The 144,179-nt window shown below is 45.7% G+C and overlaps 1 long non-coding RNA gene across 1 annotated transcript; it reads right to left on the bottom strand.

Annotated features, from left to right (window-relative positions):
• Positions 1-33,487: 33,487 nt before the first annotated feature.
• LOC134935071 (uncharacterized) lies at positions 33,488-106,082 on the bottom strand. Its single transcript, XR_010179876.1, has 4 exons — positions 106,000-106,082; positions 101,009-101,126; positions 99,949-100,122; positions 33,488-33,566 (listed from the first exon to the last, which is right to left on the bottom strand). It is a non-coding gene; the product is annotated as an uncharacterized LOC134935071 (long non-coding RNA).
• Positions 106,083-144,179: the final 38,097 nt, after the last annotated feature.

Genomic DNA, 144,179 nt, shown 5'->3' with positions numbered 1-144,179 from the left:
GGATGGTAAAGTATGAAAAGGTTAAAAAAATTAAAATAGAAAGTGAAAAACTCATGTCGACCTTTTGTCATGTCGACCTAGTACATGTCAACCTAGAGTCCCTGTCGACCTAGAAACTATGTCGACCTACTTACTGTTGACCAATAGTGGTCGACCTAGACAGTGTCAACCTAAGTCCAGAGACCAGATCCCAAAGTATCTGTCCCGTCGTTCTGTAACACTGCTACTTTACTTTTCAAAACTTTCAGTTTTGGAGTTTGCTGCTTATTAGGCAGCCTGATTGAGCCCGTTAGAAGAAACATGTGGAAACAAGCATTACCGCATTTGTAACAGGCCCATTAATGATCATGAATAGCAGTGCCTTAACTAGGTGTGTGCCGATGGTGCCTTGCCCACAGTGCACATACACTGAAGTCGCACCATCGACAGCACCCCCCCCCTCCGCACGGCCGCAGTCACTTCTACCTCCCGCCTGCCGCCCCCTTCACTGCCGCGATCTGAGCAGGGCCGGGTCAAAGCCACAGCCACTGCTCTCTGTCTAGTGCTCCTGTGCTGTCTGCCTCCAGCCGCCGGAGCCGCCCTCCCGCCACTGCAGCGATCTGAGCAGGGCCGGGCCAAAGCCGCAGCCACTGCTCTCTGTCCTGCGCTGCCTGTCTCCCGCCAATCGCCGGAGCCATATCTGAGCACCACTTTCCTCCACCACACTGCCGCGCTCATTGGTCTCCGAGTCCCGCTGATGCCTGCCTTCCGCTGCCGCCTCTGATCATGCCGCAGCCGCCAGCTCCCGGGTCTCTGCCTCCTCTGCCATTGATGCCAGATCGCAGGTGAGGGTGAGTATAACTCTCTCTCTCTTTCTTTCTCTCTCTCTCTCTCCCCCTCTGCTGTCTGCCATAATGTGTAAAAAAGGGGACGCTGTCTGCCATAATGTGTAAAAAAGGGGACACTGTCTACTGTAATGTGTAAAAAGGGGGACGCTGTCTGTCGAAATGTGTAAAAAGGGAACGCAGTCTGCCTTAATGTGTAAAAAAGGGGACGCTGTTTGCCGTAAGGTGTAAAAAAGAGGATGCTGTCTGCCGTAATGTGTAAAAAGGGGGACGCTGTCTGCCGTAATGTGTAAAAAGGGGGACGCTGTCTGCCGTAATGTGTAAAAAAGGGGATGCTGTCTGCCATAATGTGGGAAAAAGGGGGACGCTGTCTGCCGTAATGTGTAAAAAGGGGGACGCTGTCTGCCATAATGTGTAAAAAAGGGGACGCTGTCTGTCGTAATGTTTAAAAAGGGGACGCTGTCTGACGTAATGTGTAAAAAAAGGGGACACTGTCTGCTGTAATGTGTAAAAAGGGGGACGCTGTCTGCCGTAATGTGTAAAAAAGGGGACGCTGTCTGCCGTAATGTGTAAAAAGGGACGCTGTCTGCCGTAATGTGTAAAAAGGGGGACACTGTCTGCTGTAATGTGTAAAAAGGGGGAGGCTGTCTGCCGTAATGTGTAAAAAAGGGGACGCTGTCTGCCGTAATGTGTAAAAAGGGACGCTGTCTGCCGTAATGTGTAAAAAGGGGAACACTGTTGTTATGCACACCAGTGCCTGCAGGAATGTACTGGTGTTTGAATTGTTATGCACACCAGTGCCTGCAGGAATGTACTGGTGTTTGAACTGTTATGCACACCAGTGCCTGCAGGAATGTACTGGTGTCTGAACGGATAGGTATGCAAAACAAATGAACTCACAGACAGACTGGGGAATATGACATCACGTACACAGAAGGTGATAGGGTAACAAAATAACACAAAGTGAACAGAGAAGCCCAGAGGCTAAGAAACTGGGTGTCTCCCTAGTATTAGTAATGCTCAGATGGGAAAAGCAAGATGTTGTGTTTTAATACGTAGAGAACCCGAAATGCTGTTGCTAAGGGCAACAGCAAAACCCTAAAGGGTTACCAACGGGTGTGGCAGTAAACTCCTTGGTCAGAGATGGAATGATAGACACAAGGCGAGTCTCCACAATCCTAATCCTCACTTGCAGTGCACAGGTTCAGCTTACTGCCACTAAACTGACACCTGACACCTTGCACAGTGAGACAGGATTTAGGCAGGCAAGTCTTAGAATACAGCCGCAAACTTGCTAAGTTCACAGAGTAGTAAAAGAACCCCAGCAAGCTAAACGACTGACTCCAGTCTTACTGCTAGGTCTGGATTGGCAGAGTGTAGTACCAAATCCCCAGGCCTATTTGCAGTAAGCAACAACAAATACAAAGCTACACAGTACTGGCTAACTTTCAGGAACTGACTAACCAACAAAGATTCAGCAGCATCTGCTTAACCTGAGAAGAGGCCTTATAAAGCAGGTGCTGTCCACGCCCCACTCAGACCTCACAGACTGTGAGCACAAAAACCAGCACCGGATCCCCTGCCGTGCACAGAGCCTGTAACCACTGCACAGCAAAAGACCCGAACCGGAGTATCAGCTGCGCTCAGGTTACTCCGCTAGCACTTGTCTCCCGGTTGCCATGACGACGTGGCAGCACAGGGCAGGAGACCCTAACAGTACCCCCTCTCTGACGAGGGGTCAAAGAACCCCTACCACCGGGTTTATCGGGGAACTGCGAGAAGAAAGAGCGTATCAGTCTGGGGGCATGAAGATCACAACTGCGCACCCACGACCGCTCCTCCGGGCCATACCCCTTCCAGTGCACCAAAAATGACAGCCGACCCCGAACCATCTTGGAGTCAAGAATCCTTTCAACAACAAACTCCCTCTGGCCACGTATCAGAAGAGGGGAAGGTCTTCCACTGGAAGAAGGATTACTAATCGCCCGTTTTAAAAGGGAACAATGAAATGTTTTATTGATACTCAAAGAACGGGGCAGATCTAACTGAAATGCCACCGGATTGATAACCCTGGTGATCTTATAAGGGCCGATGAACCGGGGGCCTAACTTATGAGATGGCTGTCTCAACTTCAAATTCTTGGTAGACAACCAGACGAAGTCTCCTAATTTGAGGCTGCAGGGTCTTTTCCGCTTATCAAAAACCCTTTTGGTCACTAATGACACAGACACAAGGGCTTTCTTCACTTTCCGCCAAATACCTCTAAGGACCGAAACCACAGAGGAACCACCAGACGTGGAGTCCAGGGGGTCAAAAGAATTGGCCTTAGGATGATGCCCATACACACAAAGGAAGGGAGAGATCCCTGTAGCAGAGTGAGCCGCATTGTTATAGGCAAACTCCGCCATGGACAGATGAGCAACCCAGTCAGTCTGACACTTGGAGACATAACACCTGAGGAACTGCTCCAAGGACTGGTTCACCCTTTCAGTCTGCCCATTAGACTGCGGATGGTAGCCTGACGACAAGCTGACAGAAATCTGGAGATCGGAACAAAATGCCCTCCAGAATTTGGCCACAAACTGGGATCTGCGGTCAGAGACCACATCAAGTGGCAACCCGTGGAGACGCACAACATGCAGCATAAATAATTCAGACAGGCGTCTGGCCGATGGCAGCCCAACCAGTGGAACGAAGTGCGCCATCTTCGAAAACCTGTCAACGACAACCCAGATGGCTGTCATCCCCGAGGATTTGGGCAAGTCCAACACAAAATCCATTGAAATGTGGGTCCATGGCTTAGATGTGATAGAGAGTGGATGTAATGGGCCAACAGGAACCCCTCTAGGAGTCTTATTTCGGGCACAGATGTCACATGCCCGAACCCACTGATCCACATCCTTAGCCACCGAGGGCCACCACACCGCCCTAGATAGCAACTCCCGAGTTCTGGCAATACCCGGGTGACCTGCCAACTTCTTGGCATGGAATTTCAGGAACACTCGCTGTCTTAACCTAGGAGGCACAAACAAAAGACCTACCGGAAGGTCTGGAGGAGCCTGCTCCTGTGCTCTAAGGACTAATGATAAGAGGTCCTGGGTAATGCCCACTTTAATACATGATGGGGACACAATGGGCAACGGCTCCTCGGTGGTCTCCTGGATTGGAGCAAAACTCCGCGAGAGCGCATCAGCCTTGATGTTTTTTGACCCAGGGCGATATGTTATCAAAAAATTAAAGCGAGCAAAAAACAAAGCCCATCGTGCCTGCCTGGCATTGAGACGCTTCGCTGACTCTAAATATGCCAGATTCTTATGGTCGGTGAGAATTGAGACCACAAACTTAGCCCCCTCAAGCCAGTGTCTCCACTCCTCGAGTGCATCCTTAATAGCCAACAATTCCCGGTTACCCACGTCATAATTCATCTCGGCAGGCGAAAATTTACGGGAAAAGTAAACACAGGGATGAAGGCGATTATCAGACACTCACATCTGAGAAAGCACTGCCCCAATACCCATCTCAGAGGCATCCACCTCCACCACAAAAGGACGCTCTGGATCTGGGTGTCGCAGCACCTTGGCCGATACAAATGCCCTTTTGAGACGGGCAAAAGCCGCTTTAGCCTCACAAGACCAGTGAGCAACATCCGCCCCTTTCTTAGTGAGTGCCACCAAGGGCGCCACTATAGACGAAAATCCAGCGATAAATCGTCTATAAAAATTCGCAAAGCCCAGGAAACGCTGAAGCGCCTTCAAACTAGTGGGCTGCACCCAATCCAGGACTGCCTGTACCTTGGAACCCTCCATTTGGAAACCTTCTGGGGAGATAATATATCCTAGAAATGCGATTTGCTGAACTTCAAATTCGCACTTCTCCAGCTTCGCCCCAAGCCGGTGGTCTCTGAGTTTCTGGAGGACTAAGCGTACATGCTTCCGATGTTCCTCCAGGGAATGGGAGAAGATTAGGATGTCATCTAAGTATACAACTAAGAATCTATCCAAATATTCCCTGAGCACATCATTCATGAAATCCTGGAAGACTGCCGGGGCATTACAGAGCCCAAAAGGCATCACCAAATATTCATAATGCCCTGAGTGGGTATTAAAGGCAGTCTTCCATTCATCCCCCTCTCTTATTCGGATTAGATTGTACGCACCGCGTAGGTTAATCTTAGAAAAAATGGTGGCAGTACGAAGCTGGTCAAACAAGACCGAAATGAGAGGCAGTGGGTATGAGTTTTTAATCGTGATACAGTTCAATTCCCTGAAGTCGATGCAGGGTCGCAACGAACCGTCCTTTTTACCCACGAAGAAGAACCCCGACCCAACTGGAGACTGTGAAGGTCTGATAAATCCCTTAGCCAAGTTCTCCTGAATGTACTCTGCCATAGCCTGAGTCTCAGGACGTGACAGGGAGTACAACCTGCTCTTGGGAAGCTTAGCATTTGGCAACAAATCAATGGCACAGTCATAGGGGCGATGGGGAGGTAGTACCTCTGCAACTTTTTTGGAGAACACGTCCGCAAAATCTGCATAACACCCTGGCAATCCTGGCAAACTTAGCTGCGAGAGCCTGACTGGAAGGCTCAAGCAACTCCTGAAACAATTAGTACCCCAACTAAGAATCTCCCCAGAGACCCAGTCAAATTGAGGATTGTGGGCCCTTAACCAGGGTAACCCCAACACCAATGGGGCAAAAGTACAGACAGTCACATAAAAGGACAATTTTTCATAGTGTGTGGCTCCAATAAACAAAGAAATCTGGCTAGTGCAAGAGGTAATTTTACCTTGGGATAATGGTTCCCCGTTTAACCCACAAATCTCAATTTCCGATGCCAAGGGTACTAAGGGAACAGAGTGTTTCAGGGCGAATTGGCGGTCCATAAAAACCCCGTCGGCCCCACTGTCCACAAAGGCCTCAGTCTTGACAGTTTGACCGAAGATCTTCAAGGTCACCGGAATGATAAAAGTCTTCTTGGGAAATTCTGACTTCTGGCCTGACAGGATATTTCCCATCACCCTCAGGCCCTGAAGTTTTCCGGCTTTTCTGGGCATGATACTACCACATGACCTTTATTCCCACAGTACAAACACAACCCCTGCTGTCTCCTCCGCGTCTTCTCACGCGAGGAGAGGCGGGTAGCCCCAATCTGCATAGGCTCCTCGGAAAATTCCTCAGAGTCTGAGGTTCCCTTGGGAAAGAAGGAAACCTCAGTCTCCCTTTCAAGCCTACGCTCTCTCAGCCGTCTATCCACCCGGATGGATAACTGCATGAGCTGATCCAAGCTATCAGGCAAGGGATATTGTACCAGTTGGTCTTTTATCTGGTTAGAAAGACCTCTTCGTGCTTCGTACTGGTGTCTCAGGGCTGGGTCATTCCACTGGGTATCATGGGCCAACCTCCGAAACTCCGTACAGTAAACCTCAACTGGCCTTCGCCCTTGCTTAAGGATCGAAATCTGAGCCTCGGCTGAGGCCGTCTTGTCAGGGTCATCATACAACATGCCCAGTGCCGTTAAAAAAGCATCAACACTTTTAAGCGACGGACAGTCAGGCTGCAACCCATATGCCCAGACCTGTGGGTCTCCTTGTAGCAAGGAAATCACTATGCCCACCCGCTGAATCTCCGACCCAGAACACTGAGGCCTAAGCCGGAAGTATAGCTTGCAGCTCTCTTTGAAACAAAAGAACTGCGAGCGATCTCCAGAAAAACGATCCGGGAGATTTACTTTCGGCTCCTTAACCCCTGAAGGTGCTGCTGCTGCGGGAGCTCCGCCAACGGCCTGGGAGGTGTGCATTTTAATGGACAAATCATTAAATTGTCGAGTCAGGACCTGCACCTGATCGACCACCTGTTGCAACGTATTTTGAGGGGTATGCTCCATATTCCCACAAAATTTCAACAGGAGTATTAGGCTGCTGAATATGTTATGCACACCAGTGCCTGCAGGAATGTACTGGTGTTTGAATTGTTATGCACACCAGTGCCTGCAGGAATGTACTGGTGTTTGAACTGTTATGCACACCAGTGCCTGCAGGAATGTACTGGTGTCTGAACGGATAGGTATGCAAAACAAATGAACTCACAGACAGACTTGGGAATATGACATTACGTACACAGAAGGTGATAGGGTAACAAAATAACACAAAGTGAACAGAGAAGCCCAGAGGCTAAGAAACTGGGTGTCTCCCTAGTATTAGTAATGCTCAGATGGGAAAAGCAAGATGTTGTGTTTTAATACGTAGAGAACCCGAAATGCTGTTGCTAAGGGCAACAGCAAAACCCTAAAGGGTTACCAACGGGTGTGGCAGTAAACTCCTTGGTCAGAGATGGAATGATAGACACAAGGAGAGTCTCCACAATCCTAATCCTCACTTGCAGTGCACAGGTTCATCTTACTGCCACTAAACTGACACCTGACACCTTGCACAGTGAGACAGGATTTAGGCAGGCAAGTCTTAGAATACAGCCGCAAACTTGCTAAGTTCACAGAGTAGTAAAAGAACCCCAGCAAGCTAAACGACTGACTCCAGTCTTACTGCTAGGTCTGGATTGGCAGAGTGTAGTACCAAATCCCCAGGCCTATTTGCAGTAAGCAACAACAAATACAAAGCTACACAGTACTGGCTAACTTTCAGGAACTGACTAACCAACAAAGATTCAGCAGCATCTGCTTAACCTGAGAAGAGGCCTTATAAAGCAGGTGCTGTCCACGCCCCACTCAGACCTCACAGACTGTGAGCACAAAAACCAGCACCGAATCCCCTGCCGTGCACAGAGCCTGTAACCACTGCACAGCAAAAGACCCGAACCGGAGTATCAGCTGCGCTCAGGTTACTCCGCTAGCACTTGTCTCCCGGTTGCCATGACGACGTGGCAGCACAGGGCAGGAGACCCTAACAACTGTCTGCCTTAATGTGTAAAAAGGGGGATGCTGTCTGCCGTAATGTGTAAAAAGGGGGATGCTGTCTGCCGTAATGTGTAAAAGGGGCTCTACCTGGTGTAGTGGCGCTATTGTGCAGTGTAATTTGAATAATGGAGACTACTGTGCACCGTAGTATGAATTGGTATTATTGTGTGGCCACGCCCCTTCCCTATGAAGCCACGCCCCAATATATTATTTGCTCACCTACACCGTGCACTGCCCCTTTCTTGCATCGTGGCACCAATGCTGTTTCCTGCACACAGCACTAAAATGCCTAGTTACGGCACTGATGAAAGGGTCCCTCTTTCCCCTAGTGATTTTAATATATTGTTGTTTTTGACAAATAGCTCCACACTTCACATTATTTGTAACTGGTGCAATAAAGAGCCTGTTTATGATTTGGAAGTACAGCAAAAAAAAAAAAAAAAAAAGGAAGTACAGTAGCTGTGCCTCTGGACAAAACAATGCTGCAGCGCTGGGGGGGCAGATGTAACATGTGAAGAGAGGATTAGAATTGGGTGGTGTGCATACCTCCCAACTTTGTCCTGGCTGGAAGAGGGCCACACGCCCGGCGAAGTCACGTGCGTTCCACGAAAAGGGTGTGTGGCCTATGAAACAGGGGCGTGGCTTCACGGGAGGACCGCAAACATGAGCCACGCCCCCATTTTAGTCACTGAGGGGGCATGCACAGCACTCTGTGAGCCGCTGGCATGCTCCCTCTCCCTCTGACTCCAGTGAATAGACGCTGTGCGCATGCGCACAGTGTCTATTCACCGCTGCTCTGCTAAGCAGGGCAGCGAGAGACAGAGCCTCCCAACTGCCCCCCCTTTACTGCTGGACACTGTTTTTTGGGGACTGTCTCGCGAAAATCGGGACAGTTGGGAGATATGGGTGTGTGTCCAAACCGAAATCTAAATTGCAGTGTAAAAATAAAGCTGTGTAACATTTGTCGGCTACAGTAGATGCAACAGCAGCCACACAGAAAAAGTATAAATGTATTTGTCAACTTGCATAGCAACTAGAGATGAGCGGTTTGGATTGCTTCAGGATCAGAGCTGCTCGGAACATTGAGGATCCGAGTCCAGACTAGGATCCCATGTCGAGGCTTCGGCACCATTTTACGCTGATGAATGCTGTGCTATACTCTGCTGTTTTGGCTGTGCTGTGTCCATTCAGAGACTCCAGACTAATTGTGGCTGTGCAGTATAGTGACTGTGTATATAGGGGCATGCTGCACGCTTCTGTATGTTGCGCTGTACTCTGCTAAATTGGATGTGCTATGTCCAGAGACTCCAAAATCACAACTGGCTATGCTCTGTATAGTGACTGTGTATAGGGGACACCCGGCTGTATGCTCTGCTGTGCTCTGCTATAAATTGTACTGTTTGGTGTACTTTCCCCTAATGCGCTTTGTTCACATGCATCCATATGCCCAGTGATCCATGCAGTTTGAACCGAGCTGCAAGTTTTAATAATAGAAAAATAATTTATATATATATATATATATATATATATATATTGGTAACAACAGCCCGGCACTCCCTTGTACTGAAGAGTTGAAAAATGCCCCGGTGCCCTCAGGATCAAATGCACACCAATAGAAGAAAAGGACTGCGGCACTCAGGGACGTTTTGAAAAATCACTGTATTATGTTCAATACATCATTGCATCGACGTTTCGGGGATTTTAACCCCTTCCTCAAGATGCGGTAGAGACAAGAAGAGAAAAGGAAACCCACTCACCTTTAAAGAAGAAAAGCCCGCCACGACCCCCGTGCGTCCCATCCCGAGCTCCAATGTCCGGCGTGAGGGGTGCGCCTGGAGATGACCTGCCGTGACGTCCTTGCTGAGCGCGGACGCCCGTAGCCTGGCAACACTGACCGCAGGCCGGAGACTGGAAAACGGAAAGAGAAAAGGGACATAAAACACAGCGCCGTGCACTAAAGGATGATAGCTAGCTGTAACACACTGTGATATTACAAGATAAAAATGTCGATAAAGCACCATCAATCCCTTTAACCCCAGGAAGCCATACTTACTAAAGGTGGAAACCTGCCCTGTATGCAGAGAGCGGGGAGAGAAGAAAAAAGTGCAAGGTCGAATATTGGTACAGATGAACCCGTGACCTAATACCATAAAGGGAGTAGCCACTAGGGATACCTCCTCCAAGTCCCCTTCTCCCAAATGGTGAAGTCACTAAAAGGTTAAGGGTGATATAGGGAAAGCCTATCCAGAGAAAATATTTCCAGACAGGATAGTACATAAAGACATGAAAAAGCATATAAAACAATGAAAAAAAACAAAAAAAAGAAAAAAATGAAAAAAACTTGGGAGAGAAACGCACATTCCAAAAAGTGCATGAATTACAAGTCCAGGCTGAATATGTCAACCCTCCTCCTGATCCTGTGCGGTCTAATGGCCACCCATGTGTACTCCGTATGTTAACATGTTGAGGGACCAGTCGACCACTATCCAAATATACTCCACACTATCCGCTCATTTAGACCTTTAGGATGGATCGTGTTGAGTCCATAGATCCAAGATGCCTCCTTCCGGAGCAATAGTCCATCACGGTCAGCCCCCCGTATATGCTTGGGGACGTGATCGATGATGATATGTTTAAGATCTCCCAAAGAGTGTCCGGCCTCATAAAAGTGTCTGGCCACCGGTTGTTCGGAGGGAGTGCCCTTGATGGCAGACTTGATTGCCGAGCGATGTAGGGCCATGCGTTCCCTTAAAGTTCTAATTGTCTTCCCTACATAACAAAGGTTGCAGGGACAAATAATGAGGTAAATGATATGCGTGGTGGTACACGAAACTACGTGTCTGATGGTAATTTTTTTACCCGTAAGTGGAACTGAAAAGGATGACCCAACGATCATATGGCTGCAAGTGGTGCATCCCAGGCATCGGTAACAGCCTGGTTTTTTTGAAAGAAACGTCTCCTTGGGAGGCTTTGAGAAATGGGAGATGTCTGTGTGTACTACGAGGTCTTTGATGTTTCGACCCCTCCTGTAGCACATCATTGGAGAGGTGTGTTTGAAAGGGAGGGACGCATCTGTGGAGACTATGGGCCAGAGGGCACGGTTGGCTCTGTTCAGGATAGGACTAGAAGTGTCAAAAGACGTGATCCATGGGATTCTATCTGTCAATGACCGTGGAGTAGGTCTTAGAAGTTCATCTCGTGACAACTGTAGCATTTCCCTCTTTGTTTGAACCAAAGCTGTTTTGTTATATCCCCTTTGCGTAAATTTGATGACCATCTTGTCCAGTTCCTGTTCCAACTTGTCTGGTTGGTTACAAATGCGCACTGTTCTTAGCATTTGGGATCTGGGTAAACCCCGTTTAAGGGAACGGGGGTGATGGCTGTTGGCCCGTAGGAGGGTGCTCTTATCGGTAGGTTTACTATATATATTGGTTAAGAGTTTCCCGCGGCTCAGTGACACCAAGACGTCCAGGTAATAGATGGAGGTCGAGGACCACTGGTAGGTGATCCTGATGGGGGAAGGTCTGGTGTTGATGAGTTCCAGTAGCCGTTTAAGTGCCGTCTCACCTCCAGTCCACAAGATGAAAATATCATCAATATATCTGGTGAACAACGCTATAGACTGGGCTACCAAGGGATCCTGAAAGAACATTGATACCTCCTCTTGTAGCATATAGACGTTGGCATAGGAAGGTGCCACGTTACTCCCCATGGCACATCCTGATTTCTGTTGATAAAATTTGCCATCGAAGAGGAAGAAGTTTCTTGTTAAGGTGAGCTCCAATAGGGTCATAAACAAGTCGAGGTCCACATCACTCATGGCCTCTTTGCGTAAAAAAGACCTCATTGCATTCAAACCCCCTTTGTGGGGTATGCTAGTGTAGAGGCTGCAGATGTCAATTGTACACAACAATGATCCCTCTGGAACTGTGCCAAAAGCATCTAGAAGCAAAAGAAAAGACGTAGTGTCTTTCAAACATCTCGGTTGTTTCAAAATGGGTGGCTGAAGCACACAGTCCAAAAACTGAGAAATGGGTTGGTACAAGGATTGGCGTGCGGATATAATCGGACGACCAGGGGGTTGGGTGAGATCCTTGTGGATTTTAGGGACTGTAAAAAAGATAGGAACCCTAGGAAAGTCCTGAGTGAGAGCCTTAAGGATCTTATCCGACATCAGACCTTGAAAGTGGGCTCTAGCTAGAATTGCATCCAGTTCCTCTTTGTATTGGCAAGATGGATCTGTGTCTAATTGGCAGTAGGTGTGGGAATCCGATAGTTGGACCAGGATCTCTGTTTTATAATATGTCATGTCCAATATCACGATTCCGCCCCCCTTATCCGCAGGACGTATGATCACGTCAGAGTAGGATCCCAGGTCCTTAAGTGCCGACCACTGCTGTTTGGATAAGTTATGGTGTTGTTGCTGGGAGGCCTTAGTGTACTTATCCATGGACTCATCTACTAGCCGAATATAGGACTTAATAGAAGCATTGGTTGATGGGGGGTCAAAAACCGATTTACTCCTTTTGTTGAGGAAAGGCTGGAAGACGACTGGCACTTGAGGGGTGGAGGTAGAGGGAGGATGTGTGGAAAAAAATTCTTGTCTCCTCAATTTTCTGGAAAACTGATACAAATCAATCTTCCAATCCAATTCTTTATGTTGATTGGTAGGGACAAAGGACAAGCCATTGCCCAAAACTTCCAGTTCTGTAGGAGTAAGTATACGTTTGGATAAATTGTAGACTAAGTTTTGTTCTTTGCCGCCCGATCGAACGAGTCGCGTGTTCTGGCCACCCCTGCGGGTGGTCGACCTCTTCCTCTGGAAGCCGAAGTGGCGGTTGTCCCTAAAGGGACAGGTGGAATGTCTTGTGCTCCATCTGAGTCACCTACCGCGAACTCACTGTCACTGTTGGACGATGCTCCAGATCGTAGCTTGTTCTCCCGGCGTCTACGCCACCCCTGTTTAGATTTGGACTGGGCCCCGTGTTGGCTTCCTGGGTTCCCCCCCATCAGCCAACGGTGTACCCTGTTGGAATCATAATCCTCTTGAACGATCCGAAGTTTGTTCTGCTTGAACTTAATCAGATCGCGGCGGTATGTGTCACATTGGGTCTGAAGCTTTTGTAGCCAATTATGAGACTCATCATGCTGCAATGTAGCTATATGAGTCACTTCAAACACGGAAATCTTGTCCTTGACTAGCGACAATTCTCTACCAGCCTCCTCGATCACTAGTAACATCAGGTCAAGGCTGCACTTATTGGTGATGCCAATCCATTTTTTGCAAAATTCTGGATTGAAACGACCTATTGTCGGGGTGTTTTTAACCCTGAATCCCCTGGGAATCATGCAATCCCGATGGTAATCTGAAAGGGAAATCCCATGCAACATAAAGTCAATTTCCCTGCGTTTTAACTTGTATAATTGTTGGTATAGGTCCTCTAAACTGGATTGTTGATCTGTGGCAGACAATCTTTCTTTAAAGCGCAATCTGTCGGCGTCCTCGGGACTGCACACCCGGGGGCCGCGCGAACAAATGACGTCATGACGCTCTGAAACAGAAGCGTACGGCGTCATGTGACAAAACCCGTAACCATAGAAACAAAATACAAAAATACAAAGTATGGCTGACGGGAAAACCGATCAAATATAAAGAAATAGACTTTGGTACTAACACCACGTGGTGGTAATCGTGGCCTTAAGTTACTGCAATGTGAGGCCAGGTTGATTTTTCGCTTGGGGACTCTTGCACCCAGGGGTCTTAATGAACATTCAGGTATCAGTGTATTGGCTAGTAATTAGTATTTTACATCTGTCTCTTACTATTGATTTTTTTGCATGGTATTTAACGGTAATGTGTTACAGCATATGTATACTTTGCTTCAATGTTATAAGCTCTCTTTAGCCTACTTATTTGGCCTTGATTTACATTGCTTTATAGGTGTTAGTACCAAAGTCTATTTCTTTATATTTGATCGGTTTTCCCGTCAGCCATACTTTGTATTTTTGCATTTTGTTTCTATGGTTACGGGTTTTGTCACATGACGCCGTACGCTTCTGTTTCAGAGCGTCATGATGTCATTTGTTCGCGCGGCCCCCGGGTGTGCAGTCTCGTTGCGGCATTCGCGCCACGCTGGGTGATATTGTCTATTTAAGGTAAGCTGTTCTCACTGTTTGTATTATACCTGACGAAAATGCCATCTCATTAAACGGGCATTGAAACGTTGTATTCAAAAACCTCTGCCTTTGTGAATCATTGTAGTGCCGCACCACCATGTGTCCACTATCTGCTTTTTTGTGAGGGCACCCAATGTATTACCTTTACAAGTGGCTGTGCCGGACCCTCTCCGTTTTCTACATTTGATCTCCTTGCTTGCTGGGATTTCTGGTCAGGGCACCCCTGAAAACTTCTTCAAGGTATCATCCGCTGTGTCTTTCACGGTACATTTGTTTTTAATATTGGTCTTTATACTTTTTGCTGTTTTTGCACATTATACTGCACTATTTTTTGCACTTTGAATTATTATGGCTGAATCGGAACCTGATCCGGTCCCTGAAGGTCTTATTGCTTTGTCCTATCCCATTGGTGATGTATACTCTTACTCTGAGGCAGAAGCTGATGTCATTTTATGTGCTGGGGCCTTATTAGAACAGGCTGAAGCTTTACCGCTTGATGATATCTATCGATAGCTGCTTAGACTCAAGCGTAAAGAAATTGATTATCAGTTCCATGCACTTTCTTTAAGTGACTATCATAAAGCTAAAAAAATTCCCAGGGGCCTGCGTGTCCGCAATGGGCCGACAATTGGGAAACATGATCCCGCTTTCTGTAGGAGGTGGGTGTCCATTGTCAATAAATGCTCTTTTGATTTGATGCTGCTGATCATTGAGTTTTCCACCAAGGAGGTAGCATCTATTAAAGCTAAAATAGATGCATATGAGGTTATTCATAATCCAAGCCTGATTGAGGACAATAGCATTGATTGGTATACTAAATTGAATTCACAGATACAGACCTATAAGAGGGACTTGATCAAATTTAAGATGGCAAAATTGGCTAAGGTTGACGCTGATTACGAGTCTAATACTGTCTATCAATGGACCTATCCTGCTAGGGGATCTGAATACAGGAAACCGTTTTTTAGACGTAATCGCAGACATGCAGGAAGACTACCTGAGTCATCTACAGATTTCAATTCCTCTGCTAGTGACACAGACAGAGGTGGTGCGGGCTTTTCTTCTCGTGGCCAGAATGACCCTTTAGGGATGACAACACGGGCACAATTTACCCGAGGCGACGTAAATACACCAGACGTGGTGGCCAAAACCAAAGGCAGAGGTCGTGGAAGAAAGCAGACAAAGAACAAAACTTAATTGTGAACCTGTCCTCCTATGAGCTATCTACATCTGAGGTCTCAGTGTTGTCTAGAGGATTATCATTTGTGCCGACTACAAAGTTTAATCCATTGGAGTGGCGAGTGGAACAACATAGACTCAATCGCCAATTGAAACTGAAAGAATTTTATGGTAAACAACGTGGTGTTAATTCAGAATAGTCTTCTTCATCGGAGATTCCACCTCAATTATCTAAGTTGATTCCACGCTCTTCATTTGAGCCTCAATCGACTAATTCTTCAATCAAGACGTTCATGCGTTTATTACAAAATAACGTTGATTCTGCTACTTCTGATTTTCCAACACAACGTTGTAATTTATCTCCCAGTGAACAACTTGCTTGGACAATCTTGCTAATAACAAGAATCTGATATTTCGACCTGCTGACAAGGGGGGTGCCCTGGTAATTCAGGATTTGGCAGATTATAGACGACAGGCTGCGATACACGTGAATGACTCTTCTACCTATAGGCTACTCCCACACGACCCTTCTAGTGTCTTTAAGATTGAATTGTCCTCTATTTTGAAACATGCTTGTGATGATAAATTGATTTCTGAATCTTTGTCTAAAGCTTTACTTCCAGCTTTTCCCCTGGTACCGTTGTTCTACACTATCCCGAAAATACACAAATCTGTGTCAGACCCCCCGGATAGACCGATCATTGCTGCCCGTGGTGGCCTGACACAGCCTGCTTCTGTGTTTTTAGATAGTGTATTACAAACTTATATAAAGAGATCATCCTAGATATCTTCTTGATACAACTAACCTTCTGGTTAAACTTATGTCTCTACCTAGGTTTACCGTTGATATTACTATGTTTACCATTGATGTGGTTAGTCTATATACTGTTATACCACATGACCTAGGTTTGTTGGCTGTGGGACGTTTTCTGCATGGTCAGAGCTCTTACAGTGGTCCTGACATTACATTTCTTTTGGAATTGTTACGATTTATACTGACAAATATTTTTTTTCTGTATGATGGATCTTTTTATTTACAACTGGTCGGTTGTGCGATGGGGGCGGCGGTAGCCCCCTCATATGCAAACATTTTTATGTTTGATATAGAACAATCAATATTCTTTTCTGACCCTACCATTGCAAACAGGATTTAATTTTTTTGTCGCTACATCGACGATTTATTCATTTTTTGGCAGGGAGACAGTAATGATCTGGTACACCACCTTGAATTACATAATGCTAGTGATAGCCCTGTCAAATTTACCTTTTCATCCAGTTTTACTGAGGTACATTATTTAGACGTGGCTATTTCCATTAAGGATGGTTCCATCTCAACCAATTTGTATTCTAAACCGACAGACCGTAATAATCTATTGTTATCTACCAGCTGCCACCCTAGGTCACTCATTCAGGGCCTGCCGTACTCACAATTTATCAGAGTTAGACGCATCATGTCCGATACTAAATTAGCGGAATCTCAGATAGATTCTTTATTACAAAAGTTTTTGTTACGGGGGTATGATTACACTCAGCTTCAACAAACCAAATCCAGGGTATTGAGTATTGATAGAGCAACATTGCTAAAATCTAAACCGAGAAATTTGAAGACCTCTTTATCTTGGGTTACACAGTACACACCAGTTAGTCCTAGGTTTAATAAAATAGCCAAGAATCTTTGGCCCATTATTACGTCTGATCCGGACTGTAATTTGTCTGATACAGAGCTAATGCCTAGTTATAACGCGGACATAATATCCGTGATATTCTTGTCAAATCCAATATCACGCAGCCTGCCCCTAGTATTTATAGGGGTAAATTAGGATGTATACGGTGTACCTGTGTGACTTGTAAATATTTGATCCCTGGAGACTTGTTTTATCATCCTTTAACTGGTAAAGCCCTTAAGATCTATCATAGACTCACATGTAATTCTGTTTACACTATTTATCAAATAATCTGCCCCTGTGGCCTTTCCTATATTGGAAAGACTGAACGACCGTTTAAAGAACGAATGGCGGCCCACCGCTCATCCATTAAAGCTGCCTTGATTTCTGGTAAGAGTGACCAGCCAGTTGCAAGGCATTTCGCGCTGGCTGCACATAGCCTCGCTTCATTAAAGTACAGAATGATTGACTACATCCCCCACTCTTTACGTGGTGGTAATCGTGGCCTTAAGTTACTGCAATGTGAGGCCAGGTTGATTTTTCGCTTGGGGACTCTTGCACCCAGGGGTCTTAATGAACATTCAGGTATCAGTGTATTGGCTAGTAATTAGTATTTACATCTGTCTCTTACTATTGATTTTTTTGCATGGTATTTAACGGTAATGTGTTACAGCATATGTATACTTTGCTTCAATGTTATAAGCTCTCTTTAGCCTACTTATTTGGCCTTGATTTACATTGCTTTATAGGTGTTAGTACCAAAGTCTATTTCTTTATATTTGATCGGTTTTCCTGTCAGCCATACTTTGTATTTTTGTATTTTGTTTCTATGGTTACGGGTTTTGTCACATGACGCCGTACGCTTCTGTTTCAGAGCGTCATGACGTCATTTGTTCGCGCGGCCCCCGGGTGTGCAGTCCCGTTGCGGCATTCGCGCCACGCTGGGTGATATTGTCTCTTTAAGGTAAGCTGTTCTCACTGATTGCATTATACCTGACGAAAATGCCATCTCATTAAACGGGCATTGAAACGTTGTATTCAAAAACCTCTGCCTTTGTGAATCATTGGAGTGCCGCACCACCATGTGTCCACTATATATATATATATATATATATATATATATATATATATATATGTATATACATATATATACAGGTTGAGTATCCCTTATCCAAAATGCTTGGGACCAGAAGTAATTTGGATATCGGATTTTTCCGTATTTTGGAATAATTGCATACCATAATGAGATATCATGGTGATGGGACCCAAGTCTAAGCACAGAATACATTTATGTTTCATATACACCTTATACACACAGCATGAAGGTAATTTTAGCCAATATTTTTAATAACTTTGTGTATTGAACAAAGTGTGTGTAAATTCACACAAATCATTTATGTTTCATATACACCTTATACACACAGCCTGAAGATCATTGAATACAATATTTTTAATAACTTGTGTATTAAACAAAGTTGTGTACATTCAGCCATCAGAAAACAAAGGTTTCACTATCTCACTCTCGCTCAAAAAAATCCGTATTTCGGAATATTTGGATATGGGATACTCAACCTGTATACATATATATATATATATATATATATATATATAAAACACTGGCATTCATTGAATAATAGATATATACTTAGCTGGGTGCCCTCCAATTGTTAAACCAGTCAATCTCCACGATTCAATATTATAGATTAACTGTGCGGCTAGGGCAGAGTAGTTTTGTTACAAAAAGAATGTTTTTAACATAGCGCCACTAATACCCCTTTCACATCGCACAAATAACCCGGTATCGACACGGCATATTGCCGTGTCGACACGGGTCAGTGTGCGATGTGAAAGCACTTTCCAAGAATTAGCGGGTCGTCTGACCCGGTAATTCAACCCGGTATAAAAGAAGGATTATACCCGGGTTGAATACCGGGTCAGGTGCAGTGTGAATGGGAGCCGCGTCGATGCGACACGGTTCCCATTCACAGCATAGGGAGAGGCGGCGCAGGAGATGAGCTCATCTCCCAGCGCCGCCTCCACCCCTGCTGCTGCTGCGCCCCCCCCCCCGCTGCTATGGCAACCGACCAGGTATATTGCCGGGTCGGAAAGCCAGCAGAGGGGAGCAAATGCCGTATCCCACCCGGTAAGGACACGTTTCTTTTACCGGGTGGGATCCGGCATTTGCGATCTGAATGCGGTATTTGTCTGTTATGTATGTGATGTCTGGTTCTTGGACTGCACACGGGGACTATAAATGTGGTGAGTATTATTCATTATGTTTGTGTCTGGCTTGAAAAAAGTACAATAAAGTGCGCTGAAACGTTGCCGTATAAGCTTTGGTTTGAGCATCATTATTGGTTCCGGAGTGCCGCCATTTGGGAATTTTTATATATATATATATATATATATATATATAGGGGTTAAAGTGAGTTGGAACGGGGCGGAACTGCGTTCCGTCAGTTCCCCTTGGAGACGGAACGCAGTTTCGCCTCCTCCGGCTCACCTAACCCGATGGGTGTCTTGCACCGAACGGAGATGCCGGGCGCCCACTGAGATCGCCCAGCTCTCGCTCTTCACAGTGGAAGCCGGTGCTCACTACTGAGCTCCGGCTTCTGGCCCTGTTAGTGCGCGCTATGAGAGAGACGTCATGATGTCATAGTGCCGAGGAGCGGAAAGCCGGGAGGACAGCTGCGGTCGGACGTGGGAGCGAGGCTTGGTAAGTATGTTTTTTGGTTGTTTTTAAAAAAAATATGATTCAGTGTAAGAGGCGCTGGTACTGGGAGCAAACTACAATGGGGCAAACTATGAGGGGGCAAACTAGATAGGGGCTAACTACTGGGGGCAAATTACTGGGGGTAAACTAGACAGGGGCTAATTACAAGGGGGCAAGCTACTTGGGACAAACTACAAGGGGGCAAGCTACTGGGGGAAAACTAAGAGGGGGCAAGTTACTGGGGGGCAATCTAGACAGGGGCTAACTACTGGGGGCAAACTAGACAGGGGCAAGCTACAAGGGGGCAAACTACAGGGGGGCATTACTACTGGAGGCATAACTACAGGGGCATTACTACTGGGAGCATTACTACTGAGAGCAAACTACAAGGGGGCTAAACTACTGGTGGCATAACTACAGGGGCTAAACTACTGGGGGCATTACTACAGGGGGTATTACTACTGGGAGCATTACTACAAGGGGGAAAACTACAAGGGGGCAAATCTTCTGGGATATAACTACAGGGGCATTACCACTGGGGGCTAAACTACTGGGGCTAAACTACAGGGGCTAAACTATTGGGGGCATAACTACAGGGGGGCTAAACTACTGGGGGCATTACTAACAGGGGTAAACTACATGGGTCTAAACTACTGGGGCCATAACTGCAGGGGCTAAACTACAGGGGGCATTACCACTAGGGGCTAAAATACAGGGGGGGATAAACTACATGGGGCAAACTACATGAGGGCTAAACTACTGGGGGCATTACCACTGGGGGCTAAACTATGGGGGCATAACTACAGGGGCTAAACTACAGGGGGCATTACTACAGGTGCAACATTACCACTGGGGGCAATACTACACAGGGGCATTACCATTAAGGGTACTACTAATGAGGGCATTATAAAGGGGGCACTTCATAAGGGGCATTACTCTTGGGGACATAAGGGTCACTACTACTGGGGGCATTGCATAAGAGGCACCACTACTATGGGCTCTATATAATGGGCACTACCACTGTGGGCACTACCAGTACACTGGACATTGCATAAGGGGTACTACTACTGTGGGCATTATTTGTATTAGGGTATGCTACTACTGTGGGCATTATGTGTATTAGGGGTGCTTCTACTGCGGGCATTATTAGTATTGTGTGACCACGCCCTTTTTTGAGACCACACCCCTTTTTCGGTGCACCTTTATTACATGGGCGCTGGGGGGGAGAGGGGTGAGTTCCACCACCTCTCTAGGACCACTTTAAGCACTAATATATATATATATATATATATATATATATATATATATATATATATATACACAAATTAAAAATATAAGTAAGAATCAGAGCCAACTCACTGGCACACCCCATCAGCACTTTCCCCGGAAGCACATCAGGACCAGGCAATTTCCTAGTACAAACACCTAATAGACTATTTATAACCACACACTCGGAGAGAACTAGCAAAGGTTCTTTACCCAAATGAGGTAGTTTACTTGCAACAGAAGTATTACTCTTTTCAAATCTAGCATAGAAATTGCTCAGCTCTTACAACAAAGAGCTGTCAGGGAGACCTAGAGAGAGGTATTTACTTTTGTAATCAGTCAGACTGTGAATTCCCCTCTACATACTTCTAGAAACATGCTCATCATCAAACTGTGATTCAATCCTAGCTGTAAACTCTCTTTTAGCTTTAATAATGACATTTTTCAAATTTAATCTTACCTTTTTATACACAAGAAGATCAGCTGCCCTAAAAGCATGATTCCTAGCACGAAGCAAAGAACGCACCTGTCCGTTCATCCACGGCTTCACATTAGGAAACTGCTTAACAACCTTTGTCACAGTGACATTGCTAATACACCAATTAACATAAGACATAACAGAAGATGCCAATAAATCAACATATTTATCCATTGTTTGTACTGGTTGGTGCGCTTTACTCAAGTGCGCTTTGTTCACGTGCATATATAAGCCCTGTGATCCACCCAGTGATCTTCGACTTGACAAATGGATAACTAACAGTTTAGAATAGAGCAACCAAATACTAGTTCAGCAGCTGCTGCCACCAGTCATGACGATGCTAGTCCAGCTACATCATCTACTAAAGCCGATGCTTAAGGGTATAGCGAGTCTAAGTCAGGGCCTCTAAACTCAAAAACCCAATATACAGTGATAAAGAAAAAGAGGAAAAGCTCAGAGCTTGGCCTTTATTTCAGAGTGGTGGTTCTACAACTGTCAGTGAGGCATCTTCTTCCACCTCTCATGATGATGAAAGACTTTTTCACTCAGAGTCAGAGTCTAGAAGAGGTGTAAAACAACTGAAAACCACTAAGGCAGTTCAGAAACAGAAATGTCACAAATCCCTGAGGAGAGTCTAAGTGTGTTCTTGAGTGCTATGTGTCAGCCTGACCTTTCTGATACTGTACTCACAGAGAAAATATTCTTCCATCATTTCTGCTCCCTCTGCAAATGTGGGGATGTGTAGCAGAAGTATAGCTGATGACATAGATATTGAGGAAGCCACTGTGGAATTGAAGACGATGATGGGGATATTTGTGTAGCTGATGCTAGTGCTTGTGTAAGTCAGGCACCAGTGCAAGCAGCTCTTGGCCATAATAAGAAGATGGGTATTGTCATGCCTGGGCATAGGACCAATACACCCCCCTCTTATGTGTGGAATTATTTTTACCCAAATCCTGACAAAATTTGTCAAGTCATCTGTAGCCTTTGTGGAACCATAGTAAGGAGAGGTACGGACATTAAGCATTTAGGAACCACCACCTGGTTATGTAATTTGCAGCGAACTCATGACAAGTTATTGATAACATTAAAAACTTGTGCTAAAAAATAACAACAAGCAGTCCAGCATGAGCAAGCTCCCTTCTCTGAACAACATCCCGCTAACACCTTCATCCCCAATATCCTCAGTAATCATCAGAGGTAGCCCTGCATTCAATTTGTTTAGGCTAGGTGACTCCTCCCCATTCCATGATTCCTCAGATGAATCCTTGAGCGCTAGGTCTGCTGCTGCTCCTGGGGGTGGATCTTCATTCCAGAAGGGGAACAAGAAGATTACTAGTAGTATTGTAAAAAATCAATTGACTGTGAAACAATCCTTTGCAAGGGAAAGCAAGTATGATAGCTCTCACCCAGTCGCACAGCAGATCATGACGCCATCACAGCTATTATAGTATTAGATATGTGTCCAATATCCGCAATTAATGCAGTGGGTTTTACACAGTTAATTGAGGTCCTATGTCCCAATGTACCAAATATCATCTTGGTTCCATTTTAGCCAAACATTTAGAAAAACTAAGGGATGTCATAACAACATGGCTTACCCCACTTGGACTCGCCTCAGCTTTTGTCATTTCTGATAATGCCACAAATGCTGTGAAAGCATTACAGCTGGGTGAATTCCAACACATCCCCTGTTTTTCTCACACAGTCAACTTAGTGGTACAGGGCTTTATAAAAAATGTCAGGGGCATGCAGTAGATTCTGTCTGTAGGCCGAAAAATGTCAGTACATTTTCATCATTAAGCAACAGCATGCAGGATATTGCAGCACATGCAAGAACAGTTTAAATTGCCCTGCCATCAACAGAAGCAAGAGTTGTTAAGGTGAAACTCCAACCTTTATATGCTTCAGCAGATAGAGGAACAGCAAAAAGCCATTCATAGCTATACAATAAGCCATGACATTGGCAGAAGACGGAAATGTACCTTAGCCCAGCACACTGGAGAGTACATTCTGTCTTGTGCAAGGTCCTGAAACCCTTTGAAGTAGCCACCTGTGAAGTGAGTGCTAACTCTGCTAACTCAAGTAAGGTCATTCCCCTAATTAGGGTTTTGGAAAATCAGCTTGAGAAATTGAAGGCGGAGATTAAACAAAGCAAATCCGCAAAGTATGCCGGACTTGTAGATCAATTCCTTTATTCACCTCGCCAGGATCCACGGATTGCCAATATCATGAAATCTGATTGCTACATTTTAGCAACGTTGCTTGATCCTATGTTTAAGTTATACGCTGTGTCTTTCTTTCCAACTGACCCAGATCTTAAGAGATGCAAAGAGCTCCTGGTGAGCAAGTTGGTAGCTCAAGTGACACATGGCACAACATCTCCTAATTCAGTTTCTTCAGCAGCAGCCTGAAAAAACTAAGCTTTCCCAAAAGACCCAGTGGTTATGCAGATAAGTCAACCCAACATTTTGGCATCTAGTTGGGTCTGAAAGAATTATCCAACATTAGTGAAACCTTTACCGTAACTCTATCTGATACAATCACCATACAAAGAATGGTGAAGGATTATTTTCATGACACCATACAAACAGACATGTCAGAGAGTCCGTTCGAGTACTGGAAGGAAAAAATGGCAATTGGAGGCCCTTGTACAAACTGGCTCAGGGAGAGTTTTCAGCACAGCTGGGAACCTTGTGAGCGAATGGCGTAGGAGGCTACTTTCTCAAAATGTGGAAAAGAGGATGCTCATCAAAATGAAATGGAAATTCAATGAGGAAGACCTTTTCCGGCAATTACATCAAAGTACAGAGACTTCTGTAATGGTGGATTCCAGCGGGGATGAATTAATATTGTTAGAGGATGATGTATACACTGATGGGGGTGAGGATAGCAATGACGATGACATCTTGCCACTGTTTTGTCTTAAGCCAATTTGTGGCTTGCACTTCAGCCACAAAAGTGTCAGTCCCTGTGGCTGAAGTGCTTGGTTTGTTAAATTGTGCATGTACTTTTTAATATCCAACATAACGGTGGGTGGGAGGTCCCAAGGACAATTCCATCTTGCACCAACTTTCATTTCTGCCACTGCTGTGTGGTAATGTTTCATACTTGTGCTATAAACTGCAGTGTGCTTGTGCTGCTGCTCTGTCACTTAGTAACCAACCAGCCTTTGTCTAATAATGGTGAAAACAATATCGGAAGCTGTGAGGTGGTCAAAATTGACTGGAAAAGACTGGAAATTAATGTTATTGAGGTTAATACTACTCTAGGAACAAAAAAGGCTCAAATTATGTGATTCCTTTTTTTTGTCAATTTAAAAAAAAATCCAAAGTCACGGCAGTTTGGCAAATCTAAATCCGAAGCCGAACAACGAATCAGGGCCAAATACAAATCCAGCAAAAACGGGCCGGCGCGCATCTCTAATAGCAACATGGTTTGTTCCAGTTAGTAAGCTACTCATTTTTTTTTACTTCAATTCTAAATCAAAATCCAGCCCAGTCAGGTTTTAGACAATGCTGTTTTATGAATAATTTAGATTTTATATGTAATTTCATTTTAAAAGTTTATTATAATCAAGTGGCTTATAATAAACTGGAATATATATTAGACTAGCATAGCTTTTCCTGCAGCTGGTCTCCCCTCTGACGACTGTCACACTGCTGCCTGACTTTATTCTGTTTATGTGGCTAACGTACAGACACTCAGAAGTCTGGCACCGCCAGACACCAGAAAGCAAAACAAACATGCTGTACTTTCCCTCGATAAGCATGAAAGGGGATTAAGGGTGACAGAGCTGTCTGTTCATATCTGGAGCTTGGCTCGGGGACGTAAAGACACTTGTTTGAATTCACATAGGAAACAAAAAAGAAAATACATGCTTGGCTCCACTTATTCTGCTTTTCACTCGAATAAGCTTTGGTCAGTCCTGCGCTCACACAGTAATGCCTTCAAGAAAAGCAGAAGGGTGGGGTTTTTTTTCAAAACTAAATCCTGGGTAATCATATCTACCTTCACTTTCAAGTGAATAACCTTTGTAACACTTTGCAATGACATGATGCATGTGCTATGTTGGAACATGAGGTCACATTGTGAGCTCAAAGGTTGAAAACTTATCTGAATCTTGAGCAGAGACTAAGAATTATTGTACAAAAATACACTATATGACACCTGGTGGCTTTACAAAGGATTCAGTATGCTTTACTAGCGGACTGAATGTCGGCTGTCCATATCCAAACAGCGGCATACCGCCTGCCAGAATGCTGGCAGTTGGGCAAGCGCTAAGAGTGCGGGCTTGCTGTGCTCACCACACTGTGTCTCGGTGGCTTGCTGTGCTTGCCACAGGATCTATTCCCACTCTATGGGTGTCCACGACACCCATGAGTGGAAACAGCCCTGCTGCGCCGGGATTCCGGTTGGAAATAATGGCTGTCCAAGGTTATGGCACCTGACTGAGAGGACCCAGGAGCATAAATCAGAGCAACATCCGCAGCTTCATAAGTTGAATACTGCACATTTATATACAAATGGGCATCATACCTAGTCCATGAATGTGCAACAGGTGATTTAGGCTTTGGCTGTTGCTCCTGGCTTCTAACTCCATTAACAAATCATCAAACTCCTGCTGAGCATTAATATAAACAGGCACATACAGATGAAGCCACCCTAGTCGTGGCTCCATCTGTCACTAGGCACTGGATGCTAGTGCCTGAACGGAGACACGTCCCATTAACTTGCATGGAGAACATCTCCATCTGGGCGGGCATGTGTGCCCAAACAGACACAATTACAATGGGAAGTGGCTCTGTTCACTCCCGGCGTGACTAGGCGGATGGATCAACTAGTCACACCGGGAGTGCACGCCTGTGACTACGCAGGCATAGATAATGAAGGCTCCCACCCAATCCATGATAGAATGCACCTTTGGTCTATTAAAAAGGCATATTATTATTATATCATTTGGCAACAGTTTCAGATATTGTGCTTTACTGCCATCTATTGCATAATCGCACATTAAATAAACCACTCCCCCCAGATTATGCAATAAATAGGGAGCAGACAGAGGTTTTGTTACCAACAACTGACTGTGTGAGCAAGTGGAAGGCAGGCAGGAAGGCAGATTAGGGCTAATCTTATTGCCTACTATTTCAGCTGTAAGTATTTAAAAAAAAATCCTCAGTTATGTATAAAACAGTGTAAAGAGGGCTTTTCCTTTAATTAGTGTGCATGTTAGTGTTCACTCTAGGCTGTTTTAGCAGGGCGCCGCGCCCTGCCCGTTTTTTAACAGGCAAAACCCGCCCTGTCCCTTTTGCAGCGCCCTGCTAGAACAGCCGCCCGCTCCCTGCCCTCCCGGCGTGTATAGATGCCGTGCGCATGCGCGCGGCATCCATTCACGCATTGGGAGAGTGCTGGGGGAAGCCCAGCACCGACGGAGGTGCTGGGCACGCCCCAAACAGTGACGTCGGCGGCCACAGACGCTCTCTATAGTAGCGTCTGTGGGCCGCACCGCCCCCTAAAATGACGGAGGTGTGGCCACGCCCCCTAATTTGCGTGGCCGCGCCCCCATTTCGGACGCGTGCGCGGTGCCCCCCTGAGTCCGGCGCCCTGCCCCTTTTCACTCCTAAAGTGAACACTACATGTGATATATTTGAACCAATAGAAAGGAGTGAGGAAGTTCTGTTCGCTTTTGCATTTTGCTCGGGATTCTAATGGGGATTTGAGGTTTGATTTTGGAAGGGTTTTTAAAATCTCAACACAAAGTCCCTTCTAAACATGGATCAAAATTAAATTTGATTTGAAAATTGAATACAAAATCGTTTTTAAGTAAAAGGGATTTTTAAGGGATTTTTCAGTTTTCATCCAATCGATTTCAGTCGATTGTTTAGATTCATAAAAATGAATGCCACATCGAATTTTAGTAAATATACTCCCAGATTATCACCCCTGCAGCCTTCATGATAGTGAATTCTTGTACCAGAGGAGAAGCTGGAGAAGCACCTCTTGTGTTCAGAGCTAGGATAGAATTGGTGGAATTCAAATGTTTTCCCCCAGGCAGCCACTAGACGGTACCCAAACTGAGCTATTCAATTGTAGCTTTAATCGGGCACGATGGCTGCTGGCGTCTGCATTTCAGCTCGCTGCCTGGATTCTGGCAGATGGGATGCCGCTGTCAATATAGTAACAGCTGGCATCCCGTCTGCCAGGATATCATATGTATTCCACGAATAGATCTATCGCCCGATGTAAGCAGCATGTCTAGCTGTGTGTATGGGCAACCCAAATTCAAATGCCTGCCTAATTGTGACATCAGAACAGACACATGGACCAGCTGATTGGTAAGTGTATATGCTCTCTAAAATCTGTATGTCTATGTATCCACATATGGCATATTGTGTACACCAGTCATATAGAAGATGTACTTGAAACTCAGTAAATAAATTAATATTAAATGAAAGTGTAGCACTACCATCCAATACATTAAGGTTGCTATCTAGGAACTTCTAATAGTCTTCAAAGACCCATGCTGAAGAGTGCTGGTGCTCCTGTCATATTTACATGGGAATAACCCCAAACATGTCGCCTTTGCAACTTTCTTGGATCCATAACTTGGGCCTCCATATTCTAAAGAGACATGCAGCACATAATTATGAGTGCACTGCATACCTCCCAACTTTGTAGAGGTCCTATTTGGGACCCTTCAGGACCGAAAGGGAGAGGAGCCTCAGGAAAAGGGATGGAGCATCAGAAACAAGGGCAGAGCCTCATGGGAACACCCCCACCCCCAAATGCATCATTGTGGGAGCAGACCCAACACTCTCCGGGCTCCCCCCAGGCACCTCCCTTACATCTATTCTCCTCTTCTCCTGCAATGTGCGCACTTCCCCCAACTCCACCTTCCCCTTCCCCTGCTATGGAACACTGACGGCTGCGGGTGGGACACAGGGACAGTTCCAGGAAAACAGAACTGTCCTGCTAATTGCGGCACAGTTGGGAGGTATGGCACTGTAATGTACTAATCCAGTGGTTCCCAAACTTTTTGGAATCGCGGCGCCCTAGAGCATCAGGATTTTTTTCACGACACCCCCAGGCCAAAAGTTTGTTATTGAGAACTTTTAAAAAAAAATATATTAAGTAAATTATGTTTATATATCATCCTTAGGTTCAAATATGTTGTGAGGGACTTAAATTTGTCCACATATTTTTTTATTGTCAGCCACAAGTTCTAGTTTTGTCTATTACATTGACAATAAAAAGTTTGAATTGGTCCTTGGCCACCAACCTGAGGCACCCCTGCAAGGGTCCCACGGCTCCCCAGGGTGCCACGGCACACAGTTTGAGAACCCCTGTACTAACCTAATGCTTGTGTTCTAATAAATATATATTTTTTTTCTTTCCCATTTATACTGTAGGTCACCAGACTTTAACCCGATTGAATTAGCACGGCTGATCTAAAGAGCAAAGGATAGCTGCTGACATTGATTAAAACCTTTCTTGTAAAACCACCTAATGATAGGAACGTGCAGTAATTTTTTCTAAAGACCTGTTTAGTTTACTATCTACAAAAGTTGAATGGAATGGTCTGTTACCAAATATGTGAACACTGGACAAATTAATAAAAACTTTAATAAAGTTCTATTCTTATACACGTTTAATTACTCCTTTGTCAGTGAATTGTTAGGTCACCAAGCTCCAACAATCACCAGTGTACAACACTTATCAGCCACATACATACTATGGGGGTAGAAAAAAAAGAACAAGCACAAGAGAGATGCTTGGAAGACTCAGAGCATGGTTGAGCACTCTTGAGGTGGTACAGGGATCAATGTAAACCTTAACTTTTAATAATAATATACTAATAAGGGCCTACACAAGGGGGTCAATTTACTAAGATGGGAGTCCTATTTAAGATGGGATGTTGCCCATAGCAACCAATCAGATTTTACTTCTCATTTATCTAGCCCCTTCTATAAGATAATACCTGGAATCTAATTGGTTGCTATGGGCAACATCCCATCTTAAATAGAACTCCCATTTTAGTAAATATACCCCCAGGTCTGTATAAATACACACAAATATGAGGAACCAAAGTTCCAATTATAGGCAAAATATGAAAATACAACACCTAAAGATTAAAATACACAAATTTAAAAAGCACACAGGAAAACGAATCTTCACGAATGGAAGTATTCAATAATTAGGTTCAATTTTCAGAAATTCAGATATCCGGGGATATAGGAGTGGTATAGGATAGATGATGGATAGGACTACCAAAGCATCTTCGGAATTCTGCTGTCTCATTTGCCTGGGCAGTGAATGAAAGATGAGAGATTCTTACTGGTGCCAGTCCTTGGAAATGAAAGTAGTATCAAAGATTAGGGCAACCTTTATTTTCTGCTTTTGGCTGTTGTGTGCCTGACACAGAGCAGCCAATGAGAGAAATACTCAGCTGACCTCCTCAATGATGAAAAAAAGTGGTGATAAAGGAGGTACAGGATACCAATAAGTATTATTATAAATGTATCATAGCAATTCAATCTCAAACCAAAGGGCAGGGTGGTAGCAGATTTTCAGTCTCTGAACTGGAATGTATTTTATACCAGGATTTAACAGACTTCTCACAATTAATCTAATTATTTAGTCGGTCATACAGAAATACGGTTCTGTATAGCAGACTAATACCATTAAATCTATTACCACAATGAGAACTGTTATAGACAAATCTCTGTTCAAATGCCAGGCTGACAGTATCTCTTAGTGTACAGTCAATAAATTCTCATAAGTATATAGCCAGATCACATATAGCAGTGGCGTCAGAAGGCGGGTGCTGGGGGTGCGGCCCGCACTCAGGTATCACCCACGGAAGGGGTGACACCAAGTGCTGTCTCTTCTGCAGTGACAGGAGCCGAGTGCTGCAGCATGATAATCCTCTGCAGCACTCGGCTCCTGTCACAGAAAAGGAGCCAGCACTGCGCTGCACAGTCTCCGGGGGCAGCCAGCATTTCCAAGGAAGCTGGATACATCCCCCGGAGTGAAGAGACCAGCAAGACCACGCCCCTTCTAATTAGGCCACTCCCCTTTTCAGCCGACCTTAGCTCCGGCGGGGTGAGTAATGCAGAGTGCGCACTGGGTGTACCCGCACCTGGTGACGCCTCTGCATGTAGGCGTTCGTTGAACAGTTAAGGGCCCCATACACTTATGCGACATGTCCGACCCTCACGTCGCAGGCGATCACCCCGGCAGCCTCCCGGGCGGCAGGATCACCCAAGATACATTGTATGCTGCCCTTTTGCATACAGTGTATCTTGTGCGATCCCAGCCATGCCTGCAGGGCCGGACATGATCGCTAGTGCAGCACGGTCAATATGGAGAATCCGATCCGATGCTCACGGGAACGCGGATCGGATCGGAAACACCTCCAAAATGCCCAATTTCATCCGATATATCAGGCCAAATGCCCAAAATTGGGCATTATCGTTCTAGTGTATGGGGCCCTTTAGAGTGAAAAGCTAATTGTTATGTATCTACATCCTCTATCCAGCAAGCCACTAGACGTAGGGATACTAGTAAACACATTGTAACAATTTTATCTCACATGTCAGAAACGTAGCAATGTTGAAATCTTCGTTTGGATTTGTATCAATCTTGTAACAAAGTTCAATCAGCGTGCGGTGTAGTCAGTACAATATGCAGAGTTGAAATAATAATATGTTACCAGTATAAAGGAAGAGTTTTCTTATATCCATATCGCATGCATACACAATAAAGTATACAATTGTGGCTCGTGTACACTGGTAAAGCTGGTTAAAGTATTACCGCAGGCTGATCACACATGCGTGTGGGTAAACACGCGTGTCTATCTATGACTGTACTTGTCTGCCCATAACATATATCCACTTGGATTTCTATGCATCAAAAGTCATTGCCATCAAAAATGTGCATATGGAACCTCTGTGCTGGGGTTGCCAGCTATGCGCAATTAGTGGGCATGCCCGAGGGTTTCCTGAACATACATTTCGCTGGTTAGGGGGCTCGCTCATAAGGAAAAGCTCACAGTGCATGTTGCCAAGTGTTGTACAATACTTATCAGCCACATACTGTACATACTAAGGGGTTATCCTAGTGTTATCACACTTATCTCCCAAATAATCAGGTTATCACACCCTGCGCACTCCCGTTTATCGCACCTATACTATTCCAAAACGGCAATAATGAGATTTGCGCAATAATTCTTGCCGGCAAAAGTGGTGATAAGTATAGGAGAAAATGGGGACATCTGCCTGTACACCCCAAAAAGCAAAACTAATACAGGAAAACATTATAGAAGTCTATTATTGGCTATAATAAAAGTATTTGGTGTAATTAAATTAGGTAAAATGACTGTTATATGCATTTTTTTAAATGTTTAAAAATGATAGAAAGCTATTTTTTCAGCAAAATAAGTGATCTCATTAAGTTTGGGAAACATAAAAATTGGTATACGTATATAGGGCCTAATTCAGACCTGATCGTAGTTGTGCTAAATGTAGCACATCTACAATCAGTAACACAGACATGCGGGGGGAACGCCCAGCACACGGCTAGTCCACCCCGCATGTCAGGCCCTCCCCCCCCCCCCCCCCGCACAAGTACAAAAGCATTGCACTGCGGCGATGCTTTTGTACTAGAAGAGTAGCTCCCTGCCAGCCCAGCTCCTGCGCACTGGCAGGAGCTACTCGTCGCTGTGAGAGACGCAGTGGCTGCATGTGCCTGCGTTGCCCGGACCAGTCCTCGCAGTGCTGAGACAGCCGTAGGCTGTCTGGCATGCGCCGGCAGACTGCGGCGCCGGCACATGCGCAGTTCATACCTGATCGACTGCTGTGTGAAAATGCATAGCAGTGATCAGGTCTGAATTAGGCCCATATTTGGGTCATTTCAGGGGACTTTAAAAAAAAAAAAAGAGTGAAAACAGACTGATAACTCCCACCTGCAAGTCTAAAAACACTTGTCCCACTCATAACGCATCCTGATATACCTGTTCCATACCTTGTACCCCAATTTCCTTCACTTTGCATTTTTTTGACACCAAAAATGACATCATTATTAGCTAATTAGGCACTAGAAGTTTTTAATTATTTCTAAGTAGTCATTCGGAGAGGGGGGGGGGGGGGGGGTGTCCGAGGGGCTCTGAACTAAACCCTGACATTTTTAGCTCAAAATGGGGATTTTGCACTACTTATCACTAGCTCTGAGCTGGTGAAGAGAATTCTGCGATAAACCCTATGAAGACTTATCGCTGCTAATAGGATACCGAATTATTGCATTTGCGATAATGTATCGCAAAACCGAGATATCACAGCTAATAGGATACCCCAGATACTCAACTGACTTCCAGAATCATATTGCCAAAGAGACAGTTAACTAACTTGATGCTGCCTCAGACAGTCTGTGAGTTAGGGGCTGATTAAGACCAAATGAATGACAAGTTGTTCCAGCTGGGTCATCTGTGGCCATAAGTGCAGGGGGTCAATGGAAGAGGTGTCACTATAACAATTAACAAGCAGCTTCCACCCCTTTCCCCGCTGTACTAAACAAAGGGCATCTCTCAAGGTAAGCCAAAAAAAAAGCAATGCGAACCACAACTGTACATCCTGTAAAAAGTGCTGAGTTAGTCAACTGTTGGAAAAAAATATGGTTAGAAATTAAATCCTCTGTCTTCTGCTGCCATATATTATGGCAGCCACAGCTTGTTCATTTTCTTGTGTTCCTCTATGGGGTGTGAGCGAAAATGTAAAGTTTGCGAGTGCCCTAACAAGGCTATTGTGGCACAATAGTAAGCCTCGAGCCTCCTGTATCTATCATCCTTTAAAAGAGATGTGGAAAGGCACATAACTGATATTAAAAATACATTGTGTGTGACTACCGAAATCCGAATGCTGTACTCACCTGGGATGTCCGGGAGACTTATGAATCGTGGGTACTTCCCCATGGACTCCCTGGAGAGTGAGTCTCCTCCCCCGCCCAGCCCACTCCCCACTAATATACATGGGACAGGAGAAGTGATGACGTAATTCTCAGAGCGTCATGTCATATTGACTTCTCCCTTCTTCATGAGGATGCCATTAGACCTGGCTACTGCACAGGCCACCTGCATCTGTCCTCTGGAAAAAAGAGGGGCATAGAAAAGTAGATATGTCCTAATAACAGGTTTTCCATCCAAGCTATTGACAAAGCAAGATGGAGCCTCACACCTTTCATTTTCTTTTCATTTGAATTTCAATGTCCTTCATTCCTCTAAATGTGCCCATTCCATGGATTTAATGCTTTTGTTTTCAAACCATTTAAGCTCAATATTCTGCCAAGGTCTTGCTGCTGTTTTCTGAAAACAAAATACAGAAAAGGGCTTAAATGAAAAGTTTAGTATAACGTATGACTACAGCAAGGGGTACCAACATAGGCCCTCATTCCGAGTCGTTCGCTCGCAAGGCGAATTTAGCAGAGTTGCTCACGCTAAGCCTACGCCTACTGGGAGTGTATCTTAGCTTCTTAAAATTGCGACCGATGTATTCGCAATATTGCGATTACAAACTACTTAGCAGTTTCAGAGTAGCTTCAGACTTACTCGGCATCTGCGTTCAGTTCAGTGCTTGTCGTTCCTGGTTTGACGTCATAAACACACCCAGCGTTCGCCCAGACACTCCCCCGTTTCTCCGGCCACTCCTGCGTTTTTTCCGGAAACGGTAGCGTTTTTATCCACACGCCCCGAAAACGCCGTGTTTCCGCCCAGTAACACCCATTTCCTGTCAATCACACTACGTTCGCCAGAGCGAAGAAAAAGCCGTGAGTAAAAATACTATCTTCATTGTAAAATTACTTGGCGCAGTCGCAGTGCGAATATTGCGCATGCGTACTAAGCGGAATTTCACTGCGATGCGAAGAAAATTACCGAGCGAACGACTCGGAATGAGGGCCATAATATTTTATCTTTGTTCCACTTGGCTTGTGGATATTTTTTTATTATTAGCAAAGTGGACTGACCATAGGGCAGGTCACATGGAGCTAGCGGAATAGGCCTATTGTTCAGGATGTGGAGTAATTCAACTAAAACTATGTCAAGAAAGTATAGGATGGTATTAATCTGTCACAATCCGAGATATTTCCTGACAGTCAGCAGGGCCGAAACTAGGATTTTTGTCACCCGGGGCAAGGTAGTCATTTGACACCCCCCCCCCCCCCCGCAAAAAAATAAAAAAATAATCTACAATAAATAAATAAAAATAATAAAAAATAAATAAATAAATAAATGAATAAAAATATTATATATATCTCTCTTTCAGAACTTTTTTACCTGAAAAACTGCCTTTTCTAACATAAATTTCATATCCAGGAAAAAGTGTCCCCATTTTACACAGTACGACAGGCAAGTGTCCCCATTCCCCATTTTACACATTGCGGCAGACAGGTGTCTCCATTTTACACATTGCGGCAGGAAAAAGTGTCCCCATTTTACACATTGCGGCAGGAAAAAGTGTCCCCATTTTACACAGTACGCTGGCAAGTGTCCCCATTTTACATATAGCGGCAGGCACAGGTCCCCATTTTACACAGTACGCTGGCAAGTGTCCCCATTTTACACATAGCGGCAGGCACAGGTCCCCATTTTACACAGTACGCTGGCAAGTGTCCCCATTTTACACATTGCGGCAGGCACAGGTCCCCATTTTACACAGTACGCTGGCAAGTGTCCCCATTTTACACATAGCGGCAGGCACAGGTCCCCATTTTACACAGTACGCTGGCAAGTGTCCCCATTTTACACATAGCGGCAGGCACAGGTCCCCATTTTACACATTGCGGCAGGCACAGGTCCCCATTTTACACAGTACGCTGGCAAGTGTCCCCATTTTACACATAGCGGCAGGCACAGGTCCCCATTTTACACAGTACGCTGGCAAGTGTCCCCATTTTACACATAGCGGCAGGCACAGGTCCCCATTTTACACATTGCGGCAGGCACAGGTCCCCATTTTACACAGTACGCTGGCAAGTGTCCCCATTTTACACATAGCGGCAGGCACAGGTCCCCATTTTACACAGTACGCTGGCAAGTGTCCCCATTTTACACATTGCGGCAGGCACAGGTCCCCATTTTACACAGTACGCTGGCAAGTGTCCCCATTTTACACATAGCGGCAGGCACAGGTCCCCATTTTACACAGTACGCTGGCAAGTGTCCCCATTTTACACACAGCGGCAGGCACAGGTCCCCATTTTACACAGTACGCTGGCAAGTGTCCCCATTTTACACACAGCGGCAGGCACAGGTCCCCATTTTACACAGTACGCTGGCAAGTGTCCCCATTTTACACATTGCGGCAGGCACAGGTCCCCCTTTTACACAGTACGCTGGCAAGTGTCCCCATTTTACACATAGCGGCAGGCACAGGTCCCCATTTTACACAGTACGCTGGCAAGTGTCCCCATTTTACACATTGCGGCAGGCACAGGTCCCCATTTTACACAGTACGCTGGCAAGTGTCCCCATTTTACACATAGCGGCAGGCACAGGTCCCCATTTTACACAGTACGCTGGCAAGTGTCCCCTTTTTACACATTGCGGCAGGCACAGGTCCCCATTTTACACAGTACGCTGGCAAGTGTCCCCATTTTACACATAGCGGCAGGCACAGGTCCCCATTTTACACAGTACGCTGGCAAGTGTCCCCATTTTACACATAGCGGCAGGCACAGGTCCCCATTTTACACAGTACGCTGGCAAGTGTCCCCTTTTTACACATTGCGGCAGGCACAGGTCCCCATTTTACACAGTACGCTGGCAAGTGTCCCCATTTTACACATAGCGGCAGGCACAGGTCCCCATTTTACACAGTACGCTGGCAAGTGTCCCCATTTTACACATAGCGGCAGGCACAGGTCCCCATTTTACACAGTACGCTGGCAAGTGTCCCCATTTTACACATTGCGGCAGGCACAGGTCCCCATTTTACACAGTACGCTGGCAAGTGTCCCCATTTTACACATAGCGGCAGGCACAGGTCCCCATTTTACACAGTACGCTGGCAAGTGTCCCCATTTTACACATAGCGGCAGGCACAGGTCCCATTTTACACAGTACGCTGGCAAGTGTCCCCATTTTGCACATAGCGGCAGGCACAGGTCCCCATTTTACACAGTACGCTGGCAAGTGTCCCCATTTTACACATTGCGGCAGGCACAGGTCCCCATTTTACACAGTACGCTGGCAAGTGTCCCCATTTTACACATTGCGGCAGGCACAGGTCCCCATTTTACACATTGCGGCAGGTGGTGGAGGGAGAGAGAGAGAGAGGAAGGGAGAGGGGCTGACTTACATTTGAAGCGGTTCTCGCCGCTCTTCAGCCGCCTCTCCCTCCTCGTCTGCGCGGCTCCGGGCTCCCCCTTCTCCCTCCTCCGGCGGGGTTTCGTGGAATGACGCGTTTGCGCCGTGACGTCACGACGCAATCGCGTCATTCCGCGAAACCCCGCCCCCCGAGCTGGGCACTCGGGAGAAGGGGGTTTAAAAGTAAGTGCCGCTGCGGGTGTTAGGGGGTCTCGGCGCCCCCTCCAATCTGGCGCCCAGGTCGCCTGCCCCCCTAGCCCCCCCCTAGTTTCGGCCCTGCAGTCAGTATTGCACAGTTCTTAAATGGTGAGAAAATTCTGCCTTAGAGGCTTGTTCTGTGGTATTGGTCATTGTGCTGGCAAATGTGATACCCAAAATAGCTCCCTTCTCAACACAGCATCCCATAACTGTGTTAATAGTGTTTCATTATTATACTACCAATACTGTAGATATCAGCAACAGCTCTTTACAGCAACTATATTTGCATTTTTACATGTACAGTATTTATTACATCACAGACAGCTTGTGCCCTCTGCAGACATACTGCTGCAGCTCCCGTTCCCCAAGTTAAGGTTTGGAAAATTAGAAAAGTTGAATGTTAGTGGCTTTGCATCATTGGATTAGCTCATGCTGAACCATTATTTAATTTTAATACGTTTTCTTGTCTTTCATACAAGTATTCATTGTTACATAGGACATACTAGGCCTTATTCAATTCTTTTCACCCCCTTTCACACCCGTTCTGTGGGCGGGATTCAAATCTTGCAGCTGCCCTCCCGCCCCCATCGCGCCTGCCGGCAGTATTCAAATGTTACTGCCGATGGGCGCGATATCAGCATTTCAGCACGCCACCCCCTGGGGTGGTGAGCTAAAATGCACGAAAAAAGTGACCCGTTTGGATGCCCAAACGGGACTTTTCACGATCGCGCCCATGACTTTAGTCGGGTTTAGCTGCTTTACACGGCTAAACCCGTCTCTTATGGGCGCGATCAGCACGATAATAGGGGGCCATAAAATATCGCCCCGCGATCTCCCGTCACTTTAGATGGGAGATCAGGGGCGATAAAAGATTTGAATCCCACCCTATTTCTGCAAACGGGCATGGTATAATCATTTGAGCTCGCTACCCCCGGAGTAGCGAGGGCATCCAACCCTTTACGCAGCTAAACCTGATTACTGTGGGCACGATATGCACGATAACAGGGAACACTTTAGAAAGGAGATTGGGTGTGATATATCATTTGAATATCGCCCATTGTGTCTCTGTTGCTTGTGGTACACATTGCATTATTATGCCAGTTATTTTCTTTTCGGCCATGTACATGATCCAACTGTGGATTGTACACCTGGGCCCTCATTCCGAGTCGTTCGCTCGGTATTTTTCATCGCATCGCAATGAAAATCTGCTTAGTACGCATGTGCAATATTCGCACTGCGACTGCGCCAAGTAATTTAACAATGAAGATAGTATTTTTACTCACGGCTTTTTCATCGCTCCGGCGATCGTAATGTGATTGACAGGAAATGGGTGTTACTGGGCGGAAACACGGCGTTTTATGGGCGTGTGGCTGAAAACGCTACAGTTTCCGGAAAAAACGCAGGAGTGGCCGGAGAAACGGGGGAGTGGTTGGGCGAACGCTGGGTGTGTTTGTGACGTCAAACCAGGAACGACAAGCACTGAACTGATCGCACAGGCAGAGTAAGTCTGGAGCTACTCTAAAACTGCTAAGTAGTTTGTGATCACAATATTGCGAATACATCGGTCGCAATTTTAAGAAGCTAAGATTCACTCCCAGTAGGCGGCGGCTTAGCGTGAGCAACTCTGCTAAAATCGCCTTGCGAGCGAACAACTCGGAATGAGGGCCCTGGTTTTGCCCAACTGCTAACAAAGTTCCTGCTGCGATCAACTCAGAATTACCCCCTTAGACCTAGTGTTAGAGACCACCAGTAACCAGAGGAGCCATAATGGGGCCTGGTGGGACTTATCGGGGACTGACATTTTTCAAACATAGGACAGTTAGGAACTAATTGGCTAGAGCGCCATTTATCATTCGTAACACAAGTAATAACAAGGCTATCATTCATTATTAAATCTGCCCCATACGGTCTTAATGATTTAATATATATATTTTTATGTGTTATACTGTCAATGTTTTTATACAGTAAATACAGATGTAGCCACGCTCATCGTGGCCACATCCTATCGCGATCGTGCCTTGTTAGGAGTGACCGCATGCACGTCTGGAGCATGCGTTCTAGATGTGCACGCGCCCCACTCACATGAATGGGAGCTGCAAATGCCGCAGCTTGGCATAGATAGGCATAGATTAGCGCAGGCGCACCTTGCCACGCCAAAAGTGCATGTTTACCGCAAATGTAGCCGTGATGAGCGTGGCTACATCTGTTCCTTTCTGAATGCAGTTTTTATGATAAAAAACTCTTCTACTCCTGCAAATATTTATTTTGAGCTGAAATCAATGTGTACTTGAAGGAACCTGCTCTTAACATTGGAAACCATTAGAACCACAGATGGGATATTCTCTACATACTGTACAGTCAGCTCAAAACTAGTGAGTAAAGAAAATCACTCATCAGATCTATGGCACTGATTCAGAGGTGGACACTAAAATACGTAAAAGCCGCAGAAAGCATCTAAAGTTAAAAGACGCTCACTGCTGGCTTCCTCAGATCCAATGGCTGCGTCCAAAGACGCAGCATGGGGTCCAACTGAGTGAACACGCTAATAGCGGAGATAACGCCACACTGATATGTTGCTTTCCACAGAGTATGATTTGCTCTGTCAATGCTTTCATACAACAAAAGAAACACTAGTACACCAGGAATTTAGCACTTACACAGGAAAATATGGTGTAGAGTGTAGAGTTCTCTATGCTAATATCAATAAGCATTCAAAGCCCACATATTCTATTACACTTACACTGGAGGACTGAATGTCACCAAACTCCTTGTGCCTCCAGGACCATTAGCAGATGCATGCACTCTTATGGCTATTGCTATGCCCCTGGCAATGTGCCTTACTGTGTCATTGCGGTTATCCGGCCTATTTCAGAGTTGATCGCAGCAGCAAATTTATTAGCAGTTGGGCAAAACCTTGGGGGTCATTCCGAGTTGGTCGCTCGTTAACAGATTTTAGCAGCATTGCACACGCTAGGCCGCCGCCCTCTGGGAGTGTATCTTAGTTTAGCAGAATAGCGAATAGAAATTTCTTAGCAGTTTCTGAGTAGCTCCAGACCTACTCATAGATTGCGCTCAGCTCAGGCCGTTTCGTTCCTGGTTTGACGTCACAAACACGCCCTGCGTTCGGCCAGCCACTCCCCTGTATCACCAGGCACTCCCGCATTTTTTCCTGGCATGCCTGTGTTTTACCACACACTCCCTGAAAACGTCCAGTTTCCGCCCAGAAACACCCACTTCCTGTCAATCACACTCCGATCATTTCAACAAAGAAAATTCTTCGTTGGGACGTAAGTAAATCTACTAAGTTTTGTGCTAAAATACTTACCGGATGCACACTGCGAACCATGCGCATGCACATTTTTGCCTTAATCGCTCTGTTGCGAAAATCGTCAACAAGCGAACAACTCGGAATGACCCCCCATGTGCACTGCAGTGGGGGCAGATATAACATGTGCAGAGAGAGTTAGATTTGGGTGGGGTGTGTTCAAACTGAAATCTAAATTGCAGCCAGTATTTACCCTGCACAGAAACAAAATAACTAGTGATGTGCACCGGAAATTTTTCGCGTTTTGTGTTTTGGGTTCGGTTCCGCGGGCGTGTTTTGGATTCGGACGCGTTTTGGCAAAACCTCACTGAAAATTTTTTGTCGGATTCGGGTGTGTTTTGGATTCAGGTGTTTTTTTCAAAAAACCCTAAAAAACAGCTTAAATCATAGAATTTGGGGGTCATTTTGATCCCATAGTATTATTAACCTCAATAACCATAATTTCCACTCATTTCCAGTCTATTCTGAACACCTCACAATATTATTTTTAGTCCTAAAATTTGCACCGAAGTCGCTGGATGGCTAAGCTAAGCGACACAAGTGGCCGACACAAACACCTGGCCCATCTAGGAGTGGCACTGCAGTGTCAGGCAGGATGGCCCTTCAAAAAAATAGTCCCCAAACAGCACATGATGCAAAGAAAAAAAAGAGGCGCACCAAGGTGGCAGTGTGACTAAGCTAAGCGACACAAGTGGCCGACACAAACACCTGGCCCATCTAGGAATGGCACTGCAGTGTCAGGCAGGATGGCCCTTCAAAAAAATTGTCCCCAAACAGCACATGATGCAAAGAAAAATGAAAGAAAAAAGAGGTGCAAGATGGATTTGTCCTTGGGCCCTCCCACCCACCCTTATATTGTATAAACAGGACATGCACACTTTAACGAACCCATCATTTCAGTGACAGGGCCTGCCACACGACTGTGACTGAAATGACTGGTTAGTTTGGGGCCCCACCAAAAAAGAAGCAATCAATCTCTCCTTGCACAAACTGGCTCTACAGAGGCAAGATGTCCACCTCATCATCATCCTCCGATTCCTCACCCCTTTCACTGTGTACATCCCCCTCCTCACAGATTATTAATTCGTCCTCACTGGAATCCACCATCTCAGGTCCCCGTGTACTTTCTGGAGGCAATTGCTGCTGGTGAATGTCTCCACGGAGGAATTGATTATAATTCATTTTAATGAACATCTTCTCCACATTTTCTGGAAGTAACCTCGTACGCCGATTGCTTACAAGGTGAGCGGCTGCACTAAACACTCTTTCGGAGTACACACTGGAGGGAGGGCAACTTAGGTAGAATAAAGCCAGTTTCTGCAAGGGCCTCCAAATTGCCTCTTTTTCCTGCCAGTATACGTACGGACTGTCTGACGTGCCTACTTGGATGCGGTCACTCATATAATCCTCCACCATTCTTTCAATGGTGAGAGAATCATATGCAGTGACAGTAGACGACATGTCAGTAATCGTTGCCAGGTCCTTCAGTCCGGACCAGATGTCAGCACTCGCTCCAGACTGCCCTGCATCACCGCCAGCGGGTGGGCTCGGAATTCTTAGCCTTTTCCTCGCACCCCCAGTTGCGGGAGAATGTGAAGGAGGAGATGGTGACGGGTCACGTTCCGCTTGAGTTGACAAGTGTCTCACCAGCAGGTCTTTGAACCTCTGCAGACTTGGGTCCTCCTTCAATGTCTCCAGCTTCTTCTGCAAAAGCCTGATGAGGGGAATGACCTGACTCAGGCTGGCAGTGTCTGAACTGACTTCACGTGTGGCAAGTTCAAAGGGTTGCAGAACCTTGCACAACGTTGAAATCATTCTCCACTGCGCTTGAGTCAGGTGCATTCCACCTCCTTTGCCTATATCGTGGCCAGATGTATAGGCTTGAATGGCCTTTTGCTGCTCCTCCATCCTCTGAAGCATATAGAGGGTTGAATTCCACCTCGTTACCACCTCTTGCTTCAGATGATGGCAGGGCAGGTTCAGGAATGTTTGGTGGTGCTCCAGTCTTCTGTACGCGGTGCATGAATGCCGAAAGGGGCCCGCAATTCTTCGGGCCACCGACAGCATCTCTTGCACGCCCCTGTCGGTTTTTAAATAATTCTGCACCACCAAATTCAAGGTATGTGCAAAACATGGGACGTGATGGAATTTGCCCAGATGTAACGCACAATATTGCTGGCGTTGTCCGATGTCACAAATGCCCAGGAGAGTCCAATTGGGGTAAGCCATTCAGCGATGATCTTCCTCAGTTGCCGTAAGAGGTTTTCAGCTGTGTGCCTATTCTGGAAAGCGGTGATACAAAGCGTAGCCTGCCTAGGAACGAGTTGGCGTTTGCGAGATGCTGCTACTGGTGCCGCCGCAAATCTAAATTGCAGCCAGTATTTACCTTGCACAGAAACAAAATAACTAGTGATGTGCACCGGAAATTTTTCGCGTTTTGTGTTTTGGGTTCGGTTCCGCGGGCGTGTTTTGGATTCGGACGCGTTTTGGCAAAACCTCACTGAAAATTTTTTGTCGGATTCGGGTGTGTTTTGGATTCAGGTGTTTTTTTCAAAAAACCCTAAAAAACAGCTTAAATCATAGAATTTGGGGGTCATTTTGATCCCATAGTATTATTAACCTCAATAACCATAATTTCCACTCATTTCCAGTCTATTCTGAACACCTCACAATATTATTTTTAGTCCTAAAATTTGCACCGAAGTCGCTGGATGGCTAAGCTAAGCGACACAAGTGGCCGACACAAACACCTGGCCCATCTAGGAGTGGCACTGCAGTGTCAGGCAGGATGGCCCTTCAAAAAAATAGTCCCCAAACAGCACATGATGCAAAGAAAAAAAAGAGGCGCACCAAGGTGGCAGTGTGACTAAGCTAAGCGACACAAGTGGCCGACACAAACACCTGGCCCATCTAGGAGTGGCACTGCAGTGTCAGGCAGGATGGCCCTTCAAAAAAATTGTCCCCAAACAGCACATGATGCAAAGAAAAATGAAAGAAAAAAGAGGTGCAAGATGGATTTGTCCTTGGGCCCTCCCACCCACCCTTATATTGTATAAACAGGACATGCACACTTTAACGAACCCATCATTTCAGTGACAGGGCCTGCCACACGACTGTGACTGAAATGACTGGTTAGTTTGGGGCCCCACCAAAAAAGAAGCAATCAATCTCTCCTTGCACAAACTGGCTCTACAGAGGCAAGATGTCCACCTCATCATCATCCTCCGATTCCTCACCCCTTTCACTGTGTACATCCCCCTCCTCACAGATTATTAATTCGTCCTCACTGGAATCCACCATCTCAGGTCCCCGTGTACTTTCTGGAGGCAATTGCTGCTGGTGAATGTCTCCACGGAGGAATTGATTATAATTCATTTTAATGAACATCTTCTCCACATTTTCTGGAAGTAACCTCGTACGCCGATTGCTTACAAGGTGAGCGGCTGCACTAAACACTCTTTCGGAGTACACACTGGAGGGAGGGCAACTTAGGTAGAATAAAGCCAGTTTCTGCAAGGGCCTCCAAATTGCCTCTTTTTCCTGCCAGTATACGTACGGACTGTCTGACGTGCCTACTTGGATGCGGTCACTCATATAATCCTCCACCATTCTTTCAATGGTGAGAGAATCATATGCAGTGACAGTAGACGACATGTCAGTAATCGTTGCCAGGTCCTTCAGTCCGGACCAGATGTCAGCACTCGCTCCAGACTGCCCTGCATCACCGCCAGCGGGTGGGCTCGGAATTCTTAGCCTTTTCCTCGCACCCCCAGTTGCGGGAGAATGTGAAGGAGGAGATGGTGACGGGTCACGTTCCGCTTGAGTTGACAAGTGTCTCACCAGCAGGTCTTTGAACCTCTGCAGACTTGGGTCCTCCTTCAATGTCTCCAGCTTCTTCTGCAAAAGCCTGATGAGGGGAATGACCTGACTCAGGCTGGCAGTGTCTGAACTGACTTCACGTGTGGCAAGTTCAAAGGGTTGCAGAACCTTGCACAACGTTGAAATCATTCTCCACTGCGCTTGAGTCAGGTGCATTCCACCTCCTTTGCCTATATCGTGGCCAGATGTATAGGCTTGAATGGCCTTTTGCTGCTCCTCCATCCTCTGAAGCATATAGAGGGTTGAATTCCACCTCGTTACCACCTCTTGCTTCAGATGATGGCAGGGCAGGTTCAGGAATGTTTGGTGGTGCTCCAGTCTTCTGTACGCGGTGCATGAATGCCGAAAGGGGCCCGCAATTCTTCGGGCCACCGACAGCATCTCTTGCACGCCCCTGTCGGTTTTTAAATAATTCTGCACCACCAAATTCAAGGTATGTGCAAAACATGGGACGTGATGGAATTTGCCCAGATGTAACGCACAATATTGCTGGCGTTGTCCGATGTCACAAATGCCCAGGAGAGTCCAATTGGGGTAAGCCATTCAGCGATGATCTTCCTCAGTTGCCGTAAGAGGTTTTCAGCTGTGTGCCTATTCTGGAAAGCGGTGATACAAAGCGTAGCCTGCCTAGGAACGAGTTGGCGTTTGCGAGATGCTGCTACTGGTGCCGCCGCTGCTGTTGTTCTTGCTGCGGGAGGCAATACATCTACCCAGTGGGCTGTCACAGTCATATAGTCCTGAGTCTGCCCTGCTCCACTTGTCCACATGTCCGTGGTTAAGTGGACATTGGGTACAACTGCATTTTTTAGGACACTGGTGAGTCTTTTTCTGAGGTCTGTGTACATTTTAGGTATCGCCTGCCTAGAGAAATGGAACCTAGATGGTATTTGGTACCGGGGACACAGTACCTCAATCAAGTCTCTAGTTGGCTCTGAATTAACGATGGATACCGGAACCACGTTTCTCGCCGTCCAGGCTGCCAAGGCCTCAGTTATCCGCTTTGCAGCAGGATGACTGCTGTGATATTTCATCTTCCTCGCAAAGGACTGTTGGACAGTCAATTGCTTACTGGAAGTAGTACAAGTGGTCTTCCGACTTCCCCTCTGGGATGACGATCGACTCCCAGCAGCAACAACAGCAGCGCCAGCAGCAGTAGGCGTTACACTCAAGGATGCATCGGAGGAATCCCAGGCAGGAGAGGACTCGTCAGACTTGACAGTGACATGGCCTGCAGGACTATTGGCTTTCCTGGGTGAGGAGGAAATTGACACTGAGGGAGTTGGTGGTGTGGTTTGCAGGAGCTTGGAACCAAAGAGGAAGGGATTTAGTGGTCAGCGGACTGCTTCCGCTGTCACCCAAAGTTTTTGAACTTGTCATTGACTTATGATGAATGCGCTGCAGGTGACGTATAAGGGAGGATGTTCCGAGGTGGTTAACGTCCTTACCCCTACTTATTACAGCTTGACAAAGGCAACACATGGCTTGACACCTGTTGTCTGCATTTCTGTTGAAATAATTCCACACCGAATAGCTGATTTTTTTTGTATTTTGACCAGGCATGTCAATGGCCATATTCCTCCCACGGACAACAAGTGTCTCCCCGGGTGCCTGACTTAAACAAACCACCTCACCATCAGAATCCTCCTTTTCAATTTCCTCCCCAGCGCCAGCAACACCCATATCCTCATCCTGGTGTACTTCAATAGTGACATCTTCAATTTGACTATCAGGAACTGGACTTCAGGTGCTCCTTCCAGCACTTGCAGGGGGCGTGCAAATGGTGGAAGGCGCAAGCTCTTCCCGTCCAGTGTTGGGAAGGTCAGGCATCGCAACCGACACAATTGGACTCTCCTTGGGGATTTGTGATTTTGAAGAACGCACAGTTCTTTGCTGTGCTTTTGCCAGCTTAAGTCTTTTCTTTTTTCTAGCGAGAGGATGAGTGCTTCCATCCTCATTTGAAGCTGAACCACTAGCCATGAACATAGGCCAGGGCCTCAGCCGTTCCTTGCCACTCCATGTCGTAAATGGCATATTGGCAAGTTTACGCTTCTCCTCAGACGCTTTTAATTTTTGGGTCATTTTACTGAACTTTTGTGTTTTGGATTTTACGTGCTCTCTACTATGACATTGGGCATCGGCCTTGGCAGACGACGTTGATGGCATCTCATCGTCTCGGCCATGACTAGTGGCAGCAGCTTCAGCACGAGGTGGAAGTGGATCTTGATCTTTCCCTTTAACCTCCACATTTTTGTTCTCCATTTTTTAATGTGTGGAATTATATGCCAGTATCAATAGCAATGGCCTACTACTATATTTACTGCGCAAAACTAAAATGCACCACAGGTATAGAATGTAGATGGATAGTATACTTAATGGATGACGAGTGACGACACAGAGGTAGGTACAGCAGTGGCCTACCGTACTGCTATATATAGTATACTGGTGGACACTGTCAGCAAACTGCAAAACTAAAATGCACCACAGGTATAGAATGTAGATGGATAGTATACTTAATGGATGACGAGTGACGACACAGAGGTAGGTACAGCAGTGGCCTACCGTACTGCTATATATAGTATACTGGTGGACACTGTCAGCAAACTGCTAAACTAGTCTAAAAAAATGCACCACAGGTATACAATGTAGATGGATAGTATACTTAATGGATGACGAGTGACGACACAGAGGTAGGTACAGCAGTGGCCTACCGTACTGCTGGTGGACACTGTCAGCAAACTGCTAAACTAGTCTAAAATGCACCACAGGTATACAATGTAGATGGATAGTATACTTAATGGATGACGAGTGACGACACAGAGGTAGGTACAGCAGTGCACTCTGCACTGTACTACTCCTATATAATATTAATTATACTGGTGGTCCCCAGTCCCCACAATAAAGCAGCACACTGTGAGCACAGATATGGAGTGTTTTTCAGGCAGACAACGTATACTGGTGGTCACTGTCAGCAAAACTCTGCACTGTACTCCTGCTATAGCTGCTCCCCAGTCCCCACAATTAAGCAGTGTGAGCACTCAGCACAGATATATCATGCAGCACACTGAGCACAGATATGGTATGGAGCGTTTTTTTCAGGCAGAGAACGGATTAAAAAACTGGTGGTCGCTTATCAGCAAAACTCTGCACTGTACTCCTAACAGCTGCTCCCCAATCCTCCCCACAATTAAGCAATAAAAAACAAACAAGAATCAACTGTCTTCTACAATAAACGGAGAGGACGCCAGCCACGTCCTCTCCCTATCATCTCCAATGCACGAGTGAAAATGGCGGTGACGCGCGGCTGCTTATATAGAATCCGAATCTCGCGAGAATCCGACAGCGGGATGATGACGTTCGGGCACGCTCGGGTTAGCCGAGCCATACGGGAGAATCCGAGTATGGCTCGGACCCGTGTAAAAAGGGTAAAGTTCGGGGGGGTTCGGTTTCTCGGAAACCGAACCCGCTCATCACTAAAAATAACCCACCCAAATCTAACGCTCTCTGCACATGTTATATCTGCCCCACCTGCAGTGCACATGGTTTTGCCCAACTGCTAACAAATTTGCTGCTACGATCAGATCTGAATTACCCCCATCATGCGGTTGCGGTTGTTACTGTATCATGGCTGCTGGCCAACTGTTACACTAGGACTTGAGCCATATTTTACTACCAACCAAGGCCGGACAGCAGGAGTGCTACAAGGGAGGCGGAGGCCAATGTGCAGCGTCCATATGGGCCCTCTCCTCTCTAGCTGGCTGCGCTGTAGACTCTGGGCACTAGGCTAGTGCTGTCCCAGACTCTAGTGTGCATGCGCAGGTCTCTGGGAAAATGGCATGGTGGTCATTTTCCCGGTAATTTTCTTACCGTGCATGTGCGAAACGCTGGGAAAATGGCCTCCACGCCATTTTTCTGGTGATTTCTGCAGTGCTGCTGCTGCCAACGTGGAACTCAGTAGGGTAAAAATGGGTGCAAGGTGTGCAGTGTGGTGCACCCTGGACCCCGGGAGCCCATATGCACCGCACACACTTCATATAAATACTAGAGATGAGCAGGTTCGGTTCCTCGAGATACGAACACCCCTGAACATCACCCATTTTACACGGTTCCGAGGCAGCCTCGGATCTTCCCGCCTTGCTCGGTTAACCAGAACGCGCCCGAACGTCATCATCCCGCTGTCGGATTTTCGCGAGATTGGTATTCTATATAAGGAGCCGCACGTCGCCGCCATTTTCACTCGTGCATTGGAGATTGAACGGAGAGGACATGGCAGCGTTCTCTCCCTGAAAAGCTCTGTAATCTGTGCTCAGTGTGCTGCAAATATCTGTGCTCAGTGTGCTGCAAATAATCTGTGCTCAGTGTGCTGAAAATATCTACGTTCTCTGCCTGAAACCGCTCCATATCTGTGCTCAGTGTGCTGCAAATATCTGATCAGTGTGCTGCTTTGTGGGGACTGGGGACCACCAGTATATAATAATTATAGTAGTACAGTACAGTAGGCCATTGCTGTATCTTGCAGCTCTGTGTCACTGCAAGTATCCATTCCATATCTGTGCAGCATTTTTGTAAACAGTATATATAGTATTACAGTGCAGCATTTTGGTGACCCAACAGTATACAGTTGTGTACAGTAGGCCATTGCTGTATCTTGTAGCTCTGTGTCACTGCACGTATCCATTCCATATCTGTGTGGCATTTTTGTGAGCAGTATATATAGTATTACAGTGCAGCATTTTGGTGACCCAACAGTATATCGTTGTGTACAGTAGGCCATTGCTGTATCTTGCAGCTCTGTGTCACTGAGTGCACGTATCCATTCCATATCTGTGCGGCATTTTTGTGAGCAGTATATATAGTATTACAGTGCAGCATTTTGGTGACCCAACAGTATATAGTTGTGTACAGTAGGCCATTGCTGTATCTTGCAGCTCTGTGTCACTGCACGTATCCATTCTATATCTGTGCGGCATTTTTGTGAGCAGTATATATAGTATTACAGTGCAGCATTTTGGTGACCACCAGTATACATATATAGTACAGTACAGTAGGCCAATGCCATCAACGTTGTCTGCCAATGCCCAATGTCATAGTAGAGAGCATGTAAAATGCAAAAAACAAAAGTTCAGTAAAATGATAGAAAACTGAAAAGACTTAAGCTGGCAAAAGCACAGCAAAGAACTGTGCGTTCTTCGAAATCACAAATCCCCAAGGAGAGTCCAATTGTGTCGGTTTCGATGCCTGGCCTTCCCAACACTGGACGGGAAGAGGTGGCGCCTTCCACCATTTGCACTCCCCCTGCAAGTGCTGGAAGGAGCACCCGCAGTCCAGTTCCTGATAGTCAAATTGAAGATGTCACTGTTGAAGTACACCAGGATGAGGATATGGGTGTTGCTGGCGCTGAGGAGGAAATTGACAAGGAGGATTCTGATGGTGAGGTGGTTTGTTTAAGTCAGGCACCCGGGGAGACACCTGTTGTCCGTGGGACGAATATGGCCATTGACATGCCTGGTCAAATTACAAAAAAAATCACCTCTTCGGTGTGGAATTATTTTAACAGAAATGCGGACAACAGGTGTCAAGCAGTGTGTTGCCTTTGTCAAGCTGTAATAAGTAGGGGTAAGGACGTTAACCACCTAGGAACATCCTCCCTTATACGTCACCTGGAGCCCGTTCATCAGAAGCCATTGACAAGTTCAAAAACTTTGGGTGACAGCGGAAGCAGTCCACTGAAAACTAAATCCCTTCCTCTTGTAACCAAGCTCCTGCAAACCACACCACCAACTCCCTCAGTGTCAATTTGCTCATTAGACAGGAAAACCAATAGTCCTGCAGGCCATGTCACTGGCAAGTCTGACGAGTCATCTCCTGCCTGGGATTCCTCCGATGCATCCTTGAGTGTAACGCCTACTGCTGCTGGCACTGCTGTTGTTACTGCTGGGAGTCGATCGTCATCCCAGAGGGGAAGTCGGAAGACCACTTGTACTACTTCCAGTAAGCAATTGACTGTCCAACAGTCCTTTGCGAGGTAGATTAAATATCACAGCAGTCATCCTGCTGCAAAGCGGATAACTCAGGTCTTGGCAGCTGCATTGGTGTTAAACGTGAGTCCGGTATCCACCATTAATACACAGGGAATTAGAGAATTGTTTGAGGTACTGTACCAAATACCATCTAGGTTCCATTTCTCTAGGCAGGCGATACCGAGAATGTACACAGACGTCAGAAAGAGTCACCAGTGTCCTAAAAAATGCAGTTGTACCCAATGTCCACTTAACCACGGACATGTGGACAAGTGGAGCAGGGCAGACTCAGGACTATATGACTGTGACAGTCCACTGGGTAGATGTATTGCCTCCCGCAGCAAGAACAGCAGCGGCGACACCAGTAGCAGCATCTCACAAATGCCAAATCGTTCCTAGGCAGGCTACGCTTTGTATCACCGCTTTTCATAAGAGGCACAAAGCTGACAACCTCTTACGGAAACTGAGGAACATCATCGCAGAATGGCTTACCACATTTGGACTCTCCTGGGGATTTGTGACGTCGGACAACGCCACCAATATTGTGCGTGCATTACATGTGGGCAAATTCCAGCACGTCCCATGTTTTGCACATACATTGAATTTGGTGGTGCAGAATTTTTTTTAAAACGACAGGGGCATGCAAGAGATGCTGTCGGTGGCCCGAAGAATTGCGGGCCACTTTCGGCATTCAGCCACCGCGTGCCGAAGACTGGAGCACCACCAAACACTCCTGAACCTGCCCCGCCATCAGCTGAAGCAAGAAGTGGTAACGAGGTGGAATTCAACCCTCTATATGCTTCAGAGGATGGAGGAGCAGCAAAAGGCCATTCAAGCCTATACATCTACCTACGATATAGGCAAAGGAGGGGGAATGCACCTGACTCGAGCGCAGTGGAGAATGATTTCAACGTTGTGCAAGGTTCTGCAACCCTTTGAACTTACCACACGTGAAGTCAGTTCAGACACTTCCAGTCTGAGTCAGGTCATTCCCCTCATCAGGCTTTTGCAGAAGAAACTGGAGAGATTGAAGGAGGAGCTAAAACGGAGCAATTCCGCTAGGCATGTGGGTCTTGTGGATGGAGCCCTTAATTCGCTTAACCAGGATTCACGGGTGGTCAATCTGTTGAAATCAGAGCACTACATTTTGGCCACCGTGCTCGATCCTAGGTTTAAAGCCAATGTTGTATCTCTCTTTCCAGCAGACACAAGTCTGCAGATGTTCAAAGACCTGCTGGTGAGACACTTGTCAACTCAAGCGGAACGTGACCCGTCAACAGCTCCTCCTTCACATTCTCCCGCAACAGGGGCTACGAGGAAAAGGCTAAGAATTCTGAGCCCACCCGCTGGTGGTGATGCAGGGCAGTCTGGAGCGAGTGCTGACATCTGGTCCGGACTCAAGGACCTGCCAACGATTACTGACATGTCGTCTACTGTCACTGCATATGATTCGGTCACCATTGAAAGAACGGTGGAGGATTATATGAGTGACCGCATCCAAGTAGGCACGTCAGACAGTCCGTACGTATACTGGCAGGAAAAAGAGGCAATTTGGAGGCCCTTGCACAAACTGGCTTTATTTTACCTAAGTTGCCCCCCCTCCAGTGTGTACTCCGAAAGAGTGTTTAGTGCAGCCGGTCACCTTGTCAGCAATCGGCGTACGAGGTTACTATCAGAAAATGTGGAGTAGATGATGTTCATCAAAATGAATTATAATCAATTCCTCCGTGGAGACATTCACCATCAATTGCCTCCAGAAAGTATACAGGGACCTGAGATAGTGGATTCCAGTGGGGACGAATTAATAATCTGTGAGGAGGGGGATGTACACAGTGAAAGGGGTGAGGAATCGGACGATGAGGAGGAGGTGGACATCTTGCCTCTGTAGAGCCAGTTTGTGCAAGGAGAGATTGATTGCTTCTTTTTTGGTGGGGGCCCAAACCAACCAGTCATTTCAGCCACAGTCGTGTGGCAGACCCTGTCACTGAAATGATGGGCTTGTTAAAGTGTGCATGTCCTGTTTATACAACATAAGGGTGGGTGGGAGGGCCCAAGGACAATTCCATCTTGCATCTTTTTTTTCTTTAATTTAATCTTTGCATCATGTGATGTTTGGGGCCAATTTTTTTAAGTGCATCCTGTCTGCCACTGCAGTGCCACTCCTAGATGGGCCAGGTGTTTGTGCCGCCCTCTTGGGTCGCTTATCTTAGTCATCCAGAGACCTCGGTGCAAATTTTAGGACTAAAAATAATATTGTGAGGTGTGAGGTGTTCAGAATAGACTGGAAATTAGTAGAAATTATGGTTATTGAGGTTAATAATACTATGGGATCACAATTACCCCCAAATTCTATGATTTAAGCTGTTTCGGAGGGGTTTTTGAAAAAAAACACCCGAATCCAAAACACACCCGAATCCGACAAAAAAATTTCAGGGAGGTTTTGCCAAAACGCGTCCGAATCCAAAACACGGCCGCAGAACCGAATCCAAAACCAAAACACAAAACCCAAAAAATGTCCGGGGCACATCTCTAATAAATACACAAGTGGTGGACTGGAGCCTGGCACATGCCAGATGAGCCGCTGACTTGATTAGCCATTGTGACTACACAGAGACCAAGGTTGGCAAAGCAGTGCAACCTCTCGGCACTCTGCTCGGCTGCCTAGCAAATGGAGACAGGGGGAGGCATTTGATATGCCGGCTGTTGGGAATCCCGACAGCCGGCATACCGACAACTATTCTCCCTTTTATGGGGTCAACGACCCCCCTGCAGGGAGAATCAATAGCGTGCGCGCTTTGCACGCCACTGTGCCTGCAAGGGGCTCTTTTGTGCACGCGCCGCTGCAGGCATGCCGGCTGTCGGGATCCCGGCACTGGTATACTGAGCGCCAGGGACGGGTAGTCTTCTGGTTGCAGAATGTCGGGATCCCGGCGCACAGTATACCGGCGCCGGAATCCCAACACCCGGCATACCGACACATTCTCCCTCGTGGGGGTCCACGACCCCCCTGGAGGGAGAATAAATAGCGTGGCTCGCATAGCGCGCCACCGTGCCCGCAAGGGGCTCATTTGCGCTCACCAAACTGTCGGTATGCTGGTGGTCGGGCTCCCAGCACCGGTATGCTGGTTGCCGGGAGCCTGGCTGCCGGCATACCATACTAAACCCCCAGGATCTCGACAGCCAGCATAACATACTACACCAGAGACAGGTGCTGGCCGAACAGCTCCACCTCTCGGCACTCTGCTTGGCCGCCTGGCATACAAGAGAGATAGAGGCGTGCTGTGAGGCCCAGTCCGCCCCTGCCACCAGCCAACTTTCCAGTAACCCCAGAGAACTAAAAACTTACAGGAAAAGGTATGGCTTGTTAATTAGAGATGTGCGGCAGGCACTTTTCGTGTTTTGTGTTTTGGTTTTGGATCTGGATCCTTGCTCGTGTTTTGGATCTGGACTGGTTTTGCCAAAACCACCCTTTTGGGTTTTGGTTTTGGATCTGGATGATTTTTGAAAAAAACATAAAAAACAGCTAAACTCACAGAATTTGGGGGTAAGTTTGATCCTACGGTATTATTAACCTCAATAACATTCATATCCACTCATTTTAAGTCTATTCTGAACACCTCACAATGGCCCTCATTCTGAGTTGATCGCTCGCTAGCTACTTTTAGCAGCCTTGCAAACGCATAGCCGCCGCCCACGGCGGAGTGTATTTTCGCTTTGCAAGAGTGGGAACGCCTGTGCAGCCGAGCGGTACAAAAACATTTTGTGCAAAACAAGACCAGCCCTGTAGTTACTTATTCTGTGCGATGATTGCTGTGACAAAGGTCCCGGAATTGACGTCAGATACCTGCCCTGCAAACATTTATCTAGCTGCTTTTAGAAGATAATAGATAGAATCTGATTGGTTGCTATGGGCAACATCACCAGTTCTAAAAAAACTCCCACCTTAGTAAATTTACCCCTAGGAGTGGCACTGCAGTGGCAGACAGGATGGCAGTTTTAAAAACTAGGCCCCAAAGAGCACATAATGCAAAGTAAAAAAAGAGGTGCACCGAGGTCGCTGAGTGACTAAGCTAAGTGTCACAAGTGTGCGGCACAAACGCCTGGCCCATCTAGGTGTGGCACTGCAGTATCAGACAGGATCGCACTTTTAAAAACTAGGCCCCAAACAGCACATGATGCAAAGAAGAAAAAAAAAAAGAGGTGCAAGATGGAATTGTCCTTGGGCCCTCCCATCCACCCTTATGTTGTATAAACAGGACATGTACACTTTAACAAACCAATCATTTCAGTGACAGGGTCTGCCACACGATTGTGGCTGAAATGATTGGTTTGTTTGAGCCCCCACAAAAAAATAAGCAATTAATCCCCCACCAAAAAAGAAGCAATTCATCTCTCCTAGCACAAACTAGCTCTACAGAGGCAAGATGTCGTCCTCATCCTCCGATTCCTCACCCCTTTCAGCATGTACATCCTCCTCCTCCTCCTCATAGATTATTAATTTTTCCCCACTGGAATCCACCATCACAGGTCCCTGTGTACTTTCTGGAGGCAATTGATGGTAAATGTCTTCCTGGAGGAATTTACATTTTGATGAACATAATCTTCTCCACATTTTCTGGAAGTGACCTCCTACGCCGATCGCTGACAAGGTGACCGGCTGCACTAAACACTCTTTTGGAGTACACACTGGAGGGGGGGCAATTTAGGTAAAATAAAGCAAGTTTGTGAAAGGGCCTCCAAATTGCCTCTTTTTCCTGCCAGTATACAGTATATACGGTCTGTCCGACATGCCTACTTGGATGCTGTCACCCATGTAAAGCTTGTCGAAGTCAAAAATATTTCATAAAAAGAACATACAAACTACACACATTATGAGTCGCTATACTTGCAAATATGCGCAGCAAGCACAGCAATATATGGTAACACACGCAGTTACACGGACATGCCACAGAGATGGATTCGACACTTATTTCATACAGTACATAATTATAATAATATCAAGCGTCAGACATCATGATGATTTAAAATTATATAATGAAGTAAAGTCATGTATGAGTATTATTTGAATGAAACCAGATACACCTGTCATATTTGGTATTTAAGCAACCAGATTAATGTGTAGATTCATTTGATACTTGTTATTAAGTTGTAGGACATTGCAACAAATAGTTATTATTAAATGTATAAAAGCTAAAATCACTTTTATTAGAATAGATATTCCAAACAGGTAGTGGACAGGAAGCTCAGGCCAGCCCTTTGGATGTCTTCAAGGCTGAACCTGATTAGCATATACAAAGAGACTAGTGACTCATCATGAATGAGTAAGTTCCCTCCCCCAAACTAGATAACACATTGCTGATCTCACAGGAGTCAGTTGCTTTTTTGTCTCAGAGGATGATGGAGTTGCTTCTACACCAGTTCCTGCATGATTTTACAGAGAGAGTGATATGGAGAGACAAATTTATATGAGAAAGATAATGGTATTGTATGCTGGCCTGTAACTGTAACTGTATGTATTAACTGCTTACTGTATAAATTGTAATCATGTAATTATGTGTATACTGTACATTGTAATATATTGAATCCATATTCTTTTAATAACAAATATATACATCAATGAGCTTTGGAACTCAGATAATGTGTGGGTGTATTGTTTTCTCTTATGGGATGCAGTGTTTTGCTATGTATAGCGCACATTCATGGCACATGGTGATAAAGCTAAATATTTATCGTGTATATAACCCTTTATGAGGTCTAAGAACACTGTACGCTAGCTACGTAAGAAGTACCGTAAGGGTACGCTAGTTGCGTATCGATCGCTTAGCCGTGATCTAGACGCTCAAGCGTCACGTTCACTCACGGCCAAGAGATCACAGGCAGACACGTTATTGGCTGTTGGCTATCGTAATGATTCGCTATAGCGTAGCGGCGCTCGGGACCACGAGGAGATCACCAGCGATGCAGACGCTCACAACGTTAAACCTTTATATCTATACCTCTAACAATGAAATACACAGTAAACCTTAGTGTGGAGACAAAGTGTAAGTGCAACCTTGTGTAACCTGATTACCTACAAAGCTGCTTGAGCGTCACCGACGCTCAGAGAATACTTAACACTATAAAGAATACACAGATACCTGGCTTAGGGTCCGAAACCTATTATATGTATTATGACTATTACTTGCAAAAAGAATCACAGTACAAAGCATACACTACAGTATAACATAAACCAACTAACCAGATAACTACACAGGAAATACAATACAATACAATTCAAGTCTAATCAAGGGAAAATACGAGAGAAAGAGAAGAGAGGGAGAGAGAGAGAAATGGCTCACAGTAAGACAATATGATTACGGAGAAAACTTACGCACAAGGGGAACGATCGCATGCGCCTCGATATCCAGCTCCCGATTATCAGCAATGAGAACCGTTGAAGAGAGTGAAGTTGGATATGGTCGGCCTGCTATTTATGCTCCACACACAATACAATTCAATGGTCCCTACAATCTCATTGTTCATTGGACACAGGAATTCGGCTTCGCATTATAACAAAAGGTCATAGGTTGATTCATACAGGTGGGCTGTGACTATTTCCAACTGCTCAGGTGGGAGGGAAACTGAGTTTCCCGCCGCATGGGTAATAAAGTGCAAATAAAGTAAATGTTCATAAACTTCTTATGTCCATAACTATTCGCACGAGCGATTGATCTGCTTCAAACCAACACCGGAATATTTCTAATTAAATATTCTTCCGATGGATACTAAACACCACTGTATTACTCCTATCTAACCCTTCGTATCAAACAAAGAGGGATTCCTCTGTTCATGAACATTCTATATTAACCAAACTTTCAGAATCTATCAAAGGGACCATGATCTACAAATTACATTATTAGTGAAAATATGTAATGATTGAGTCGCACGCTATGATCGCATAAACTCTACCGTAAATACGCATACCATGCGCCTGTGGGTGCCCGCGACTGCGAGTATGCGCACGTACGGGAGAGCGTACGCATGCGCAGCACGGACCTGTGTGCGGTGCAAATATGGTAGTGTGCATAGAGATATTTTTCTGACTTTGACAGTCCACCCTTTGGCAGTCAATAATAACTGCCACTTCCTGAAAACATTTCAAAAGGAGAAAAATATATGTCAGGGGTTAATTCATTTCCATGGTTGGGTAAGGGAGGAGAGAGGAGTAGGTGGGAAGAGGGTATGACCTAGTGAGATAGCAGAAGCATGTGTGTATGGGTCCATGTTTGGGGGGTCATGTATCATCGTGCCGTACGTGTTGTAAATCAAGCTTCGAGGTATTGCGAAGTATACATTTGAATTCCTTCTTATCCCGTGGTACAGGTCTGTGGATGGGCTGTCAAACTTTACCGAGCTCTTTTCGGATTTTGAACAAAATGGGGAGCACATTTTAGTTGATGATACATGAATGGGGGAATATGTGATTGCTGATATCTGTGCCTGTATTCCCTATACTATGTGTGTCATTACCTGAGGGTTGTAGAAATGAAGAAAAGACATAATTACGGTAAATGCGGTGGTATTCTATGTCAGGTTAATGTACATCTGTCGGTTGAAGTTTTGTTCGGTACCAGTTGAAAGTCGTCTTCTTTGCGCTGTTTTGCTCATTAAGCGTGAGCAATAAGCTTTGTCAATGCCATTAGATTTACAAAAAATGTTGGGCTAGCGTAATTTTAAGAATTCTAGGGAAACTGGGGATCCATGGCAAAGTTCATCAAGTGTCCATATCTCAAGTGGTCAAAACTTCTTCTTTGGTCTATCCGTTGTCTGTATAGCGTCTCATCAACTTCCTCGTCCAAGGGGGTCTTGTTATCTTGGAGAAAAACCAGAAAAACAGGTGAAAGAAACGGACCGTAGAAATCGCATTTTCATCACATCATTGTTTCTATCGTTGGGTCGTAAATCAAATCCAGGTTAATTACAGTTTCCTCACTCCTCAAACTCATCACTCTGGTACTTTGTTTGCACCTCATTACAGCCTGCCCGCATCTAAATATCAATCCAATCGATATAACGACACCTAAGATACATAGTAGAAACTTCCCAACATCCATTATGACTCCTTGAGCCCAGTCTCCTAAACCGGAGAACCAATTTCGCGGGTTCAACCATGACACCCAACCAGTCAGCTCATTACCTACAGCAGCAAGAGTGAGATTGTGTTTTCGGCGAAATTCCCACTTTAATTGGAGAATGTCGTCCATCTTTTGGTCTATGACCTCTACCGGATCCTCGGTGCTATTCGTGATATAAGTGCAACACTTCACGCCGTACTGTGTTGCTAATGTAACACAATATCCGCCTGTCACTGCTGTAAGATAATTAAGAACCATTCTATGCTGTACCAGTTCTGTTTTATAAGCTTGAAGTTCTCTTCCAGTGTATCTAAACGTGTCATCATACATTTCAGTGATATTATCTAACAAATTGGCGAGTGCGGAAATGTATCTATAATTCATCACTCCTCGAGCGGTGCGAGTGAAATCTAACGCCACCAGAACCTGAATCCCGGTGGATTCATGGATCAGATCAGAGGCCGGATGCTCTAACCTTTCTGACAGTTGTCTTTTAACCCGGTGCTCGTAATGAGTGTGAGTATAAGGAGCTTGGGCACCACGGTGTATGTCTTTCATTTTATCATGAGTTACAGTCATTACTTCAGGCAATACTCTTCCAATATAACACAATCCTTCAGAGTTTGGGGCAAGCCACTTGTACGCCTTTCTCCCGCATATGAAATATGCATCATCGGGGAGAACATATGGGACGGAGAAAGACATTACCATATTACACACCTTCCAGGTGAAATCTCCTAGCCCTAATTCTTCCATCTGCTTAATGCACGTATCAGGTTGTACGATATGTGCACAGTATCCTGGTGATACTTCTCCAACTCTAGTAATCCTATTTCCTAGGGTGTATCTATACCGGAAAGATTTTCCTCTACTGGCTATATGGCGTACAAGCTCTGTATCTGTAGGCATTCTATCTGCTCTGTGTGAAAAGGTCATGGTGTGGTCGCTCCATGATACTTCCCAATTTCCCGGCTTTCTGGAATTGGAGATGTTAAAACATAATAGGGACCTATCCACGTGGTATTGGTGGAGCTTCAAACTAGGAGGGCTGGAGATATTAAACCTCCGGTCCACCGGTCTCCCACCATTTAACTCAAGTACCTCCCCTATCGTTAAAGGAAATGGTACTAGCCCTGATTTGCTATGACCCTGAGGTACTTGAGAGCATACCCAACAATCTGTTTTGTTTAATACATTACCCACTAAGGAGTGATAATCACTCAATGGATGCCGGTCCATATGGATATTAAAACTGGATTGGCATTTCTTAATGCACCCATCTTCAATGACATTGTTACAGAGCCTACAGATACAGTTTTCTTCAGCTAACAATCCGTCACAATTTCTTCTATGGTCAATGCTATCGGATCGTTTTCTGATACTCGCCTTTGCTTGTTGGTTAGGTTGATCTTGGAAAACTACGCCTCCATCTTTATCATCAGAACCCATTCCAGAACCTCTATCGACCTCCATGGTACTCTCGCCGGAACAGACTGCTCTGGTCAACATCATGGTCAACAGGAAAATCCGGATCACAGTCTCTTGGGGCAAGTCCATCTTTGAGGAGGAGACGAAGAAGAATGAGAAGGAGGAAAAATACATTTGAGGGAGAGGGGATGGGAAGTGGAGAAAAACAATAAAAGGGGGTGGGGAGTCGACAACAGCTCTCGGTCTTCAAGGCTCAGGTGCCGCCTCAGTCCTCCTGGAACAGACACTCCAGTGATACAACCTCTACCGTCAGTTCCTTATCACGGGACTTCTCTGGATCAGCAACCTTCTTGCAGTGGGATGAATGGACCCAAGTCTCTCTCTCAGCAACCTTCAGTGCTGTAGTGCTAGTCAATAAGACCTGGTATGGTCCTTCCCATCTGTCAATAAGGCAACCTGAGCGTAGAAAATTTCGTATCATTACATAATCCCCAGGTTCAATGTCATGACAACTACTATCAGGTAGATCAGGAATCACCAACTTTAGATTATCATTTTGATTCCTTAACTGTTTACTCATGTTAATCAAGTACTTTACAGTTACTTCATTGTTACATTTCAAATCATCCTGAGGGTTAATCATGACATGCGGTTGTCGACCAAATAAGATTTCAAAGGGGGACAGATTAAGAGGGGACCTGGGAGTGGTTCTGGTACTGTACAATACAATGGGTAAAGCTTCTGGCCATGTCAATCCTGTCTCTGCCATCACTTTACTCAATTTATTTTTAATAGTGCTGTTCACTCTTTCGACCTTCGCACTCGCCTGTGGACGGTACGGAGTGTGCAGCTTGCTATCAATTCCCATCAACTTACACATTCCTTGAAAGACATCACCTGTAAAATGGGTACCCCTATCACTTTCGATTATTCTAGGGATACCATATCTACATACAAATTCCTGCACAATTTTCTTAGCTGTAAACATAGCGGTATTTGTAGCTGCAGGAAATGCTTCGACCCAATTCGAGAAAACATCTATACAAACAAGTACATATTTCAAATTCCGACAAGGGGGTAATTGAATGAAGTCAATTTGTATTACCTGGAAAGGGCCGCCGGCAGGTGGGATATGGGATGGTTCTGTTGGTATTGCCTTTCCAATATTCTTTCTCAGACAGGTAAGGCATGACATTGCTCTTTTACTCGCATGAGAGGAGAATCCTGGGGCGCACCAATAGGCTCTTACCAATTTGCACATTCCCTCCTTGCCTAGATGAGTCAGCCCGTGAGCTGCTTCAGCCAAACATGGAAGATATGCTCTGGGGGCCACTGGTTTACCATGTCCATCCGTCCAGAGTCCTGAGGACTCTTGGCCACATCCCTTTGCCTTCCAGACTGCCTTTTCCTGTGTGGAACACAAATTTTGCATTTTACACAACTTCTGTGTGTTGATGGTATTGAATACCATCAGTTGTGTGGTGTCTGTCTGTATGGGGGTAACAGCTGCTAACTTAGCAGCTTCGTCTGCTCGGCTGTTACAAAGTGATACCGGGTCTTGGCTATATGTGTGTGCTTTACACTTGATAACAGCCACTCTGTCGGGTTCCTGTATCGCTGTTAGAAGCCTTTTTATGTGAGCTGCATGCGCTACCGGTGTACCAGCTGCCGTCATGAAATTTCTGAGGCGCCATAGGGCTCCGAAATCATGGACTACCCCGAATGCGTATCTAGAATCTGTGTAGATATTGGCTGACTTACCCTTAGCCAATTCACATGCTCTGGTTAGGGCGACCAGTTCAGCAACCTGGGCTGAGTGAGGTGGGCCTAGCGGTTCCGCTTCTATGGTGTCTTGGTCATCTACGACTGCGTATCCAGTACACAAATCTCCCGAGTCTGACTGTCTGTGACAACTACCGTCCGTGTAGAACGTGAGTTCTGCATCTTCCAGTGGGTTGTCACTGATGTCAGGCCTTGCGGTAAAATTTTGGGTCAAATATTCCATACAATCATGTGTATCTTCCTTTGTATTAAATCCTCCTTCCCCAGCACTCTCACCTTCCACCCTTTGTGCCTGACCAGGCACACCTGGGAGATATGTTGCAGGGTTTAATGCACTGCATCTCCTTATGGTGATGTTTACGGGGGCCATTAGTGCCAATTCCCATCTTGTAAACCTCGCTGATGAGACGTGTCTGGTTTGGGCAGAATTCAATAAGGCTGATACCGCATGTGGCGTATGGATTGTGTGGTTGTGGCCTAGCACGACATCTTCGCTTTTTGTCACTAGCAATGCTATCGCAGCAACGCTTCGCAAGCATGTGGGGAGGGATCGCGCTACCGTATCTAGCTGAGCGCTGTAGTATGCAACTGGCCTGCTGGCATCACCGTGTTTTTGGGTTAGTACGCCTGCCGCGCAACCAGCACTTTCTGTTCCGTATAGTTCAAAGGGTTTCCCATAGTCTGGCATACCTAGTGCTGGTGCCTGTGTTAGGCACTGTTTAAGTCTCTCAAATGCTGTTTCGGACTCATCTGTATGCGAGATCCTATCAGGTTTGTTTGAGGAGACCATTTCCTGCAAAGGTAACGCTAAAATGGAAAACCCTGGGATCCAATTACGGCAATACCCACACATTCCTAAAAACGTTCTGATCTGTTGCTGGGTTTGTGGCAGGGTCATGTCTCTAATTGCTTGGATTCTATCAGCGGTCAGGTGTCTCAGTCCTTGTGTTAGACAGTGTCCCAAATATTTTACCTTAGTTTGGCATAATTGCAACTTGTCTTTGGACACCTTGTGTCCGGTGTCTGAAAGATGAAACAGGAGCTGTTTCGTATCCTTCAGAGATGCTTCCAGTGAATCTGAACACAGTAATAAATCGTCCACATACTGTATCAATACTGATCCACTGTCTGGTTGAAAAGACTGTAAACAATCATGCAAAGCCTGAGAAAATATACTTGGACTATCTATGAAACCTTGGGGTAATCGAGTCCACGTGTATTGGACTCCTCTGTATGTGAATGCAAACAAATATTGGCTGTCAGGGTGCAGAGGTACCGAAAAGAAAGCGGAGCAGAGGTCAATAACAGTGAAAAATTTGGCAGTGGGAGGGATTTGCATTAGGATGACAGCTGGATTTGGCACTACGGGGAACTGACTCTCAACTATTTTGTTAATCCCCCTTAGATCCTGCACTAGCCTGTAACCCCTCCCCCCCACTCTTCTTAACAGGGAAGATGGGACTATTGGCAGTGCTGGACGTTCTTACCAGAATGCCCTGTTGTAGCAAGCGCTCTATTACTGGGTAAACTCCTAACTCCACCTCTGGCTTCAGAGGATATTGTGGGATTTTTGGAGCTATCCTACCATCTTTTACTTGTACAACTACTGGAGCTATGTTTGCCATTAATCCAGTGTCCTGTCCGTCTTTTGTCCAAAGTGACTCTGGTATCTGAGATGTCATCTCTTCTACTTGGGATGGATTCCTATTTGTCATAATGGTATGTGACATTAATTTTGATGGGGAGTCTAACATGTCTCGCACTTCCTGAGCGTGTTTCTCAGGTATGTCCAAGAATACACCTTCAGGAGTACAATAAATGACGCACCCCATTTTACACAGTAAATCTCTTCCCAGGAGATTGGTTGGTGCCGATGCAGCCAGCAAAAAGGAATGCTTGGTATGCAAAGGCCCTATTGTAATCTCGGCTGGTTTGCTAACAGGGTAGTGCTGGACTACTCCTGTTACTCCCATGGCTGGAATTGTCCTACCAGTGGTCCTCATGCCCACTGTCGAATTTATCACTGACTTGGCCGCCCCTGTGTCTACAAGAAAGTTTAAAGTTTTACCAGCTACATTAATTGCGACCTCGGGTTCACTTTCAAGGTTGGCAATCAATTTCACTGGCTGCAGATTACAGGTATGGCCACACCCCTATTGGGTATGGTGACCTCCCTGAATCCCGCTGGCAGCAACTATTTGTGAGGGAGATAGTTGGGAACTACCAGAGGCATGCCAGTCTCTGTTTGGGGGATATCTTTTTGTTTCCCCTGTATGTGGCTCATAACTCCGTTTCTGCGGACCTTGCTCCCAATGTCGTGTGTCGTGTCGTTGTCTAGGGGGTTGGTATGATCTTTGCGAATTTTTCGCTCTACAGTCTCGTGCATAGTGCCCCTGTCTTTGACAAGAATAACATGTTATCATAGTTGACATACCCACAGGGTTGGATGGTACATACGCAGGCTGCTTTGTGGTCAGAGCCTGTATACTTACTGACATTAGCTTATCACTCTGCGACTCCCTGTGTCTGGTGATGTTTCGGTCGTGATCAATAGCAGCCTCTCTCAAAGTGGACACTGACAGACCTCGCCAACATGGTTGCGTGGTCTGTACCCTTGCCTTTAATGTTTCCTTCAAACCATCCATTAGTACAGACACTGCTATTTCTCGATGGTTTGGATTTGTCCTAATGTCCTCTATACCAGTGTACTTTGCCATTTCTAATAGTGCCCGGTGAAAATATTCTGCAGCTGTTTCTGACTCTTTTTGTTTAATGGAAAATATTTTGTTCCATTTAACAACTGCTGGGAATTGCTCCTTTAACTGTAAGTTTATCCTTCTTACGTTATCTTTGTTGTACACATCTGTAAGAGGTACATCCAGATCTAGTCCACAATCAGCTAAAAATTGAGCTGAGTCGACATTGGAGGGTAAACAAGCTTTTAGCAATATCTGCCAATCTTTATTATTGGGCTCTAAAGTGTTTCCTAAGTCTGTGATGTATTTTTGGCTGGCAACTAAATCTTTTCTAGGGTCAGGGAATTCAGACACTATGGTCCTTAATTCCATTCGGGAAAATGGGCTGTACATGGCAATGTTCCTTATGGGAGTGGCTCCTGATACATCTGTTTTCCCATTGGGAACTGCTATTACCCTAACAGGAGTAATTCTAACAACCTCATTCTGTGTAGATTCTACAGCTTGTGGTGAAATAGTCTCAGCATAATGTATGGTGCCGTACTTACCAGTTGATACGACCTCACCTATCCCTCCGCTAGGGGCCTTTACTAATCTCGTGGGTGTTGCTGTGCCTACTGTGGTCTCTGCTATGGTGGCTGCTAGAGAGAGCGCTGAAATCGTTGTCGCTTCGTCCTCTTGATCACACTCCTGAGGAAAGTTCAAAACAGGGTACAACTTGCACGGGTTAATACTTGCATGGGTTAATGGGTTAACATTATCATTAACATTTACACAGTTACTAAGGGATTTTGTGTTACACCTTAGTGCGTCTTTCTCCGTAATCAACTTCTCTCCTGATATATATGGTGGCGGCGGGGCCGTGGCAATTAGTTTTCTGTTAGAGCCAGATCCCGCCGCCTGAGCCAAACCTCTCTGTATCTCACCTTCCTGTTGCCACAACTGTAAATAATCATAATGCTGAACTCGTCTCTTTGTTGATTTTATGAGACATATCCTCCTCCTTAAATTTTGTAACACCTCTGGGCTGAAGCTACCTATTCTTGGGAATTTCTCCCGGTCTTGTACCGTCATTCTCTCCCATTCATCACATAAAACCTCTGTGTGACTTCCATATTTCTCACACATGATATACCTGGCCGACCCAATTGGTCGGACCACTGAATCAACCCGAACCGAGGTTGATCGCCCCCTACCTGAACAACTGGCCCCCATAACTCTGCAGGCGTTGCTTGCTCTACCTCTGATCTCTATATCAAGGTCTTCAGCGAATCCTTACAGAAAACCAGATTGTTCACAATAGGCCGACGGTGGCGGTTTACCGAGTACCCCACTCACTCGCCCACGCCGACCAATACGACCTGATCACACCGATATGGTGCTGGCGTACTCGACCCAGGGCACCTATAAAAACCGTTGTTTACTGGAACATGTGAGGGTTATCCGCAGAACACTTACTCTTTCCAGTAGAGGTGAGGTTTGTCAGATAGTTCCTGAGTGACCAGCGAACTTCCCTTCTTGAAAAATAAAAAATTACACAAATCACGTCAGAATGTACAAATAGCGTTTGTGACCCCTTTACTCTAAAGGTACTAGGTCAGATTACTAACTACTGTACACAATTACGTGCGGTCCAGTCGTTCAGTACACAAACAACTAAGCTTGTGTACGGAAAGACCAATGGAATCGAAACTTACGACTGCGAATTCCTTCAGCCAGAGCTTGTACGGCCTATATGGGTCTTGCACCAACCCTTCTCGGTGTTGTGCCTCTGAACTGTATAGCGGACTTCCCTGTTTACTGTACCTGGACCTCCTGGTCTGTTATGACCTCCTGGTCTTGTTCTGTACGACCTCCTGGTCTTGTTCTATACTGGTCCGCTATACTCTAATGCTCAAATATTATGTTTAACCAAGGATGCCTCCCTAGCCACCGTGCACGTCACTTACACGCGTGTACCTCACGAGTACTCGACTTTTCTTGTGGTTCAACCTTTAAGTTATATAAACTTATGTAATACAAAAACACTCACTCATCACATGTACACTTTTGCTTCTATTTCTATTTCTGCGCAGAAATTTTTCTTTAGCCCAGCTGTGTTACCAATTAGGAGCAGGATCTGTTAATTTAAATTTTGGATTTCCAAAAATAGACTTGCGTTATTTATCGCCTGTGGCGCTATTTACCGCTTTGCGTTACTTATCGCGTTGCGTTAAAAATCAATTTATCATGACTTGAGCTACGTGGGCGTAACCGGACGCTCCGTTGCGTAATGTACGCTGCGTGCATCCGCCTTTGGATTGCGTACACAAGTCTTTTGTTAGGGACACGTGTACGCAAAGCAAAGATCCACCGTAACACAATTTATATTTTTATCAATGTAGATGATCCCTGGTCATCTACCACACAACACACTGACTTCGCCTTATCTCCCAGGCAAAACTGTGTGTTTGTCTATCTTTTAACTATATTACCTTTACTCTTAAACTATGAAATAACGGCAAATCTTTTTTTAGCACTTCTATTGACTATAAAACTGGCAGACAGGAGAGTGATATACGAAAATGAAAAAGAAAAGAAATGCAGATATATATGTGTGCGTGCGTGTGTACGCAAGACAGAAAAATACAGTTTTAAAAGACACTAGCGTTTTGTTCTTACCTCCGGTTCCCGGATTCCTTCAGCACTCTTTTGTCTAAGCGAAGCAGACGCTTATCCCGTCAGCACTACGAGACAACCTCCCGCCCTTTGCTGAGGGATAATGTCTGCTGATCTACCTAGTGCAGATATGTGAAGGACAGGACGAGCCGCCAATTGATAAAGCTAAATATTTATCGTGTATATAACCCTTTATGAGGTCTAAGAACACTGTACGCTAGCTACGTAAGAAGTACCGTAAGGGTACGCTAGTTGCGTATCGATCGCTTAGCCGTGATCTAGACGCTCAAGCGTCACGTTCACTCACGGCCAAGAGATCACAGGCAGACACGTTATTGGCTGTTGACTATCGTAATGATTCGCTATAGCGTAGCGGCGCTCGGGACCACGAGGAGATCACCAGCGATGCAGACGCTCACAACGTTAAACCTTTATATCTATACCTCTAACAATGAAATACACAGTAAACCTTAGTGTAGAGACAAAGTGTAAGTGCAACCTTGTGTAACCTGATTACCTACAAAGCTGCTTGAGCGTCACCGACGCTCAGAGAATACTTAACACTATAAAGAATACACAGATACCTGGCTTAGGGTCCGAAACCTATTATATGTATTATGACTATTACTTGCAAAAAGAATCACAGTACAAAGCATACACTACAGTATAACATAAACCAACTAACCAGATAACTACACAGGAAATACAATACAATACAATTCAAGTCTAATCAAGGGAAAATACGAGAGAAAGAGAAGAGAGGGAGAGAGAGAGAAATGGCTCACAGTAAGACAATATGATTACGGAGAAAACTTACGCACAAGGGGAACGATCGCATGCGCCTCGATATCCAGCTCCCGATTATCAGCAATGAGAACCGTTGAAGAGAGTGAAGTTGGATATGGTCGGCCTGCTATTTATGCTCCACACACAATACAATTCAATGGTCCCTACAATCTCATTGTTCATTGGACACAGGAATTCGGCTTCGCATTATAACAAAAGGTCATAGGTTGATTCATACAGGTGGGCTGTGACTATTTCCAACTGCTCAGGTGGGAGGGAAACTGAGTTTCCCGCCGCATGGGTAATAAAGTGCAAATAAAGTAAATGTTCATAAACTTCTTATGTCCATAACTATTCGCACGAGCGATTGATCTGCTTCAAACCAACACCGGAATATTTCTAATTAAATATTCTTCCGATGGATACTAAACACCACTGTATTACTCCTATCTGACCCTTCGTATCAAACAAAGAGGGATTCCTCTGTTCATGAACATTCTATATTAACCAAACTTTCAGAATCTATCAAAGGGACCATGATCTACAAATTACATTATTAGTGAAAATATGTAATGATTGAGTCGCACGCTATGATCGCATAAACTCTACCGTAAATACGCATACCATGCGCCTGTGGGTGCCCGCGACTGTGAGTATGCGCACGTACGGGAGAGCGTACGCATGCGCAGCACGGACCTGTGTGCGGTGCAAATATGGTAGTGTGCATAGAGATATTTTTCTGACTTTGACAGTGGTAATAAGATGTGCAGGCGTCTACAATATATATTAGAGCGGGCATTTTAAATATTTGTGAGGAAACAATTTGGCATTCACAGATGGGGCTGGCCCGCGATATCATGGTCTTAATGATGCACTGTACATTATAAACGCGATGCTGTGGTCGATCAGCTTGTGGTGGACGCATCGTAAAGCTGAGAAAATCATATCCATGTGTATTGTTGTGATATCAGAAAGCCAATGATATGAAATTTCAAGGGACAATGTGTTTCTCATAATATTTAAGATGCTAAAATGTATTTTTATTGTTGCAAAACAAAGTTCAAATAAGTCATATTGTGTTTGATTCAGATTGGATTGTTTCTGTTAAGTAGGTTTAAAAGTACATTTAAAAGTTGCTGCATAGCCTTGATATAGTTTTTTTTTTTTTAAACTCAGGCCTAAAAGAACTTCTGGTGCTTGTATAATGTGTGATTTCTTTGTGACAAAGGAAGCCGCATGGTCTGTTCTCAATTTTGGAGTAACCACATGGCCAGTCCACCATTTTTTGTAAACCTCATGGATGTGGAAGGGGGAGGAGCAGTGGCCATTTTAGGAAGGTCGTTTTCTAAATAGTTGATTTTCAGTCTGTTCAGAACAATCAGTTTCCTTGGTCAAATCAAGCACCATTTATGAGTTACCAATGCATTTATTTAACCCATGCCATAGTCAATTACAAATAGTTTCAATTGGGCCTAGTGAGAGTAAATGGTGAGATAAATGCTTGGCTTGGTGTAAGAAATTGCACACAAAAAAAAAGAAAAGAAAAAAATACTTTTTTTTCTTCTTTCCCAGGATTTAGTTAACTCTCTAGGATAGCCATTGAAATCCAAATTAACCTGTGTAACTGCTTTTTCTTAGCAGTGAAAAGCAAATAGCTTTGATATGCAAATTAGAAGCACTGAATGGGTAAATGAGTCACATAGAAGGCTAGTGAATGATACATATATATATATATATATTATAATTATGTGTATATTTATATCAGTGTATGTTCTGCAAGATACTGTAGTTATCCAATCTGAATCATATCATTTAAATTATAGATTATTGCAGTCATTATAGATCTGTGTGAAATAGGATACATTTGTTGCTATATAGGTAAATTTGAAATAACAGTATTTTAAGGAAGTAAGTGTAAAGACACAAACGCAGGTCTGCATAAAAGTTTATACAGAACTAGTGTGTCTAGTGGGCAATAGTAATCAGTATTGTTCACATTTATAGAGCTGTGTAATTTGTTTTATTGCGGACGCAGGGTTTTGTACACGTGTCTCGGACAAAGTACAGGACTGCGCACGCAGCGTAAGAGACACGCACGGTCACATGTTTACGCAAAGTGCGTAAGAGTGCGGGCGCTAAGTACAAATTACACAATAGTGTTGGTTAGTTCAAAGGTGGGACAGTAGCCAGACTACAATAGCACAAAACTACCCGGTTTCTAAAGCAGATTAGTATAAAACTTTTGTTTAAACTGTATTGCCTCTGGGGGTAAAGCTGCCAATCTGAATGAATTAAAATTTTCTGTACAGAAAAACAAAGTGTATTTGAGTGAGCGAACGTAGGAGTGAGTGGATTCGAACCCTGGAATGCGGGATCCCGTCGTTCGGTACACCAAGTGAGTGGAATCTTGGCGGCGTGAGGTGGCTGACTCAAATTAGTATAGGATTTGAAATACGTAAGTCATGAGGAGACTTGCACAGGAGCATGGTAGGGAATTGTGAATTATGAACTGTGTGACCCATGTAGTTTTTTTTTAATACGCTCCGGCTGAGGTTTCACAGCTTGTGATTCGATTCCAGTAGTCGTACGGCGGACAGGTAACAAGTACCTATACGCTGTGTGATTAGACCGCGCGTTTGTGGGTGCAATATATAGCGCACCTTGATATCCCTTTTACGAGCCGTTTGCTTAAAAGCTCGGTATCATTAGCGCTGTATACAGCATACGCAAGCGTGATTTGTGTATAAAAAGTGCATAGGGAGTTTTCACTGGTCTCTCTCAGGAAAATCTCCAATGGCAGATATTTACTGGAAAAGGTAAGTCACTCCTAAAAACTTCCAGTAAATATAGGTCAATTAGGGGCCCTAAGTTGGGTACATTGCCATCGCTATCAACAGTGTATGGTAGTACTGGCCAACGTGGGCGAGAGTGGGTGGAAGCGCTCGGAGAACTTTCACCATCGCCTTATATTGAGTATTTTGATATTTGTGGGATTAGCCGAGAAGGCAAGACCCGCAAATTATGGGAGCCAGTTGCTCAACTAAGGGACGTATGGTAGCCAGGGTTCAGGCAGAAGAGTTGGGGCCGAGAAGGTCAGACTCGGGACCGAGAAGGTCAGACTCGGGACCGAGAAGGTCAGCAAGGTTTATAATGTGTGGGAAATATGGTCCACACACTGAAGTTTATTGTGATGAATGGGTACGTATGACTGACAAAGATAGGGTACCATTCCCTAGGGTGGGCAGCTTTGAACCAGAGGTACTGCAGAATGTAAGCAGTAAAATATGTCTGATAAAATCCAGAAAACAAAGGGTCAGACATACAAATTGTTTAAACCTGTGGCAGCAAGAGGGGTTGGTGAGTTTGATCCTAAGGTATTGCAGGTGGTATGTTTAACAAAAGTCATATAAGACAAGAATGGAAATATAAGAACTATTTGAACAAAGATAATGGTACCCCTAGAAGTAGGAGCAAAGCTTGAAATTGTACCATTGTGATCATAGATACTGCCACTAGTATTATGTAGCATCGGAACCACTCCCAGATCTTCACTTAACGAATCACCCTCTTCGAAATTTGTTTTGGTATTTGTGTCTTTTTGGTTGTTTTTGGAAGACAACCTCATGTCATGATTGATCCGCACAATGATCAGAGATGCACCAATAAGGTGACAGTACAGTACTTTATCGAGATGAGCCAGCATTTGAGAACTTGACAAAAGATCTTGAAACTTTTGATTGCTGGTATGCCAAGTACTAACTGTCTTGATTGTGAACCAAGAGACTGTGTGATTGTTCTTATGCTCAGGTTGCCTAATAGACAGGTGGGAAGGACCATACCAAGTTTTGTTGACAGCACTATCCCAGTGAAAGTAGCCGAGAGAGAGACTTGGGTCCACGATTCCCATTGCAGGAAAGTCGGTAGTCCGGAAGGAACTCGTAAATGGAGTGAGATCACAAAAGTATCACCAGAGGCATTTTAAATATTTGTGAGGAAACAATTTGGCATTCACAAGCTCCACCATTCTTTCAATGGTGACAGCATCATATGCAGTGACAGTAGACATGTCAGTAATCGTTGGCAGGAACTTCAGTCTGGACCAGATGTCAGCACTTGCTCCTGACTGCCCTGCATCACCGCCAGCAGGTGGGCTCGGAAATGTTATGATTTTCCTTGCAGCCCCAGTTGTGGGAGAAAATGAAGGAGGAGTTGACGGGTCACGTTCCGCTTGAGTTGACAGCTGTCTCACCAGCTGTCTCACCTTTGCAGACTTGTGTCTGCCGGAAAGAGAGATACAACGTAGGCTTTAAACCTAGGATCGAGCACTGGTGGCCAAAATGTAGTGCTCTGATTTCAACAGATTGACCACCCTTGATTCCTGGCAAAGTGAATGAAGGGCTCCATTCACAAGTCCCACATACTAAGCGGAATTGCTCCACCTTAGCTCCCCCTTCAATTTCTCCAGCTGCTTCTGCAAAAGCCTGATGAGGGGAATGACCTGACTCAAGCTTGCAGTGTCTGAACTGACTTCATGTGTGGCAAGTTCGAAGGGTTGGAGAACCTTGCACAAGACAGAAATAATTCTCCACTGCGCTTGAGTCAGGTGCATTCCCCCTCATTTGCCTATATCATAGGTGGATGTATAGGCTTGAATGGCCTTTTGCTGCTCCTCCATCCTCTGAAGCATATAGAGTGTTGAATTTCACCTCGTTACCACCTCTTGCTTCAGCTGATGGCAGGGCAGGTTCAGCAGTGTTTGCTGGCGCTCCAGTCTTCGGCACGCAGTTGCTGAATGCCGAAAGTGGCCCACAATTTTTTGGGCCACCGAAAGCATCTCCTGCATGCCCCTGTCATTTTTCAAAAAATGATGCACCACCAAATTAATTGTATGTACAAAACATGGGATGTGCTGGAATTTGCACAGATGTAATGCACGCACATTATTGGTGGCGTTGTCCAATATCACAAATTCCCAGGAGAGTCTAAGTGGGGTAAGCCATTGTGCGATGATGTACCTCAGTTTCCGTAAGAGGTTATCAGCGGTGTGCCTCTTACGAAAACTGGTGATACACAGTGTAGCCTGCTTAGGAACAAGCTGGCGTTTATGAGATGCTGCTACTGGTGCCGCTGCTGTTGTTGCTGTGGGAGGCAATACATCTTCCCAGTGGGCTGTCACAGTCATGTAGTCCTTAGTTTGCCCTGCTCCACATGTCCGTGGTTACGTGGACACTGGGTACAAATGCATTTTTCAGGACACTGAGGACACTTTTCTTGATGTCCCTGTACAGTCCGGGAATCGCTTTCCTGATGAAGTGGAATCTAGATGGGATTTGGTACCGGGGGCACACTACCTCCATCAATTGTCTAAATCCCACTGCACCAATGGCGGATACCGGATGCACGTCTAACACCAACATAGATGTCAAGGCCTGAGTTATCCACTTTGCAACAGGATGACTGCTGTTATATTTCATCTTCCTTGCAAAGGACTGTTGGGCAGTCAATTGCTTAGTTGAAGTAGTACAAGTGGTCTTCCGACTTCCCCTCTGGGATGACGATCGCCTCCCAGCAGCAACAACAGCAGTAGCAGTAGACGTACCATTCAAGGATCCTCCGGAGTTATCCCGGTTAGGAGAGGACTCGTCAGTCATGCCAGTGACATGGCCTGCAGGACTACTGACGTTCCTGACTGAGGAAGAAATTGACGTTGAGGGAGTTGGTGGTGTGGCTTGTAGGAGCTTGGGTACAAGAGGAAGAAGGGATTTAGGTGTTGGTGGACTGCTTACGCTCTTACCCAAAGTTTCTGAACTTGACAATGACTTCTCATGAATGCGCTGCAGGTGATGTATAAGGGAGGATGTTCCTAGGTGGTTACTGTCCTTACCCCTACTTATTACGGATTGACAGAGGCTTGACACCTATTGTCCGGAATTGTGGAGAAATAATTCCACACTGAAGAGGTGACTTTTTTGGTATTTTGCTGATGCATAACAATAGGCTTTCTCATCCCATGGACAACAACTCTCCCCCAGTGCCCGATTTAAACAAATCTCATCACCATCAGAATCCTCATCGTCAACTTCCTCCTCAGTGCCAGCAACACCCATATCCTCATCCTGGTGTACTTCAACAGTGACATCTTCAATTTGATTATCAGAAACTGGACTGTGGGTGCTCCTTCCAGCACTTGCAGAGGGCATGCAAATGGTGCAAGGAGCCACCTCTTCCCGTCCAGTGTTGGAAAGGTCAGGCGTCGCAACCGCCGACACACTTGGACTCTCCTTGGGATTTGTGATACCATCTTAGAACGCACAGTTCTTTGCTGTGCTTTAGCCAGCTTAACTTTTATTATTTTTTTAGCGGGAGGATGAGGGCTTCCATCGTCAGGTGAAGCTGAACCATAAGTCATGAACATAGGCCAGGGCTGTAGCCGTTCCTTGCCACTCCATATCGTAAATGGCATATTGGCAAGTTCACATTTCTCCTCAGTGTTAGGCGCCGGGGTCCGCTCGTCGGTGCGGCCCGGCGCCTAGCAACCAGGGACGCCGTGCGCGTACAGCCGCCGGCTCCCTGGCAACGCTAGACGCCGGGCGCACGGAGCCGCTCAGACCCTAGCAACGGGGACGCCACGTTCGGGCCGCGTTCCCCGTTGCTGGGTCTTTTCTAATTGTATAATGGTGTGCTGGCCGTGCAGCATGCAAGCTGCACGGCATTACTTGTGATTACCCAGTCTGGCTCCTGATTGGGGAGCTCACAGTTATAAGCACCCTTTGGACTTCTCACAGACGCCGGTGATAGCTTCCTGTTTGCCTGTGTTGGTTACAGAGAGTTTCCAGTCCTGCTCAATCCGGTTGTTCCTGTCCTCAGTGATCCTGTACTCGGAAATTGTCATCTGTTCCTGGAGTCTGACCGAGCACCTTTAACATCCTGTGGTGTTCGTGAGTCGCGGCGTAGCCGTGTGTTGCGGCTTGACCGCTTACTGTTTATTATTTTGTATCTTTGTGTTCTGGAGCTTTTGCGGAGGATTCCGCTCCCCCTGATCCACTCTGGTATCCAGCGGTGCTGGATAGGAGTTACGGATCAGTGGATCTTTGGTTGTCCTTTTCCCTGGCGGCTAGTCCGCACATACTTTTTGGTTTAGTTAGTTAGCTTGTAACCCCTGGCCTGGTTGCTTAGTCAGAGGGCCCCTTGTTATCACCCTGTCTCGGATTTCCCTTTGTCTCCCATTAAGACCTGAGGGGGCATCGGGGTTGGGCAGACATAATCCGCCCTTCGAACGCGGCTGCCATGGGCTCAAGCAACCATAGTCTCGCAGGGGATTTCTGATAACACGGGCGAGACAACGGAGTTAGGGCGCCAGGGGTTACTAGGCTCTCCTGCTCCCACAACCAGTATATCTTTCCAGTACTCAGACCTCTGCCATAAGATCTCCTCTGGTCTGGAGTACGGGAATCATAACATTATCACCGGCCAGACTAAATTTAAAATTAAACAGGAGTTAATTTTTTCCCTTGTTCAGTTGGGAGATTTGTCGGCCTCATGAATCCCACCGGTGTCGGGCCAAATCCTGGCCAGCTTCTAGTTAGCCAGATTCAAGAGCTTACTCAGATGGTTCAGGATCTGTCTCTTCGGGTGAGGTCACAGGAAGATCTGTTACGGACTTCCCCGAGGGTCATTCCTGAACCAAAAATGCATCTGCCTGACCGTTATTCTGGGGATAGAAAACAGTTTTTTAATTTTAAAGAGTCTTGTAAACTTTATTTTCGTTTGAGACCAGTCTCCTCAGGTACGGAGGCTCAGCGGGTTGGAATTATTATTTCTCTGCTTCAGGGGGATCCTCAGACCTGGGCTTTTGGTTTAAAGACAGACGATCCGGCTTTATTTTCTGTAGACGCCTTTCTAAAGTCTTTAGGGCTATTGTATGATGACCCTGATAGAGAGGCATCCGCCGAGAGTCAGTTGCGTGCTCTCAGACAGGGTAGGAATCTCGCAGAGATTTATTGTACGGAGTTTCGCCGTTGGTCGAACGACTGTGGATGGAATGACCCAGCCCTGCGCAGTCAGTTTCGCCTCGGCTTATCTGAGTCTATAAAAGACAGTCTCCTTCAGTATCCCGCTCCTGAGACTCTCGATAAACTCATGGAGCTCTCTATTAAGATTGATCGTTGGCTCAGAGAGCGGAGGGCTGAAAAAGGAGCATCTGTCGGGTCAACTCATGGTGTTTTTTCCATCCCTGTGGACATAGAGGAGCCTATGCAGATAGGTCTCTCCAAACTGTCTTCTGAAGAAAGAACCAGAAGGCAAAATTCTGGTCTTTGTTTATACTGTGGAGGTAAGGGACATTTTGCCCGTAGTTGTCCGAACAAGTCGGGAAACGTCTTGACCAAGTGAATTGTGAGGGGGTTCACTTTGGTCTGCAGCTTATCTCCTCAAATAATTCACTGTTAGTCCCAGCTAAAGTTTCCTTTGGCAGCCTCTGTTCCTCGGTCTCTGTTTTTGTGGACAGTGGAGCTGCAGGGAACTTTATGGATTTGACATGGGCCAAGACCTTAGGTATTCCTCAGTTAGCCTTGGGTAGGTGTATCACCATGCATGGTTTAGATGGGAGTCCCTTGTCCAATGGGGTTATTTCTCTCTGTACACCTCCTGTTCTACTCTCGGTAGGAGCTCTGCATTCTGAAAAATTGAGTTTTTCCTCACCCATTGCCCAGCAGTTCCAGTGGTTCTGGGTCACCCTTGGCTGGCCTTTCATAATCCCATCATTGATTGGCAGTCGGGGGAGATCTCACAATGGGGTACCATCTGTAATAAGGAATGTATTACGCTTCCCATCAGAATAGCTGCTGCCATTCCCGCACCCATTCCTGTGGAATACCAGGATTTTGTTGATGTTTTTTCCAAGGGCAATGCGGATATTCTGCCTCCCCATAGGCCTTATGATTGTGCTATTGAGCTAATTCCTGGTGCCACTTTGCCTAAGGGAAGGTTATATGCATTGTCCGGACCTGAAACTGTGGCCATGAATGAGTATGTTAAAGAAAGCCTAGGGAAAGGATTTATCAGGCCATCTAAATCCCCTTTAAGTGCAGGCTTCTTCTTCGTAGAGAAGAAGGATGGTTCACTCAGACCCTGCATTGACTTTAGAGCCTTGAATAAAATCTCAGTAAAAAATACTTACCCTCTGCCACTGATCTCTGTCCTCTTTGATCAGCTACGTTCGGCTGTGATTTTTTCTAAGATTGACCTGAGAGGAGCATATAACCTCATCAGAATCAAGTCAGGGGATGAGTGGAAAACGGCATTCAGTACTCAGTCAGGCCACTATGAGTATCTGGTTATGCCATTCGGCCTGTCTAACGCTCCGGCAGTTTTCCAGGATCTCATTAACGATGTGCTCCGTGAATTTCTTGGAAAATTCGTTGTAGTCTACTTAGACGATATTTTGATTTATTCTGACTCTGTAGAACAACATGTTACCCAGGTGCGTCAGGTTCTAAAAAAATTACGTGAAAATCACCTATATGCCAAGCTGGAGAAGTGTGAATTTCATGTCACGGAGGTATCCTTTTTAGGATACATTATTTCCCCTCGGGGATTCCGTATGGAACCAAAGAAGCTCCAAGCCATCCTTAGTTGGGCGCAACCCACCAACTTAAAAGCAATTCAGCGCTTTTTAGGGTTTGCGAACTACTATAGAAGATTTATTCACTCTTTCTCTGACCTAGTTGCTCCCATTGTGGCACTGACTAAGAAGGGAGCGGATCCTACCAATTGGTCACGTGAAGCCGAGCTATCTTTTCAGGCCTTGAAACAAGCCTTTGTCTCAGCCCCTGTCCTCAGACACCCCAACCCAGAATTGCCTTTCATTGTTGAGGTTGATGCCTCAGAGGTTGGAGTAGGGGCTATCCTATCTCAGAAGGATCCGGATTCCCTTGAATTACACCCTTGTGCCTTTATGTCCAGAAAATTCTCTTCTGCTGAATCCAACTACGATGTTGGTAACCGGGAATTGCTGGCTATTAAATGGGCTTTCGAGGAGTGGAGGCATTGGCTTGAGGGAGCGACTCATATCATTTCAGTTTTGACTGATCACAAAAATCTTCAATACATTGAATCAGCTAAACGACTGAATGCCCGGCAGGCTCGTTGGGCTTTATTTTTTACTCGTTTCAAATTCATTATCACCTTCAGGCCAGGTTCCAAGAATACCAAGGCAGATGCCCTGTCACGCAGTTTTCTTCCAGTTCAAGACAACAGTCCTGTTACTCCCATACTTCCGTCTTCAGTCATTCGGGCAGGCCTCACACAGGATTTATTTACCCAGTTAAAGCTGCTTCAACATCAGGCTCCTGGAAATACTCCTGCTGGTCGTCTTTTTGTCCCTGAGTTTTTGAGAGCAACTGTTTTGACGGAGTTTCATGATAGCAAAGTTGCCGGGCATCCGGGAATCGCTAAGACTTTGGAATTAGTCTCCCGCTCAGTATGGTGGCCTGGTCTTTCCAAAGACATTAAGGAGTTTGTTTTTTCGTGTCAGGTCTGTGCACAGCATAAAGTTCCCCGTTCTTTGCCTATCGGTCAGCTTATGCCCTTGAATGTTCCTCTTAGGCCATGGTCTCATATCTCCATGGATTTTGTGGTGGACCTCCCTCTGTCAGCCGGATGCCGAGTCATATGGGTGGTAGTGGACCGTTTTAGTAAAATGGCCCATTTCATTGCTCTTCCCCGATTGCCATCTGCCCAGGGATTGGCAGTCTTGTTCCTCCGCCATGTTTTCAGACTCCATGGGTTACCCACTGATATTGTTTCCGATCGGGGTCCACAATTCATTGCACAGTTTTGGAAATCTTTTTGTGTCTCATTGAAGATGAAATTATCTTTAACGTCAGGCTACCATCCCCAATCCAACGGGCAGACTGAGCGAGTTAATCAATCACTAAAACAATATTTGCGGTTGTACTCGGCCAAACTCCAAAATGACTGGTCTGAGTTTCTTCCATTGGCGGAGTTCGCTTACAATAATGCCTGTCATTCCTCCACCAATGTGTCTCCATTTTTTGCAGTTTTTGGTTTTCACCCCAGAGCTAATTCCTTTTTTCAACATTCCTCTGTCTCCTCACTGACCTTGACCTCTCATCTTAGGCTCATTTGGAGAAAAGTGCACCTGGCTCTCAGAAAAGCGGCATTTCAGGAAAAGAGATTTTCTGACAGGCTCCGGCGGCCGTGCACTTTTAAAGTAGGAGATAGGGTGTGGTTGTCGACTCGCAACATTAAACTTCGACAAACCTCAGCCAGATTGGGTCCTAAATTTATTGGACCATTTCACATTATCAAAAAAGTCAATCCAGTTGCCTTCCGGTTACGTTTACCAAAAACTTTACGGATCGGAAATACTTTCCATTGCTCATTGCTGAAACCATATGTTTCGTCCAGTAGATTTCCTCGTAAGATATCTCAGGGGAGATCACCAATTGTTGTACAGGGTCAGCAGGAGTTCTTGGTGGAGAAGGTTCTCGATTCCAAGTTGTCCCGGGGTCGGCTTTATTTTTTGGTGCATTGGAGAGGTTATGGTCCAGAAGAAAGGTCTTGGGTCCTGGATAAGGATCTCCATGCCCCGAGGCTCAAGAGGGCATTTTTTCGAGAATTTCCTCGGAAACCGGGCTTTAGGGGTTCCTTGACCCCTCCTCAAGGGGGGGGTACTGTTAGGCGCCGGGGTCCGCTCGTCAGTGCGGCCCGGCGCCTAGCAACCAGGGACACCGTGCGCGTACAGCCGCCGGCTCCCTGGCAACGCTAGACGCCTGGCGCACGGAGCCGCTCAGACCCTAGCAACGGGGACGCCACGTTCGGGCCGCGTTCCCCGTTGCTGGGTCTTTTCTAATTGTATAATGGTGTGCTGGCCGTGCAGCATGCAAGCTGCACGGCATTACTTGTGATTACCCAGTCTGGCTCCTGATTGGGGAGCTCACAGTTATAAGCACCCTTTGGACTTCTCACAGACGCCGGTGATAGCTTCCTGTTTGCCTGTGTTGGTTACAGAGAGTTTCCAGTCCTGCTCAATCCGGTTGTTCCTGTCCTCAGTGATCCTGTACTCGGAAATTGTCATCTGTTCCTGGAGTCTGACCGAGCACCTTTAACATCCTGTGGTGTTCGTGAGTCGCGGCGTAGCCGTGTGTTGCGGCTTGACCGCTTACTGTTTATTATTTTGTATCTTTGTGTTCTGGAGCTTTTGCGGAGGATTCCGCTCCCCCTGATCCACTCTGGTATCCAGCGGTGCTGGATAGGAGTTACGGATCAGTGGATCTTTGGTTGTCCTTTTCCCTGGCGGCTAGTCCGCACATACTTTTTGGTTTAGTTAGTTAGCTTGTAACCCCTGGCCTGGTTGCTTAGTCAGAGGGCCCCTTGTTATCACCCTGTCTCGGATTTCCCTTTGTCTCCCATTAAGACCTGAGGGGGCATCGGGGTTGGGCAGACATAATCCGCCCTTCGAACGCGGCTGCCATGGGCTCAAGCAACCATAGTCTCGCAGGGGATTTCTGATAACACGGGCGAGACAACGGAGTTAGGGCGCCAGGGGTTACTAGGCTCTCCTGCTCCCACAACCAGTATATCTTTCCAGTACTCAGACCTCTGCCATAAGATCTCCTCTGGTCTGGAGTACGGGAATCATAACACTCAGACCATTTAAATTATTTTTGGGGGTAATTTTACTGAACTTTGGCTTTTTGGATTTTACATGCCTTCTACTATGACATTGGGCATCGGCCTTGGCAGACGACGTTGATGGCATTTCATCGTCTATGTCATGACTAGTGGCAGCAGCTTCAGCACTAGGAGGAAGTGGTTCTTGATCTTTCCAGATTTTATCCTCCAAATTTTTGTTTTCCATTGTTCTGGAGATTTATAACAATATGTGGCACACGAGAGCGTACCTCTACACCACACAGCACAAACCCTGTGAAAATTATTTGGATTAAATATTAATAACCCCTTTATTTGGAGTAAATAATATACAGCACAGGACAGCACCACTGAACTTATACGGCAGCACCACTGGACTGGATTTATACGGCAGTACCACTGGACTTACTGTATATAGCAGTACCACTGGACTTATACGGCAGTACCACTCGACTTATATGGCAGTACCACTCGACTTATACGGCAGTACCACTCGACTTATACGGCAGTACAGGGACACCACCACTGATGCAGGACAACACAGCACCACTGTAATGGATTGGACTTATACAGCAGCGCTGGACATATGGCAGCAGAGGACACCACCACTGTGACTGAACTGATGCAGCACAAGACACCACCATGGACTGATGCAGCACAAGACACCACCATGGACTGATGCAGCACAACACAGCACCAGCTGCACCACAAGACTGAACTTATACAGCAGTACTGGACATATGGCAGCAGAGGACACCACCACTGTTACTGGACTGATGCTGCACAAGACACTAACACTGGACTGATGCAGGACAACACAGCACCACTGCACTGGACTTATACAGCAGCACTGGACATATAGCAGCAGAGTACACCACCACTGTGACTGGACTGATGCAGCATAAGACACTACACTGGACTGAGCAGCACAAGACAGCACTGGAATCGCCGCCCCACTTTCCCGCACAGACACTGAGGACGGAAACACGTCCTTCTCGCTACACTCTCCAATTCCGGAGTGAAAATGGCTGCAAGTCGTGGCTCCTTATATGGAATCCAAAACCCGCGAGAATCCGACAGCGGGATGATGACGTTTTGCCTCGTTCTGGTTTCTGAGTCTGGCGGGAAGTCCTGAGCCAGGCTTGGATCCGGGCTCGGGATGTGAAGTTCGGTAGGGTTCGGTTCATTGAGAACCGAACCCGCTCATATCTACTTGTTATATGGGGACCTAAATAAAGAACTATTGAAAAAAGAGGCTTACCCAATCTTCTTTATCATCAACAATATGGTGCCCGGTACCTCATGTACTGAATAATATCACTGTTTTTTTATGATTCATATTCTCCAAACGAAATTATATTATTGATCTACTTCCTTTTCTATTTCTCCAATGTATCATTCTTCACATTGATATCAATCAAATCGTTGTCTTATTTAATCACTGTTATTAAAGTTAACTTTCACATCAGCTTACCCACCACATTCATTCTCTTATTCTCCCCTCATTAATATATACGACTGTTTAGGTAGTCTTATATTATCCCACTGTATATTAAATGCACAAGGTATCTTCAGCATAAGTTATTAATAATCATTTAGCACATATAATAAATAGACATTTCTAATTATTGAAATGTAATGCATAACAATAGAATTACGGGTTATTTAATGAGCTGAGACACAAACTCTTATTGAGGAGATATGGATATAATTGTATGGATCATAATGTAAGTAATAAATTATATCTCTACAAATGATATAAAAAAAGTAATTGGATCTATGTAAACATAATTTGATTTTTAATATAATAGCTACTGTAACATCAATATCGTATAATATTGATGTAAATGAATATAAGTGAAGTACAAAGCCTCCTCCATCACCAAATCTTGAGTCTCTAACAGGGTAAGTGACACTGAATGTCTATCTACTAGAAATATATTGTCTGATTCAGATATGGATGCTGCTGATAGGGTCCCTGACAGCTTTGGGCCCCGGTACAGTGAGGGGGCATGGCCAACTTTAGGAGGTGTGGCTAAGCTCCCTCTGTGCAGAACTATATAAAAAAAAAGAGACTATGGCCCTCATTCCGAGTCGATCGCTCGCTAGCTGCTTTTAGCAGCAGTGCAAACGCTAAGCTGCCGCCCTCTGGGAGTGTATCTTTGCAGAAGTGCGAACGAAAGGATCACAGCGCTGCTACAAAAAAAAGATTGTGCAGTTTCAGAGTAGCTCGAGACTTACTCCTAGCTAGCGATCACTTCAGTCTGTTTAGTTCCTGTTTTGACGTCACAAACAAGCCCTGCGTTCGGCCAGCCACGCCTACGTTTCCCCAGCCACTCCTGCATTTTTATCTGGCACGCCTGCATTTTTACACACACTCCCCGAAAACGGTCAGTTTCCACTTAGAAACACCCACTTCCTGTCAATCACTCTGCGGCCAGCAGTGCGACTGAAAAGCGTCGCTAGACCTTGCGTGAAACTGCATTGGCTTTTGTGAAAGTACGTCACGCGTGCGCACTGAGCCCCATACGCATGCGCAGAAATGCCGCTTTTTTAACTAATCGCTGCGCTGCGAACGAAAGCAGCTAGCGATTAACTCAGAATGAGGGCCTATGTTCGTGCCAGGTGTAGTACGGGTGACCGGCGGTCTCCTGACCGCCGGTCACCTTACCGACGCCGGGATCCCGGCAGCATACCGACGCCGGGATCCCGGCGGGGAGGGGCGAGTGCAGCAAGCCCCTTGCGGGCTCGCTGCGCTCGCCACGCTGCGCTCGCCACACTGCGGGCTCGGTGGCGACCTGCGGTCGCCACGGGTTCTATTCCCACTCTATGGGTGTCGTGGACACCCACGAGTGGAAATAGTCCCTGTTGGTCGGCATGCCGACCATCGGGATAGTGAGCCGTCGGGCTCACGGAGGAGGTCATGTGACTGTCGGTCAGCCGACCGGCGGTCACATGACTACCACCCGTTCGTGCCCACTGCACAGGGTAAATGCTGGTTGGTGGGCAGCAAAGGGGGAGTGGGGTCTCCAGTGCGATCGCATGTTACTTTGCAATTAATAATTGACCAAAGAGAATTCTGCTTTTTAGCATACATTAGCAGTAAATACCAATTTTAGCTGATGATCATTACTAATAAAAGGGTCAGAACTTTTTATTTTATTTTTGAATCCTAAATGAGTTTAGCATTATAGGTGTCAGGTACAATTAAAATAGGTACAACATTGTAAACAAAAGCTATATTTATAGCCGTAACTTCCTATATAATAAAAGGCTAATGTTGCGCCTCACCTCTAAGGGAGGAATTCAAGTGTTTTGCGTGCCAGCGGCCACTAGATGGCACCTGATGGAGCAATTCAAATGTTGCCCCATTCAGGAGCACACAGCCGCCGAGGCAGACTTTACTATTGTGTTGATCTGTCAGTTTGACGGGCTGGTAACTAGTATAATAAAATTAATAATAATAATAATAATAATAATAATAATAATAGATGAGTAACAGCTAGGGTTAATATAACATTAGGGTTCAGATTTATCATGCCTTGGAGAGTGATAAATTGCACGGTGATAAAGGGGCAGATGTATTAAGCCTGGAGAAGTGATAAAATAGTGACCAGACAATCAGCTCCTAACTGTCATCTTTCAAATCTGTAATGATTGGCTGGTGCGTTATCACCTTCCACTTATCACTGTTCTATCCCTTCTCCAGGCTTCAGGCTAGGGCCATACATAGTGGCTAAGCGGGTCCCGTGCTTGGCCGGGAAGGGGGGTTTTGTGTGCACACAGATCCTATTCTGCGGGATGCAGCAGAACAGGATACGGCCAGTGACACACAGGATTTCAATAGAACTCAGTGCGGCACAGCAGCAATGTGTGCACACATATGTTTAAATGTATGTGTTCACATTGAAATTCCGCTGTCCTGTCATCCGGCTCAACCGCACCATGCTTCGGTTGGATCCGCCAGCGGTGGAACTGCCGCATATGTGTGGGTTCGTGCATAGGCCCATGTGCAGTCTCCTTCTGGCCAAGTGGGTCCCGCTGAACGGGACCTGCTTGGCCGCTATGTGTGGCCCCAGCCTAATACATCTGCCCCAAAGTGCCAACCAATCAGCTCTTAACTGCCAGGTTACAAGCTGTATTTGAAATATGACAGGAGCTGGTTGGCTGGTTCTTTATCACCGTGCTATTTATCACTCTCTAAGGATTGATAAATCTGGGCCTAAAGGGGCGTAAACATGAGAACATTTTGCCTCAATGAAGATAAAGATTTCCCTTGAAATGTCTCCAGCAGCAGAATGAACGATATAGAGCATACACACTGAAAAATATAGTGAAAGATATGCTGCTGGCTCCCAAAATGGCTGCCTCACCTTTTGCATGCTCCTGATCATCTCCATAAAACAGCGTAAATTCACCACAACTGACCTATGAATCATCATAAATATACGAGGACTTACCTTTAACTTGTACTACTCCACGCAGACATCTCATCAAAACCAACGGATTGCATTCCTGTGCTGAGATACACACTGTATTGAAACCTCTGCATCTCTCCACTGAGAAGTCCTTCAGTTTGGCATCTACTGTACTCTGCATTGGACATCTCAGACAAGGTACTGTGGACTACAACCTAGCTTTGGCTCCATCCAGCCCCTCACTTGGACATCATTCACCTCTGTTCTCTGAGCAACAAATAACTGACTTCTTGCATTAATCAACTAATATACAGTATATTCAGGCTCTGAATATGGGTCACTGTTCATTTCAAATTGCAGGACCCCAACCATTCCCCAGGACACATGTTATCACTACCCCCACAGGAAATCTACTTCAAAGGCCTCTCACATTGAGATTTTTCACACCTACACAATAGGAATTGGATTCTAACACCTTTCCACAAGCCTGCTTTGTCCTGGAATAACTGACTAAGGGGGTCATTCCGAGTTGATCGCTAGCTGCTGTTGTTCGCAGCGCAGCGATCAGGCAAAAATTCGGCACTTCTGCACATGCGTATGGTGCGCAGTGCGTACGCGCGACGTACTTTCACAAAAGCCGATGCAGTTTCACACAAGGTCTAGCGACGCTTTTCAGTCGCACTGCTGATCGGTGAGTGATTGACAGGAATGGGGAGTTTCTGGGAGGTAACTGACCGTTTTCCGGGAGTGTGCTGAAAAACGCAGGCGTGTCAGACACAAACACAGGCGTGCCTGGGGAAATGGGGGAGTGGCTGGCCGAACACAGGGCGTGTTTGTGACGTCAAAACAGGAACTAAACAGACTGAAGTGATCGCTAGCTAGGAGTAAGTCTCGAGCTACTCTGAAACTGCACAATCTTTTTCTGTAGCAATGCTGCGATCCTTTCGGTCGCACTTTTGCTAAGCTAAGATACACTCCCAGAGGGCGGCAGCCTAGCGTTTGCACTGCTGCTAAAAGCAGCTAGCGAGCAACTCGGAATGAGGGCCTAAATCAGCAACAGAAAAAGCAAAGTTATTTTATTTATCACTTGTTTCAAATATACCCATTGGGTTAAAGAGCAGCAATAGGTTATAGCAATAACTCTGTTCATGAAGTCATTATAATTTTTAGATCCCATACCGAATTTGGGGGAAAAATACTGCTTTCTCTCCCTGTCTCATCATCATATGCAGCTCATAGTAATCTGTCATTGATGACCCAATGTATACCTATTCCTCCAGCTTCATTCTTTCACTCCACCCACCACGTACTGCAGTTCCTATTACACCATCACAGGCTTCTATTCTCCAATCCCTTGCCATTTAAAAAAAAAAAAAAAAAAGAAAACACTGGCGCAATTGTAATTGCAATTGCAGGCAGGCCAGAAATTTATTTTCCCCTATAACCACCTAAGTCCCTTCTTCACCTGCTCACCAGCTTCAAAGAACAATCAATAGAAGTGATACCCAAAAGATGGCCCTGTGCTTGGAAGAACAGAACTGTCAGTTCTCGCTTTGTGACTCCCATACCCAGAGCTTCTGCACTTCACATAAAGAAAAGTGAAGGCCCTCTGGTATGCCCAATCAGGTCAGTCCTTTGTAATGCCAGATCTATAAGAAACAAGACTGCAACAATTGCTGACCTTATTGAATCTGCAGATCTAGCCTGTAAAACAGATCTGGCTAGATGAAAATGCAGCACCTATATTGGAGGCTGCGGTCCCAACAAACTACTCTGTCATCTACAACCCAAGACTGGACCGCAGGGGTGGCGGGGTAGCTATCGGCTTCAAAAAAGAACTTAACTTAGGGTCCACCCTATTGAAATGAGTCACTCATTCGATTGCATTTCTACCCGGAGTTCGACAAGATTAGGTTTCAGAGTTCTTCTTTTTTACCGGCCCCCTGGAGAAGGAAAGATATTTCTACAAGAAATTGCAGGCACTGTTGCTGGCCTGGTACTGGAACATCAAAGATGGCTCATCCTCTGGGATTTCAATGCATGGGTGGATGATGAGCTCTCACGTCTTGGCTAAGACTTCCTGTGCACAATGAATGGTCTGGGCTTCACATAGGTCATTCCTTCTGCCACACATAAAAATGGTCACACTCTTTATCTTGTCTTTCAGATTGGATTAGAAGTCACTGACCTAAAAATAAATCCAGTCATCTGGTCAGACCACCACACCCATTGGTTCTCAGTTGCAATCCCTCAAATTAGATCTTTGCCCATGGAGTTGACCAGGTATCGTCCAAGGAGAGGTATCACTCCCCAGGCTCTTGCAGCAAATCTGGATCTCTCTGCTATACTGGGTGCCTGTGAAAATCCCTGCTCCCTAGTCCGTTATTACAATAGGGATGTTATGGCTGCAATTGAAATTAGCGCCCCTGTGCATATAAGACCTCGTAAACCACAACGTCTAGCTCCCTGGTTCGACAACAGTGTTAGTGAGCTCAAGAAAAGGGGGCGTAGACTGGAAACACGATGGAGGAAGACTAACCTAGTGGATGGCAAAATAAAACTAATAAAGCATAATGAAGAATATTAATTGACAATCACCCATAAGAGTTCCTGTCAAATGAGATTACGGCAGAAAACAATAGGCCAGCTCAACTTTTCCACACAGTGGAGATGCTTTGCAAGCCAGCATGCCTGCAGACTGATGAAACCCTCTCCCAGGAAAGATGGAACGAGTTTGAAAACTTCTTTGCAGATAAAATGTCCACCATCCGGGCAAAAATCTCCACAGTGTCATCAAAGGAGTGCCAAACTACAAAGCCTGCAAATATAAGCCACCTGCCTTCATGGACCAGCTTTGACGCAGTGTATGTAAAGGACATTCCTGAAATTGCTCGGATTTTGCGTCCCACCACCTGTGATCTGGACCCTGCCTCAACCAAGCTTCTAATAGGTTGTATGGATATAATTGGTCCTGTCTTTGCATAAATTGTTCAATGCTCTTTGCAGACAGGCATTTTTTCTTGACCCCTAAAGGAAGCAATTGTTAGACCTCTTCTTAAAAAACCTATTTTAGATCCTGACTGTATGACCAACTACAGACCGGTATCAAATAGAGATGAGCGGGTTCGGTTCTCAGAGAACCAAACCATACCAAACTTTACCATTCGAGTCCGGTTCCGAGCCAGGCTCGGGTTTTCCCGCCTGACTCCGAAACCAGAACGAGGCAAAACATCATCATCCCGCTGTCGGATTCTCGCGGGATTTGGACTCCATATAAGGAGCCGCGCGTCCCTGCCATTTTCACTCCGGCATTGGAGAGTGTACAGAGAGGACATGTCTCCATTCTCTCAGTGTCCCCAGTGTCCGTGGCTTGTGCTGAATCTGTCCAGTAACAGTGCTTGTGTCCACTGCTGCCATATGTTCAGTGCTGTCCAGTGATGCTGTGTTGTGCTGCATCAGTCACAGTGGTGGTGTCCTTTGCTGCCATATGTCCAGTGCTGCTGTATAATAAGTACCTTACAGTGTTGCTGTGTTGTCCTGCATCAGACCAGTGGTAGTGTCCTGGGCATCAGTTAGTCCAGTGACCATTCACAGTGGTGGTGGTGGTGGTGTCATCTGCTGCCATATGCCCAGTGCTGCTGCTGTATAATTATCTGTGTTGTCCTGCATCAGACCAGTGCTAGTGTCCTGTGCATCAGTCAGTCCAGTGACCATTCACAGTGGTGGTGTCCTCTGCTGACATATGTCCAGCGCTGCTGTATAATAAGTCCCTTACAGTGTTGCTGTGTTGTCCTGCATCAGACCAGTGGTAGTGTCCTGGCCATCAGTCATTCTAGTGACCAGGCAGATACAGTGGTATACGCTGCTGCTATATGTCCACTGCTGCCATATAATAATAATAATAATAATAATAATAATAATAATTATTATTATTATTATAACAACAACAACAACAACAACAACAACAACAACAACAACAACAAGTCCCTTACAGTGTTGCTGTGTTGTCCTGCATCAGACCAGTGGTAGTGTCCTGGCCATCAGTCATTCCAGTGACCAGGCAGTCACAGTGGTATACACTGCTGCTATATGTACACTGCTACAGTATAAAAATAATAATATTATCATCATCATCATCATCATCATCAAGTTCCTTACAGTGTTGCGGTGTTGTGCTGCATCAGACCAATGGTAGTGTCCTGGCCATCAGCCATCAGTCCTGTATCGCATATTGTGTTGTTATCTAACTCCAAAAAAATAATGGAGAACAAAAATTTGGAGGATAAAATAGGGAAAGATCAAGAACTACTTCCTCCTAGTGCTGAAGCTGCTGCCACTAGCCATGACATAGCCGATGAAATGCCATCAACGTCGTGTGCCAAGGCCAATGCCCAATGTGATAGTAGAGGGTATGTAAAATCCAAAAAGCCAAAGTTCAGTAAAAAGATCCAAAAAAAGAAATTTAAATGGTCTGAGGAGAAACGTAAACTTGCCAATATGCCATTTACGATATGGAGTGGCAAGGAACAGTTGAGGCCCTGGCCTATGTTCATGACTAGTGGTTCAGCTTCACATGACGATGGAAGCCCTCATCCTCCCATTAGAAAAATTAAAAGAGTTCAGCTGGAAAGAACACAGAAAAGAACTATGCGTTCTAAGATGGTATCACAAATCCCCAAGGAGAGTCCAAGTGTGTCGGCGGTTGCGATGCCTGACCTTCCCAACACTGGACGGGAAGAGGTGGCGCCTTCCACCATTTGCACGCCCCCTGCAAGTGCTGGAATGAGCACCCGCAGTCCAGTTCCTGATAGTCAAATTGAAGATATCACTGTTGAAGTACACCAGGATGAGGATATGGGTGTTGCTGGCGCTGAGTAGGAAGTTGACGATAAGGATTCTGATGGTGATGTGGTTTGATTAAGTCAGGCACCGATGGAGATACCTGTTGTCCGTGAGATGAAGAAGCCCATTGTCATGCCTGGGCAAACTATCAAAAAAGCCATCTCTTCGGTGTGGAATTATTTCTCCACAAATCCGGACAACAGGTGTCAAGCCATCTGTTGCCTCTATCAATCTGTAATAAGTAGGGGTAAGGATGTTAACCACCTAGGAACATCCTCACTTATACATCACCTGCAGCGCATTCATCATAAGTCAGTGTCAAGTTGTGAAACTTTGGGTAAGAGCGTAAGCAGTCCACCGACACCTAAATCCCTTCTTCCTCATGTACCCAAGGTCCTGCAAGCCACTCCACCAACTCCCTCAACGTCAACTTCCTCCTTAGTCAGGAATGTCAATAGTCCTGCAGGCCATGTCACTGGCAAGACTGAGGAGGCCTCTCCTTACTGGGATTCCTCCGGAGGATCCCTGCTGTTGCTACCGCTGCTGTTGTTGCTGCTGAGAGTCAATCGTCATCCCAGAGGGAAAGTCGGAAGACCACTTGTACTACTTCAACTATGTGTTATGCACACCAGTGCCTGCAGGAAAGTACTGGTGTCAGAACTGTTATGCACTCCAGTGCCTGCAGGAATGCACTGGTGTCTGAACTGTTATGCAAAACAAATGGACTCACAGACAGACTGGGGAATATGACACAACGCACACAGAAGGTGATAGGGTAACAAAATACACACAAGGTGAACAGAGAAGCCCAGAGGCTAAGGAACTGGGTATCTCCCTTGTATTAGAACTGCTCAGATGGGAAAAGCAAGATGTTGTGTTTTAATACGTAGAGAACCCGAAATGCTGTTGCTAAGGGCAACAGCAAAAACCCTAAAGGGTTACCAACGGGTGTGGCAGTAAACTCCTTGGTCAGAGATGGAATGATAGACACAAGGAGAGTCTCCACAATCCTAATTCTCACTTGCAGTGCACAGGTTCAGCTTACTGCCACTAAACTGACCCCTGACACCTAGCACAGTGAGACAGGATTAGACAGGCAAGTCTTAGAATACAGCCGCAAACTTGCTAAGTTCACAGAGTAGTAACAGAACCCCAGCAAGCTAAACGACTGACTCCAGTCTTACTGCTAGGTCTGGATTGGCAGAGTGTAATACCAAATCCCCAGGCCTATTTGCAGTAAGCAACAAACAAATACAAAGCTACACAGTACTGGTTAACTTTCAGGAACTGACTAACCAACAAAGATTCAGCAGCATCTGCTTACCCTGAGAAGAGGCCTTATAAAGCAGGTGCTGTCCACGCCCCACTCAGACCTCACAGACTGTGAGCACAAAAACCAGCACCGGATCCCCTGCCGTGCACAGAGCCTATAACCACTGCACAGCAAAAGACCCGAACCGGAGTATCAGCTGCGCTCAGGTTACTCCGCTAGCACTTGTCTCCCGGTTGCCATGACGACGTGGCAGCACAGGGCAGGAGACCCTAACAGTACCCCCCCTCTGACGAGGGGTCAAAGAACCCCTACCACCGGGTTTATCGGGGAACTGCGAGAAGAAAGAGCGTATCAGTCAGGGGGCATGAAGATCACAACTGCGCACCCACGACCGCTCCTCCGGGCCATACCCCTTCCAGTGCACCAAAAATGACAGCCGACCCCGAACCACCTTGGAGTCAAGAATCCTTTCAACAACAAACTCCCTCTGGCCACGTATCAGAAGAGGGGAAGGTCTTCCACTGGAAGAAGGATTACTAATCGCCCGTTTTAAAAGGGAACAATGAAATGTTTTATTGATACCCAAAGAACGGGGCAGATCTAACTGAAATGCCACCGGATTGATAACCCTGGTGATCTTATAAGGGCCGATGAACCGGGGGCCTAACTTATGAGATGGCTGTCTCAACTTCAAATTCTTGGTAGACAACCAGACGAAGTCTCCTAATTTGAAGCTGCAGGGTCTTTTCCGCTTATCAAAAACCCTTTTGGTCACTAATGACACAGACACAAGGGCTTTCTTCACTTTCCGCCAAATACCTCTAAGGACCGAAACCACAGAGGAACCACCAGGCGTGGAGTCCAGGGGGTCAAAAGAATTGGCCTTAGGATGATGCCCATACACACAAAGGAAGGGAGAGATCCCTGTAGCAGAGTGAGCCGCGTTGTTATAGGCAAACTCCGCCATGGACAGATGAGCAACCCAGTCAGTCTGACACTTGGAGACATAACACCTGAGGAACTGCTCCAAGGACTGGTTCACCCTTTCAGTCTGCCCATTAGACTGCGGATGGTAGCCTGACGACAAGCTGACAGAAATCTGGAGATCGGAACAAAATGCCCTCCAGAATTTGGCCACAAACTGGGATCCGCGGTCAGAGACCACATCAAGTGGCAACCCGTGGAGACGCACAACATGCAGCATAAATAATTCAGACAGGCGTCTGGCCGATGGCAGCCCAACCAGTGGAACGAAGTGCGCCATCTTCGAAAACCTGTCAACGACAACCCAGATGGCTGTCATCCCCGAGGATTTGGGCAAGTCCACCACAAAATCCATTGAAATGTGGGTCCATGGCTCAGATGGGATAGAGAGTGGATGTAATGGGCCAACAGGAACCCCTCTAGGAGTCTTATTTCGGGCACAGATGTCACATGCCCGAACCCACTGATCCACATCCTTAGCCACCGAGGGCCACCACACCGCCCTAGATAGCAACTCCCGAGTTCTGGCAATACCCGGGTGACCTGCCGACTTCTTGGCATGGAATTCCAGGAACACTCGCTGTCTTAACCTAGGAGGCACAAACAAAAGACCTACCGGAAGGTCTGGAGGAGCCTGCTCCTGTGCTCTAAGGACTAATGATAAGAGGTCCTGGGTAATGCCCACTTTAATACATGATGGGGAAACAATGGGCAACGGCTCCTCGGTGGTCTCCTGGATTGGAGCAAAACTCCGCGAGAGCGCATTAGCCTTGATGTTTTTTGACCCAGGGCGATATGTTATCAAAAAATTAAAGCGAGCAAAAAACAAAGCCCATCGTGCCTGCCTGGCATTGAGATGCTTTGCTGACTCTAAATATGCCAGATTCTTACGGTCAGTGAGAATTGAGACCACAAACTTAGCCCCCTCAAGCCAGTGTCTCCACTCCTCGAGTGCATCCTTAATAGCCAACAATTCCCGGTTACCCACGTCATAATTCATCTCGGCAGGCGAAAATTTACGGGAAAAGTAAGCACAGGGATGAAGGCGATTATCAGACACTCCCATCTGAGAAAGCACTGCCCCAATACCCATCTCAGAGGCATCCACCTCCACCACAAAAGGACGCTCTGGATCTGGGTGTCGCAGCACCTTGGCCGAAACAAATGCCCTTTTGAGACGGGCAAAAGCCGCTTTAGCCTCACAAGACCAGTGAGCAACATCCGCCCCTTTCTTAGTGAGTGCCACCAAGGGCGCCACTATAGACGAAAATCCAGCGATAAATCGTCTATAAAAATTCGCAAAGCCCAGGAAACGCTGAAGCGCCTTCAAACTAGTGGGCTGCACCCAATCCAGGACTGCCTGTACCTTGGAACCCTCCACTTGGAAACCTTCTGGGGAGATAATATATCCTAGAAATGCGATTTGCTGAACTTCAAATTCGCACTTCTCCAGCTTCGCCCCAAGCCGGTGGTCTCTGAGTTTCTGGAGGACTAAGCGTACATGCTTCCGATGTTCCTCCAGGGAATGGGAGAAGATTAGGATGTCATCTAAGTATACAACTTAGAATCTATCCAAATATTCCCTGAGCACATCATTCATGAAATCCTGGAAGACTGCCGGGGCATTACAGAGCCCAAAAGGCATCACCAAATATTCATAATGCCCTGAGTGGGTATTAAAGGCAGTCTTCCATTCATCCCCCTCTCTTATTCGGATTAGATTGTACGCACCGCGTAGGTCAATCTTAGAAAAAATGGTGGCAGTACGAAGCTGGTCAAACAAGACCGAAATGAGAGGCAGTGGGTATGAGTTTTTAATCGTGATACGGTTCAATTCCCTGAAGTCGATGCAGGGTCGCAACGAACCGTCCTTTTTACCCACGAAGAAGAACCCCGACCCAACTGGAGACTGTGAAGGTCTGATAAATCCCTTAGCCAAGTTCTCCTGAATGTACTCTGCCATAGCCTGAGTCTCAGGACGTGACAGGGAGTACAACCTGCTCTTGGGAAGCTTAGCATTGGCAACAAATCAATGGCACAGTCATAGGGGCGATGGGGAGGTAGTACCTCTGCAACTTTTTTGGAGAACACGTCCGCAAAATCTGCATAACACCCTGGCAATCCTGGCAAACTTAGCTGCGAGAGCCTGACTGGAAGGCTCAAGCAACTCCTGAAACAATCAGTACCCCAACTAAGAATCTCCCCAGAGACCCAGTCAAATTGAGGATTATGGGCCCTTAACCAGGGTAACCACAACACCAATGGGGCAAAAGTACAGACAGTCACATAAAAGGACAATTTTTCAGAGTGTGTGGCTCCAATAAACAATGAAATCTGGCTAGTGCAAGAGGTAATTTTACCTTGGGATAATGGTTCCCCGCTTAACCCACAAATCTCAATTTCCGATGCCAAGGGTACTAAGGGAACAGAGTGTTTCAGGGCGAATTGGCGGTCCATAAAAACCCCGTCGGCCCCACTGTCCACAAAGGCCTCAGTCTTGACAGTTTGACCGAGGATCTTCAAGGTCACCGGAATGATAAAAGTCTTCTTGGGAAATTCTGACTTCTGGCCTGACAGGATATTTCCCATCACCCTCAGGCCCTGAAGTTTTCCGGCTTTTCTGGGCATGATACTACCACATGACCTTTATTCCCACAGTACAAACACAACCCCTGCTGTCTCCTCCGCGTCTTCTCACGCGAGGAGAGGCGGGTAGCCCCAATCTGCATAGGCTCCTCGGAAAATTCCTCAGAGTCTGAGGTTCCCTTGGGAAGGAAGGAAATCTCAGTCTCCCTTTCAAGCCTACGCTCTCTCAGCCGTCTATCCACCCGGATGGATAACTGCATGAGCTGATCCAAGCTATCAGGCAAGGGATATTGTACCAGTTGGTCCTTTATCAGGTTAGAAAGACCTCTTCAGTACTGGTGTCTCAGGGCTGGGTCATTCCACTGGGTATCATGGGCCAACCTCCGAAACTCCGTACAGTAAACCTCAACTGGCCTTCGCCCTTGCTTAAGGATCGAAATCTGAGCCTCGGCTGAGGCCGTCTTGTCAGGGTCATCATACAACATGCCCAGTGCCGTAAAAAAAGCATCAACACTTTTAAGCGACGGACAGTCAGGCTGCAACCCATATGCCCAGACCTGTGGGTCTCCTTGTAGCAAGGAAATCACTATGCCCACCCGCTGAATCTCCGACCCAGAAGACTGAGGCCTAAGCCGGAAGTATAGCTTGCAGCTCTCCTTGAAACAAAAGAACTGCGAGCGATCTCCAGAGAAACGATCCGGGAGATTTACTTTCGGCTCCTTAACCCCTGCAGGTGCTGCTGCTGCGGGAGCTCCGCCAGCAGCCTGGGAGGTGTGCATTTTAATGGACAAATCATTAAATTGTCGAGTCAGGACCTGCACCTGATCGACCACCTGTTGCAACGTATTTTGAGGGGTATGCTCCATATTCCCACAAAATTTCAACAGGAGTATTAGGCTGCTGAATATGTTATGCACACCAGTGCCTGCAGGAAAGTACTGGTGTCAGAACTGTTATGCACTCCAGTGCCTGCAGGAATGCACTGGTGTCTGAACTGTTATGCAAAACAAATGGACTCACAGACAGACTGGGGAATATGACACAACGCACACAGAAGGTGATAGGGTAACAAAATACACACAAGGTGAACAGAGAAGCCCAGAGGCTAAGGAACTGGGTATCTCCCTTGTATTAGAACTGCTCAGATGGGAAAAGCAAGATGTTGTGTTTTAATACGTAGAGAACCCGAAATGCTGTTGCTAAGGGCAACAGCAAAAACCCTAAAGGGTTACCAACGGGTGTGGCAGTAAACTCCTTGGTCAGAGATGGAATGATAGACACAAGGAGAGTCTCCACAATCCTAATTCTCACTTGCAGTGCACAGGTTCAGCTTACTGCCACTAAACTGACCCCCGACACCTAGCACAGTGAGACAGGATTAGACAGGCAAGTCTTAGAATACAGCCGCAAACTTGCTAAGTTCACAGAGTAGTAACAGAACCCCAGCAAGCTAAACGACTGACTCCAGTCTTACTGCTAGGTCTGGATTGGCAGAGTGTAATACCAAATCCCCAGGCCTATTTGCAGTAAGCAACAAACAAATACAAAGCTACACAGTACTGGTTAACTTTCAGGAACTGACTAACCAACAAAGATTCAGCAGCATCTGCTTACCCTGAGAAGAGGCCTTATAAAGCAGGTGCTGTCCACGCCCCACTCAGACCTCACAGACTGTGAGCACAAAAACCAGCACCGGATCCCCTGCCGTGCACAGAGCCTATAACCACTGCACAGCAAAAGACCCGAACCGGAGTATCAGCTGCGCTCAGGTTACTCCGCTAGCACTTGTCTCCCGGTTGCCATGACGACGTGGCAGCACAGGGCAGGAGACCCTAACACTATGCAATTGACTGTCCAACAGTCCTTTGTGAGGAAGATGAAATATGACAGCAGTCATCCTGAGGCCTTGACACTTACAGTATGTTGGTGTTAGACGTGTGCCCGGTATCCACCATTAGTGCAGTGGGATTAAGACAATTGATGGAGGTATTGTGTCCCTAGTACCAAATCCCATCTAGGTTCCACTTCACTAGGTAGGCGATACCGAGAATGTACAAAGACCTCAGAAAGAGAGTCACCAGTGTCCTAAAAAATGTGGTTGTATCCAGTGTCCACTTAACCACGGACATGTGGACAACTGGAACAGGGCAGACTCAGGACTATATGACTGTGACAGCCCACTGGGTAGATGTATGGCCTCCCGCAGCAACAACAGCAGCTTCAACAGTAGCAGCATCTCGCAAACGCCAACTCGTTCCTAGGCAGGATACGCTATGTATCACAGCTTTCTGTAAGAGGCACACATCTGACAACCTCTTACGGAAACTGAGGGACATCATCGCAGAATGGATTACCCCAATTAGACTCTCCTGGTAATTTGTGATATCGGACAACGCCACAAATATTGTGCGTGCATTATATCTTTGCAAATTCCAGCACGTACCATGTTTTGCACATACAATTCATTTGGTGGTACAGAATTTTTTGAAAAATGACAGGGGTGTACAGGAGATGCTGTCGGTGGACTGAAAAATTGCGGGTAACTTTCGAAATTCTGCCACCACGTGCCGAAGACTGGAGTGCCAGCAAACACTCCTGAACCTGCCCTGCCATCAACTGAAGCAAGAGGTGGTAAAGAGGTGGAATTCAACACTCTATATGCTTCAGAGGATGGAGGAGTAGCAAAAGGCCATTATAAAGCCTATACATCCACCTATGATATAGGCAAAGGAGGGGGAATGCACCTGACTCAAGCACAGTGGAGAATTATTTCTGTCTTGTGCAAGGTTCACCAACCCTTCGAAATTGCCACACACGAAGTCAGTTCAGACACTGCCAGCTTGAGTCAGGTCATTCCCCTCATCAGGCTTTTGCAGAAGCAGCTGGAGAAATTGGAGGAGGAGCTAAGATGGAGCGATTCGGCAAAGTATGTGGGACTTGTGGATGGAGCCCTTCATTCGCTTTGCCAGGATTCAAGGGTGGTCATTCTGTTGAAATCAGAGCACTACATTTTAGCCACCGTGCTCGATCCTAGGTTTAAAGCCTACGTTGTATCTCTTTCCGGCAGACACAAGTCAGCAGAGGTGCAAAGACCTGCTGATGAGTAAATTGTGAACTCAAGCAGAACGTGACCCGTCAACAGCTCCTCCTTCAATTTCTCCCACCACTGGGGCTGCAAGGAAAAGGATAAGATTTCCTAGCCCACTCGCTGGCGGTGATGCAGGGCAGTCAGGAGCAAGTGCTGACATCTGGTCCGGACTGAAGGACCTGCCAATGATTACTGACATGTCTACTGTCACTGCATACAATTCTGTCATCATTGAAAGAATGGTGGAGGATTATATGAGTGACAGCATCCAAGTAGGCATGTCAGACAGTCCGTATGTATACTGGCAGGAAAAAGAGGCAATTTGGATGCCTTTGCACAAACTGGCTTTATTTTAACTACTGTAAGTTGCCCCCCCTCCAGTGTGTACTCCGAAAGAGTGTTTAGTGCAGCCGGTAACCTGGTCAGCGATCGGCGTAGGAGGTTAAATGTGGAGAAGATGATGTTCATCAAAATTAATTATAAATTCCTCCGGGAAGACCTTTACCAGCAATTGCCTCCAGAAAGTACACAGGGACCTGTGATGGTGGATTCCAGTGGGGACGAATTAATACTCTGAGGAGGAGGAGGATGTACACAGTGAAAAGGGTGAGGAATCGGAGGATGAGGATGAGGTCGACATCTTGCCTCTGTAGAGCCAGTTTGTGCAAGGAGAGATTGATTGCTTCTTTTTTTGGTGGGGGCCCAAACAAACCAGTCATTTCAGCCACAGTCGTGTGGCAGACCCTGTCGCTGAAATGATTGGTTTGGTAAAGTGTGCATGTCATGTTTATACAACATAAGGGTGGGTGGGAGGGCATAAGGACAATTCTATCTTGCACCTTTTTTTCTTCTTATCATCATGTGCTGTTTCGGGGACTATTTTTTTAAAGTGCCATCCTGTCTGACACTTCCGTATATGTCCAATGGTACGGCCATTTAATTCCAGTGATTTGGACGTACAATTCCAGTGATTTGGACATTTAATTCCAGTGATTTGGACGTATAATTCCAGTGATTTGGACGTATAATTCCAGTGATTTGGCTGTATAATTCCAGTGATTTGGCCATTTAATTCCAGTGATTTGGACGTATAATTCCAATGGGAGTTGTTTGTGTCTCTTGGCTTAGTCATACAGCTACCTCATTGCACCTCTTCTACATCTTTGCATGAGGTGCTGTTTGGGACCTAGTTTTTGAAAAGTGCCATCCTGTCTGATACTGCAGTGCCACTCCTAGATGGGCCAGGTGTTTGTGCCGCACACTTGTGTCGCTTAGCTTGGCCATCCAGCTACCTAATTGCACCTCTTTTTCTTCTTTGCACCATGTGCTGTTTGGGGACTAGTTTTTGAATAGTGTCATCTTGTTTGCAACTGCAGTGCCACTCCTAGATGGGCCAGGTGTTTGTGCCGCACACTTGTGTCACTTAGTTTAGTCATACAGCCACCTCGGTGCAACTTTTAGGCCTAAAAACAATGGGGGTAATTCCAAGTTGATCGCAGCAGGAATTTAGTTAGCAATTCGGCAAAACCATGTGCACTGCAGGGGAGGCAGATATAACATGTGCAGAGAGAGTTAGATTTGGGTGGGTTATTTTGTTTTTGTGCAGGGTAAATACTGGCTGCTTTATTTTTACACTGCAAATTAGATTGCAGATTGAACACACCCCACCCAAATCTAACTCTCTCTGCACATGTTATATCTGCCTCCCCTGCAGTGCACATGGTTTTGCCCAATTGCTAACTAAATTCCTGCTGCGATCAACTTGGAATTACCCCCAATATTGTGAGGTGTGAGGTGTTCAGAATAGACTGGAAATGAGTGGAAATGAATGTTGAGGTTAATAATACCGTAGGAGCAAAATTACTCCCAAATTCTGTGATTTTAGCTGTTTTTATGTTTTTTTCAAAAATCATCCAGATCTAAAACCAAAACACGAAAGGGTGGTTTTGGCAAAACCAAGCCAAAACCAAAACACGAAAGTGGAATTAGAACCAAAACCAAAACACGAAAAGTGCCTGCCGCACATCTCTAGTATCAAACCTTCCTTTTCTAGGAAAGGTTATTGAGAAAGTGGTTGCAAATCAACTGGAAACCCCGAACACAAAAACACAATGAAGTGACCCCCTGGCGCTAATTGCTAGTTTATAATTTATGTGTATATGTGTATATGGTGCTACAGGTGGAGAAACGCGTCTCATTGGTTCCTACTTACCTACAATCATCATACCACAAGTTTGCCTCATTACGCTGGGAAAAAATCTAAAGAGCACCAGAGCCGGGAGTGAAAAAGAACTTGAACCCAGGAGGAACGGTGGTAACTATCTTCACATAACATGGCCATGTTTTAAATATCAGCTGAGGTGCATGAATTTTTTATCACCTTTTTTGAGTGAAGTTTCTATATTTCTGCACGCTAACCTATGAGCAATCAACTTGCTGCTGCTATATACTAAATCAGTTTTAAATATCAGCTGCGTTGCATAAACTTGTATCATTGCTTTGAGTGAAGCATATATCTGTCTCTGCACGCTAATTTACGAGCAATTAATGTACTGCTGCCGTGTACCAAATCAGTGATATTCTCCAAACGGAAAGGAGCAGTTATTGAGACTGTGCAAACGGTTCTAATTTACCTGGAAGTTCAGTTCATCGTGATCTATAGAACTGTGGACTTGGAAATATTAGTACATCTTGAATGAGAAACTGTGTAACAGTCATCTTCCAACACAGTAACAAAACATGAAAGTTTCCAGCACAGGTTGAGTGAGTAATCTTGTATCAATCCTGAGGCTGGAGACCCTGTAATACTGAAAGGAAACAGTGTGATCTATTTGTATCTAACTGTTTATTCTACCACACAGAGCAGAGTATTGCATTGTACTATTAATGTGTTATTATTGCTTTTTATGGTTGCCAGATTTTTTAGATAACTATATATAAATAAAAAATCCTTAATGTGAAATTAGATATATAGGTAAGAAAAGGAGCTATTCTTTAAAAGCTAAGAAAAATTTAAATAAAATAAAAGTATTTTAATAAGAAATCTACTAGCGCTGTCTGTTCTTTCTTTTTTCTAAGTACAACTGGAAACCCGCCTGACAACCCATGATATTTATGATCCATTCCAATCAGGATTCAGGAGAAGACATAGCACTGAAACAGCCCTGGTGTGTTTGTTAAATGATCTTCTGATGGCAAGAGACAGAGGTAACTGTTCAATCTTAATCCTTCTGGATCTCTCTGCAGCATTTGATACTGTGGACCATGGGCTTCTAATTGAGCGGCTGATACATTTTTGTGGACTGGATGGCACAGTCCTAAGCTAGTTTAAATCATTTCTCACAGGCAGGTCACAGAGAGAATCGTCTGGAGTATACTCTCACCACCAGTGCTACTGTCATGTGGTGTCCCACAAGGTTCTATACTATCCCCCATGCTTTTTGCAGTATACATGCTCCCACTGGGTGAAGTAATCAGACATCATGCCCTGGTCTACCACTGCTATGCAGATGATACACAACTGTACTTGTCCTTTGCGCTAGGCACTGATAACCCAACAGCAACCCTAAATGGCTGTCTTGTTGAGTTCCAGGAGTGAATGAGTGCCAGTTGGCTGCGACTGAACCTGGTAAAACAGATGGGACCACAACATCAAAGGACAAGACTGCAGCATAGACAACCAACTGTACTTACATTTGGGGATTCAGAATTACAAACCACTGATTATGTTCGGAATCTTGGCGTTGTCCTAGATGGTGGATTGACACTTAAACATCAGATATCAGCCAAAATCAAATCCTCATTCTTTCACCTGAGGAACATAGGCAGAATCAAGCACTTAATTCATTCAGCTGATCTGCCAAAAGTCATGCATGCATTTGTATCATCTCAATTAGACTACTGTAATGCCCTCTACCTTGGTCTCCCAGCAAAAGAATTGCACCGCATACAGCTGGTGCAAACACAGCTGCCAGGCTGTTAACCAACCAGCCCCATTCTAGCCACATAACACCCATCCTCTACTCCCTTCACTGGCTTCCTGATTGGCTTACTGAGTTTCAAAGCACAACATGACCAGGGCCCAAGGTCATGAAACAGCTTCTGATTCCATACTGCAAAAAAAATGGTATTTCAGAGATGTGCGCAATATAGCTGCTCTCAAAGGATGTCACCACATCCACAAACTAACAGTGTACAAAAATATAGAGAGAAAACCTGTATAAGCGCTAGAAGAATATATCCAAAATATACATTCCTTATATGATGTATATCGTTTCACTTCTTTCGTTGTTTTCAACTTCCATTCACGATTTTCTTTGACCAATACACTCCCAATTTCCAATTTTGATATGGAAAAAAGAAAATGAAACACAATGTGTAGAAATGTCTCAAACAAAAAGTCTCTTGTGTAGCCTACTGAACCCTAATAGGGAAACGGTAGATAGCAGAGGAGCGTACCCCGACTCACAAATATAGCTTCACCCAAAGGTATATAAAGGTATCTTTCACGTATTTGGGACCTTATGTGACCGCCACCACAGAGAAAAAAGTAAGAGGGAATGCGTACCCTACTCACTTAAAACTGGGAATGATATAAGCACTGAAAGGTTTCTTTTTGACTGAATTAAGTGTCTCCACACACTTTAGATGCGTACCACACTCACAATTCCAGACAACAGCGTCCCTCCTATCTGGGTTTCTTTATCCGTCTCAGGCCAAATGATTTCTCTTAGACCGGAGGTACTCCCAGTTTTCATACAGATGTAAACAAATATATAAAACAAAACAATGTGTAAAATTGTCATAATAAAAAACTGTCTTTTACAATCTGCTGAACCCCAATCAGAAAACAGAAGATATAGGCAGAGCGTACCCAACTCACAATGGAGCTTCACCAGTTGGGTGTATAAAGGTATATTTTTTATCTCCTTCCACTTTTATGTGTCCACCACCACAGAGTGAAAAAAAGGGAGGGATGCGTACCCAACTCACTTTCTAGACATAGAGGATATAGACACTGAAAGGTTTCTTTTTATCTCTCTATATATATATAGCTGTCCCCACACTTTGAATGCGTACCACACTCACAATTCCAGTAGTGGCGATACTCCTATCTGGGTTTCTTTTATCCGTCACAGACCATATACTGTTAGTGGCACAGCCAATCATGGAAATCCCAAATAAAACTCAAACAGAACCTCCAGAGTCAGTTTAAAAAATTCTTTATGTCTTAAAAAAATATTTACATAAACCCCATAGTTGAGGTAAGTTCACATGCATGTACAAAAATAAAACAATAAAATACAAAATCAGGAACAAAAAAAAGGAAAAAAGTTCCAAACAACCACCACCAAATGGAGATACGGACTCCCAGCCAGGTAGGTGCTAGAAACGAAGTTACCTTAAATTGTTGATAAAAAGTTTGGTTAAAGAAAGTCACAGTACCCCGCTGTCGATGCGTTTCGACTCTATTTGGAGCCTTTATCAAGACATGTGGGTACTATGAAGATGCTTGCTATTTAAACAAGTGATAACCAATCCAGTTCTTCCCGGAAGTGACATCGCAATTGAAAAAAATTCTACAGAAAAGCATGACCCTCTGTTTAAAATAACTATACATCAGACTCAAAATTCTTCAACAGATACCTAAATAGTAACAATATTTTTATATCATTATTTCTCTCATTAGAAAAAGATTATTCTAAAAATCCGGATAGGCGTATTCCAGGATATCTGTGAGATCTGTAGTGGAGGACTTCTTAAAACCGACGCGTTTCGCTGTGTCAACAGCTTTGTCAAGGTGTCGACACAGCGAAACGCTTCAGTTTTAAGAAGTCCTCCACTAGAGATCTCACAGATATCCTGGAATATGCCTAGAAGTCCACCCTTTGCAAAAAACGGGGAATTTATTGCTGTCCGAACAAGGAGTATAGGACCAAGCTTTCATTAGGACCCTTATGTCCGGAATCAAGCAACAAAGGTCTGTGCATCTTACTCCGTAAGGACTAACATCTGATAGGTGTTTAATGCACCCCTGGGACTGTGGCTCTATTTCCATGGACTTTAAACAGGAGATCATGTGAGACTTCTATATGTGATAACATTCTATCTAAAACTGCTGTGTTGAGCTTGCCCTATTTTGCCATATAGTGACAAATTTTAAAAGTATTTACTGTTAATATATATTTTTTACAAATTACATAAGTACTTACGATATGTTGCAACAATTCTTTTCTTAATAAATTGTGTATTTTTATATCCAGTTCATAGCGCTGTATACCCTCTTTCCTTAATTGTTTCACAAGGGGTTAACTATCCCTTAAACAGCTGCTCTAGGTCAAACATCTCAATTTGCAGCGCCGGGCCTATTACGTTGGTAATTTTCCTTTGCTATTTCTACACATTGTGTTTCATTTTCTTTTTTCCATATCAAAATTGGAAATTGGGAGTGTATTGGTCAAAGAAAATCGTGAATGGAAGTTGAAAACAACGAAAGAAGTGAAACGATATACATCATATAAGGAACGTATATTTTGGATATATTCTTCTAGCGCTTATACAGGTTTTCTTTCTATATTTTGTACTCTGACCCCATACTGCCCTACTCGATTACTGCGATCTGTAGATTAAGGACTTTTAGCAGTACCTAGAATCTCCCGTAATTCATCTAGGGGTTGTGCTTTTAGCCATGTGGCTCCAACTCTATGGAACTCACTTCCCTGCACAGTGCGAGAGGCCCCAACTATAGAATCCTTCGAAAACAGACTCAAGACTTTCCTGTTTACCCAAGAATTTCCATAATGTCCCTTTAGTATCTACATGCTTCTGCATTTTATGAAAAGCTTTTCTGTACTTCATTGTTTCTGTACTATATTATGCTATGTATCTGTGAAGCGCCTTCAGTCCTCCCGGAGAAAGAGCGCTATATAAATAAAATAATTATAATAATAATAAATTATTATTATTATTATTATTTTTATTATTATTATTATATCATTCAGTGACGTCACATCTCCCGTTACTGAGCACGCAGTCATGAAAGATATAGCCTAAATTGGACTGCATGTTCAGTGAATAAATATAAACGATAATGACCCATGGGAGCGCACATCGTTATCGTTATCATGCATACACGCTGGACGATTTTAACGATGATATCTTTATCATGCATATCGTCCATTTTATCTTCTCGTGTGTATGGCCCTTAAGTTTAATCCAACAACAATAGATAACTGATAAACATGTTCATGTTGGATGATATGTATATTTACTAAAAGGAAATTCTTGTACAATCAGAAACATTAGAAACAGAAAAAAGAAATGCTTTTTCAAGATGCACTGATCGTTATGAAACTAAACATGCATTAAAGTATAACCTTTTTAATATTGTATATTTAAATGCTTAAGCAAGTAAACCCAAAACGTATCAAAATATTAAAATGAAGGTGAAAGTCACTAGAAAGGGAATAAAATCATCAGAGAACTGATTACTATTAGATATACTGTATATTAAGTACTATCTGTCTCCTCTTATCCCTCTTAATATATCTATCCGAACCAGCGCATAACACACTTTGCATGGGGGCAGAGACCAGTTAGCACATATAAACATACATGCAATGCTGTATGTAATATATGTGCTGGCTGCCTACGGTATCGTCAGTGCTGTGCATTTCATAGCCGCCGCTGGTCCCAGGTTGCAGCACTCAACTTCACTTCTTCTAACAAACTAACAAATAGAAGTTTGGGGGCAGGCTTCTCTTCTCATTCCAATCACACCCCCATACTCTTGTGAAACTAGCAAATGGGAGTCTGGGGGCAGGCTTCTCTTCTCCTTCTAAGCCCGCTCCAGACTCCTGTGAAACTAGCCAATGGGAGTCTGGGGGCAGGCTTCTCTTCTCCTTCTAAGCCCGCCCCAGACTCCTGTGAAACTAGCAAATGGGAGTCTGGGGGGCAGGCTTCTCTTCTCCTTCTAAGCCCGCCCCAGACTCCTGTGAAACTAGCCAATGGGAGTCTGGGGGCAGACTTAGGAGAAGAGAAGCCAAATGCTGCATCTACGGTGCTGCAGCTGTGAAAAGCACTGTGCTGCTGATCCAGGAGGTAAGGAAGCCACATTGCATGTATATTTATATGTGCTAATCCCCCCCCCATGCAAAGTGTAGTGTGCACTGCAAGCGCCACTGATCCCACCCCATCTTCTACCACTTGCCTCCATACCCACATTTCCCCACACGTTTTCTCTTGCTCTGATCCTACTTCAAAATCCACTCTTTTCTTCCACATATCCATTCTTTCCACTTACTTCCCTCCTTATCTTCTGCTGAAGTTAATGGAATTCTGGTACCTGCTGATCAGTAGCAGGGTTGATGAACAAAAGCACTGTTGGGAATGATGTGTGTGCTGGTGTTGTTATTGCAGAGTTATATAGAAACACACCAGCAGATGACTTAAGCTTTGAAAAACCTAGCTTATTAACCATTGGTGTTGGTTTATTAAAGTATAACAGGTACAGCTGTACTCAATGTGATATTGGGAATGGACCAAAGCTTTAAGCAATTAGGGGTTTGTAGCAGGTAAGTATCAAACGACCAATGAAAGGCAGAGGTATTGCAAACAAGTATGCTTTTATTTCTGGCTGACAGGCATAGCCACTGTAAAAGTTCAAAAATAACAATTCAGCTTACTTGAAGACAGCAGTGTAAACCGGCAGAGTATCAACAGCAGTTTCAGAGTGCAGATTTCTCCAGGACAGAGAGCGCTGCCAAAGGTGCAGCCTCTCCCACATTCCCCTTTACTAACTCATCTAGCCTGGTTTTTATACCTTAGCTGGTCCTAATTAAGGAAAGGGTGTGGATCATCCCTGACCTGCAGGTGATTAACCCCTTCCTCAGAATTTGGGAGAGAGCCACTCTGCCACAGGGTTCTATAAAGCTCACCAGCCGCTGAGTGTATGCTGCTTGCAGGTAGGGTGCAGGATGCTGGAACAGCTTTATGCAGGTAATCAATGGGGTCTCTTACATGCTAAGTGGGAGACTTGTGTCTTCACCATATCACACTACTACAGTCTCACTGTACCTCTGTACATAGTAAGGTATGGCTGCAGTCACATGGTGCAGAAGCACATCAGATTGAAGGACAGACCTCCCTGGGCCCTAGTGCCCAGCGTGTATTCACAGTAGGGAGCAGAATGCTTTCTAACAAGCACAATCCAACACCATATAACTGGATCAGAGGATGGAAGTTATGCAACCTATTCATGAAGCATAGATAGGAGTATAAGAAGGGTAATAGAGGAAAGTATATTGTGAGAGGGAGGTACATGGTGAAAGTAAAGGAGAGAGAGAAGCAGGCTAAGAGGCACAATGGAGAGCATGCTGGCAGTGAGTGGGTTACCTGGGTTGCAACAGATGAAGCAGGTAAGGGAGAGGAGAGAGGACACATACAGTAGAGCAGTGGTTCTCAAACTTATTTCACTTGCAATTCTGTGTGGAGACCTGGAAAATGTGAACAGTTTGGAGTCCTGAGGACCGAGTTTGAGAACCTGTACAGTAGAGGAAATACAGGAGAGATGGACAATGTCAAGGGATTTTTTAAGGGGAGATGTATCAAACCAAAACAGCATCTAACATGTATTTCACATTATCAAAATTCCTAAAGCTTTGACACCCCCACCCCTTCCCTCCCTGCGCCATTCTATTCAAACCTTCATACCATGCCTTCTAAGTTCCCACTTGAACCACCTCCAATTCCAGGAGGGACAAAATGCTCTCATCCTGGACTTCTCTCATTATGTATACTTTGCCATTGCCTGTGGTGAACTAGTTCATTGATGAGAGGTGTTTCACCACATGCGATGGCAATCACTGGTTAGGAGGGAAGTCGAGGAACAGAGCATGTTGTCCCTCCTGGAATAGATCATGTTGGGCGGTATGTTGATAATATGTAATAAAATAACATCTAGAAATGAAATTGGAAATAATAGGACCATTCTGTCTTTACAATGTGGCTATTTCATTGTCCTGCTTTAATTTACAGAAGGTGTGGTTTATTTGGTAAATAAAGTCACTAAAATGTGTTTTTGAAATTTGTAAAAACTTATAACAAAAAACCCCAAAACATTTGTCTTATAGAATCTGAAATTGTGCGGACTCCCAGCACCAGTCCATTCTGTGACTTTTCCTAAAAGCATCCTTCAGTAGATGTATAAAGTATTGTACATGCCATTCAACTCCGGAACACTGTACTTCAGTGCCACTTTAGTAGGCTTAACGTACAATATATATTTCAGACCTGTTTTATTGAAAACACAGGTAGTTTTTACGGCTCACAAGCTTATAACTTGCCCACTTAAAGCAGTAGTTGGTTTGCTTAGAATAAATAAATTGAAGTGCAGAATAAAATATACTTGAGTATTGCATAGCTACAAAGTTATTACCGTAGTAAAAAGACCCAAGTCTATTCAGTTATGCCTTTTCTAGACACTAGTTATACGATGGTTAACCAGCATGTAGTGTTAACCTCTTCTTTTCTGCTGAGAGACGTAGGCTTCTCTAACAGATGGGAATAGGAGATTTAGGTTTTTCTTCTAACAATCTTGTAATACCCCTATTCCACTAACATGAAAATTCGGGGTTATTGATGAGAACAAGGCTCCACCAGGGTGCAGTGAGCTGTGTATCCAACCCTGGCAAGCTGCAGTGTAAACCACCCGGGACTCGTCTACATCATGGGGAGTTCCACATTCTGGTACAAGCTATTTATATTTATGCCATAGTTAGAGTTAGTAAAAGTACCCAGAAAGTTAACTTTTTGAGTCACTTACCTCTTATTGGTATTGTTGATAGTCAAGTGAAGCTAAACTTGAAACCTTAGTTGTTTATCAAAATACTATTCTACACCACTAGTATTGTGGTCATAGTATTATTGAGGTGCTAGCGGCAACAAACGAGGTGAAAGATTCAGTTGAGAAAGATTGCATTATTTACTTACATTGTGTCAGTTTTCAATATTGTGTTGCACTGTGTATGTTGTACTACTTTTACTTGCAACCGATAGAAAGTGACAGAATGATTCTGACCAATAAAAGAGTTGTCACTTCAGCAATTGGCTCGTCATTGTCTTGAGGAACTAAGGGAGTTTCCTGTCTCTGCTGTGACGTGGTGGTCATGAAGAAAAGGTATGTTCCACGCTGACACACAACAGCAGCAGTGTTACAATAGGAGAAAAACAGGTAAGTTTGGGTGCAGTTCACTGCAGCAATCATTCCACCCAGAGGGGTTGGTGCAGATTGATTCAAGTTCATCCGCAGGACAGGTAGTCCCAATGAAATGTGTTTCCTCCCTTTGGAACTGGCAGACCAGATTGCGATTAGCAGAGAGCTGGCTTACTGTAGGAAGCTACTCTCTGCCTGATCATCAGCCCTAGCTGGCTTCTATGGGCTGCATCCGATACATTTAATAGAAGCCTTGGGGTTTGTGCACATGCGCCAGTCCCTGCGCCTGTCAACTCTATTGTACAGGTGCTGGGACCCTGCCGGTGGCAGGGGCTCTCCATCCTCTCCTCCTACTTCTGACTAGGAAGCACAGCCAGTGGCAGGCGCCTCCTCCACAAATATAGGAGCTGCCACTGATGATGACTGCTACTTACTTATAGTAGATGCTGACTTCCATGCTCCCTAGTCAGCAACTGAGCAACTGAGTGCTTCTCGTCTCTCAATAAGGAATGCTAGCTGAAAAGATACACAAACAGTTATCTGCTTCTGGGTTTTTCAGAATCTTCTGCAAAGGGTATTTCTGGGTTCACAGTAATAAAACAAAATGTAATTTCTTAGGCAAATATTAGCTTCATTGCAGAATTATAAAAAAAAATAGGAAATAACCTTTGACAAAGTAGCTGCACAAAAGCAAAAACAAGTCGGGCAGTTACGAGCAACGTGTTCCACAATTTTTATTTAAAAAACATTTTGCAGATATGGTAGAATTATAAAATGAACATATTTTATATATATATATATATATATATATATATATATATATATATATATACAGTATGTGTACAGCTATTTTTTGTATGTTGTAGCATATACTCAAATTTAAAGGTAATGTATTATTTCTGCGGCACATTCCCTCCTTTCCAACTTTTAAGCGACTTTTCAAAACGTCCCAGATGTTGCCCTACTCTCATTAGCAGTAAAATAATTAGAACATAAAGTCATAAAGAGGCAGAATCGATGTTGCAAGGCTCCCCTCCAGCTTACAGATTCATATTTCACACTTTCTAAGTACGCTATTTTCCCATTAACGGCATTTTTTAATTAAAACTGCAAAAAAGCATTATGTGTTTGCAACCGTAATACCAAAAACCGGCCTGCGTGTAAAATTGTCATTCAACAAAAACTACATTGTTGATTAAAAACAGTAATAGAACCTACATAGCGTTTCAAAGGTCCAGCAGTTACAAGAATCACAGATTGAAGATAGCCTTTGTCACTGTGGCATATGTCAGCATACCTTCCAATTTAGTGCCGAAACTAGGATTTTTGTCACCCGGCAGTAAATTGGCGAAGCGCCCTGCCCCCTGTTTTCACATTTCTACTATTGGGTCATAAGTTCTAACTGGGCAATTGTAAAACAAGCTACAGTAAAGGTGGGTACACACTGATAGCAGTGGCAGAACTAGCGAGCGGTCGCCCAGGTGCGACAAACTGCTTTGGGCCCCCCCTCATCCCATCCAAGTCCACCCCCTCACCCATGGAGAGGATCTGATGAGGGGGACCTGCTCAGGGCCAGAGAAATGGATACCTAGCAACAGTGCCGTAACTAGACATTTTAGCACTGTGTGCAAGAAACAGCATCGGAGCCCCACCCCTGCATGCAAAACAAGGGCAGTTCGCGCCGTTGGTGCGCGCAAAAATACATAGGGGCGTGGCTTCGTGGGGAAGGGGTGTGGCCACAAAATAATACCAATTCATAAAACGGTGCACAGTAGTCTCCATTATTCAAATTACGCCGCACAGTAGCACCACTACACCAGGTAGAGACCCTTTTACACCTTACGGCGGACAGATTCCCCTTTTTACACATTACGGCAGACAGTGTCCCCTTTTTTCACATGGCGGCAGGCAGCGTCCTCTTTTTACACATTACGGCAGACAGCGTGCCATTGTTACACATTACGGCAGGCAGATTCCCCCTTTTTACACATTACGGCAGGTAGATTCCCCCTTTTTACACATTATGGCAGACAGTCCCCCTTTTTGGAAAGAAAGAAAGAAAGAATTATACTTACTCTCTCCGCTGGCTCAGGCTCCTCGGTGCAGCTTCCCCAGAGATCCCGGGCAGGAGAGAAGGAGGAGGAGGGAGCCGCAGCAGCGCTGTGTTATTGGTGGAGGCGCTGCTGTCCCAGTCCTTCACCATAGGCTGTCCTCCGCCACTGTGAATGCTGGGATGCGCTTCACAGCGGCGGAAGACAGCCTATAGTGAAACAGAGGGACAGCAGCAGCGCCTCAACCAATAAAACAGTGCTGCTGCGGCTCCCTCCTCCTCCATCCCCCCATGGCAGCTGCGCTCCTCTCCTGTGTCCTGCGGGCGGATGTGTGCTGCGGGCAGCGGTTGCCCGCAGCACACAGCGGCATGTAATGAGTCAGTTTGACTCATTACATGCTTTGGGCCCCTGGACAGTGGCGGGCCCCAGTGCAACGCACTGGTTGCACTGGCGGTAGTTCCGCCTCTGACTGATAGATATATCTGCCGATCAATTGATCAACAGATATATCTATGGACGGATCGGGCAGTGTGCTGTGCATACACACTGCCCGATCCGTCGTTCAGCTGTCAATCACCGCCGGCTGCTGCAGCATGTGTATGGGCAGGCAGCCGGCTGGTCGCCTGTACACACACAGCGATTCGCCAATATATCGGTAGATATATTGTCCATCGGCTGTGCTGCGGGGCCGACGCGATATGTCTGTGAACGACGGAGTTCAGACATATCACCCGTATACACTGGCCGATGGACCCGCGATATATAGGCCAGTGTGTACCCACCTTAAGAGCTATAACTTGGGTTTTTTGTTTTGTTATTTAGCATGTCAAAAGAAAAAGACATGTATGACATAAAGCTCTATATACTGTACATACTACTGCGTAGAGATAGAGGGGACTATGAATGTACTGCACGTAGGGGCAGGGGGGACTAAACCGGTACTGCATATATGGGTACACTTACACTACATGTATCAGATCTATATGACCTGTATGTGTGACAGATCCCTACATGACCGCACTCCTCACTTATCCATGTCCTGTGCTGCAGCTCCTGATCACTGTTTACTGGCTGTCTCCACCCTGCTGTCCCCACCGGCTGTCACAGCTGCTCTCCGGCTCTCAACCCTGGCCGTGTCTCACTCCCGCCAGCAGCGAGGATCAGCAGCTGCTATGAAGCAGGCTCTGGCTCCACCCCTTTCATGACTGCCGGGAAACTGAAGCCTCTGGGACTTGGCAGCAGGTAGCCCCTTAGGGCTGAGAGGAGTTAGTGTAGGCAAAGGGAAGGACTCCCGTGTGCCCCCTCACATCTGGCACCCGGGGCAGGTGCTGTCTCCCCCTAGTTATGACCCTGCCCAGCTGTCCCAACCATGGATTGCATAGCAGAGCAGTTGATGAACAGATGCTAACTGTATGTGTGAGACATCTGATCAGTGTGTGGGGAGAAACTGGAGGTAATAAAAATTAGTAATGAAAATGGGGTGTGTGGTTTCTCTTCCTGTGAGGCCACGCCCCTTTTCGGCCAAGCGCGCCAAAGGTGAATTGATTTGGAAATTACAAATGTTGGGAGGTATTGTTGGCAGAGTGGATTTGAATTGCCTGGTGCAGTGACGTCAGTCCACACACTTAATGACTTAAATAGTAATGCAGGTTTATTTAGTGAACACAGGTGACTCAGATGTAATACTTATGTAGGCAATTAGGGTCTTTTATATCATACAAGGAAACAGTAGTGGTAGCGGTACTTATCAGGAGTTGTCTCCGGTGGTGAGGGATGGAGGACTGCACAGCCATGCAGTCTGACTCCCACTGTAGAGAAGTTGCGGCGCCCAGTTCAGTGTCAGCTCCGGGGGCCGCGATACATGCAATGGAACACTGTGAGTCTCTGTAGCTGAGATACGCTCCCGGTCTCAGCTTTGCACGCTTGCACACACCAGGGCTCAGTCTCTCTCGCCAGGGCCGAAATTAGGATTCTTGTCACCCGGGGCAAAACAGTAATCCGGCGCAACCCCCCCCCTCCCCCACACACACACACACACACACACGCACAGGCAACCAACCCACCACCACCACCACCACCACGTGTAACTCTGTGCGAACACTGACAATGCCATCAGCCAGTACCAGCTAACGGGCTATTTCCACTAGAGATGAGCGGGTTCGGTTCCTCGGAATCCGAACCCGCCCGAACTTCATGATTTTTTACACGGATCCGAGCGACTCGGATCTTCCCGCCTTGCTCGGTTAACCCGAGCGCGCCCGAACGTCATCATGACGCTGTCGGATTCTCGCGAGGCTCGGATTCTATCGCGAGACTCGGATTCTATATAAGGAGCCGCGCGTCGCCGCCATTTTACACGTGCATTGAGATTGATAGTGAGAGGACGTGGCTGGCGTCCTCTCCGTTTAGAGAAGAAATAGATAGGAGAGTGAGAGTGAGACAGTGACACTTCATTTACTGGAGCTTAGGAGGAGTACTCAGACAGAGAGTGCAGAATTTTGCTGATAGTATTAGTTAGTTATACTAGTGACAGAGTGAGACAGTGACACTTCATTTACTGGAGCTTAGGAGGAGTACTCAGACAGAGAGTGCAGAATTTTGCTGATAGTATTAGTTAGTTATACTAGTGACTGACCAGTGACCACCAGTGCAGTTTTATATTATTTAATATAATCCGTTCTCTGCCTGAAAAAACGATACACAGTGACTCAGTCACATACCATATCTGTGCTCAGCCCAGTGTGCTGCTGCATCATCTATGTATAATATCTGACTGTGCTCACACAGCTTAATTGTGGGGGAGACTGGGGAGCAGTTAGGTTATAGCAGGAGCCAGGAGTACATATTAAAATTAAACAGTGTACACTTTTTTTCTGCAGGAGTGCCACTGCCAGTGTGACTGACCAGTGACCTGACCACCAGTATATTATACTATATTGTATTGTGATTGACTGTCTGCCTGTAAAAGTTAAACACACGTCGTGTGACTTGTGTGGTGTTTTTTTATTCTATAAAATAAAAAACTCATTCTGCTGACAGACAGTGTCCAGCAGGTCCGTCATTCTATAATATATACCTGTCCGGCTGCAGTAGTGATATATATATATTTTTTATATCATTATTTATCATCCAGTCGCAGCAGACACAGTACGGTAGTTCACGGCTGTAGCTACCTCTGTGTCAGCACTCGGCAGTCCATCCATAATTGTATACCACCTACCCGTGGTTTTTTTTTCTTTCTTCTTTATACATACTACATCTCATTATCATCCAGTCTATATTAGCAGCAGACACAGTACAGTACGGTAGTCCACGGCTGTAGCTACCTCTGTGTCGGCACTCGGCAGTCCGTCCATAATTGTATACCACCTACCCGTGGTTTTTTTTTCTTTCTTCTTTATACATACTACATCTCATTATCAACCAGTCTATATTAGCAGCAGACACAGTACGGTAGTCCACGGCTGTAGCTACCTCTGTGTCGGCACTCGGCAGTCCGTCCATAATTGTATACCACCTACCCGTGGTTTTTTTTTCTTTCTTCTTTATACATACTACATCTCATTATCATCCAGTCTATATTAGCAGCAGACACAGTACAGTACGGTAGTCCACGGCTGTAGCTACCTCTGTGTCGGCACTCGGCAGTCCATCCATAATTGTATACCACCTACCCGTGGTTTTTTTTTCCTTTCTTCTTTATACATACTACATCTCATTATCATCCAGTCTATATTAGCAGCAGACACAGTACAGTACGGTAGTCCACGGCTGTAGCTACCTCTGTGTCGGCACTCGGCAGTCCGTCCATAATTGTATACCACCTACCCGTGGTTTTTTTTTTCTTTCTTCTTTATACATACTACATCTCATTATCATCCAGTCTATATTAGCAGCAGACACAGTACAGTACGGTAGTCCACGGCTGTAGCTACCTCTGTGTCGGCACTCGGCAGTCCATCCATAATTGTATACCACCTACCCGTGTTTTTTTTTCTTTCTTCTTTATACATACTACATCTCATTATCATCCAGTCTATATTATCAGCAGACACAGTACAGTACGGTAGTCCACGGCTGTAGCTACCTCTGTGTCGGCACTCGGCAGTCCATCCATAATTGTATACCACCTACCCGTGGTTTTTTTTTCTTTCTTCTTTATACATACTACATCTCATTATCAACCAGTCTATATTAGCAGCAGACACAATACGGTAGTCCACGGCTGTAGCTACCTCTGTGTCGGCACTTGGCAGTCCATCCATAATTGTATACCACCTACCCGTGGTTTTTTTTCCTTTCTTCTTTATACATACTACATCTCATTATCATCCAGTCTATATTAGCAGCAGACACAGTACAGTACGGTAGTCCACGGCTGTAGCTACCTCTGTGTCGGCACTCGGCAGTCCGTCCATAATTGTATACCACCTACCCGTGGTTTTTTTTTCTTTCTTCTTTATACATACTACATCTCATTATCATCCAGTCTATATTAGCAGCAGACACAGTACAGTACGGTAGTCCACGGCTGTAGCTACCTCTGTGTCGGCACTCGGCAGTCCATCCATAATTGTATACTAGTATCCATCCATCTCCATTGTTTACCTGAGGTGCCTTTTAGTTGTGCCTATTAAAATATGGAGAACAAAAATGTTGAGGTTCCAAAATTAGGGAAAGATCAAGATCCACTTCCACCTCGTGCTGAAGCTGCTGCCACTAGTCATGGCCGAGACGATGAAATGCCAGCAACGTCGTCTGCCAAGGCCGATGCCCAATGGTATAGTACAGAGCATGTCAAATCCAAAACACCAAATATCAGTAAAAAAAGCACTCCAAAACCTAAAATAAAATTGTTGGAGGAGTAGCGTAAACTTGCCAATATGCCATTTACCACACGGAGTGGCAAGGAACGGCTGAGGCCCTGGCCTATGTTCATGGCTAGTGGTTCAGCTTCACATGAGGATGGAGGCACTCAGCCTCTCGCTAGAAAAATGAAAAGACTCAAGCTGGCAAAAGCAGTAGCACCGCAAAGAACTGTGCGTTCTTCGAAATCCCAAATCCACAAGGAGAGTCCAATTGTGTCGGTTGCGATGCCTGACCTTCCCAACACTGGACGTGAAGAGCATGCGCCTTCCACCATTTGCACGCCCCCTGCAAGTGCTGGAAGGAGCACCCGCAGTCCAGTTCCTGATAGTCAGATTGAAGATGTCAGTGTTGAAGTACACCAGGATGAGGAGGATATGGGTGTTGCTGGCGCTGGGGAGGAAATTGACCAGGAGGATTCTGATGGTGAGGTGGTTTGTTTAAGTCAGGCACCCGGGGAGACACCTGTTGTCCGTGGGAGGAATATGGCCGTTGACATGCCTGGTGAAAATACCAAAAAAATCAGCTCTTCGGTGTTGAAGTATTTCACCAGAAATGCGGACAACATTTGTCAAGCCGTGTGTTCCCTTTGTCAAGCTGTAATAAGTAGGGGTAAGGACGTTAACCACCTCGGAACATCCTCCCTTATACGTCACCTGCAGCGCATTCATAATAAGTCAGTGACAAGTTCAAAAACTTTGGCCGACAGCGGAAGCAGTCCACTGACCAGTAAATCCCTTCCTCTTGTAACCAAGCTCACGCAAACCACCCCACCAACTCCCTCAGTGTCAATTTCCTCCTTCCCCAGGAATGCCAATAGTCCTGCAGGCCATGTCACTGGCAATTCTGACGATTCCTCTCCTGCCTGGGATTCCTCCGATGCATCCTTGCGTGTAACGCCTACTGCTGCTGGCGCTGCTGTTGTTGCTGCTGGGAGTCGATGGTCATCCCAGAGGGGAAGTCGTAAGCCCACTTGTACTACTTCCAGTAAGCAATTGACTGTCCAACAGTCCTTTGCGAGGAAGATGAAATATCACAGCAGTCATCCTGCTGCAAAGCGGATAACTGAGGCCTTGACAACTATGTTGGTGTTAGACGTGCGTCCGGTATCCGCCGTTAGTTCACAGGGAACTAGACAATTTATTGAGGCAGTGTGCCCCCGTTACCAAATACCATCTAGGTTCCACTTCTCTAGGCAGGCGATACCGAGAATGTACACGGACGTCAGAAAAAGACTCACCAGTGTCCTAAAAAATGCAGTTGTACCCAATGTCCACTTAACCACGGACATGTGGACAAGTGGAGCAGGGCAGGGTCAGGACTATATGACTGTGACAGCCCACTGGGTAGATGTATGGACTCCCGCCGCAAGAACAGCAGCGGCGGCACCAGTAGCAGCATCTCGCAAACGCCAACTCTTTCCTAGGCAGGCTACGCTTTGTATCACCGCTTTCCAGAATACGCACACAGCTGAAAACCTCTTACGGCAACTGAGGAAGATCATCGCGGAATGGCTTACCCCAATTGGACTCTCCTGTGGATTTGTGGCATCGGACAACGCCAGCAATATTGTGTGTGCATTAAATATGGGCAAATTCCAGCACGTCCCATGTTTTGCACATACCTTGAATTTGGTGGTGCAGAATTTTTTAAAAAACGACAGGGGCGTGCAAGAGATGCTGTCGGTGGCCAGAAGAATTGCGGGACACTTTCGGCGTACAGGCACCACGTACAGAAGACTGGAGCACCACCAAAAACTACTGAACCTGCCCTGCCATCATCTGAAGCAAGAAGTGGTAACGAGGTGGAATTCAACCCTCTATATGCTTCAGAGGTTGGAGGAGCAGCAAAAGGCCATTCAAGCCTATACAATTGAGCACGATATAGGAGGTGGAATGCACCTGTCTCAAGTGCAGTGGAGAATGATTTCAACGTTGTGCAAGGTTCTGATGCCCTTTGAACTTGCCACACGTGAAGTCAGTTCAGACACTGCCAGCCTGAGTCATGTCATTCCCCTCATCAGGCTTTTGCAGAAGAAGCTGGAGACATTGAAGGAGGAGCTAACACGGAGCGATTCCGCTAGGCATGTGGGACTTGTGGATGGAGCCCTTAATTCGCTTAACAAGGATTCACGGGTGGTCAATCTGTTGAAATCAGAGCACTACATTTTGGCCACCGTGCTCGATCCTAGATTTAAAACCTACCTTGGATCTCTCTTTCCGGCAGACACAAGTCTGCTGGGGTTGAAAGACCTGCTGGTGAGAAAATTGTCAAGTCAAGCGGAACGCGACCTGTCAACATCTCCTCCTTCACATTCTCCCGCAACTGGGGGTGCGAGGAAAAGGCTCAGAATTCCGAGCCCACCCGCTGGCGGTGATGCAGGGCAGTCTGGAGCGACTGCTGATGCTGACATCTGGTCCGGACTGAAGGACCTGACAACGATTACGGACATGTCGTCTACTGTCACTGCATATGATTCTCTCAACATTGAAAGAATGGTGGAGGATTATATGAGTGACCGCATCCAAGTAGGCACGTCACACAGTCCGTACTTATACTGGCAGGAAAAAGAGGCAATTTGGAGGCCCTTGCACAAACTGGCTTTATTCTACCTAAGTTGCCCTCCCACAAGTGTGTACTCCGAAAGAGTGTTTAGTGCCGCCGCTCACCTTGTCAGCAATCGGCGTACGAGGTTACATCCAGAAAATGTGGAGAAGATGATGTTCATTAAAATGAATTATAATCAATTCCTCCGCGGAGACATTGACCAGCAGCAATTGCCTCCACAAAGTACACAGGGAGCTGAGATGGTGGATTCCAGTGGGGACGAATTGATAATCTGTGAGGAGGGGGATGTACACGGTGATAAGTCGGGGGATGATGATGAGGTGGACATCTTGCCTCTGTAGAGCCAGTTTGTGCAAGGAGAGATTAATTGCTTCTTTTTTGGGGGGGGTCCAAACCAACCCGTCATATCAGTCACAGTCGTGTGGCAGACCCTGTCACTGAAATGATGGGTTGGTTAAAGTGTGCATGTCCTGTTTTGTTTATACAACATAAGGGTGGGTGGGAGGGCCGAAGGACAATTCCATCTTGCACCTCTTTTTTCTTTTATTTTTCTTTGCGTCATGTGCTGTTTGGGGAGGGTTTTTTGGAAGGGACATCCTGCGTGACACTGCAGTGCCACTCCTAGATGGGCCCGGTGTTTGTGTCGGCCACTAGGGTCGCTTATCTAACTCACACAGTCAGCTACCTCATTGCGCCTCTTTTTTTCTTTGCGTCATGTGCTGTTTGGGGAGGGTTTTTTGGAAGGGACATCCTGCGTGACACTGCAGTGCCACTCCTAGATGGGCCCGGTGTTTGTGTCGGCCACTAGGGTCGCTTATCTTACTCACACAGTCAGCTACCTCATTGCGCCTCTTTTTTTCTTTGCGTCATGTGCTGTTTGGGGAGGGTTTTTTGGAAGGGACATCCTGCGTGACACTGCAGTGCCACTCCTAGATGGGCCCGGTGTTTGTGTCGGCCACTAGGGTCGCTTATCTTACTCACACAGCTACCTCATTGCGCCTCTTTTTTTCTTTGCGTCATGTGCTGTTTGGGGAGGGTTTTTTGGAAGGGCCATCCTGCGTGACACTGCAGTGCCACTCCTAGATGGGCCCGGTGTTTGTGTCGGCCACTAGGGTCGCTTATCTTACTCACACAGTCAGCTACCTCATTGCGCCTCTTTTTTTCTTTGCGTCATGTGCTGTTTGGGGAGGGTTTTTTGGAAGGGCCATCCTGCGTGACACTGCAGTGCCACTCCTAGATGGGCCCGGTGTTTGTGTCGGCCACTAGGGTCGCTTATCTTACTCACACAGTCAGCTACCTCATTGCGCCTCTTTTTTTCTTTGCGTCATGTGCAGTTTGGGGAGGGTTTTTTGGAAGGGCCATCCTGCGTGACACTGCAGTGCCACTCCTAGATGGGCCCGGTGTTTGTGTCGGCCACTAGGGTCGCTTATCTTACTCACACAGTCAGCTACCTCATTGCGCCTCTTTTTTTCTTTGCGTCATGTGCTGTTTGGGGAGGGTTTTTTGGAAGGGACATCCTGCGTGACACTGCAGTGCCACTCCTAGATGGGCCCGGTGTTTGTGTCGGCCACTAGGGTCGCTTATCTTACTCACACAGCGACCTCGGTGCAAATTTTAGGACTAAAAATAATATTGTGAGGTGTGAGGTATTCAGAATAGACTGAAAATGAGTGGAAATTATGGTTTTTGAGGTTAATAATACTTTGGGATCAAAATGACCCCCAAATTCTATGATTTAAGCTGTTTTTTAGGGTTTTTTGAAAAAAACACCCGAATCCAACACACACCCGAATCCGACAAAAAAAATTCGGTGAGGTTTTGCCAAAACGCGGTCGAACCCAAAACACGGCCGCGGAACCGAACCCAAAACCAAAACACAAAACCCGAAAAATTTCCGGCGCTCATCTCTAATTTCCACTCATTGGTGTCCACGACACCCATAGAGTGGGAATAGAACCTGTGGTGAGTGCAGCGAGCCACCGAGCCCACAAGGGGCTTTTTTACACTCACCCCCTGACGGCATTCTGGTGGCCGGGATCCTGACGTCGGTATGCTGACCGTGCACCGGCCACGTAACCCCAACCCATATATACTCCATGAAAGCAAAGGGCTGGTAGCTGCTATATAGCTTCTTTTCTAGACATTTAGCTGGACTCAGGGGGTCATTTCCGACCCGTTTGCACGCTGCGGTTCATTTCAGCGGTGCGAACGGTTCAGAACTGCGCGTGTGCGGCGGCCGCATTGTGCAGGCGCGTCATTGCCTGGTGACGGCAGTCTCCGGGCAGCGACGCCGCATACTAAGAAAGCGGTTGCAGCGGCGACCGCAAGAAGATTGACAGGAGGAAGGCGTTCCGGGGTGTCAACTCACCGTTTCCCAGACGTGGAGATCCGAACGCAGGTGTGTCCAGGCGTTTGGAGGGCGGATGTCGGATGTCAATTCCGGTACCTTCATCGCTAGATCCCTCGCACAGGGTAAGTAGGTCTAGGGCTGGTCTTGTTTTACACAAAACTTTTTTAGCATAGCAGAGCTGCACAAGCGATCACAACCCTGCTATGCTAAAATACACTCCCCCATAGGCGGTGTCTAGTTGATTGCTACGTGCGATCAACTCGGAATGACCCCCTTAGTTAGACATTTGGGCTACAGATGAAGTTAAAAAGTAAATAATACCCCATACATTGATACATATGTAAAATCACACACATACATACTGTCACACATCTAAACACATACACGCACGCATACATTCATTCACTCACGTACATAGGCCCTCATTCCGAGTCGTTCGCTCTGTATTTTTCATCGCATCGCAGTGAAATTCCGCTTAGTGCGCATGCGCAATATTCTTGCGACTGCGCCAAGTATCTTTGCTATGAAGATAGTATTTTTACTCACGGCTTTTTCATCGCTCCGGCGATCGTAATGTGATTGACAGGAAATGGGTGTTACTGGGCGGAAACAGGCCGTTTTATGGGAGTGTGGCTGAAAACGCTACCGTTTCCGGAAAAAACGCAGGAGTGGCCGGAGAAACGGGGGAGTGGTTGGGCGAACGCTGGGTGTGTTTGTGAAGTCAAACCAGGAACGACAAGCACTGAACTGATCGCACAGGCAGAGTAAGTCTGGAGCTACTCAGAAACTGCTAAGTAGTTTGTGAGCGCAATATTGCGAATACATCGGTCGCAATTTTAAGATGCTAAGATACACTCCCAGTAGGCGGCGGCTTAGCGTGTGTAACTCTGCTAAATTCGCCTTGCGACCGATCAACTCGGAATGAGGGCCATAGTCACACATGTGTATACATACATAGTCACACATACATACATACATACATACATACATACATACAGTGACACACAAGCACGCATACAGATATGTAGTGACACACCTATTCACATACAGTCACATACATGCACAACACATTCATACACACACACATATAGTAGTTGCACACACATACAGTGTCACACTCACTATTTAGGCTTTGGTGTGTGCTGCTGCTGCTCCTCTCCCCCCTCTCTTCGATGGCGCTCGCTACCGGCCTGGCACTGAGTAAAGTGTCGTGTAGCTCCGCCCCCTTTTTGGACCATTCACTTTTCCAGCTCAGCAGTGCAATAGTGCAGCTAGTAGAGCCTGGACTGCTTTGTGCTGCTCCGACGAAGGGACCTGTGCGCATCGGGACTCGGAGGGGGTGTAAGCGTTGCGGCGCCCCCTCCAATCCGGCGCCCAGGTCACATGCCCCCCTAGCCCCCCTTAGTTGTGCCCCGTCTTAGGGCACAACAGGCAGCACACGACTGTCAGCGTAGAAGAAACTGAAAGTAAACTACAGCTCCCGCAGCAAGGGCTTCTGGGAGCTGTAGTTTATTTTCAGTTTCATCACACAGCAGCTAGTAGAGCCTGGACTGCTTTGTGCTGCTCCGACGAAGGGACCTGTGCGCATCGGGACTCGGAGGGGGTGTAAGCGTTGCGGCGCCCCCTCCAATCCGGCGCCCAGGTCACATGCCCCCCTAGCCCCCCTTAGTTACGCCTCTGCTGTCACTCACTTTAAGATGGAGGAGCAGGGATAACATCACATAGCTGAATAAACACTATCCCATAGACTGCTGTGTAGAAGGAGACAGACACAGAGCGCCCCATATCCTAACAGGTATGCATCAGTATTCTTTTTTTTCTCCAAAATTATTTGTTGCAGTTTTTACTTATGGGCATATATTATTTATTGGCATGGCTGCTTTCACAGTTGAAAACAGGGTACTGCTTCTTCTGTGCCAGAGTCTCTGATATCTGCGTACCACATCTTCTGAAATATCACATGGATTATGACGCTATGGCAGATGTTGAGGAGGGATGCAGTCAATATACTGGCTGTTGGGATCCTGGCAGTATCCCATTGAGGGGGTAGGGGTGCTACACCCATCCCCCCCCCAAGGCATTAATACACCTCTGATGGATTCTCATCCGTTACGCTATGTAAGATGCCCAATAGCAATAATAGCCTTTTGTCTTACGTCCTAGAGGATGCTGGGGTCCACATTAGTACCATGGGGTATAGACGGGTCCACCAGGAGCCATTGGCACTTTAAGAGTTAGAGAATGTGGGCTGGCTCCTCCCTCTATGCCCCTCCTACCAGACTCAGTTTAGAAAATGTGCCCGGAGGAGCCGGTCACAGCTAGGGTCCTCTCCAGAGTTTCTCTAGTAAAGTTTATTTTAGAGTTTATTATTTTACAGGGAGGCTGCTGGCAACGGCCTCCCTGCTTCGTGGGACTAAGGGGAGGACTACTGTCCACCCTGCGGGGTCTGAGCCACTATCTCCGCTGACAGGACACTAAGCTCCTGAGGGGATAGATCATTCCCCGCCACAGGGGATCGCTCACCCCAGCATCATGCCACCACCCCTTTACAGAGCTGAAGATCAGTGGCGAGTGAGTCACCGACCCCCCTAGCAAGCGGGGGCCCGGTGTGAAGATGGCGGCATCAGGGAAGGAGTGCAGTATTAACTGCGCTCCGGAGGCTCAGCATTACATAGTGTGGCGCTGTGAGGGGTGCCCTGAGCCAGCGCCTACACCCTACACTGGTCACACAGCCTGTCGGGTTCCCGGGATCTCAGCAGCATAAATCCTCAGGCCAGTATAATCCTAGGAAGAGCGGGAAGACAGCGCCATTTTGGGGGCGGAGCTTCTCCTCAGAGCGGACCCAGCAGCGTTCAGTGCCATTTTCCTGCCTGCACAGCGCTGTCCAGGAAGAGCAAGTCCCTCCAAAGCAACTCCAGGTATCTCTCACAGTACCAGGGGGTTGTAGAAGGGGAGGGAGGCTGCAAAACGACTGTGTAACCTATTAAGGTGCACAGTCAGCGCTGATAGGGGGTCTCCGTTTATATTAAAAGCGCTGTGTGTGGGTTGGCTCCAATCTCTGTGTCTCGCTTGCCATTCTTGGGGGTGAAACTCTGTCTGTCATCCCCTTTGTGTGTGTGGAGTGTCTGTGGTCTCCATTAAGCAATGTCCAGGGACTGTGTGTCATATGCTGCAGAGGATATGTCCTCTCAGGATGATCCCATTCCATGTAATCAGGATTGTACTGGTTTAGCACAGATTCTAGCAAGGGAGCCTAAGTGGTTATCCTCTATCAAATCTATGATTTCTCAGATTTCAAATTAGGGTTGCACAAAATGAATCTGCAACTCAGGTTTTACAGAACTCTATGGCAGTCTGGCCCAGTTCTGTTACATCAGGGCTCCCCGCTGTATATTCACATAAACGTGCTCTTGCACAGATCATGCAGGATGATACCGATACCGATTCTGATACTACAGACGGTGATGGGGATGTGTTGCGGGGGGCAACATCTCTTGCAAAAGGGGTGCAGTTCATGATAGAGGCTATTAGGGATGTGTTGAATATTGCTGATACAACACCCGAGCAGGTTGAGGAGGCTTACTTCACTGAAAATAAGAAAGCCTCGCTAACCTTCCCTGCATCAAAGGAATTAAATGCTATTTTTTAAAAGGCTTGGGAAAACCCGGATAAAAAATTCCAGATACCTAAAAGGGTTCTGGTAGCGTTTCCTTTCCCGGTAGAGGATAGGAAAAAATGGGAAAACCCGCCTATTGTTGACTTGCCAGTATCCAGACTCTCAAGAATGGTGGTTTTTACCTGTTCCAGGATCTACCGCCTTGAAATAGCCGGCTGATCATAAAATTGATAATACGCTCAAATCCATGTACACGGCATCTGGGGCAATACTACGTCCCACTATTGCCAGTGCTTGGATTGCCAAAGCTATAGTAAAGTGGTCAGGCACGTTACTTGAAGACTTGGATACTATGGAGAAATGTGATGTTGAATTGTTTTTACGTAACATTCAAGATTCGGCAGGATTTCTGGAAGAATCCATGAAAGACCTGGGTTCCACAGCTGCGGGAATTTCTTCCATGTCTGTATCAGCTCGTCGAGGACTGTGGTGGCGCCATTGGTCTGCCGACGCGGAATCCAGGAGAAGTGTGGATAACCTACCCTACACAGGTCAGGCTCTCTTTGGGGGAAGCATTAGATGCGTGGATCTCCACGGCTATGGCTGGTAAGTCACCTTTTCTTCCCTCAGCTACACCTGTTCCGAAGAAACCCTTTTCTTCAGCTACATCACAGCCCTTTTGGTCTACCAAGCCCAGAAAGGCCAAGCCGTCCAACACCTTCTTTCGGGGAGGTCGGCCCAAGTCCAAGAAACCTGCGGCTGCAGGTTCCAAGGAACAGAAACCTGCTTCAGGCACACCAGAGTCCTCCGCATGACGGTGGACTGCACGCCCCGGAGGTGGGGCCGGTGAAACCGAGACTCAGGCCTTTCAGTCACGTCTGGGTGTCATCCGGCCTGGACCCCTGGGTGCAAGATATTGTTTCTCAGCTGTACAGGCTGGAATTTCAAAATATCCCTCCTCACCGATTTTTCAAATCAGGCTTGCCAGCTCTGCTGGCAGACAGGACTGTCCTGCAAGAATCCGTCCAGAAGTTGGTGGAGGCACAGGTCATTGTGCCAATACCACCTCATATGCAAAACAAAGGTTACTATTCGAACCTTTTTGTGGTACCGAAACCGGATGGTTCGGTCAGGCCCATTCTGAACTTAAAATCACTAAACCCCTTTCTGAGGGGGTTCAAGTTCAAAATGGAGTTTCTAAGGGCAGTGATATCAGGTCTGGAGGAGGGGGAATTCCTGGTATCCCTGGATATCAAGGATGCGTACCTCCACATTCCGATTTGGCTGCTGCACCAAGCTTATCTTCAATTCGCATTGTTGGACTGTCGTTTTCAGTTCCAGGCCCTACCATTCGGCCTCTCCACAGCACCGAGGGTATTCACCAAGGTTATGGTGGAAATGATGATTCTCCTCCGCAGACAGGGGGTGAACATAATTCCGTATCGGGATGATCTGTTGATAAAGGCATCATCCAAGGAGAAGCTGTTACGGTCCATAGCTCTCGCGACCCAGCTTCTCATGGAACATGGTTGGATCCTGAATCTTCCAAAATCACATTTGGAACCAACCAGGAGGTTGTCCTTTCTGGGAATGATCCTCGACACGGAAGTGCAGAGGGTGTTTCTTCCAGAGGAAAAAGTGTTGGTGATGCAAACAATGGTCCGTGATGTCCTGAAGCCAACCCGGGTGTCGGTTCATCAGTGCATTCGCCTTCTGGGAAAGATGGTGGCTTCTTACAAGGCCCTGCAGTACAGGAGGTTTCATGCTCAGCCCTTCCAACTGGATCTCCTGGGCAAGTGGTCGGGATCCCATCTACAGATGCACCAGAGAATACGTCTGTCACCAAAGGCCAGGATTTCACTCCTCTGGTGGCTGCAACTGCCGCACCTTCTGGAGGGCTGCAGGTTCGGGATTAAGGTCTGGATCCTTCTAACCACAGATGCAAGTCTCTGGGGCTGGGGCGCAGTCACTTAAGGGGAAACCTTCCAAGGAAGGTGGTCAAGTCTGGAAGCCGGCCTGCCGATAAACATTCTGGAACTAAGAGCCGTCTACAGCGGTCTTCTTCAAGCGGCCCATTTTCTGAGAAATCAGGCCATTCAAGTGCAGTCGGACAATGTGACAACAGTGGCTTACATAAACCGACAGGGCGGAATGAAGAGCAGAGCTGCAATGGCAGAGGTAACAAGAATCATCCTCTGGGCAGAAAAACACGCACTGGCATTGTCAGCAATCTTCATTCCGGGAGTAGACAACTGGGAAGTGGACTTTCTCAGCAGACATTATCTCCATCCAGGGGAGTGGGATCTCCATCCGGAGGTGTTCAAGGAGGTAACAGATCTTTGGGGTGTACCCCAGATCGACATGATGGCCTCTCGTCTCAACAAGAAGCTTCGGTGGTTTTTTCCAGGTCGAGGGACCCGCAAGCAGTGGCGGTGGACGCCCTAGCGTCTCCATGGGTGTTCCAGTCGGTATATGTGTTTCCTCCACTTCCACTCATCCCAAGAGTTCTAAAGCTCATAAGGAGAATAAGGGTTCAAGCGATCCTCATTGCTCCAGACTGGCCAAGAAGGACATGGTACGCAGATCTTCTGGATCTACTGCAAGAAGAGCCAAGGCCTCTTCCTCTTCGGGAAGATCTGTTGCAGCAGGGGCCGTTCACCTATCAAGACTTACCGCAGCTACATTTGACGGCATAGAGGTGGAACGCCTGATACTAACTCAGAAGGGCATTCCGAACAAGGTTATTCCTACCCTGATACAGGCTAGGAAAGGAGTAACGTCTAAACATTACCATCAAATTTGGAAAAAATATGTATCTTGGTGTGAGTCCAAGAAATTTCCTGCGGTGGAGTTTCAACTGGGACGGTTTCTCCTCTTCCTACAAGCTGGTGTGGATATGGGCCTGAGGTTAGGATCTGTGAAGGTCAAGATTTCATCCCTATCCATTTTCTTCCAGAAACAATTGGCTGCCCTCCCTGAGGTTCAGACCTTTTTGAAGGGAGTTCTGCACATCCAACCTCCCTTTGTACCACCTACGGCGCCTTGGGACCTTAACGTGGTGTTGCAGTTCCTCCAATCGGACTGGTTTGAGCCTCTACAGGAGGTTGAGGTCAAATTTCTTACATGGAAGGCTGTCACGTTGTTGGCCTTAGCTTCTGCTAGACGTGTGTCAGAGTTGGGGGCTTTGTCCTGTAACAGCCCATACTTGATCTTCCACGAAGATAGAGCTGAACTCCGGAAACGTCAGCAGTTTCTTCCGAAGGTTGTGTCGGCATTTCATATCAACCAACCTATTGTGGTGCCAGTGGCTACTGACTCCTCAATTTCATCAAAGTCATTGGATGTTGTAAGGGCTCTGAAAATCTATGTAAAAAAAGGACTGCTCGTCACAGAAAATCGGACTCTCTGTTTGTCCTGTATGATCCCAAGAAAATTGTGTGTCCTGCTTCTAAGCAGACGATCTCTCGCTGGATCAGGTTCACTATTCAGCATGCGTATTCTACGGCTGGATTGCCGTGTCCTACGTCTGTCAAGGCTCACTCTACTCGTAAGGTGGGGTCTTCCTGGGCGGCTGCCCGGGGTGTTTCGGCTTTACAACTTTGCCGAGCTGCAACTTGGTCTGGGTCGAACAAGCTCTACAAGTTCGATACTTTGGTCTCTGATGATCTGAAGTTCAGTTGATCAGTTCTGCAGGAGCCTCCGCGCTCTCCCTCCCGTTCTGGGAGCTTTGTCAATCAGGCAGAGGCAATCGCTAGGCAACGACAGCCACCGGTTGTCAGCCATGCGCTGGCGCACTGCAGCGCCTCGCGCATGCGCAGTTCTGACCTGATCGCTGCGCTACGAAGAAATGCAGTGAGCGATCAGGTCAGAATGACCCCCTTAGAGCCTAATTCAGATCTGATCTCAGCAGCAAATTTGTTAGATAATGAGCAAAACCATGTGCACTGCAGGGGGGCAGATATAACATAACATGTGCAGAGAGAGTTAGATTTGGGTGGGGTGTGTTCTTAGCGATCGCCTCGCTGTCTGCATTCTGGCGGGCGGGATGCCACTGTCGGGATATTGATAACGAGATAACGTATGTACAGTGGCATAACTAGAAATTTTTCTCCCCCAAGCCAAAACATTCTCTGTCGCCCCCCCCTCCCCTCATAATTGCCACAAGCAAAGTGATGTATCTGCGCGCCCCACGCAAAAGGGGGCGTGACCTTGCTGAAATGGACGTGGCTTTGTATAAAGGGGCGTGGCATTGCAGGAAAAGACTACCTTATACCCCGATTTTGCAACCTGCATGCCCAGACATTGGCCACCACAGGAAAAAAATTATAATCCTGATTCATGTCCCTTACATTATTTGTCATTTTTACTCCTTATAGTAATACCCATTATACATTATGCCACATACTGCAATGGCCCTTAGACATTATGCCACACACAATAATGACCATGAAACAATATGCCACACACCATAATGCCCACGACACATTATGCCACACATCGTAATGCCTGTGACACATTATGACACGCATCGCAATGTCCGTTATACATTATGTTACACACTGCAATGCCCCTGATACATTATAGCACATACAATGCCTGTGACACATTATGCCACACACTGAAATGTCCGTTATACATTATGCCACACACTGAAATGTCCGTGATACATTATGCCACACACTGCAATGTCCGTGATACATTATACCACATACCACAATGCCCGTGATATAGTATACCACACACCGTAATGCCTGTAACACATACCGCAATGCCCGTTATACCCTATGCCACACACTGCAATGCCTGTTATACATTATGCCACACACTACAATGCCCCTGAGACATTATACCACATACCACAATGCCCGTGATATAGTATGCCACACATTGTAATGCCTGTGACACATTATGACACACACCGCAATGTCCGTGATACATTATGCCACACACCGCAATGCCCATTACACATTAAATCCTACAGTAAGGTTTCTAATTACTTTTATATTAACTGCTCGTTGCCAGGGGTTTCATGCTCTTGGTTCCATGCACAGTGCCAGGGGTTTTCATGCTCAGGGTGTCATGCTCATTGCCAGGGGTTTCATGCAGTAGGTGTTATGCTTGTTGCCAGAGGTATCATGTGCTGGGTTTCAAGCTTGTTGCCAGTCGGTAATATTCGTTGCCAGGGGTTTCATGCACTGGGTGTCATGCTCGTTGCTAGGGGGTAATGCTTGTTGCCAGGGATTTCATGAGCTGGGTGTTGTGCTTGTAACCAGGGGGTAATGCTTGTTGCTAGGGCTGTGCTCTCAGTGCCACATATGCCCCTAGTGCCAGATATTCCCCCCACAGTGCCAGATACATATTTCCCCAATGCCCCATATGCCCCCCAGTGCCAGCTACACACATACCCCCAGTGCCAGGTACACATATACCCCCAGTGCCAAATAAGCCCCCCCAGTGCCAGGTACACATATACCCCCAGTGCAAAATATGCCCCCCCCAGTGCCAGCTACACATATACCCTCAGTGCCAAATATGTCCCCCAGTGCCAGGTACACATCAGAATCAGACTCAGAATCAGCTTTATTGGCCAGGTACACTTGCGTATACTAGGAATTTGTTTTCGGTTTACAGTGCAGCAGCCAGGGGGGAACACGTAGACAAGAGGGGGGGGGGGGGGGAATATATGTAGTACACTGATTAACATATATATACCCCCAGTGCCAAACATGCCCCCTCAGTGCCAGGTAAAGATATACCTCCCAGTGCCAAATATGCCCCGCCCCCAGTGCCAGGTACACATATACCCCCAGTGCCAAACATGCCCCCCCCCGTGCCAGGTACAGATATACCCCCCAGTGCCAAATATGCCCCCCCCAGTGCCAGTTACACATATACCCCCCAGTGCCAAATATGCCCCCCCCCCCCAGTGCCAGGCACACACACCCCCGGGCTCCCCCGCTGCCGTGCATTTTTGGAAGGAGCCATAGGGCACAGTGCGCACCTCTCCTGTGTATCCCTCCTGGGTCTCCAGCGGCGTGTCTGTCAAATAAAGTGCCAATTCATGAGCCAATCAGAGCTCACAAACCGGCACTTCATTTAACAGACATGCCGCTGCCGCGGGAGACCCTGGAGGGACACACAGGAGAGGCGCGCACTGTGCCCTGCGTGTCCTTCCCAAAACAATCAAGCGATCGCAGTGGCTGCGGGGCCCTAGTTACGCGGCTGCGTATGTAACCCCTTTATGTGACCTTGGAGATCGCACTATGGCATTGAGCAAGAATAATTTGATTGTGAGATTTTGCGTCATACATCCCATAAAATGATCAGAACTACTGTAGCAAGCTGACAGCAGCGGCTGGAATTCTGCCTCAAACCCTGCTAACCATACACAGCACATTCCTTTATTGCTGAAAGACACACTGGGCTTTTAAGCAGAACAAAGAAATTAAAACAATGAAGCCAAAACAGATTCTGTTTGAACTGTTCCTTAATTAGTACATTCCTCTCTAATTCTTTGTACTCTGGTACAAATGACTCCTATCTGTTGTCAATGTGAGAGTTTCGATCTGTTCTTTTAGGAAAGCCTGTGCCTTTCATGCCCTGCCTGGGTAAAGCGACCACAGAAGAACAGGCGTATTAATCTTGACACAGTACGGTGTAAGGCTGTAATGGAGCCTTCCTTGCCTGCTCGCTGATTTACATGAGACGTTCAAACACCTGTCACTTCAGATGACCCCATTAACATCACGATACTGTTCTTCAATGAAAAAAACACCTTCTCTGCAGCTGCCATGAATAAAACACTCCATGCCCGACAAAAGGATTGGAAGGCATGTTGTATTAGCTGATGTCTGATAACCAGACTGCCTTCTGTACTTCTTACATGATATTAAATTAGCTCCACTTCTGTCCTGTTCTGCAAATGTAAAAATGTTTTATATAATGGCATAAGATGATGTTCCAATTGCTGAGTATCTGAGCCAGTGAAATGGAAAAGGTGGAAGATTCACTGTTCTCATGAAACAACCCAAAACAAGTAATGGAAGATACAGCTACTCTTTAAATGGTATATGTTTAATTTGCCGGCTGTCAGGTGTCACGATCCATGCAGTTTCTCCTCCATGCCTGGGGTGGCGCTTTCTGCTCTGGTGCTCAGCACTCTCTGCTCTGTATCTGCAGCTTGGTTATTAGCTGTTACCACAGCTGTGAGCAGCACCTGAACTCACTATATAGGCCAGCCACACAGGCTCCCAGTTGCCAGATCATCGTGTCAAGGTTGTCTCAGTTCCTGGTCCTGGTTATGCTGGTCTCTACTGCTAAATCATCCATAGAACTGCAAGGTTCTACCACAGTGCTATCCTTTGATCCAGCTACAGTGCAATCCTGTTATCCTGATACGTTGCATATTCTACCACAGTGCTATCCTGTGATCCTGCTACAGTGCAATCCTGTTATCCTGCTACGTTGCATACTCTACCACAGTGCTATCCTGTGATCCTGCTACAGTGCAATCCTGTTATCCTGCTATGTTGCATACTCTACCACAGTGCTATCCTGTGATCCTGCTACAGTGCAATCCTGTTATCCTGCTACGTTGCATACTCTACCACAGTGCTATCCTGTGATCCTGCTACAGTGCCTTCACAGTCCACAGTGTCTCAAGTGTTTCCACAGTCTACACCGTTTTCATGTACTCACAGTCTCCTGGCATCCCGTGTATTCACAGTCTCCTGGCATCCCATGTCCCCTCAGTTCTCCCTTTCGTTTTTTGTTCTCTAATTACTCCTGGTTTAGACTTCTTGTTTACAGTTGTACACGGCTTTAATAAACTTGCTATTGTACCATGAACATCAGTCCCTGCGAATATGTTCTCACAAAGGGAAATCCAAACGGATTCTGACATCAGGATCCCGGCGTTCAGGATACCGCCGGCTGAATCCTGACAGCTGGCAATGCCAACAGCCGGAATACAGCTGCAACAGGGCTCTTCCCACTCATGGGTGTCCATAGTGTAAATACCAAATTGCTTTCTAACAAATATTTAAAATGCCCGCTCTAATATATATTGTAAACGCCTGCACCTCTTATTATCATGTGCCATGAATGTGCGCTATACATAGCAAAACACTGCATCCCATAAGAGAAAACAATACACCCACACATTATCTGAGTTCCAAAGCTCATTGATGTATATATTTGTTATTAAAAGGATATGGATTCAATATATTACAATGTACAGTATACCTATAGTTACATGGTTACAACTCATACAATAAGCAGTTAATACATTCATACATACAGTTACATACAGTTACAGGCCAGCATACCATACCATTCCCTCAATGCATCTTATATCTCTCTCTCAGCAAATAAATACAGGAACTGGTCTGGCAGCAACTCCATCATCCTCTGGTACAAAACAGCAACTTCAGAACTGTGTGTTTCTGCAATGTGTTATCTAGTTTTGGGGGAGGGAATTTCTCATTCATGATGAGTCACTAGTCTGTGTATATGCTAAACAGGTTCAGCCTTGAAGACATCAAAAGGGGCTGGCCTGAGTTTCCTGTCCATTGTACTAATAAGAGTGATTTTAGCTTTCATACATTTAATCATAACTATTTGTTGCAATGTCCTACAACTTAATAACAAGTATCAAATGAATCTACACATTAATCTGGTTGCTTAAATACCAAATATGACAGGTGTATCTTGCTTCGTTCAAATAATACACATACATGACATTACTTCATTATATAATTTTAAATCATCATGATGTCTGGCGCTTGATATTATTATAATTATGTACTGTATGAAATAAGTATCAAATCCATCTCTGTGGCATGTCCGTGTAAATGCATGTATTACCATATTTTGCTGTGCTCGCTGCGCGTATTTGCAAGTATAGCGGCTTATATGTGTGTAGAGTTTGTATGTTCTTTCTATGTAATATTTTTGACTTCGACAGTCCACCCTTTGGCAGTAAACAATAACTGCCATCAATTATTAACATAAGAAAAAAAAATATTTCATACAATAATCGGTGACCTAGACACAAGTACAGATGTAGCCACCTTTATCTTGACCGATTCTCCGCCTAGACGGGCGTTTAGTCACGCTAAGGCGATAGCTTAGCTTGCTGAGTTTAATCACAGGCAGGCACATTGAGGCGATTCTAGATACTCAGCATGCATTACACATCTCCACCACTGGGTGGCTAATGCTCCACTAATCCAATACTTTCGATCGTATAGCGGCGGATTGATCTACAGCTCTGGCAAATGGTCAGTGACGACTGTAATGTTAATAGATGGTGACCAATGGTCAGACGGTGAGAGTTCTCAATATAAATAAATAGTTTATACAGACACAAACGAACATGTTAAAACACTTGTGTATGCAGACGCAAGATTGTGTATGAAGACGCAACTAATTGTGTAAAAGAAAGTATGTACAATGCATTAACACCGTGCTTTTGAAATACATGTACAGCATGAGCGTCCGAGTTCCCGTGACATTCACTTTATTATAATTTTTTTTCTTTGTTATACCTTCAATGGAAGGGTGCACACAGGTTTCACATAAATCTTGTCTTGTAACCTGATTGGAACTCCCTACCTGTCTACTGCATGAACTGTGCAGGCTCCCAGGGGGGAGGGGAAAGTGGGATGGGGGAAGGGCGAGGCAGTGAAAAATACCGCGTTCAAAGAACGGGCCAATGCTGAAGGAGCGTCAGAATCCCCTAGCTAAAATATACAGGGTCAATAGGGATAAGTGAGGTCTATGCGCATAACGATACACCAGACCCCATCGCATCACAAAGTGACAAAATGTCCGAGGCACTTGAACCCCTGCCTTGTAGCATTATGTGCATAGACCTCGCTTAACCCTATCGTCCCTGTGTATTTTAGCTAGGGGATTCTGATGCTCCTTCAGCACTGCCCCGTAGCCTGCAAAACCTATGCTGTCACTCGCTCCATAGCTGAGTGCTGACACAAGGTGGATGTTCATGTGCCTTGGACATTTTGTCACTTTGTGATGCGATGGGGTCTGGGGTATCGTTATGTGCATAGACCTCACTTATCCCTATCAACCCTGTGTATTTTAGCTAAGGGGATTCTGACGCTCCTTCAGCATTGCCCCATGACCTACAAAATCTGTGCTGTTACTTGCTCCATAGCCGAGGGCCTCCATGGGGCAAGGAGTCACAGGCGGTAGCCATTTCAATTGAGTCTGCTCTGCTACAGAATTGTATGTGTACCGTATGGTGCATAGAACCTTAACAGTACAACTGCTCCTGCAGCTTTGCCCTGGTTTATGTGAATAACTCCCTCCATGTCTACTGCATGACCTGTGCAGGCTCCCAGGGGTGAAGGGTGATGGGCTAGTGGGAGGCAGTGGAAAATACCGTGCATTTGAAATGCAAGTACTGTATGAGTCCGAGTCCCCATTATGTTCTTCTAGTGTACTAATTAGCACGAACAGCTTGTAACGTACAGTGGCAAGTTTAATCTTTCTATGTATAATGGAGAGATAAAAGCTCCTCCCTAAGTTCCTAGATGCCAAATCACAGTCCTTAGTATCTCTGTACAGTATGTTCTACTAGTGTACTAATTAGCATGAACAGCTTTTAACTGGATGCCAAATCACCGTACTTAGTATCTCTGTACAGTATGTTCTATTAGGGTACTAATTAACACGAACAGCTTGTAACGTACAGCGGCAAGTTTAATCTTTCTATATATAATGGAGAGAGATAAAAGCTCCTCAGTAAGTTCCTGGATGCCAAACATTAGCACGAACAGCTAATTAGTACCCTAATAGAACATACTGTACAGAGATACTAAGTACGGTGATTTGGCATCCAGGAACTTAGGGAGGAGCTTTTATCTCTCTCCATTATACATAGAAAGATTAAACTTGCCGCTGTACGTTACAAGCTGTTCATGCTAATTAGTACCCTAATAGAACATACTGTACAGAGATACTAAGTACGGTGATTTGGCATCCAGTTAAAAGCTGTTCGTGCTAATTAGTACACTAGTAGAACATACTGTACAGAGATACTAAGGACGGTGATTTGGCATCTAGGAACTTACAGTGGAGCTTTTATCTCTCTCCATTATTCATAGAATGATTAAACTTACCACTGTACGTTACAAGCTGTTCGTGCTAATTAGTACCCTAATAGAACATACTGTACAGAGATACTAAGTACGGTGATTTGGCATCCAGTTAAAAGCTGTTCATGCTAATTAGTACACTAGTAGAACATACTGTACAGAGATACTAAGGACTGTGATTTGGCATCTAGGAACTTACAGAGGAGCTTTTATCTCTCTCCATTATACATAGAAAGATTAAACTTGCCACTGTACGTTACAAGCTGTCCGTGCTAATTAGTACCCTAGTAGAACATAGAGTACAGAGATACTAAGGACGGTAATTTGGCACCCAGGAATTTAGGGAGGAGCTTTTATCTCTCTCCATTATACTTAGAAGGATTACAATGGAGAGAGATTAAAGCTCCCCCCTAAGTTCGTGGATACCAAATCACTGTACTTAGTATCTCTGTACAGTATGTTCTACTAGTGTACTAATTAGCGCGAACAGCTTGTAACGTACAGTGGCAAGTGTAATTTTTCTAAGTATAATGGAGAGAGATTCAAACTCCTCCCTATGTTCCTGGATTTCAAATAACCATGCTTAGCATTTCTGTACAGTATTTCCTATCTATCCAGAAACCCTGCATCCTGTGCAAGCTAGGCGGACAACTGGAGAGGACCCAAAACACGGTTGCTTCCCGTTTCCCTTTCCAGTGTCACATAAACTAGTGGTTGGTCTGCCCTGAAAGCCAAGAGTCTCCTCTTTTGTATGGTACCAGTCCTGAGTCTCTGGGACACCCAGACCTAGAGATATCAGTACGCAAAGTGGACCCATTTTCCCATAGACTATAATGGGCCCGTTAATTCAGACCCACCATGGGTTCCGACGCTTGCCATGAGCCTTGTGGGGGTCACAGTAACTTGGGGTTGGTACCGTCTAGTAGCTAATTGTCTCCCCTTCCATATTAACCTAGCAATGAAGGCTCCCACCTCCCACGCTGAAAGTCCCAGGTTTAAGTCCAAAAGTGCCAACCTTTTTTTTTATATGTTCCCGTGACATTCACTTTATTATTATTTTTTTCTTTGTTATACATTCAATGATAGGGTGCACACAGGTTAAATAAAGTAAACAAAGTAAATCTGCAGCAGCGATTCATTCCGCTATATACAAATACACAGCGGTAATGAGTATAAATGAGTGTATTCTGACGCAACTAACTGAGCAACACAGTACTGTAGATCGTCGGCATTTGTGTATTGTGCCTGACCTGAACTCCCTCCCTGTCCACTGCATGACCTGTGCAGGCTCCCAGGGGGGAAAGGTGATGGGGGTAGGGAGAGGCAGTGGAAAATACCGTGCTCTTGAAATACAAGTATTAGCGTCCGAGTCCCCTAAGGCATAAACCAACACCAATGGGAAGGAAGTGCCAACCTTTTTTTTAATGTGTTCCTGTAACATTCACTTTATTATTATTTTTTTTCTTTGTTATACATTCAATGGAAGGGTGCACACAGGTTTCACATAAATCAGAGAGGGTGGAGGATTTTCCTACATACAGCAGTATACTGTTGCACATGTCTTCTAACCTGGTCGGAACTCCCTCCCTGTCTACTGCATGTACTTTGCAGGCTCCCAGGGGGAAGGGGAAAGTGGGATGGGGTAGGGTGAGGCAGTGGAAAATATAGTGTTCAAAGAAAAGGCATAATCAAAACCATGGGGAACTTGGCGGTGTATCGTTATGTGCATTGACCTCGCTTATCCCTATCACCCCTGTGTATTTTAGCTAGGGGATTCTGACGCTACTTCAGCATTGCCCCGTAGCCTGCAAAATCTGTGCTGTTACTTGCTCCAAAGCCGAGTGCCTGCATGGAGCTAGGAGTCACAGGCGGTAGCCATTTCAATTGAGTCTGCCCTGCTATAGAATTGTATGTGTACCGTACGGTGCATAGAACCTTGACAGTAGAAACTCTCCTGCAGCTTTGCCCTGCTTTATGTAAAACTTGTGTTTTGTCAGTTTGCTATGCGATCGAGCCCGGTGTAACGTAATGTGCATAGACCTCGCATATCTCTATCACCCCTGTGTATTTTGGCTAGGGGATTGTGATGCTCCTTCAGCATTGCCCAGTAGCCTGCAAAACTTATACCATCTCTCACTCCATACCCGGGCGCTGCCTGCCACATGGTGGGGGTTCAGGGGCGGTGGCCATTTTGACAGTGTGCTATACGATTGAGTCCGGTGTACCGTAATGTGCATAGACCTCACTTATTCCTATCGCCCTGTGTATTTTAGCTAGGGAATTGTGACACTCCTTCAGCATTGCCCCATAGCCTGCAAAATCTGGACTGTTACTTGCTCTGTAGCCTAGGGCCTCCGTGGGGCAAGGAGTCATAGGTGGTAGCCATTTCTATTGAGTCTGCCCTGCTATAGAATTGTTTGTGTAATGTACGGTGCATAGAACCTTAACAGTACAACCGCTCCTGCAGCTTTGCCCTGGTTTATGTGAATAAAAATTTTTCTAAAGTGTCTGGAAAAAACTAACATGCATTCATACTTTAGGAATTGAACTCGGGACTCTGAGTATAGGAAGCGGAACACTTCACCACTTCGCCGCAGACAGATGAATAAATCCATTGGTTTTGATTATGCTGTAATGGCTACGGGATTAGGACGCTAACATACTGTACAAAATTCCTAATCTGAAGAGGCAATAGTGAACTTCTAACACGTCCATTTGCGACAGTGTACACTACTGGTTTTATGTTGTTTTGTCTGCGGGACTTGGACGCTCACATATTCATAAAGTACTGTAGATGGATCATATACTATATGCTGTACTATTTGCATCTGTACCATATATACTGTATTAAATAATGCAGCGTAATGAGTATTTACTGTATTAAATAATGCAGCGTAATGAGTATTTACTGTATGCAGCGTAATGAGACGCCTTAGTAAAGTAGTCCTTATTATATATTTCAGTATTGTATTTTACGGGAGACCACACGCATGCGCAGTGGTGATTGTAAAAAGTGACATCTGGTGGATGATCACAGGTATTACATGTAAAGGTAACGCCAAATGCTCTGTCTGCCTCTGTGCGATTGAGGACGCCTCTCTGTGACTAGGCGCGCCTCCCTACGCCCCGGAACGCTGCTTATGCTTGATCGGGACAAACGCCTCAGCCAGTCAAGATAAAGGTGGCTACATCTGTATGTACTCATTTCGCAAATCAGACACTTGACTATATTTGGGGAAGACAGGGAGGAGGACGAGACATCCTCTATATGCACTCGGCGGTCACGGGACCACTGGTTGGGTGTGGGACAACATTCAACCTATAGAGTATGCTGGGACAGTGCTTTGGCCTATAATGTCTGATTTGCGACGAACATTTCACACATACATGTACCTACGTCTTTGTACACTGATGTTTGGATTCGATAGAGGTTCTGCTGGGTAGATGAAGAAGACACAAACAAATCGTGAAAGTGACATATAAAGTTTTCATGATCTACATATTCCTATCATTTTCTGAACATTGTTTCCATTTCTGGAACGTATGCTAGGTCTGTTTAATAATTAAACAAGGGTTATAAGTAGTGCCCTTCCTAAATAACATAAACCTTCGGAGTTCGGGGAGAGCCACTCATAAACCTTTCTTCCACATATATTAATGAACTCTTTATCTGCAATGTGTGAATAGCCATTGTCTGATTGTTCCTGATTACCTCTAAACTCCATAACTACTAGACCTTTGATTTTTCTCTGACTTTATCAAACTGATCGGCTAATCCTGGGATCCTATAAGGAAATCACTCCTTCCTCCAGAACCAGTTCCAGTCCCACACTCGACTCTTCATAAAAAAAACTTGCAAAAATAGAATATCCTGAAAAAAAACGTTTGTCAGCGGGAAAGAGAGAAAAGAGAAATAGAACAAAACAACTCTTGTTCATAACAAATCAATTACAATGACTGGTCTTTCTGCAATCCTTTAGTACGCTCAGGTAGTGTTTAACAGTGCCTCCTCTCAGTCTTCACGGAATAGAGTCTCTGGTGATACTTTTGCAATCTCACTCCATTTACGAGTTCCTTCCGGACTACCGACTTTCCTGCAATGGGAATCGTGGACCCAAGTCTCTCTCTCGGCTACTTTCACTGGGATAGTGCTGTCAACAAAACTTGGTATGGTCCTTCCCACCTGTCTATTAGGCAACCTGAGCGTAAGAACAATCACACAGTCTCTTGGTTCACAATCAAGACAGTTAATATTTGGCATACCAGCAATCAACAGTTTCAAGTTCTTTTGTCAAGTTCTCAAATGCTGGCTCATCTCAATAAGGTACTGTACTGTCACCTCATTGGTGTATTTCTGATCATTGTGCGGATCAATCATGACATGAGGTTGTCTTCCAAACAACAACAAAAACACAAATACCAAAACAAAAACAAAAACAAATTTTGAAGATGGTGATTCTTTAAGTGAAGATCTGGGAGTTGTTCCGATGCTACATAATACTAGTGGCAGTATCTATGATCACAATAGTACAATTTCAAGCTTTGCTCATACTTCTAGGGGTACCATTATCTACACACAAATTTCTGCGCAATTTTTCTTTGCGGTAAACACAGCAGCATCCTTGGCGGCAGGAAATGTCTCTACCCAGTTTGAGAAAACATCAGTGCACACCAATACATAACAATAATTCCTAAAGGGTGTTAACTGTACGATGTCGATGTGTATTTCCTGAAAAGATCCGTCTGCAGGAGGGATATGGGATGGCTCTGTTGGTATTGCTTTACCAATATTCTTCCTCAAGCAAGTAAGACAGGTCATTGCTCTCTTACCTGCATGAGAATAGAATCGTGGCACACACCAGTAGGCTCTCATCAGCCTGCACATACCCTCTTTGCCTAGATGAGTCAGACTGTGTGCCACCTAGGCTAGACTTGGAAGGTATGCTCTGGGGGCTACTGGCTTACCGTGTCCACCTGTCCACAGTCCTGAGGACTCCTGAGGAGAGAAAGAAGAAGAAAATGAAAAATAAAATGTCAGGTTTGCCATTCACCAACAGGCATATCAGTGTCTATACAAAATTTCCCTTCACCAGTATTCCCATTCTCCACCCTTTGTGCATGACAAGGCACACTGCAGTAATACTGATGTTATCGTGCTGTTGAGATATACTGGTTTGGGCAGAACTCTGAAGGACCTAGGCATGTGGAGTTTGAACTGTACTTGGGTCCATGTATTGTACCACCCTGTGTGAACGCAAAAGATGAAGAGGAAACTGTAGAGAAACAGAATAGAGGTTGGTGACAGATGAGTTTGTAGAGGTGGAGAAGATTTTATAAAAATTTGACAACTGGATTGGGCACCATGGGGAAGTGATTCTCTACTTGGTCTACTCCCCTTAAAAAAAAAAATCTGTGTTTATCATATTGCTATTGGGACTATCCCAGCCACCAATCCAGTGTCCTGTCCATCCTAAATTCATAGGGAACCCGGTATCTGTGATATAATTTCCTCTACCTGTGATGCATCTAGAACAGTAGAACAGTAGAATGCGACATTAGCCTTTGAGGGGTGTCTAGTATATCTTGTACTTCTTGAGCATGGTTCTCAGGTATATCCAAGAAGACACCCTCAGGAGTACAATATATGACACACCGCATTTTACACAATAAGTCTCTGCCGAGTAGATTAGTCCAGGCCGATGCAGCCAGCAGAGAAGAATGTTTGGTTTGCAAGGGCCCTATCGTAATCTCTGTAGGTCTACTCAAAGGGTATTGTTGCACCGTTCCTGTTACTCCCATTGCCCGAAAATGTGTTTTCTATATGGCTCGTAATTCCTTACTATATGTCCCTTGGTCCCGTCTATGTGTTTAATAATGTGGCTTGTGTTTTCTGTCTAGGGGATCTATATTGACTATGTGTTCTACTACTCCTACAATCTCTGGCAAAATGCCCTTCCTTCCTACAAGTGTAACATATTATCGACCATTAGGGATCTGGGGTTTGGACTGATGGGTCTTTCCTGTATGTGCTAGTATACTTACCTCAACCTCTCCACCTGTTGTTCTCTGCGCCTAGCACTATTCTTGTGATGTTCAATAGCACACTCTCTAAGATTAGCTACTGTGACCCCTTTCCAATTTTGCAAAGAAGTCTGCATCCTGCCCTCAATGCCTTATTGAGCCCATCCATTAGCACAGAGACAGCCACCTCCCATTTGCCGAATTAGTGTTTATCAGTGATCTTATCCAGATGGAGAGTTTTCTATTACTGCAAAAGACAAAAAAAAAAAGTTTAACAAGCTTCTAGGTCATGCGAAGTATTCATTCAATCCTTCTTATCCCGTATTAAGGGTCTGTACATGGTCCAACAAACATTTCCGAGCTCATCTTGACTAGGGTCATTACTAGGAATGAATACTTCTTATATGGTAACTGAAAGAAATACCCGGGGGTTACCTTGTCTCTGTCCACTTTCCTACTGGCAAATACTAATGTGCGGACAGGTTTTTCTCCATTTCTGGCGTTACTTTCTTGATTTTTTTTGTTTTATTTTTGGGTTTTACTATATATGTACACGAATGATACCATACTTACCTGTTCCACTGGTCTCAGCCACTTCCCTCACAGGCTACTGCTCTTCTTTTACCGGTTGGATACTCCTCTGGGTGCATGAGAAATGGCTGAAAACAATCAGGTCACCTTCTCCTCCTAAATAAAACTTCATTCATTAGTACATATATAGGTTACAGTCATATTTTTAATATTTTTATTATTTTCTATAGTTTGTATGCTGGCCGTAACTGCTTCCACATCTACATAAGGCGGTGTACTTGCATTCTCTTTTTTTCTTCTTACTTGTTTATTGTTGCTACAAGTTCAAACAGTTCTTATATTTCCATTCTTGTCTTATATGACTTTTGTTAGACATACCACCTGCAATACCTTAAGATCAAACTCACCAACCCCTCTTGCTGCCACAGGTTTAAACAATTTGTATGTCTGACCCTTTGTTTTCGGGATTTTATCAGACATATCCTTATCCTTAAGTTCTGCAATCCAAAGCTGCCCACCCTAGGGAATGATACCCTATCGTTGTCAGTCATACGTAACCATTCATTGCAAAAAGCCTCTGTGTGTGAACCATAATTTTCACACATAATAAACCTCGCTGACCCTCTCGGCCGCGGCACTTCAGCCTGAACCCTGGCTAAACGTCCCTTAGTTGAGCAACTGGCTTCCATAATTGTGGGCCTTTTCCCACAAACACCAAAATACTCAATATAAGGCGACGGTGAAAGTTCTCCGAGCGCTTCCACCCACTCTCGCCCACGTTGGCCAGTACTACCATACACTGTCGATAGCGAAGGCGATGTACCCAACCTAGGGCCCCTAATTGACCTATATTTACTGGAAGTTTTTAGGAATAACTTACCCTTTCCAGTAAAGTATCTGTCGTTGGAGATTTTCCTGAGAGAGACCAGCGAAAACTCCCTTTATGCACTTGTACACAAATCACGCTTGCGTATGCTGTACACAGCGCTAATGATACCGCGATTTTACGCAAAAGGGGTATCAAGTTGCGCTATATATCGCACCCACAAATGCGCAGTCCAATCGCACAGTGTATAGGTACTTGTTACCTATCTGCCGTATGACCACTGGAATCGAATCACAAGCTGCGAAACCTCAGCCGGAGCGTATAAAAAAAACTACATGGGTCACAATTCCCTACCACGCTCCTGTGCAAGTCTCCTCATGACTTACATATTTCAATCTATATTAACGTGAGTCAGCCGCCTCACGCCACCAAGCCTCCACTCTCTTGGTGTACCACGGGACCCGAGTTCCGGGGTTCAAATCCACTCACTCCGCTTTCGCTCACTCAAATACACTTTGTTTTTCTGTACAGAAAATTTTCACTCGTTCTGATTGGCAGCTTTACCCCCAGAGGCAATGCAGTTTAAACAAAAGTTTTATACTAATCTGCTTTAGAAACCAGGTAGTTTTGTGCTATTGTAGTATGGCTACTGTCCCACCTTTTAACTAAACAAACTATCGTGTGGTTTTATTATGCGCACACAACCCTACGCAAACTTGCATAATTACGCAACCGTGCATACCTCTATGCCACGTGTGCGGCCTGGCGCCACGTGCACGTTTTTTGTACGCTGTCCTCATGTTCCGTACCACATGTACCAATGTGCGTACGCAATTCAACAAACCACACAGTCTCTATAAATTTGAGCAATACTAATTACTATTGCCCACTAGACACAACTTGTTCTGTATAAACTTTTATGCAGACCTGCGTTTGGGTCTTTACACTTACTTCCTTAAATACTGTTATTTCAAATTTACCTATATAGCATCAAATGTATCCGGTTTCACACAGATCTATAATGACTGCAATAATCTATAATTTAAATGATATGATTCAGATTGGATAGCTATCTTGCAGAACATACACTGATATAAATATACACATAATTATAATAATATTATATATATGTATCATTCACTAGCCTTCTATGTGACACCTTACCTCTTATTTGTATACCAAAGCTATTTGCTTTTCACTGCTAAAAAAAAGCAGTCACACAGGTTAATTTGCATTTCAATGTATTTCCTCCCTAGTAAGCAGATTCTACAAGTCTTGGAAGGAAAAACAAAAAACAAAAACCCTTTCTTTCCTTTTTCTATCTGTGTGCAATTTCTTACACCAAGCCAAGCATTTATCTCACCATTTACTCTCACTAGGCCCAATTGAAACTATTTGTAATTGACTATGGCATGGGTTAAATAAATGCATTGGTGACTCATAAATGGTGCTTGATGTGACAAAGGAAACTGATTGTTCTGAGCAGACTGAAAATCAGCTATTTAGAAAGTGACCTTCCTAAAATGGCCACTGCTCCTCCCCCTTTCACATCCATGAGGTTTACACAAGATGGTGGACAGGCCATGTAGTTAGTCCAAATGGAGGACAGACCATGCGGCTTCCTTTGTCACAAAGAAATCACACATTATACAAGCACCAGAAATTATTTTAGGCCTGAGTTTAAAAAAAAAAACTATATCAAG

This window comes from Pseudophryne corroboree, chromosome 6 (genome assembly GCF_028390025.1).
Source record: "Pseudophryne corroboree isolate aPseCor3 chromosome 6, aPseCor3.hap2, whole genome shotgun sequence".
Taxonomy (NCBI): Eukaryota; Metazoa; Chordata; class Amphibia; order Anura; family Myobatrachidae; genus Pseudophryne; species Pseudophryne corroboree.
The sequence above is the reverse complement of the archived record's forward strand: the minus strand, read 5'-3'. Positions and strand labels throughout refer to the sequence as shown.